This window comes from Oncorhynchus kisutch, linkage group LG16 (assembly GCF_002021735.2).
Source record: "Oncorhynchus kisutch isolate 150728-3 linkage group LG16, Okis_V2, whole genome shotgun sequence".
Taxonomy (NCBI): domain Eukaryota; kingdom Metazoa; phylum Chordata; class Actinopteri; order Salmoniformes; family Salmonidae; genus Oncorhynchus; species Oncorhynchus kisutch.
In genome coordinates this window covers 21,487,957-21,620,504 of record NC_034189.2, presented here as the reverse complement: position 1 = coordinate 21,620,504, position 132,548 = coordinate 21,487,957, and the positions used below count along the sequence as shown (strand labels likewise).

The 132,548-nt window shown below is 43.1% G+C and overlaps 6 protein-coding genes across 11 annotated transcripts; 4 read left to right on the top strand and 2 right to left on the bottom strand.

Annotated features, from left to right (window-relative positions):
• Positions 1-2,326: 2,326 nt before the first annotated feature.
• Positions 2,327-12,084, top strand: LOC109906854 (claudin-15-like). Of its 2 annotated transcripts, XM_031791996.1 has the most exons (6): positions 2,327-2,792; positions 9,544-9,714; positions 10,266-10,430; positions 10,534-10,615; positions 10,769-10,876; positions 10,984-12,084. In XM_031791996.1, the coding sequence occupies exons 2-6, from the start codon at positions 9,552-9,554 to the stop codon at positions 11,078-11,080; spliced, it is 615 nt and encodes a 204-aa protein (XP_031647856.1). In that variant the 5' UTR covers positions 2,327-2,792; positions 9,544-9,551; the 3' UTR covers positions 11,081-12,084. The 2 variants fall into 2 exon arrangements, with proteins under 2 accessions (XP_031647856.1, XP_020360289.1); XM_020504700.2 differs by lacking the exon at positions 2,327-2,792 and having other exon boundaries at positions 9,316-9,714.
• A 9,062-nt stretch (positions 12,085-21,146) lies between these two features.
• Positions 21,147-35,553, top strand: LOC109906486 (dnaJ homolog subfamily C member 3-like). The gene is made up of 12 exons (XM_020504197.2): positions 21,147-21,687; positions 22,048-22,158; positions 22,513-22,637; positions 22,895-22,969; positions 23,793-23,936; positions 24,157-24,338; positions 24,594-24,713; positions 28,422-28,527; positions 28,797-28,917; positions 30,943-31,075; positions 31,311-31,459; positions 31,693-35,553. Exons 1-12 carry the CDS (start codon positions 21,603-21,605, stop codon positions 31,839-31,841), a joined length of 1,500 nt encoding a protein of 499 aa, XP_020359786.1. The 5' UTR covers positions 21,147-21,602; the 3' UTR covers positions 31,842-35,553.
• A 5,133-nt stretch (positions 35,554-40,686) lies between these two features.
• LOC109906485 (N-alpha-acetyltransferase 38, NatC auxiliary subunit) lies at positions 40,687-43,680 on the bottom strand. Its single transcript, XM_020504196.2, has 3 exons — positions 43,557-43,680; positions 41,621-41,798; positions 40,687-41,320 (listed from the first exon to the last, which is right to left on the bottom strand). The coding sequence occupies exons 1-3, from the start codon at positions 43,593-43,595 to the stop codon at positions 41,190-41,192; spliced, it is 348 nt and encodes a 115-aa protein (XP_020359785.1). The 5' UTR covers positions 43,596-43,680; the 3' UTR covers positions 40,687-41,189.
• On the top strand, positions 43,657-46,344 carry cyb5d1 (cytochrome b5 domain containing 1). Its single transcript, XM_020503865.2, has 4 exons — positions 43,657-44,227; positions 44,293-44,369; positions 44,474-44,692; positions 46,034-46,344. The coding sequence occupies exons 1-4, from the start codon at positions 44,107-44,109 to the stop codon at positions 46,262-46,264; spliced, it is 648 nt and encodes a 215-aa protein (XP_020359454.2). The 5' UTR covers positions 43,657-44,106; the 3' UTR covers positions 46,265-46,344.
• Positions 46,345-47,759: 1,415 nt separating this feature from the next.
• Positions 47,760-102,031, top strand: LOC109906248 (chromodomain-helicase-DNA-binding protein 3). 5 transcript variants are annotated; one of them, XM_031791991.1, is made up of 39 exons: positions 47,760-48,154; positions 50,205-50,335; positions 50,540-50,719; positions 50,830-50,954; positions 51,210-51,499; positions 51,780-51,943; positions 53,938-54,070; positions 54,266-54,447; positions 58,334-58,606; positions 58,775-58,978; positions 59,214-59,431; positions 59,566-59,697; positions 59,908-60,004; positions 60,182-60,373; positions 60,520-60,720; positions 60,952-61,089; positions 66,758-66,879; positions 67,383-67,556; positions 67,787-67,928; positions 69,470-69,601; positions 69,728-69,845; positions 70,030-70,154; positions 72,936-73,167; positions 73,480-73,697; positions 73,934-74,111; positions 74,469-74,555; positions 74,971-75,059; positions 78,715-78,848; positions 79,048-79,192; positions 79,556-79,754; positions 82,282-82,445; positions 82,531-82,915; positions 83,074-83,211; positions 84,147-84,255; positions 84,654-84,786; positions 86,527-86,722; positions 87,321-87,484; positions 87,609-87,735; positions 98,866-102,031. In XM_031791991.1, exons 1-39 carry the CDS (start codon positions 47,989-47,991, stop codon positions 98,967-98,969), a joined length of 6,441 nt encoding a protein of 2,146 aa, XP_031647851.1. In that variant the 5' UTR covers positions 47,760-47,988; the 3' UTR covers positions 98,970-102,031. The 5 variants fall into 5 exon arrangements, with proteins under 5 accessions (XP_031647851.1, XP_031647850.1, XP_031647852.1 ...); XM_031791990.1 differs by having other exon boundaries at positions 47,762-48,154; positions 50,202-50,335; XM_031791992.1 differs by having other exon boundaries at positions 47,766-48,154; positions 50,202-50,335; positions 74,490-74,555.
• Positions 101,974-112,403, bottom strand: LOC109906839 (tumor necrosis factor ligand superfamily member 12-like). The gene is made up of 6 exons (XM_020504686.2): positions 111,552-112,403; positions 109,807-109,888; positions 106,298-106,354; positions 106,049-106,072; positions 105,015-105,145; positions 101,974-104,882 (listed from the first exon to the last, which is right to left on the bottom strand). Exons 1-6 carry the CDS (start codon positions 111,750-111,752, stop codon positions 104,616-104,618), a joined length of 762 nt encoding a protein of 253 aa, XP_020360275.2. The 5' UTR covers positions 111,753-112,403; the 3' UTR covers positions 101,974-104,615.
• Between the last annotated feature and the right edge of the window lie 20,145 nt (positions 112,404-132,548).

The window sequence follows — 132,548 nt, the reverse complement described above, 5'->3', positions numbered from 1 at the left end:
GGAAGACTGAAACAGGTTCCCCTCACGAATTTCCTTGTATTTAGCGCCATCCATCATTCCTTCAATACTGAACAGTTTTCCAGTCCCTGACGATTAAAAAAATGCTGATTTCGGATATTTTTTATAACCCAACCCTGATCTGTACTTCTCCACAACTTTGTCCCTGACCTGTTTGGAGAGCTCCTTGGTCTTCATGGTGTCCCTTGCTTAGTGGTGTTGCAGACTCTGGGGCCTTTCAGAACAGGTGTATCTATACTGAGATCATGTGATAGATCATATGACACTTAAATAAAGTCCACCTGTGTGCAATCTAACTAATTATATGACTTCTGAAGGTAATTGGTTGCACCAGATCTTATTTAGGGGCTTCAAAGCAAAGGGGGTGAATATATATGTACGCACCACTTTTCTGTATTTTTAAATACGTTTTTGAAACAAGTTTTTTTTTTTCCCTCACGAATTTGGACTATTTTGTGTATGTCCATTACATGAAATCCAAATAAAAATCCATTTAAATGTCAGGTTGTAACGCAACAAAATAGGAAAAACACCAAGGGGTATGAATACTTTTGCAAGGCACTGTATGACTGAGGCCTGTATGTATCCCACTAACAGTAACTGGGACTGGATGGCAGTCTGTGGAGTGTGGACCGACCATTGTAAATGGTTTAGATAGGGCTTTACACGAATGCTACCAATGTAAAAAGAGAAAGAAATGATTTATTTTCTACTTTATGTCGTGCTTCTACTAAAACTCCAGATCTAACTGGGTGATCAATAAATCAGCTTGCTACCTAGCCAGAGCAGAAAGGAAATTAAACTTACCCACCATGACTGCTGTGACAGATTCACTTGTTTGGTGGACATGCATACTCCGTGTCAATTAAAATTGCCCAAATATGTCCATTGCAAGGCTCGCCTATCACACAGTCCAACGTCTGGTTCTGAATCACCATTTAAGGGTATCAATGTTATTATAGGTGTAGATAAATGCTTATGTTCCAACAGTGCAGTAATATCTCACAATACAAACAGTACACACAAATCCCCCAAATAAAAAGACAGGAATTAAGAAACATTACAATGAGCAATGTCAGAGTCCAGAATATAAATATATACAGAGCATTTAGAAAGTATTCAGACCCCTTGACTTTTTCCACATTTTGCAATGTTACAGCCTTATTCTAAAATTGAATATATTGTTTTTTTCCCTCATCAATCTACACACAATACCCAATAATGGCAAAGCAAAAACAGGTTTTTAGAAATTTTGCAAATGTATTCATTTACATAAGTATTCAGACCCCTTTAATCAGTACTTTGTTGAAGCAACTTTGGCAGCGATTACAGCCTTGAATCTTCTTGGGTATGAAGCTACAAGCTTGGCACACCTGTATTTGGTGAGTTTCTCCCATTCTTCTCTGCAGATCATCTTGAGCTCTGTCAGGTTGGATGGGGAGCATTGCTACACAGCTATTTTCAGGTCTCTCCAGAGATGTTCGACCGGGTTCAAGTCCGGACTCTAGCTGGGCCACTCAAGGACATTCAAAGACTTGTCCTGAAGCCACTCTTCCATTGTCTTGGCTGTGTGCTTAGGGTTGTTGTCCTGTTAGAACAATGGTACTCATTGTGTGGCCCGCGGTGATTTTCCTATTTTCCATCCATAATACATAACAATGATACAATTTCAATTCAATGTGTTTATTGCAGGCCAGAATCACTTCATTGAATATATCTATTGTTCCCTGGACAGCCGATAGATGACAGTATAGCGCAGCTGTTGAACAGAAAGGCCGAAATAGAACATCTGCCGAAATAGAACATCTGCCGAAATAGAATGTAACTGCTCATACAGTGACCGACACATATCAGTTTACTACTAGCTAATTTTGCAGTCGGGTAGACATGGATTGATTTCTTTGTAAAAAAAAGAAACAGAAATCTATTGACAATGAAAATGAGGGGGAAGAGCTGGAGAACAACGTGACAGCTATGAACGAACAACCACCGGAGAACCAGGAAAATCAGGAAGACGGCGATGGGAAAATGCAGCTAGCTAACGTAGCTAACGTGGCTCCGGTGGCTAAGACAACGATACGGTCGATTCAAGAAGAACACAGAAAGTTCCAAAAGAAATGGACAGACAAGTATTTTTTTGTACCATTATTTAACTAGGAAATTCAGTTAAAGAACATATTCTTATTTACAATGACAGCCTACTGGTCGATAGTGGGATAACTGCCTTGTTCAGGGGCAGAACGACAGATTTTACCTTGTCAGCTCTGGGATTCAATCCAGCAACCTTTCGGTTACTGGCCCAACGCTCTAACCACTAGGCTACCTGCCGGGACTAGCTCACTTTGTCTTTTTTGCCAGAAGACAGTAAATTGTTTTCAACGAACAAATTTAGAGCAACATTTCCAGTCACACCATGCCACTTTCACAAAACATATCCGCCACAAAGCTACCTCAGAAACAACAAAATAGTGCAACTCAAAGGACAGCTCAAAGGACAACAACAAATGATGGACAGATCTAGCACTGTTGCAGAGAAAACGAGGGGCAACATATGAGATTGCTTGGATACTCACAAGAAACAAGAAGGCCTTCACAGACGCGGAGATTGTCAGATAATGTTTTTTGGACTCAGCTGAAATATTGTTTGCTGAGTTCACAAAACAAGGATGCTATTTTAAAGCAAATTAAGGGACTGCAACTCTCAGACTCGACCATAACAAGACACATAGAAGACATCTGGCGAGGACATCGGTAAGCATCTGGCGAGGACATCGGTAAGCAACTGGCGAGGACATCGGTAGGCAACTGATTACTGACATATCCGTGGTGCCGTGTTTTAGTATTGCACTTGACGAAAGCACTGATATAAGTGACATAGCCCAATTATGTGTGTGGGTCCGCTTCCCTCAAAACGAGTCGTTCATAGAGGAACTTTTATGTTCACTGCCCCTTCAGGGACAAACACGAGGAGAGGATATTCTGAAAGCACTTGTTACATTTTTTGCTGACAATAATATTGACTGGTCAAATTAAAGATCTGTGCGGCCCTCTGAGGGATTGTCTCAACCCAAAGTGGTCCCCTTACAAAAATAATGACTAAAACTGTGTTAGAAGGTAAACCTTCGCCCCAGTCTGAGGTTCTGAGCACTCTGCAGCAGGTTTTCATTAAGGAACTCTGTACTTTGCTCCGTTCATCTTTCCCTCGATCCTGACTAGTCTTCCAGTCCCTGCCTCTAAAAAAACATCCCCAAAGCATGATGCTTCCACCACCATGCTTCACTGTAGGGATAGTGCCAGGTTTCCTCCAGACGTGCCGCTTGGCATTCAGGCCAAAGAGTTCAATCTTGAATTCATCAGACCAGAGAATCTTGTTTCTCATGGTCTGAGAGTCCGTTAGGTGCCCTTTGGCATCTCCAAACGGGCTGTCATGTGCCTTTTACTGAGGATAGGCTTCTGTCTGGCCACTCTACCATAAAGGCCTGATTGGTGGAGTGCTGCAGAGATGTTTGTCCTTCTGGAAGGTTCTCCCATCGTCACAGAGGAGCTCTGTCACCATTCACCAGCTCTGGACCATTAGGGTCATGGTCACCTCCCTGACCACGGCTCCTCTCCCCCGATTGCTCAGTTTGGCTGGGCGGACAGTTCTAGGAAGAGTCTAGTTGGTTCCAAACTTCTTACATTTAAGAATGATGGAGGTTATTGTTATTGGGGACCTTCAATGGTACCCTTCCCCAGATCTGTTCCTCGACCCAATCCTGTCTCGGAGCTCTACGGACAATTCCTTCGACCTCATGGCTTGGCTTTTGCTCCGATATGCAATGTCAACTGTGGGACCTTATATAGACAGGTGTGTGCCTTTCCAAATCATGTCCAATCAATTAAATGTACCACAAGTGGACTCCAATCAAGTTGTAGAAACATCTCAAGGATGATCAATGGAAACAGGATGCACCTGAGCTCAATTTTGAGTCTCATAGCAAAGGGTCTGAAAACTTATGTAAATAAGGTATTTCTGTTTTTTGTTATTTCATAGCAATTATAACTCAGTGCCAATTATCACTCAGCACAGCTTGACAATACTCACGTTTGTTTCAGTCTCTTAAGCTGAGACTCCCAAACCAGCAGTTCCTGGAAAAGGTCATAGGTCTCTGAACAATAGTTCAATATTGTTTAGCACTCTTACTCATGTGTTTCCTTCAGCATTTGCCTGAACAATAAATGCACTGTTAGGACGTGGATACTAATAATTGATGGTTGTGCCTTTGGTTGGTTGTGCCTTTGGAAGGTGAAGAAAGGGAATAGGGCTAGGACAGACTGTAAACTAGGTTCACTACTGTTGCTGCCACCATGGATTTTAAGCCAGGTTCAGCACTGTTGCTGCCACCATGGACTGCAAACTAGGTTCAGGACTGTTACTACCACCATGGATTGTAAGATAGGTTCAGGACTGTTGCTGCCACCATGGACTGTAAACTAGGTTCAGGACTGTTGCTGCCACCATGGATTGTAAGCTAGGTTCAGGACTGTTGCTGCCACCATGGATTGTAAGCTAGGTTCAGGACTGTTGCTGCCACCATGGATTGTAAGCTAGGTTCATGACTGTTGCTGCCACCATGGATTGTAAGCTAGGTTCAGGACTGTTACTATCACCATGGATTGTAAGCTAGGTTCAGGACTGTTGCTGCCACCATGGACTGTAACGTAGGTTCAGAACTGTTGCTGCCACCATGGATTGTAAACTAGGTTCAAGACTGTTGCTGCCACCATGGATTGTAAGCTAGGTTAAGGACTGTTGCTGCCACCATGGATTTTAAACTAGGTTCAGGACTGTTGCTGCCACCATGGATTGTACGCTAGGTTCAGGACTGTTGCTGCCACCATGGATTGTAAGCTAGGTTCAGGACTGTTGCTGCCACCATGGATTGTAAGCTAGGTTCAGGACTGTTGCTGCCACCATGGACTGTAAACTAGGTTCAGCACTGTTACTATCACCATGGATTGTAAGCTAGGTTCAGGACTGTTGCTGCCACCATGGACTGTAACGTAGGTTCAGTACTGTTGCTGCCACCATGGATTGTAAACTAGGTTCAAGACTGTTGCTGCCACCATGGATTGTAAGCTAGGTTCAGGACTGTTGCTGCCACCATGGATTTTAAACTAGGTTCAGGACTGTTTCTGCCACCATGGACTGTAAGCTAGGTTCAGGACTGTTGCTGCCACCATGGATTGTAAGCTAGGTTCAGGACTGTTGCTGTTATATTTGATACAGGAGCTCTGAGGCCGGCTTCAAAAATCGCTAAGCAGCTCAATTTGAACCTGTATCACTTGATCAGAAGTATCAATGATCCAAAGCTTCGTTTGATTAAGTGATTTTTTCAAACCATGCGTTGCAAAATGTGAAATCCCACTGATTTCAACATGATTCCAGTGCCCTCTTCGATTCCAAGCTGCTTTCAAACACCGACCCCTACAGTAGTTACAAATATAGGTAGGATTTTGTCCAAAAACGTTTACCTTACAGGTAAACTTAGCGGGTAGAGTAGGGAACATTCAGCGATGTGAGGTTGTCGAATCCCATTGAAGGCACACTTAAAAATTGATTTGAAACCACAACTTTCTGCATTTTTTAAAATTGAGTATAGTATATGCATCTGTCTTATTTCATAAATGCATATTGAAAAATAGTACATTTGAAGGCAAAAAAGGCAAGTATAATGGAAACTTGGCATTACAACTGATTGTAAGGCTAGTAAAGCCAACAACTTACCCCTGCGCCACAGAGTTAAAAACAGTGGAGAAAGAGAACATCTCTGATAATCAGTGCTATTTATTGTTGACCAACAGATTGCATTGTGAACAGATAATGAAGCTCTGAGCAATGAACTGTTTTTTTGGCACAATATTGTGAAAGCGCTATCCCATCACTAATATATATATTATTTAGGACTTACATTTCCTCAAACAGTATAACAACAAAGGACACTTAGTTCATCATATCATGTACAGCGGCAGGATCGGGCCGCCATGGCGTCACCCAGCATGACCTGAACCGAACTGAAATGGTTGGTAGGAATGAACATGAAGCTTATATGGGGAAACAGAAGTGTGGGGAAAAAAGGTAGAGGAGAGGTGATTAGGGAGTGGAAATAGGTGTGGAAGGGGGCGTGACCTGGGGTAAAAAGTAGATGAGATGTGATTAGGGAGTGGAGGGAAGGGGCGTGACCTGGGGTAAAAAGTAGATGAGATGTGATTAGGGAGTGGAGGGAAGGGGCGTGACCTGGGGTAAAAAGTAGATGAGATGTGATTAGGGAGTGGAGGGAAGGGGCGTGACCTGGGGTAAAAAGTAGAGGAGAGGTGATTAGGGAGTGGAGGGAAGTGGCGTGACCTGGGGTAAAAAGTAGAGGAGAGGTGATTAGGGAGTGGAGGGAAGTGGCGTGACCTGGGGTAAAAAGTAGAGGAGAGGTGATTAGGGAGTGGAGGGAAGTGGCGTGACCTGGGGTAAAAAGTAGAGGAGAGGTGATTAGGGGGAAGTGGCATGGGGTTTTTATTTATTAACCAGGTAAACTGACTAAGAACACATTCTCATTTACAGAAACAACCTGGGGAATAGTTACAGGGAAGAATGAGGCAATTGTAAGCTGGGGATGATTAAGTGACCATGATGGTATGAAGGACAGCTTGGGAATTTAGCCAGGACACCCCTACTCTTACAATAAGTGACTTGGGATCTTTAATGACCTTAGAGAGTCAGGACACCTGTTTAACATCCCATCCGAAAGACAGCATCCCCAATTACTGCGCTGGGGTATTGGGATGTTTTTTAGACCAGAGGAAAGAGTGCCTCCTACTAGCCCTCCAACACCACTTCCAGCAGCATCTGGTCTCCCATCCAGGGAGTGACTAGGACCAACCCTGCTTTAGCTTCAGAAGCAAGCCAGCAGTGAGATAGATGCAGGTTGGTATGCTGCTGGCTCTTAAAAAGGTAGAGGAGAGGCGATTAGGGAGTGGGAATCGGTGTGGAGGGAAGGGGCATGGCCTAGGGTAATTGGAAACAATTGGAGTCCTGTAGGGGTGCCATGACCCTTCAAAATAAAAGGGTTATAAGATATACAAGGATGTCCATCTGTCCTCAGGAGGAATGAAGTGAGTGCAATATGAATGCATAAATTCCTCAATATTCTGATTGTTGAGTGCTTGAACACCATCCAATTATGTCTTTAAAAAAATGTATCAGTGAACATCTTCAGTATATGTCTAGTTGTCGAGCACCCCTCATATCCCTTTGTTTGCTAGAGCGTGAAAGCTTCCCTAAAGATGTATAGGATGTGTTGACACATTGGAATCCAACAAATTTAACTCCAGCAGACCAGCAGACCCAATTTAAGACCCAGCCACCTTGTTAAGCAAACTGCCAGTAAGGAACTGCACAATGGTAGTTGTGGTACCAGTCTTTAGGGAAGATTCACTTCTGAGGCAGATTGAGGATTACAGAATATAAATCCCATATATAACCATTCTCCACACCTCTAGGCCACTATCGCCTATGGGTTTAAAAACATGAGAATGTTGTAGAGGTCGACCGATTAATCGGAATGGCCGATTAATTAGGGACGATTTCAAGTTTTCATAACAATCGGAAATCGGTATTTTTGGGCACCGATTTGCCAATTTTTTTAATACCTTAACTCATCTAGGCAAGTCAGTTAAGAACACATTCTTCTTTTCAATGACGACCTAAGAACGGTGGGTTAACTGCCTTGTTCAGGGGCAGAACGACAAATTTTCACCTTGTCAGCTCGGGGGAACCAATCTTGCAACCTTACAGTTAACTAGCCCAACGCAATAACAACCTGCCTCTCTCTCGTTGCACTCCACAAGGAGACTGCCTGTTACGCGAATGGAGTAAGCCAAGGTAAATTGCTAGCTAGCATTAAACTTATCTTATAAAAAACAATCAATCATAATCACTAGTTAACTACACATGGTTGATGATATTACTAGATATTATCTAGCGAGTCCTGCGTTGCATATAATCAGACTGAGCATACAAGCATACAAGTATCTAAGTATCTGACTGAGCGGTGGTAGGCAGAAGCAGGCGTGTAAACATTCATTTAAACAGCACTTTTGTGCGTTTTGCCAGCAGCTCTTCGTTGTGCGTCAAGCATTGCGCTGTTTATGACTTCAAGCCTATCAACTCCCGAGATGAGGCTGGTGTAACTGAAGTGAAATGGCTAGCTAGTTACCGCACGCTAATAGCGTTTCAAACGTCACTCGCTCTGAGCCTTCTAGTAGTTGTTCCCCTTACTCTGCATGGGTAACGCTGCTTCGATGGTGGATGTTGTCGTTGTGTTGCTGGTTCGAGCCCAGGGAGGAGTGAGGAGAGGGACGAAAGCTATACTGTTACACTGGCAATACTAGTGCCTACAAGTGCCTATAAGAACATCCAATAGTCAAAGGTTAATGAAATACAAATGGTATAGAGGGAAATAGTCCTATAATAACTACAACCTAAAACTTCTTGCCTGGGTGTATTGAAGACTCATGTTAAAAGGAACCACCAGCTTTCATATGTTCTCATGTTCTGAGCAAGGAACTTAAACGTTAGCTTTCTTACATGGCACATATTGCACTTTTACTTTCTTCTCCAACACTTTGTTTTTACATTATTTAAACCAAATTGAACATGTTTCATTATTTGAGGCTAAATTGATTTTATTTATGTATTATGTTAAGTTAAAATAAGTGTTCATTCAGTATTGTTGTAATTGCCATTATTACACATTTTTAAATTTTAATCGTCCGACTAATCGGTATCGGCCTTTTTGGTCCTCCAATAAATCGGTAACCGCGTTGAAAAATCATAATCGGTCGATCTCTAGAATGTTGTAAACCATTAAACGCAATGCAAAGACACACCAGAAGCTTGGTCCCCTGCAGTACCACAGTGATGTCACACTTTGAAATGCAAATAGTAATGACATCACTGGTCCTCATTAGGGTGGATTATCTGACAAGTACTCAGCAGGATGTGAAATGTCAGGTGTGGTTAATATGATAATATCTTGATATTTCAAGCAATTTCTAAGATTGCAGAAGCACAAGAAACGTGTATCAGTTTAGATCATGTCCCTAGACCATTTGAGAAAGTGCTGTCCCTGTCAGGCACCTCCCAGACATGTTTCCCCATGATGTAGCAAATACAAGTGTGTGTGTGTGTGTCTGTGTGTGTGTGTGTTTATGAGGGGGTGGGAGAGAACACAGGTAGGCAACGATAAATCACTGAGCATGTCTGTTGCTCATTGACAACCTGACACAATCGTGACCAAGAAGGGGAGCAGACACTCAACAGAATTTCATCCTGTGGAGATATATGCTTATATTTGATATTTTACAAGCTAACGATAGGATATCCTATTTTTTTCTCTCTTTTCTTTCTCCTTCTGTTTTTATTTACACCAATTACTTGAAAAATCTAAATGGATCCTATACTGGAGGTTGTTTGCTTGCTGCTTGGGTTCATAGGATGGGTGATGGTGGGGATAGCTATACCGAACCGTTACTGGAAGGTTTCAACGGATGACGGGAACGTCATCATTACCTCGAACATCTATGAGAACCTATGGATGTCCTGTGCCACGGACTCAACTGGTGTCCACAACTGCCGCGAGTTCCCCTCTCTACTGGCCCTGAACGGCAAGTGCACCAGAAGATAATAGGAATCATTGTCAATAAAAAAAATAGAACAATTGCAATAGAGAAATTAAGCAACAATGTTTGAAGAGTAAATCGATTTATTGCTTGTGATGTTTGATATTGTTTTGTTGTAGTTAAACGAATATGTAAAGGCCCATAGGCAATACTTTGACCTTTTTCATTTGTGGTTAAACATATGATTATCCAAGAACGAAATAAATAATCAATCAATTTAGGTTGAACCAAGATGTAATTGGTTAAGATAAAAATCTGCCAAATAATTTATTCTATACTACACAATTCTGGTATTTGATTGGGACAATTGACCTTCCCTACTCAACAAATACAATACATCATATCCTTAAATATTTATCATAATTATTAGTTTCAAGTGTGGCAATTAAAATGTGCATTACTCAATATGATTCTGTACAAATCACATGTGAAACCAATTTGATAATCATTGTATTTATTATTACAGTATATTAAAAAAAAACATGTAATAGCCCTATTAAATCTTGATTGTACAAATTGTCTTTATTTTTAAGCAGGATACATCCAGGCGTCTCGAGCATTGATGATTGCAGCGGTCGTTTTTGGATCAATCGGGCTCGTCGTCACCCTGGTCGGGGTACAGTGTTCTAAAGCTGCCGGAGAGGACATGGTTCTAAAGGGTAGAATAGTTGGCGTTGGTGGTGTGCTTTTCTTTCTTCAAGGTAACTGGGCATGCTCAAGTTTACTATAATTACTGTTTCCATAACAGCCAAATCTCAATTTGTGCACAATTAACTTCTCGCTCTCTCGCAATTTCTCTCTCAGGCCTGTGCACAATGATCTCAGTGTCTTGGTATGCTTTCAACATCACCCAGGACTTTTTTAACCCATTCTATCCCGGGATAAAGTAAGTGAGAGGAGACTGTTGGCCTATTCCAACTGCAGTAATGAGGCTAGTAGCACACTGCTGCCCTCTGCTGTATTTTAGACAGAAGAGCAGTCTCACTTCCAAAGCCTGTTTATGAACTTGATTTACTGTAGGACATACTGTGTGTTGCAGGTATGAAATCGGAGAGGGCCTCTACATTGGCTGGTGCTCGGCTGTTCTTGCACTCACTGGAGGGTCATGTTTGACATGTGCCTGCAAACTGGGCACGTCTGAGAAACAGTGAGTTCAGTGGATACTGTGTGTATGTATGTGTGTGTCTGTATCCTTCCTGATCCACATCTATGTGTGTCCTCACCCATTCTTCCTCTCTTCTTTCCCTTCCTCAGACCTTACCCATACCAGCCCAGGGGCAGAGTGTACTCTGGAGTTGCACCATCACGGAGTCAGGCTGCCACTTCCTACGGCCAGGACGCCTATGTCTGAGAAAGAGAGGGCACACCACTGGACCCTGTGGATCACCTTCATTCACCATGTGTCAAACCTACCAGACACTGTTACACGTACAGCTACTGAGAAGGTGTAAGGGACTGTACGTTATTTATGAGGGATAAATGGAGAAAAATCAGACTTCTCTTAAATGAAAATGAAATTCCCTCCCCTCAGTAAAATATATTACTCGACCCTCCCTGAATGTAAAAAAAACAAGTGACCAACCCCTATACCCACAATAATAATTAAAACACCAAGTGGATAGCAGAGAACATGCCTACCATTTACCCTCAATCCTAGGACAGGCCAATCCAAGCCTTAGATATGCAGTTTTAGAAACTGTTCTTCGTTTTATAAGTATTAGGTTGTGGATTCGCAGACCACCGCACACAATGGTAGGGGTGAAAATATATACATTATAATAAAAACCCTGCATGAATCTCTTATTTTCGGGCTGAGAAAAACATGCCTTTTATAAATGCATTTCATGCAATTCTACACGACTGGAGACAAGCAGAATCTTTTTTTAACACCACAACAGAGCATGACAACAAATGAGCGCATGCTGCAGCACCGGAAACGTTTTAATTTCTATTCAGGGTTTTGTTAAAAAGGATGATAGGAACAGTGCTAAAGTTATCGATCAATTGTTGAAATGTAGTGCAACAGAACCAGTTACAACTGAAGCAACTGATCATTAATGAATTCAAGAAAAAGCGACATGCACTTGTAACTTTTTTCATTTGGGAAATAATGTTCTTATTTATTCTATTTTATTCCATGACATTGTTGTTACAAAATAGTTTTGTGTTGTCTGTGATTAGGGCATGGGAATACAAGAGCATCTGCTACAGTATTCTAAATGAACAAACTAGGCATGCATAGCTCACTGCATGATCCTCAAACCAAAGACTGGCCAAACTCATGTTTCTAAAAGTGAATTCAAAAGGTACTGTTAAAATGACTGCACTGTAGAATAAAGGCATTTTGTTTTATTATTCAATAGTAAGGAATCATTTTTTTGTATACAGCCTAAATGCTAAATGTATAGGCAGGCTATAGCATTGAAATCATAATATAGCCTAAATAATTAATTGTTGTTCCTTCTTAGGCTACCTGGCTTGCTTCTGACTGATTTAGAATTAGTATGTTGTTGAATAGCCTGTTGAAATGTCGAACGTCAATTGATAGCGAAGCAAAGTCTTTTTTTTGTCTCCTCAGGTGCATCGGAGTCACGTCTTCCCCCTGCATTTTACAGGTTGTTTCTAGCATAAAGCTTTGCGGACTAAAGCGTTGTTATATGTAGATCGCTTTATATAAATCAGGTCCTATGCTTTTAGCCATTTTCTTTAACAAAAGCCACAATACCCTCGCATACCCCCTCAATTCGAGCCCTGGTGTTAATTTAACACACCAAGCTCTTCAATGACACAGATATTTAAGGAGTGAGTACATGGTGACTGAAGGAATTGGTTGACAATGGATAGTAGACTATAATTTCGTCTGTCAAACAGGTAGGCCTACCTCTTGTTTCTTGAATAGGAAGAAATAGGCTCCAACACAAAGCCCTCTTGTTATTAGCCTAAAGTCAAATCAAAAACTGTATACATGAATTAGGCCTTCTCGAATGAACCTACCCAACACCCATGCGCTGCTGCCGCTTCATAATAATGTAAGTTATGTAAATTACTCGAATATGGGTTATTGTAAAAGGTCAGTAACTCTGACAAATAGTTTCATTAGGAAACAAAACATATTGATTTTATTAAAATCAATTATAGCAGTAGCAAGATTACCTCCAGTCCTAATCTAAGTGCTCTACCTCTCAAACTGAGCAGGACATCAGTAGGCCTAGTCGCTTGCACAGATATTGCATTATTTTTACAAATAAAAATGTATTATCTGAAGAAGCCTTGACTGGCCTCCTGAAATGCCACCATACACACCACAGTCATTGGTTAGGCAGCACGACAGGGTTTACATCAGCCAGAGCAGGGCAAGCCGGGGCTCATTTTTCAGAATGTCTATCCCATTGCAGTGTAGTTTAATATACATCATCCCAGCAGCACAAAAACTTGGGAAGTATATTTTCTTAGAAACATAACTTTGCCCTGTGCTTCTCCGGAGCCAGCTGGATCTCTGTTCTACCTGGTAATTACATTTCACACACCAGGTGTCCCATGTCTAAATCAGTCCCTGTTTAGGAGGAGAACAATGCAGTGGAACTGGCTTTGAGGTTCAGACTTGAGTTTGTGGGGTATAGGCTATGGATAATTTTATTGAGACTACACTAGGAGTACTTGATAATTGCACACCAAGCAGAGAATCAGGGATGTGGGGCATAATCGGGCACACATCGAGATACTATATTAAGCAACTAATTCTCAAAACACTGAGAAATATGACATTTCATCTATTACATATTGCATGACCCTCCCCCGGACTAAATTAAATTAAAAAAAGACAAAACCCTCCTCCCCATGACTGAAATTCAAAACGCATGACCCTCCCCCATTTTCCTCCTGGTAACAATTATATACGTTTCGACCGCTCCCTAAACAATATCTATTGAGAGTTTTATACTGTACTGTATAAAGGTGTCAAACATACAGCCAATCCCGCCTGCTGGTGGTTTGAGTATTTTAGACATACAGTACCAGTCAAAAGTTTGGGCACAACTACTCATTCAAGGGTTTCTTTATTTTTACTATTTTCTACATTGTAGAATAATAGTGAAGACATCACAACTATGAAAGAACACATATGGATTCATGTAGTAACAAAAAAAGTGTTAAGCAAATTCTTCAAAGTAGCCACCCTTTGCCTTGATGACAGCTTTGCACACTCTTGGCATTCTCTCAACCAGCTTCACCTGGAATGCTTTTCCAAAAGTCTTGAAGGAGTTCCCACATATGCGGAGCACTTCTTGGCCGCTATTGCTTATGTATATATATATTTTTTTTTTATAAAAAAAATAGGGGGGAGGGATTCAATATACTTTAAAATGACTAAATCCAAACTGTGTAGAAATTATAACACAGTTTATTGAATGTCCAGCTCACTAATAAGCATACCTGCAGGAAGGGGTTTTGAGTTGGAAGTACTGGATGGTACATTTACAAAATGGTGATGTATTGCATGCATCTATAATCAAATGTGTATAGTTCAGCAGAAGCGTTATTAGGATTTCCACGTGCTGATTTTTTGGGGGGTAGTATACTTTGTTTTATCATCATTATTATTATTATTATTATATATCATTATTATTGTTGGCCTATTTATGAACCTAAACCAGTTATTTAAATAGCATATGCAAAACCTGTTTTGTTTCATTCTGAATGAAACAATCCTGCTCGTATTTTCCCTATAAGCAATGGCTTGACTTACTTTTAATATTACCTTAATAAAGTTGAGAAAAGGTTGTGAATGTTTTGTGTGGTGGGGCAATTAAAGGCTCTGCATGGTCAATCAAACCTCTGAAGTGGCCTTACAGCATTTACTGCGATGTAGCCTCAGAAGTCAGGGCTTTCATACTTCTTGCGCTTAGCGGAGCAGGACTAATGTGAAGGAATTTGTCATTGAAGTGAGTTAGTGTATATACAGGACCTCCCGCCCCCACCTACCATCAACCAATCAAGTCAATGCGGAGCTATACAGAGCCCTTCGCATTGTTAAACATTTTGAGAGGCGCATCGGTAAGGAGCTTGATTTGGCCTCAACATGCCTAAGGGGGCTCCACAATTGCGTCACGTGCCTCCGACCACATTTCCAGATCAAGCATAAATTGGATTTCAGCCTAAAGGCCTTTGCATGCCATGCCCTTATCCATTTAGTGCTCAAAGCTCAGATAGCTGAACTGTGAGATGGACAATTATTGAAGCGCACTTCCCATTTGCCATGCAAATGCATAGGCAACGGAAGGCACGCTTCATCAGCGCGAAACACCACTTTGAGCTGGAGGCAGTATGCATTTTTATTCACTGCTTTAGCACACTCTGCCAACCCGGATGTCCTAGCCGTGTCTGAATCCTGGCTTAGAAAGACCACCAAAACCCCTGAAATTTCCATCCCTAACTGTAACATTTTCCAACAAAATAGAACTGCCAAAGGGGGGGAGTTGCAATCCACTGCAGATATAGCCTGCAGAGTTCTGTCTTACTATCCAGGTCTGTGCCCAAACAATTTGAGCTTTTACTTTTAAAAACCCACCTTTCCAGAAACAAGTCTCTCACTGTTGCTGCTTGCTATAGACCTCCTTCTGCCCCCAGCTGTGCCCTGGACACCATATGTGAATTGATTGCCCCATATCGATCTGAAGAGCTCATTCTGTTAGGTGACCAAAACTGGGACATGCTTAACACCCCGGCCATCCCACAATCTAAGCTTGATGCCCTCAATCTCACACAAATTATCAATGAACCTACCAGGTACAACCCCAAATCCGTAAACACGGGCACCCTCATAGATATCATCCTAACCAACCTGCCCTCCAAATAGATCTCTGCTGTCTTCAACCAGGATCTCAGCGATCACTGCCTCATTTCCTGCGTCCGTAATGGGTCTTCGGTCAAACGACCACCCCTCATCACTGTCAAACACTCCCTAAAACACTTCAGCGAGCAGGTCTTTCTAATCGACCTGGCCCTGGTATCCTGGAAGGATATTGACCTCATTCCGTCGGTAGAGGATGCCTGGTTGTTCTTCAAAAGTGCCTTCCTCACCATCTTAAATAAGCATGCCCCATTAATAAAAATAAAAAACAGGAACAGATATAGCCCTTGGTACACTCCAGACTTGACTGCCCTTGACCAGCACAAAAACATCCTGTGGCGTACTGCATTAGCATCGAATAGCCTCAGCGATATGCAACTTTTCAGGGAAGTCAGGAACCAATATACACATGCAGTTAGGAAAGCTAAGGCCAGCTTTTTCAAAGAGAAATTTGCATCCTGTAACACAAACTCCCAAAATTTCTGGACACTAAAGTCGATGGAAAATAAGAGCACCTCCTCCCAGCTGCCCACTGCACTGAGGCTAGGAAACACTGTCACCACCGATAAATCCACTATAATTGAGAATTTCAAAAAGCATTTCTCTACAGCTGGCCATGCTTTCCACCTGGCTACCCCTACCCCAGTCAACAGCCCTGCACCCCCCACAGCAACTTGCCCAAGCCCTCCCCCATTTCTCCTTCACCCAAATCCAGATAGCTGATGTTCTGAAAGAGCTGCAAAATCTGGACCCTCTCTTTCTAAAATGATCTGCCAAAATTGTTGCAACCCCTATTACTAGCCTGTTCAACCTCTCTTTCGCATCGTCTGAGATCCCCAAAGATTGGAAAGCTGCCACGATCATCCCCCTCTTCAAAAGGGGGAGACACTCTAGACCCAAACTGCTACAGACCTATGCCTATCCTACCTTTCTAAGGTCTTCGAAGGCCAAGTTAACAAACAGATCACAGACCATTTCGAATCCCACCGTACCTCCTCTGCTAGAGGTCGGCCGATTATGATTTTTTTCAACGCCGATACCGATTATTGGAGGACCAAAAAAGCAGATACCGATTAATCGGACGATTTTTTAAAATGTATTTGTAATAATGAGAATTACAACAATACTGAATGAACACTTATTTTAACTTAATATAATACATCAATAAAATCAATTTAGCCTCAAATAAATTATGAAACATGTTCAATTTGGTTTAAATAATGCAAAAACAAAGTGTTGGAGAAGAAAGTAAAAGTGCAATATGTGCCATGTAAGAAAGCTAACGTTTAAGTTCCTTGCTCAGAACATGAGAACATATGAAAGCTGGTGGTTCCTTTTAACATGAGTCTTCAATACACCCAGGCAATAAGTTTTAGGTTGTAGTTATTATAGGACTATTTCCCTCTATACCATTTGTATTTCATTAACCTTTGACTATTGGATGTTCTTATAGGCACTTTAGTAATGCCAGTGTAACAGTATAGCTTCCGTCCCTCTCCTCGCTCCTCCCTGGGCTCGAACCAGACACACAACGACAACAGCCACCCTCGAAGCAGCGTTACCCATGCAGAGCAAGGGTAACAACCACAGGCTCAGAGCGAGTGACGTTTGAAACGCTATTAGCGCGCGGTAACTAGCCAGCCATTTCACTTCGGTTACACCAGCCTCATCTCGGGAGTTGATAGGCTTGAAGTCATAAACAGCGCAATGCTTGACGCACAATGAAAAGCTGCTGGCAAAATGCACTAAAGTGCTGTTTGAATTCATGTTTACGCGACTGCTTCTGCCTAACACTACTAAGTCAGATACTTAGATACTTGAATGCCCAGTCAGATTATATGCAATGCAGGACACGCTAGATAATATCTAGTAATATCATCAACCATGTGTTGTTAACTAGTGATTATGACGGATTGTTTTTTGTAAGTTAAGTTTAATGCTAGCTAGCAACTTACCTTGGCTTACTGCATTCGCATAACAGGCAGTCTCCTTGTGGAGTACAACAAGAGGCAGGTCATTATTGCGTTGGACTAGTTAACTGTAAGGTTGCAAGATTGGATCCCCCGAGCTGATAAGGTGAAAATCTGTCATTCTGTCCCTGAAGGAGGCAGTTAACCCACCCTTCCCTGGCCGTCATTGAAAATAAGAATAAGAACTAGGCAAGTCATATTAAATAAAGGTGTAAAAAAAATATAACAAAATAAATACAAATCTGCAAAATTGGTGTCCAAAAATACAGATTTCCAATTGTTATAACTTGAAATCGGCCCTAATTAATCGGCCATTCTGATTAATCGTTCGACCTCTATTCTCTGCTATGCAATCTGGTTTCCAAGCTGGTCATGGGTGCACCTCAGCCACGCTCAAGGTCCTAAACGATATCATAACCGCCATCGATAAGAGACATTACTGTGCAGCCGTATTCATCGAACCTGGCCAAGGCTTTCAACTCTGTCAATCACCACATTCTTATTGGCAGACTCAACAGCCTTGGTTTCTCAAATGACTGCCTCGCCTGGTTCACCAACTACTTCTCAGATAGAGTTCAGTGTGTCAAATCAGAGGGCCTGTTGTCCGGACCTCTGGCAGTCTCTATGGGGTGCCACAGGGTTCAATTCCCAGGCCGACTCTCTTCTCTGTATACATCAATAATGTCGCTCTTGCTGCTGGTGATTCTCTGAGCCACCTCTACGCAGACGACACCATTCTGTATATTTCTGGCCCTTCTTTGGACACTGTTTACTAACCTCCAGACGAGCTTCAATGCCATACAACTCTCCAACTGCTCTTAAACATACCCTCATAAAATTGGACTATCTATCGATGTCATTTTCAAAATAGCCTCCAACACTACTCAGCAAAAATGAAATTGAAGATTTCTAAAAACTTACCTTTGTTGATTCCCTCTTCAGTTTCTCTATGACCTCTGAGTGGAATATCCTACTTTGCACATATTAGAACAATATCTATGACCACTTTAACATGTGCACAGTTTCTTTCTATAAAATCCATGTTCAATGGATTGGTTCAACACAGTCACACGACTTCTAGACCCATGGGTCGCCTTGTAGGATTCAAATTTTGCAAGTGCACTAGCATGTAAATTACTATTCTCGTGTTTGCAGCAAGCATTTCTTGTGAGTTTCCAGTTTGTAAATCCATCTTGTATAAATCTGAATTCGACATATGCCCCAGGAAAGTGCCTACAAAAGGTACAATAAATTGCATCTTTTGCTTTACTATACTCAATCCACAGGAACTGGTCATACCACCTTGAAGAGAAGCATCGTGATTAGCCATTTATCATACTTGAAGGGAACTTTGCTAGTTCATCAACGGCAGACAAACCTGTCGGTGGTCCTACTGCAGGTTCACCCCTGCCCGCAGCATCAAGAACGAGAGGAGACGGTGGGGTAGGCAAGCATGCCTAGCTCAACGTGGCATTGGCGGTTGTGATGGCGATTGCGGTTGTTTCTATCCTGTCTCCACCTGTTAATGTCTCATTCTGGAAGCTATCAGTAGATTGATCCAAATTATTTTCTGGCACACACTCCTTTTCCTCCAGACATCTTTTTTTTAAAACCTAGCGATCGACATTGGTTTGTCATTGATAGAACTACTAAATTACCTTAGCTGGTAAGTCAATTCAAGTAAGCCAGCATGGTAGAGCTTGCTAGCTTATGTGCTACAAAGTTTAGCCACGTGAGGTTGCCAGGTTGTTGAGGTAAACGACGGTATGGTTTTAAAAAATGTAACTAATAGTCAGAAGCCAATTACATTATAATAAAATTACCAATAGAAAATAAATCTCACATGCGTTCATTTTAAAAATGTGATTAGATAAAACACAATTTATATTAAATAATTTCTGGGAAATGTTTTGGGTAGACCTGAGATCAAACTGAGTAGGCAAGCGCCTACACGTGGCTACACTGCTGGTGTGGTGGTCATATGCCATTCTGAATGTTTGTTTTAGTTTTTAATAATTCCAACCAATACAATTCCTCTTTAAATACTTTTTTTATTTTTATATATCTAATAAGGAATGAACATCGTCAAACATATGTTTATTATCACCACAGAACATTAGACATAGGGTAGGCCTATCAATGAATTTCCTTGTGTGATTATTTCAGGTATTTCCACTGTATGGCTTGCCTGCCTGTGCAGTGACGGCATTCTTGTACCATACAATGACATGGGAGTTTCGTGTACGAGTTAAAATAGTTCAACCAATGAGACCGCCCCACGTTTGTAGGCAACAAGGATGTGTGCTGCTAGGACTGGCCAGTGGCCACACTCACCACACATAAATGAGTCATGGAATTCGGCTCTTATTACTGACTCGGATATTTTCGACTCGTTCAAAGAACGAATCTTTCGACTAATTTCTTTCATTTATGACCAGAGCACACAGGACCCCCTACTGCCCAACTGGCGAATAATGAACTGAAAACTCGAAAGAGTCACGATTCTACAAGCCTCTCGTTCACCATGGGGGGGCGTCTTTAAACTTACTCTTGAAAGTCGTAATAGTAGAACGTAATTTTGCTCTCTCGTTCACATCTCAAGGTGCAATTTCATAACTGGGTAGTGCAGTTAGCTCCTCTTGTCATGTTAGGCAATGCATATCTTAGAGAGCTATTCTAAACTTGTCAGAAATGTCCTGATGAACTTGCCCATTTTTATTTAGGTGTTTTAGCTACTCATATATTACATGAATACACATTAGACATGGCACAATGTATAGAATTGCAAGAAAATTAGCTTTAAACCTGCAACATTTTATTTGCGTCCCATGACAAAATGTGAAAAATTGCAGGAAATAAGCTTTAAACCACCAATGTTCTCTCCACCAACAAGAGGAGTGTGAACAGTTTGTGTTATGAACAGTGATTGTGCCCATAGAAATAGACGTGGCGCGCGCAGAGGGGTACGTGATGTTCCCGAATGCTGGAAGGGGGGCCCGAGTGAAAAAGTTTTGGAGCCCCTGCCATAAGGGGGCTTATGGAGCTGTAATTTGTGACTGAGACTTTTAAACGTGTGCTTTAAACAATGTACATTTGTTGATTTCTAGGCATACAATAAAGATTATTTATTGAATGATACATTTGGAACGAGGTCTAGTTATGGGCGTCCCCGGACTAGATTGTGAACGACTCTTGGCGGAATGTATTGCGTGATTGCGGTGAGGGTGATAAGCACAATATCGTTCGCGAACTGCAGCCCCACCAAAATATTCGTTCTCGAGTTCGGGTTTGTTGAGCAGGTGGCTCTGAGGCTGTGTATGTTTTGGTTCTACAACGCTGTGTCCATCATAACGTTCAATAATACATTATTTATATTATTTCTTGCACCATGAGATCAATGATCAGTTCTAAACATGTATTTGTCTTCGCTATGCTCATGATCTATTTCTTTGCGCGTATATGAAAGACAGTTGGCGGTTTGATCATGTCTCTGGAGCTTCTGTGCGGGAAGAGCGTGTAGCCAGCCTATGCTGTAGGACTCATTGACGTCAGCACTAGCAAGTTAAACTAACGACAAAAATGAACAAATCACTCAGAAAATGAATCATGACTCGCGAGTCGGTAAAAAGAACCGTTCAAAAAGAATGAACAATTCGCGAACTGCACTTCACTAAAGAAATGTAGGGCAGTTTGAATCAGTGAAGGAGGACAGTAAACGGGACCGGTTGAAGTTTCACTTAAGAAACCACCTATTGTTGACATTTGCCGAAGTTATTCAATGTCATGCCACGTAGAGAAAATTGGAACAATATATTAGATTCATGCTATATTTTTGGTCACTCTTGGTTGTCCTTCGCAAGGAAATTGCAGGAACCTTCCAGTGGCGTTCCACTGTGTCACTCGGAACTATTTCCTAACCGGACAATGGGAACACTTGTTATCCTCAAAGATTCAGGAAGAAAAACGACGAAGGAAATTACAGTTTAAATGATAGCATACAATATAATTAGAGACGTGAAATATACAGCTCCGGGAGAAGTTTGAAGTATTCAAGTATGGAGTCGGGTCGACGGAAAGGTCTCAACGGAGTCCTGTCTTCCTTGTCTCTGCTCTGTGTCATTCTGGACATCCAGTTGGACGGTAAGACAAGACAGGTAGTGTTTGTGCAGTAAAAGTTCTGCCTGCATTGTGCATAGAAAATACCGGTAACTAAACGATTCAGTCATTTCCTTAGCTACGACCGGTTGTATAGGGTTCAGCATGATCAGGTGTCCCCCCCCCCCCCCCATTGCTTGCTACTAGCTGTAGGCTAACTAGGCTACCCAAATCCTTTGGCTCTAACTTAGCTGATTTTCCACTTGTCTTTTGAATATCCCCCTTCCCAACAAAACATACTCTGTTTCCTGCATTAAAGTCAGTTCCTATGCGGTTAGCTGAACTAGCTATATGCATTGCTTTGGGGCCTTCTTAGAGGCTCACGCACACAAAGTGTTGTTTCAGGTGTCTTGGGGGCAACTCATGTGGAGATTGAGCAGCACTTGGAGATGGGCCGTAAGCTGTTGGCCGCTGGTCAACTGGCGGAGGCTTTGTCCCACTACCACTATGCAGTGGGTAAGGTTACCAACCAGACACTCGTTATCATAACTCAAACATCCTTAGATCTCAGCCTGTAGCCTTTGTGTCTGTCTGTCTCTCCCTCCGTTAGTACCCTCTCTTAAAAATAAGTCAGGCTGCTGCAATGCATAACACAGTCCTTCCAAAGGATGAATTGTTGTATTCCAACTTTGTCATGCATCCTTTCAGATCTCACTCTCTTTCACTTAGATAAACACATTGACCATTTATACCTACACACTTTCAGTCAATGTATGGCCATGTAATCAATGTAGCCACATGAAAATAGCTAGATCTAAAGTATGTGATCACCTACTGATGTAATGTATTCAACCCTATGCCTCCCCTCAGAGGGAGACTCTAAGAACTACCTCACCTACTACAAGCGGGCAGCTGTGTTTCTGGCCATGGGGAAGTCCAAATCAGCCCTTCCAGATCTGACCAGAGCCATCCAGCTCAAACCAGACTTCCTGGCTGTAAGTGGACACAGAAAGTCATCAACAATAAAATAATCTCTGTTGTCATGATAAATCACAGTTATGGACACAATGTTGTGATATTGTTATTAATTCTTTCTTTATCTATCTCTGCCTGTTTACCTGTATCTTTCTCTGTCTTTGTGTCCCATGTCACCCTCTCTGGCTCCCTCCCTCATTGTTTCTCTCTCCTCCTACTTTCAACATTCATCCCTCTCTCTCTCTCTCTCTCCCTCCAACTGCCTCCATGTTTCCAGGCCAGACTGCAGAGAGGGAATATCCTCCTGAAGCAGGGCAACACCCAGGATGCTCGGGAGGACTTTGAGACTGTGGTAAGTCTAGATGCTTAGAAATAGAACAACAAAAAAAGTCCCTTTTTCAGGATGCTGTCTTTCAAAGATAATTCGTAAATATCCAAAACTTTACAGATCTTAATTCTAAAGGGTTTAAACACTGTTTCCCATGCTTGTTCAATGAACCATAACAGTTAATGAACATGCACCTGTGGAACAGTCTTTAAGACACTAACAGCTTACAGACAATAGGCAATTAAGGTCACAGTTATGAAAACTGGACACTAAAAGAAGCCTTTCTACTGACTCTGAAAAACACCAAAAGAAAGATGCCCAGGGTCCCTGCTCATCTCTGTGAATGTGCCTTAGGCATGCTGCAAGGAGGCATGAGGACTGCAGATGTGGCCAGGTCAATAAATTGCAATGTCCATGCTGTGAGATGCCTAAGATGCCGCAGTTGACAGTGAGAGGACGTTTCTTATTTTGCTGAGTTTATAATGCTGCTACTACTACCATACTATTAATTATGTTTCTATATATCTCTATATATTTCTACCTTATCCTTCTTTCAATCAAAATCTCACTGCTGTATTTTCCAAATGCTCATACCATTGTTTCACTGTCTCATGTTTCGCTTAAAAATAATCTTATTCATTGTCATTTTGTTACTGCAATTATGTGATGTGGGTGAAGTAAAGGGAATCTGAAGGATTAGATAAGACTTGATGTGTTGTGTGGGGATATGTATTTTTAGACCTGATATGATTGATCTTTTATAGCAATTATAAGCTTCTAATAAATATCTCACAGTTTCTTCAGAAACTTGATCTTTCTATTTGATTTACTTCCTTCTCCTCCTCAGCTGCATCGCTCCCCTGACCAGGAGGAGGCACGGGACCAGTTGATGAGGGCCAACAAGCTGGAGGAGCTGCGGGAGGAGGCCCACGCGGCCCACCACAGAGGAGACTACAGCACCACCATCACTGTGCTGGACCGCGTCGTAGAGGTAGGGGCTAGCTCCACCACAGGGCCTAGAAATTGGGCCTTGTCAAGGAGGTAGGGGCTCCCTCTGTCACAGGGCCTAGTCTGAGGATGGAAATAATTGCCTTTTCACCTAAACAATACCTTCATCATCAAACAGTGCTGTACTATACTTCTACAGTCTTTGTATCAAATCATAAAAAAGGAAAATTCACACCACTGACCTTACCTCTCTTTCTCCTCAGCTCTCCCCCTGGGACCCTGAATCACGGGAGCTCCGAGCGGATTGCTACATCCGCCTGGGAGATCCCAGGAAGGCCATCCACGACCTGACTCCCACCACCCAGCTGAGGAATGACAACCGAGCTGCCTTCCTCAAGCTCAGCATCCTGCATTATAGCCTGGGAGAGCACCAGGAGTCACTAGGGTACGCTCACCATGAATTTATTAGTAATAGGGAGGTGTGATTTAAGCAAACAATCAACCACGTTTATCAAGCAAATACATTTAAATGAAGAGGTTTTGGGCTTCAGAGCAACATTGGTTTGAGTTTTTGTGGTTGATTGTGGCACTTGAGGTTTGTCAGTTGGTAAAGAATACTCACTCTTTCAAAATTCTTGGGGAAAAAATGAAAAATAATCTCAATCCGCTTTACATAATATGTAAATCTCTCCCTGTGCAGTCACGTCCGAGAGTGTCTGAAGCTGGACCAGGATGACAAGGACTGTTTATCCCACTACAAACAGGTGAAGAAGCTCAGCAAGCAGCTGGACTCTGCCGAGGAGCACATCGAGGAGGCGAGGTCAGTACCACTGTATGCAAGTTGAGCCTGCTCTGAAGGGGGGATATTTATAAAAAAAATAAGAAATCTAGTCAAGATGTTGACAAGGTTTTAAATATGGATTTTTCTTTGAAATAATAATTGTCCTTCAAACTTTGATTTCGTCAAAGATTCTTCAATTTGCAGCAATTACAGCCTTGCAGACCTTTGGCATTCTAGTTGTCAATTTGTTGAGGTAATCTGAAGAGATTTCACCCCATGCTTCCTGAAGCACCTCTCACAAGTTGGATTGGCTTGATGGGCACTTCTTACGTACCATACTGTCAAGCTGCTCCCACAACAGCTCAATAGGGTTGAGATCCGGTGACTGTGCTGGCCACTCCATTATAGACAGAATACTAGCTGACTGCTTCTTCCCTAAATAGTTCTTGCATAGTTTGGAGCTGTGCTTTGGGTCATTGTCCTGTTGTAGAAGGAAATTGGTACCAATTAAGCGCTGTCCACAGGGTATGGCATGGTGTTGCAAAATTGAGTGATAGCCTTCCTTCTTCAAGATCCCTTTTACCCTTTACAAATCTCCCACTTTACCATCACCAAAGCATCCCCAGACCATCACGTTGTCTCCACCATGCTTTGTGATCCAAACACCTCAAACTTAGATTCGTCTGTCCATAACACTTTTTTCCAACCTTCCTCTGTCCAGTGTCTGTGTTCTTTTGCCCATCTTAATCTTTTATTTTTATTGTCCAGTCTGAGATATGGCTTTTTCTTTGCAACTCTGCCTAGAAGGCCAGCATCCCGGAGTCACCTCTTCACTGGTGTTTTTTGGGTACTATTTAATGAAGCTGCCAGTTGTGAGGCGTCTTTCTCAAACTAGACACTCAAATATACTTGTCCTCTTGCTCAGTTGTGCACAGGGGCCTCCCACTCCTCTTTCTATTCTGGTTAGAGACAGTTTGAGCTGTTCTGTGAAGGGAGTAGTACACAGCGTTGTATGAGATCTTCAGTTTCTTGGCAATTTCTTGCATGGAATAGCCTTCATTTCTCAGAACAAGAATAGACTGACAAGTTTTAGAAGAAAGGTCTGTTTCTGGCCATTTTGAGCCTGTAATCAAACCAACAAATGCTGACGCTCCAGATACTCAACTAGTCTAAAGAAGTTAATCAGAACAACAGTTTTCAGGTGTGCTAACATAATTGCAAAAGGGTTTTCTAATGATCAATTAGCCTTTTTAAAATGATAAACTTGGATTAGCTAACACAACGTGCCATTGGAACACAGGAGTGATGGTTGCTGATAATGTGCCTCTACGCTTATGTAGATATTCCATTAAAAAAAATTGCGTTTCCAGCAACAATGTTCATGTTGTAAATGACTAATGTCAACACTGTATATCTGATCAATTGTATGTTATTTTAATGGACAAAATGTTTTTCTTTCAAAAACAAGGATATTTAAGTGACCCCAAACTTTTCATCGGTAGTGTATATGTTTTTACTGAGGTACAGTTCATATAAGGAAATCAGTACATTTAAAATGAATGTATTAGTCCCTAATCTGTGGATTTCACATGACTGGGCAGGGGTACAGCCACCAACTGGGGAGCCAGGCCCAGCCAATCAGAATGAGATTTTTCCTCCTCAAAGGGGCTTTATTACAGACAGAAATACTCCTAAATTCTCTGCCAACTGCTCTGGTGGACATTCCTGCAGTCAGCATGCCAATTGTACACTTCCTCAACTTGAGACATCTGTGGCATTGTGTTGTGTGACAACTGCATATTTTAAAATCACCTTTTATTGTCCCCAGCACAAAGTGCACCTGTGTAATTATCATGCTGTTTAATCAGCTTCTTGCCTGAAAATGTAAATAAGCTATTTGCATGCAGAAGTGGCATATATTGTCTGCCTTTTGCCTACACATAGTGGAGGAATATTTTTATTTATTTTTTTATTTCACCTTTATTTAACCAGGTAGGCAAGTTGAGAACAAGTTCTCATTTACAATTGCGACCTGGCCAAGATAAAGCAAAGCAGTTCGACAGATACAACGACACAGAGTTACACATGGGAGTAAAACAAACATACAGTCAATAATACAGTATAAACAAGTCTATATATGATGTGAGCAAATGAGGTGAGGTAAAGGCAAAAAAAAAAAAGTTAATGGTGGAAAAGTAAATACAATATAGCAAGTAAAACACTGGAATGGTAGATTTGCAATGGAAGAATGTGCAAAGTAAAAATAAAAATAATGGGGTGCAAAGGAGCTAAATAAATAAAATAAATACAGTAGGGAAAGAGGTAGTTGTTTGGGCTAAATTATAGGTGGGCTATGTACAGGTGCAGTAATCTGTGAGCTGCTCTGACAGTTGGTGCTTAAAGCTAGTGAGGGAGATAAGTGTTTCCAGTTTCAGAGATTTTTGTAGTTCGTTCCAGTCATTGGCAGCAGAGAACTGGAAGGAGAGGCAGCCAAAGAAATAATTGGTTTTGGGGGTGACCAGAGAGATATACCTGCTGGAGGGCGTGCTACAGGTGGGTGATGCTATGGTGACCAGCGAGCTGAGATAAGGGGGGACTTTACCTAGCAGGGTCTTGTAGATGACATGGAGCCAGTGGGTTTGGCGACGAGTATGAAGCGAGGGCCAGCTAACGAGAGCGTACAGGTCGCAATGGTGGGTAGTATATGGGGCTTTGGTGACAAAACGGATTGCACTGTGATAGACTGCATCCAATTCATTGAGTAGGGTATTGGAGGCTGTTTTGTAAATGACATCGCCGAAGTCGAGGATTGGTAGGATGGTCAGTTTTACAAGGGTATGTTTGGCAGCATGAGTGAAGGATGCTTTGTTACGAAATAGGAAGCCAATTCTAGATTTAACTTTGGATTGGAGATGTTTGATGTGGGTCTGGAAGGAGAGTTTACAGTCTAACCAGACACTTAGGAATTTGTAGTATTCTAAGTCAGAGCAGTCCAGAGTAGTGATGTTGAACAGGCGGGCAGGTGCAGGCAGCGATCGGTTGAAGAGCATGTATTTAGTTTTACTTGTATTTAAGAGCCATTTTGAGGCCACGGAAGGAGAGTTGTATGGCATTGAAGCTTGCCTGGAGGGTTGTTAACAGTGTCCAAAGAAAGGCCAGAAGTATACAGAATGGTGTCGTCTGCGTAGAGGTGGATCAGAGACTCACCAGCAGCAAGAGTGACATTATTGATGTATACAGAGAAGAGTCGGTCCAAGAATTGAACCAGAATCAGAAAGAATTCCAGTATTGATCTTTGTATTTTGTTCAGTAAAAAGAATCTGAGCAGGCTCTACTTGCCGACTTCCATAAATGTTTGGCCTTTCACTTAAACAATGGAGAGGAACCAGAAAAACGTGTTTTAGGCTGCTGGAATTCTTCGCAGTTTGGTTGTTTAAATGGGGCAACCTCAGAACAGGCTCAACTTGTACGATTGCTCAGCCCCAGGCAATAGGTCAACCCTTAATGTCAATTCCTGCCTTCCTATGTGGTCTTAAATGGTAGTCCCTCCATGTGGTCTTATGTTTCAGTTCCCATGCTTTGTGTTTTATCATTTCACTCCTTGTGTTCCTTTGACAGTTTTATATTTTAGGTTTTAGCACCAAACCTATTTGTATCCACTTTGGTTGATTTTAGTTCTGACTTGTATGTTGGTTGTATTTATGTCTTGTTGCTCTAAAATGTATATTATTAAATGTTTGTTCTCAGGTATCAGGAGGCCATAGTCAAGTATGAGTCAGTGATGAGAAGAGAGCCTAATGTCCCATACTACACCAACAAGGCCAATGAGAGGATCTGCTTCTGCCTGGTCAAGGTGGGTCCCATCACATACTGCAGAAAGATTTAACCTATGGAGTGGACCGTTACCATGGCCTCAGCCATAGTCATTTGATAGTAATAGCTTGGCCTTCTTCTACTAAAGTCAGAAATTCATTGGTAGTGTGTTCAAATTCTCATAATTTTACTACTTCTGACTTCACATAACTTTTTAAAAAGTATATTACTTAATGATTGAGTAATTTACTAATGGACTGGGACCCAATAATAATGCTTAACATACGTTGTTCCATTTTTCTCCACCAGAACAAGATGACTGCTAAGGCAATAGACATCTGTTCTGAAGCCCACCAGAGAGACCCACGCAACATCAACATCCTCCGAGACAGAGCTGAGGCTTTCATCCTCAACCAGGACTACGAGAAAGGTACTTTCACCCAGTGGTGTAAAAAGTGCCCACATTTTCATACTTGAGTAGAAGTAAAGATACCTTAAAAGAAAATGACTCAAGTACAAGTGAGTCACCCAGTAAAATACTACTTGAGTAAAAGTCTAAAAGTATTTGGTTTGAAATATACTTAAGTATCAAAAGTAAAAGTATAAATCATTAAACATTTCTTATATTAAGCAAACCAGACGACACAATTGTATTATTTATTTGCAGATAGCCAGGGGCACAGTTCAACACTCAGACATAATTTACAAACAAAGTATTTGTTTAGTGAGCCTGCAGTAGGGATGACCAGGGATGTTCTCTTGATGAGTGCATGAATTTAGAAAATGTTCCTGTCCTGCTAAGCATTCAAAATGTACCAAGTACCTTTGGTTGTCAGGGAAAATGTAAGGAGTAAAAAGTACATTTATTTTCTTTAGGAATGTAGTGGAGTAAAAGTTGTCAAAAATATAAATAGTAAACTACAGACACCCTAAACTACTTAAGTAGTACTTTAAAGTATTTTTTACTTGAGTACTTTAAACCACAGATTTCTCCATGCTATTACTGTAATTTCCGGACTATAAACCGCTACTTTATTCCCACGCTTTGAACCTTGCGGTTTATACAATGACACGGCTAATTTATGGATTTTTCCCGCTTTCACAAGATTCATGCCGCCAAAAAACTGAGCACGTCACATAATGTGACGTAAATCGAGCGCGCTCTTCATCATCCTGATTTCGGTAGTAATTTTGCCACCCTCATCATGGCAAAGACATGGAGAAATGCATATGATGCAGCTTTCACGTTGAAGGCGATCGATCTGGCTGTTGGAAAAGGAAATAGAGCTGCTGCACGGGAGCTTGGCCTTAATGAGTCGATGATAAGACGTTGGAAACAGCAGTGTGAGGAACTGACTCAGTGCAAAAAGACAACAAAAGCTTTCAGAGGGAAGAAAAGCAGATGGCCCAAAGTATTTGCAGCCACTCGACATCAGTGTAAATCGTGCATTTAAGGTGGCGCTCCTTGTTCAGTGGGAGGCTTGGATGACAAGTGGGGAGAAATCCTTCACTAAAACGGGCCGCAGGCGAAGAGCATCTTATGGTCAAGTCTGCCAGTGGGTCCTGACAGCGTGGAGCATTGTCAAAAAATCCACTATCATCAACGGGTTTCGAAAGGCTGGACTGCTGCGTGTTGAAGAGGGCAGCATGAGCTCAGCGGGGAATTTGTCTACGGATGAAAGTGACGAGAGCGACAATGAAAACGATCCAACATCGGATGACGCAATTCTGAGGCTATTCAACCCCGACACCGTAGGAGATGCCTTCAGTGATTTCAGTGCACAGAAGGAGGAAGATAGTGACTTTCTTGGTAGGCTACTGTTTACTGCTATTTTTTGTTACAAGCCATGTTTAGTTTAAAGGCTGTGTAAAGTTAATTTGTTTCAATGTACCGGTAGGCACCTGCGTCTTATAGACATGTGCGGCTTATTTAATAATTCAGTGGGCTTATATTCAGGTGCGCTTAATAGTCCAGAAATTACGGTACTGTAGCAAAGAGAATGATGGCATGGAATGATAACACTTTATTTTGCTTTGTTTTTCACTCCCTCAAGTACTCACACTGCCTTTGTTTACTTGTGGGCTTTTTGTAGCTCAGGGGAACACAAACCTGCCATGTAGCCCAGTGTTTGTAGCCAGGAGCCAGTCTAAAGCCTGAACTAACACTTTTTCCCCTCTTACTAGCTTTGACTTTGCTGATATCTACTTTATTGAGAAAGAATGTACTTACTATGACTGATTTATGGTTCTCAGCTAGCTATCTTAAGATGAATGCACTAACTGTAAGTTGCTCTGGATAAGAGTGTCTGCTAAATGACTTAACATGTAAAATATGTAAATGTCCTGATTACTGCAGTCAAATCCCAGTGGGATCGTAGTGCCAGCTCTGTCAAGTATCCATTTTGATCTTTTTCTGTCTCTGCCTTTCTTTACCTCTCTCTCCCTACATCTCTAGCGGTGGAAGACTACCAGGAAGCAAGGGAGTTTGACATGGAGAACAATGAGATCAGGGAAGGTCTGGAGCGAGCCCAAAAACTGCTCAAGCTCTCCCGGAAGAGAGACTATTACAAGATCTTGGGTGTCAATAGGTATGACTGACCTAGAGAAGGGAGCTCTGTTTAAATATTTCTTAAAAACATAATTCCTTCCTTCCTTGACATAATCTACTGTCTATATGTGATCTTTAAGCAATTGGACAATTGAGAAGTTCATGATGATGAAATCATTTTCACCAACCTCCGTGATAACCTCAGGGAAATTGGCATGCATTTGCTCCTTGTATTCAAACAGTCATTTACCTTAGCTTATGTTATTTTTCTCCAGGAGTGCCAACAAACAGGAAATCATCAAGGCGTACAGGAAGCTGGCCCAACAGTGGCATCCTGACAACTTTAGAGAGGAGGCAAAGAAGAAGGAGGCGGAGAAAAGGTTCATCGACATCGCCTCTGCTAAAGAGGTGCTCACCGACCCAGGTACTGTACTTTACTGTATATGCACCTGATAGTGTTCGTCAAGCTTGTAGATAAGAGGACTATTAACCCCTCCCATATTGGAAAATGTATACCTGGTATGATTGTATTTAGGAAGCTGTAACCTATTTGCAGTATGATGACATCCTGTTTTCAGGAATCAACATTTCTGTTGAAACCTAGCTGGAAGCAAGATTAACTTGTTGCTTATTCCCACATCTCTCCATCCCCTGTAGAAAAGCGTCAGAAATTTGACTCGGGCGAGGACCCCCTGGACCCAGAGAGCCAGCAGGGTGGAGGAGGGGGTCAGGGTGGCCAAGGACGGCCCTTCCACTTCAACCCCTTCGAGTCCGGCGGCAACTACCACTTCAAGTTCAACCACTAGTGAGGACGAGAAACATGCGGGGGCTGACGGAACCGGAAAGGACCTACGATTGGGGGATTTAAGGCCTATGAAAACCCGTGGAGTAATGTATGGATGTACCCAGGTGTCTGGTTTGGGGGATTGTGGGTAATGTAATGAGACTACGGGGACGTGAATGACTGTCAAATGCGGTGGACTACTACTGTCCCTCGAGGGTTAAACTTTCTACCACAGATTCTACATGGATGAAACTGGGTGACAATGTGTCGGCAAGTTGACTCTGAAAAGTATTTTATTAGGATCCCCAATTAGGCGCTTCCAAGGCAATGTCTACTCTTCCTGGGGTCGAAACAGGAAACAAAAAAACAAATAATATACAATACATAAAAATGTCTGTCTCCACAGTCGGCGTCGTGAGGTGTTTTTTTAATCTGGTTTTAAGGCTGGCTGATAATCTTACCTGGGGTGGGAGAGTTCCATGTAGTCATGGCTCTAATTTAATACTGTGCATTTCCCAGCCTCATTTCTTGACCTGGGGACTATGAAGAGTCCTCTGGCTGCATGTCTTGAGTGGTACTGAGCTGTGTACCAACTGCTTGAATGGACAGTTCAGTACCTTTTTTTTTAACCCATCATCACCTCACACAAAGACCAATAGTGACGCAGTCAATCAATCCTCAACTTTGACCCAAAAGAGATTGACATGCATACCACTGATATTCACCCTCCGCGTACATCTAAGTGCAATACATGCTGCTCTGTTCTGGAGCAATTGCAATTTTCCACTCGAGTGGTCTACGATGCGAGAATGAAGACTGGTATAGGTGTGCTGTTCAGTCCTCCCAACTAGGCCCAGGTTGTAGATGACATCAGTGCATCCATGTCCTTTTTCTTTGGGATGTCTGTCTGCTGCTTTTGCTTTGTTTGCAGTTTTTTTTCTTCGCCTCATTCTTCCTCTAAGGGCTCGTTTTGGTAACAACGTAGCTCTTTTGGTTTTTGCTCTGCTACAATAACCTGGGTGTCGGACTCCTTATCCATTTATTTATAATGCTAAGATGAGCTCAAGTCGGATAAAATCAGATTGACTGACATCCAAGCTACTCAGACAGATTATATTCAGAAAAGTACAACATTCAGAGTTTTCAGAATGTTTTATAAGAGATTGATGTCGTTCTCTTCACCACACAAACTATGTGTCTGTTCTGTTTTTTAAAAATATTTCTTATATTTCTATCTGCAAAGCTCTGAACGTTGTTCTCCACTAAATTGGCTTTCACCCCTTCCTGGTTGCGTACCCAATCACCATAGAAAATGATAGAGGCCTCTAGTGGCCAAAAGGCAGTTTTGGCATGGGCAGTGCCATTGAGGGCTTCCACCATTTTAATGTAGTCAACTGGGAGGGACTTCCAACTTCATTGGCTGATGACCAACCAGGATCAGCCAATCGTGAAGAAAATTGACTATATAAAAATTGAGCTTGCTATAATGGCACAGATATAAAGATGAGTCCTTTCTCAATGCCAATCACACGACTCCTTCCTAGTTGTGTACCCAATCAAAAGGGTGAGCATGAAGCTTCTCTGTCTACTTCCTGAAAGAATTGTTGTTGCATTCTCTCTCCTTTTTTCATTGATTTCAAAGCATGTCTGAATGAAAACTTGCACTTTTTGTATTTTGTCTATTTTCTTTTTAATAACCACTCCTGATGTTACTGAAAATGTGTTCCACGGTTCAAAGCAACTGAAGGGACTGACTGCAACAACGAACAAACTATTGAGTCATTTTAATGTGTCAAACAAATGATAGACTACAACATGTATGGACTGTCAATATCGTCCCATCAACTATTAACATGCATTGAATTCTAAGGATACAGTATAGCTGTAACTGAAAGCTTTGAATGTCACTGACTGCTAAACTACAGTGCCTTCAGAAAGTATTCATACCCCTTGACTTTCACCACGTTGTGTCACAGCCTGAATTTAAAATGGATTTACACAGATGGTTTTTATGACGACTTCACATAATAACCCATAATGTCAAAGTGGAATTAGGGTTTCATAAATTAACAAATTAAAAGCTGAAATGTCTTCAGTCAATAATTATTCAACCATTTTTTGTTATGGCAAGCCTAAATACGTTCAGGAGTAAAAATGTGCTTCACAAGTTGCATGAAATGTTATGTGTTTAATATACTTTTTGAATGAGTACCTCATCTCTGTACCCCCACACAGGTAATGATCTGTAAGGTCCCTCAGTCGAGCAGTGAATTTCAAACATCGATTCAACCACAAAGACCGGGGAGGTTTTCCAATTCCTCGTAGGGAAGGGCACCTATTGATTGATGGGTTGAATACACATGTGTGTATATATATATATATATATATATATATTTTTTAGAGCAGACATTAAATATCCCTTTTGAGCATGGTGAAGTTACTTTAGATGGTGTATCAACTCACCCAGTCACTACAAAGATACAGGCATGCTTTCTAACTGTGTTGCAGGAGAGGAAGGAAACCGCTCAGGGATTTCACCATGGGGTCAATGGTGACTTTGAAGCAGTTAGAGTTTAATGGCTGTGATAGAAAACGGAGGATGGATCAACAACACTGTAGTTACTCCACAATAGTAACCTAATTGACAGTGAAAAGAAGTCATGTACAGAATAAATAATATTCTAAAACACGCATCCTGTTTGTATCAAGGCACTTAAGTAATACTGCAAGAAATGTGGCAAAGAAATTCCCTCTTTGTCCTGAATATAAAAGTCTTATGTTTGGGGAAAAATGCAATACAACACATTACTGAGTACCACTTGCCATATTTTCAAGCATAGTGGTGGCTGCATCATGTTATGGGTATGCTTGTAATCGTTAAGGACTGGTGAGTTTATCAGGTTGAAAAATAAACAATGGAGCTAAGCACAGGCAAAATCCTAGTAGAAAACCTGGTTCAGTCTGCTTTCCACTGGGAGATTAATTCACCTTTCAGCAGGACGATAATCTAGAATACAAAGCCAAATCTACACTGAAGTTGCTTACCAAGAAGTTTTGACTTAAATATACTTAAATCTATGGCAAGACCTGAAACTGGTTGTCTAGCAATGACCAACAATCAATTTAACCAAGCTAGTGGTTAGAGCGTTGGACTAGTAGCCGGAAGGTTGCATGTTCAAATCCCCGAGCTGACAAGGTACAAATCTGTCGTTCTGCCCCTGAACAGGCAGTTAACCCACTGTTCCTAGGCCGTCATTGAAAATAAGAATTTGTTCTTAACTGACTTGCCTAGTTAAATAAAGGTAAATAAAAAAATATATGCAATCCAGGTGTGGCAAGCTCTTCGAGACTTACCCTGAAAGACTCACAGCTGTAATCGCTGCCAATGGTGTTTCAACAAAGTATTGACTCGGACGTGTGAATATGTATGTAAATTGGATATTTCTGTGTTTCATTTTCAAAAAATGTGCTTCCACTTGGTGGAAGAGGTGGTGAGACTTTAATCCATTTTGAATTCCGGCTGTAACAACAAAATATGGAATAAGTCAAGGGGTCTGAATACTTTCTGATGGCACTGTACGTCATCATTTTAATGTGATACCCTTGTGTTAAATTAAATGCCTGGGATGGGTTATTTTCTGGGGTTTGTTTTTTTACGGATAGTTTTTACATTGCCAAACAGAATCAACTGAAATGTTCAAAAACTGTATTAAAATATGTGAACAAACCCTGTTTTTATGTGGATGGTGTGATCTTATTTTGAAGAAAGTTTTAAAATGATTTGTACATTACTGATAGCGAACCATCTCTAGCTCTTGTTTGAGTTGTCTTTTTATTGTTGTGCAAATATGAGAATCCTCTTCCAGCAATCTGTGGCAGGTGGTGGGTCTGTCTAGTTCCATGAAAAGGAATGTTTATGTGGACATTAATTATTTGTTTGACACACCTACAATTTAGTTTCCTACTACCCTGTAATCACAACCAATAACTAGATGTTAACTTTACAAGTAAAGTTGTGGGGCTTGGTAAAGCTCTTTTTAAAAGTAGTTTGTGGTCGTGGAAGAGGTTTAAAAAGTGTTACTTTAATGATATTATTTGAAAGTGATCATTTCAAATGCCAAACCCTAGCCAGTAGTAGTGGTCAGTAGTTGTGTGGTTGTGGTGAGTAGTTTTGGTAACTAGGTGTGTGGTTCAGAAGTTGTGGTCAGTAGGTAAGTAGGTGTGTGGGTCTGTAGTTGTGGTTTAGCAGTTGTGGTTGTGGTCAGTAGTTGATTGGTTGTGGTCAATAGTTTTAAGTAGGTGTGTGGTTCAGAAGTTTTGGTCAGTCGTTCTGTGGTTGTGGTCAGGAGTTGTGGTCATTAGTTGAGTGGGTTAGTAGTTGTGTAGTTGTGGTCAGTAGTTTTGGTAAGTAGGTGTGTGCTTTTGGTCAGTAGATGTGTGCTTGTTTTCAGTGGTTATGGTCTGTAGTTATGTTGTGGTCAGTAGTTGTGTGGTCAGTAGCAGCTGTGTGGTTGTGGTCAGTAGTCATGTGGTTGTGGTCAGGGTCAGTAGTTTTGTTAAGCAGGTGTGTGGTTCAGTAGTAGTGGACAGTAGTTGTGGTTCAGTAGTTCTGTGTTTATGTGTTCAGTCGTTTTGGTGAGTAGGTGTGTGGTTGTGGTCAGTACTTTTGTAGTAAGTTGTGGTTCAGTAGTTGTGTGATTGTGGTCAGTAGTTGTTTTCAGTAGCTATGGTCTGTATTTGTGTTGTGGTCAGTAGTTGCATGCTTGTGGTCAGTAGTTGTGGTCAGTAGTTGTGTGGTGTGTCAGTAGTGCTATGGTTAGTAATTGTGGTAGTTGTGTGGTCAGTATTTGTGGTGCTATGGTTAGTAGTCTTGGTCAGAAGTTGTCAGTAGTTATGGTCTGGATGTGGTCAGTAGTTGTGTGGTTGTGGTCATATGGCTGTGGTCTGGAGTTGTGGTCTCTGTGGTTGTGATCAGTAGTTGTGTAGTAAGTAGATGGTTGGTTGTGGTCAGTTTTGTTGTTGTGGTCAGTAGCTTTGTTAAGCAGGTGTGTGGTTCAATAGTTGTGGTTGTGGACAGATGTTAGTTGGATGTGGTCAGTAGTTGTGTGGTTGTGGTCTGGAGTTTTGATCTCATTGTGTGGTTGTGGTCAGTAGTTGTGTTCAGTAGTGGTGTGGTTGGCCTGTAGTTGTGTTGTTGTGGCCAGTAGTTGTATGGTCAGTAGTTGTTTTCAGTAGTTGTGGTCAGTAGTTGAGTGGTGTGTCAGTAGTGTTGTGCTTAGTAATTGTGATCAGTAGTTGTGTGGTTGTGGTAGTAGTGTGGTTCAGTAGTTGTGTTGTCAGTAGTTGTGGTGTTATGGTCAGTAGTCTTGGCCAGAAGTTGTCAGTAGTTGTGTTGTTGCGGCCAGTAGTTGTGTGGTCAGTAGTTTTATGGTTCAGTAGTTGTGATCAGTAGTTGTGTGGGTGTGGTTTAGTAGTTCTGTGGTCAGTAGTTGTGGTGTTATGGTCAGTAGTCTTGGTCAGTAGTTGTGTGGTTGTGGTCAGGAGTTGTGGTCAGTAGTTTTGTGGTAAGTTGTGGTTCAGTAGTTATGGTCTGTAGTTGTTATTGTGGCCAGTAGTTGTATGGTCAGTAGCTGTGTGGTTGTGGTCAGTAGTTGTTTTCAGTAATTGTGGTCAGTAGTAGTGTGGGTCAGTAGTTGTGTTGTCAGTAGTTGTGGTGTTATGGTCAGTAGTCTTGGTCAGAAGTTGTCAGAAGTTGTGTTGTTGCGGCCAGTAGTTGTGTGGTCAATAGTTTTGTTGTTCAGTAGTTGCATGGTTGTGATCAGTAGTTGTGTTTATTAATTGTGGTCAGTAGTGTTGTGGTTGTGGTAGTAGTGTGGTTCAGTAGTTGTGGTGATATGGTCAGTAGTCTTGGTCCGAAGTTGTTAGTGTGGTTGTGGTCAGGAGTTGTGGTCAGTAGTTATGGTCTCTAGTTGTGTTGTTCAGGTTAGTAGTTGGTTGTGGTCAGTAGTTATGGTCTTTAGTTGTGTTTTGGTCAGTAGTTTTGTGTCTGTGGTCAGTAGTTATGGTCAGTTGTTGTTTATAGTTCTGCTGTTGTGGTCTGTAGTTGTGTTGTGGTCAGAGGTTGTGGTCAGTAGTTGTGTGGTTAGTAATTGTGGTCAGTAGTTGTGTGGTTCGGTAGTTGTGGTCAGTAGCGTGGTTGTGGTCATTAGTTGTGTGGTTGTGGTCAGTAGTTTTGGTAAGTAGGTAGGTGGTTCAGTAGTAGTGGTCAGTAGTTCTGTGGTTATGGTCAGGAGTTGTTACTAGTTGTGTTCAGTAGTTGGTTGGATGTGGTTCAGTAGTTGTGTGGTTGTGGTCAGTAGTTCTAGTCATTAGTTGTGTGGTTAAGTAGTTGTGTGTTCAGTAGTTGTGGTCAGTAGTGTTCAGTAGTTTTGGTGGGTAGGTGTGTGGTTCTGTTCGGGAGTTTTGGTCAGTCTGTGTGCTTGTGGTCAGTAGTTATGGTCTGTAGTTATGTTGTGGTCAGTAGTTGTGTTTTTGTGGTCAGTAGTTTTGTGGTTCAGTAGTTGTGGTCAGTTGTGATCAGTAGTTGTGTGGTGTTTCAGTAGTGTTGTGGTTGTGGTCATGAGTTGTAGTTATGGTCTCTGTGTTGTGGTCAGTAATTTTGTGGTTGTGGTCAGTAATTTTGTGGTTGTGGTCAGTAATTGTGGTCAGGAGTGGTGTTCAGTAGTTGTGGTCAGTAGCTATAGTCTGTAGTTGTGGTCAATAGTTGTGTTGTTGTGGTCAGTAGTTGTGCGGTGCAATAGGTGTGTTGTAAATAGGTGTGTGGTTGTGGTAGGTAGTTGTGTGCACTTTTAGGAAAAAAAAGGTTCTGGAAAGAATCAAAAAGGGTCATCTGCTTGCTTCATATATGGCACCCCTTAATTCTATATAGACCCGAAATTGGTTCCATATAGAACACTATATAGCACCAATTTTGGTTCAGTGAAGAAGAACCAAATGGGTTCTGATCAAAGAACCCTACAACCATTTTTGGTTCTATCCAGAACCTTTTTTTCTAAGATTATGGTGGTGGTCAGTCTAAACTACAGTTATTGCATGTGAAAACTGAACGAAGTGCGATGAGAAGTTATCGGGTGAAAAAAAAGTGAGTGAACAGAGACAGCTTCGCTCTATCCAATCAGCGCAACAGGATCAACGTACCAGTTGAGTTATTTAGAGCACGGAGCACAATTCTGAGAATGAAGCTAGTGAGCATTACACATCTTCTCTATCATTCCAGGTTAGTTCAGACCGGAGAATTATTCAAAATATTAGTGCTAAGCTGTTTGGTCCGAAACAGATTCTGAATCATGGGAATTTATTATGAAGACATAGGCACGTGTTGCTAAAGCCAGTGATAAACATGCTAACAAACGTTTGTGCTTTGAAACTAAATAAATGCTGCACTCTGACCCACAATTTATTTAATAGATTCATGATAATGTTGTTAGACAAAGCAAGGAGAGTGAATGTGATTTAGTTGTATTGGAATTTACTGCTGTTAGTAAGTAATGAATCTGCTAGCTTCTGACATGAATAATTGCAAGCAGTTGATGTGTTACTAAAACAGATCACTCTATTAATTTGAAGAAGCTATTCCTAATCCGTTTTCAGATTTTAAAAACAGTGACGTAGAGGAAGATTTCCCACTAACTTTTTGTCTAAATTGTTGGCAAATATTCAAAGTAGCAGATTTGTGTCAAAAGTTGTTGCATTTAAAGTGAATGGAATGTTGGAAGTGATGATGTCACAATGGTGAGATTGTTGAAAAAAGTCCCACTCTCGTGAATGAAGATAGATACAAAATTGAATATTTTAAAAGATATCAAAAGTTGATTAGGAGCAACTCAACTCAAACCAGTCTACACATTTGAAGTTTGAATGGCATTTGTGTAAGAGGAGTTGCGCGCTAAAGAATAATAAAAATGAAGATGTATTTGCTTAGCAAACCCCACAAGGCCAAAAATTGATACGACAAATACACATTACCAGGAAATAATGGCAAACTTTTGCAATCATGCAACTCTCGTACTGGGGCCTCCCGAGTCGCCTAAGTGGTCTCAGGCCCTGCATCACAGTGCTAGCTATGCCACTAGAGATCCTGGTTTGTCCAGGCTCTGTCTCAGCTGTGACTGGGAGACCCATGGGGCGGCACACAATTGGCCCAGCGTCATCAGGGTTTGGGGAGGGATTGGCTGGCAGAGATGTTTTTGTCCCATCGCACTCTAGCGACACCTGTGGCGGGCTGGGCACAATGCACGCTGACATGGTCGCCAGGTGTACCATCCGAAACACATTGGTGTGGCTGGCTTCCGGGTTAAGCGGGCATTGTGTCAAGAAGCAGTGTAGCTTGGCTGGGTTGTGTTTCGGAGGACGCACGGCTCTCGGCCTTCGCCTCTCCTGAGTCCTTACGGGAGTTGCAGCGATGAGACAAGACTGTAACTACCAATTGGATACCACGAAAAAGGGGTAATTAAAAATCCCTCATACTGAATATCTTTTCCTAGTAACACGTGCACTTTAACACTTTAACTGATGGCCTCAACTGGTGTGACCTGGAAAGACGTGTCCCGAAACGAGTGAGATGGAGGACGTTTGTCAACGGCCTATGCTGCTAATAGGAGACAAGGGTTTAATCAAATCAAACTTTATTTGTCACATGCACCAAATACAAGTGTAGACTTTACTGTGAAATGCTTACAAGCCCTTAACCAACAGTGCAGTTCAAGAAGAAGAAAATATTTAAGTAGGCTAAAATAAAAAGTAACACAAGAATAACGATGCTATATACAGGGGTCACCGGTACTGAGTCAGTGTGCAGGGGTACAGGCTAGTTGAGGTGTTTAAGTCAAGTAAGTCATGAACTTTAGCTAGTCATGCTCTGGACCATCTGTAACTGCTGCACTACCAGTATATAAGGACAGTCTGCATCATTCTTCATTAACAGATCAGACAGGTTTAGATACTGAAATGTATTGGAAAACATGTATCCATATTCCACACAATTAAACAGCGGTTCCATACAAACACATATACTGTACAGCCTGGCTCAGTCCATGCCCCTCCTTGAATAAACATCTGTTGTACTCAGTATATTAACTTAACACACACTGTAATGTCACTGAGAATGCCTGGTTATACCTCACACACACCATGGCTGCCTGCTAAACCAAATACACTGGTACCAGAGATCAGCTGCATCTGGAATTCTCCTTTGATTGAATTCTCAATTTCAAGTCTGTACTGTAACGTCTTCTAGGCTGCTGAGACATAGACCTGGCTAGCCAGGATGTTAGCTAGTCTCCTCCAGCTTTGGGCGAGCTGATCTTGTTCCTCAGTGGCTGGACCCCTGGCTGAACCCCTGTGTGCCGACCAGGCTGTCTGATTCCACCTCGATAGAGACCACGTGGTGGCCGGGAATCATGGCTAACCCCAGCACTCTGGGCTCACCCTGGGAGAAGGAGTCTGATGCAGATGCAAGTAAGACACACACAAAATAAATTTTTAAAATGAACATGCACACAGTGTATTAACGGCAATGTTACTCTGTTACAAAGCAGAATATGGATATGGTGTTCACTCCGGTCCCAGAGAGCTATAAGGTTTTTACAGCAAATAAACTAAGCAATACATTTGCTAGCTGAATCGGGTTTGTTAGTGCTGGGTTTGGACAAAACCCTGCACCCACTGCTCTGCAGGAACAGGGGTGAGTAGCAGTGAGCTTACTAGAGTGTGTGGGCTTAGCCTAATAAGTACTGTCGTTACCTGAGGATTTGAGGAACTCCTGAGCGGACCCCAGGATGACGTTGCAGTCTCTGTCTGTGCACAGGAACAGTCCCACCAGTGTTCGTCCGTCTGTCATTCTGATTCTCATGTTTTTGTTCAGCAGGCTCTCCAGCTTCTGACGTGCTGTGGAGGAGTAAGATGACAGTTCGCCCCGCCCCTAGAAATAGGGAGAAATTAGATGATAGGACTATACTTGTAACGGAAGCATAATGGTGATACTGGGTGCATCTCAACCGTCTAAAGTGGCTTGCTTTGTAGCCTATACTTGTTAAACTTCCCCTTGGCAAGGTTGACAAGGAGACACGACTTTCAAACACTTTATTTACCTAGCTCTGGTCCATGTGCATACAGCGGATGTGCATGCAGATCGTAGTGATTTTGTCTCGTGACTGACTTCAATATACTTTCGTTACCAAAGTAAAGATGTTGCTATAGCGCCGATAAACTTCTCTGTATGTACAAGCTGTCATCTCTTCAAAATACAAATAAACACATGTTGAGCATTTTGCTTACCTTCAAACTAGCTCTGGTCCACGCGCTTACCTTCAAACTAGCTCTGGTCCAAGCGCTGACTTCAATATACTTTCGTTACCAAAGTAAAGATGTTGCTATAGCGCCGATAAACTTCTCTGGTCCAAGCGCTGACTTCAATATACTTTCGTTACCAAAGTAAAGATGTTGCTATAGCGCCGATAAACTTCTCTGTATGTACAAGCTGTCATCTCTTCAAAATACAAATAAACACATGTTGAGCATTTGGACCAGAGCTAGTTTGAAGGTAAGCGCTTGGACCAGAGCTAGTTTGAAGGTAAGCAAAATGCTCAACGCTTGGACCAGAGCTAGTTTGAAGGTAAGCAAAATGCTAAACATGTGTTTATTTGTATTTTGAAGAGATGACAGCTTGTACATACAGAGAAGTTTATCGGCGCTATAGCAACATCTTTACTTTGGTAACGAAAGTATATTGAAGTCAGTCACGAGACAAAATCTGAGAAATCCTCTATGAAGGAAATGGAACGACGTTAACGTTAGCCCTTGATCATGACTCTCAGTTCCATTACATATAAGGCATCTTCCGTATGGGGAAGCTTTGTTACGAGCCCCAACACTCAGTCTGAACATTAACACGCATAGCTTGCGGTACGGTTTTGGAAGCATAAGGACTTTATCTTTCATATCAGCAACAAAAAATACATTGATACACACCTTTTATAGGGTTCCTACACGGCCATACATCCATGTTACAGAAGACAGAAGGACCATCAGTGTTAATTAGCTATATAGCATGTTCTGAACACCTGTGTTTAATGGAAGAAGGCTGCCAGAAACGTATTGTCACTGAAAAATACTGTTGCCTGCAACTTTGATAAAGCCGGTTAAAACAGTGTACAGCACAGGATGTTGGCGGCACTTTAATTGGGGAGGACAGGCTCGTGGTAATGGCTGGAGCGTTGTTTGTGGAATAGCATCAACTACATCAAACACAGTTTTCATGTGTTTGCTGCCATTCCATCTGCTCCGTTACGGACAATATTATGAGCCGCCCCCCCCCCAGCAACCTCCTGTGTTGTACAGTAATAGTACATTTTGCCTTTGTGAAATTATTTTTGATGTGATATGAAAGTAAAGGGCTTTATGTTTCTAGAACCGTATCGCAAAAGAGAATCGATTTACGTTTAGCTGAAGTATTTGGCTGTCAGAGCAAGTCTATCTTTGGAAGAAAAAAAACACAAGGTTAACGGTCGGCTCCTTAAGAGTACATCTTGGGCTACTTTAGCTTAGCTAGCTAGTGGATCCAACTTGCCCACGAAGTGTATGGATCAGCTATGCACGCTCTCCTTTCAGTTTGACAAAGTGAATATTATGTATTAGAAGTGTGTCAAATACGACATTATTAAATATATATCACCCCTACATGAGTTGATGGACCATTTTCTTCAATCATTGTTGCCATTCCACCCTTTCTTGATCGTATTTTTCTTGAGGAATTATTTCACTGTTGTACAGCCGGAAATTCGTTAGGGAATACGATGCATTGTGGGTATTGTAGTATGCAATGTAGGTAGGTAAAGCCAGAGGTTTGGTAAAACGTTGCACCTATTTGGTTTTGGAGCATTTAATGGATCATTCAGTTAGATCCTATTAAATTGCAAAGTATTGTCATGCTTAATTCTATAATAAAATTGGTCAAATGTGTGACATGATTTATTGACTGTGCAACCACTTGTGTGAGATTCCGCAAAGCTGATTTCAGTGTCGTGCTGTCTTTGCCAGACGCTTCCGTGGTTACCACAGTAACGGAGCTCCAGCTGTTCGTGTGTACACTTGTTGATACAATAGCGAGTGAGCTTGCACATAAACAATATACGTTACTTGTTATATCTCTGACATATGCTCAGTTGTTACATTTTACATGACCTTTTATAGCTCTACATAAATTGGGTAAATTTGCGGAAGTAATACAAATGCGGCCAACGAAGTATTTCACCGCAACAGAGGTGTCCCTTCATAACACCCTTGGCGACCTGTGGGTGTCATACCTGGGCAAGGTGTACGACTTGACACCATTGGTGAATGAATTTAAAGGTAAGTTGTCGAATACAAATAGGCTATTAGGTTACAGCAGTTTAATAAATAACACTTTTTTTCAGGGGATGTACTCCTGAAGCCTATCATTGAGTGTGCAGGAAAGGACATCAGTCACTGGTTTGACCCAAAGACAAAAGATGTGAGTGAGAAAATAATCAGACTTCTATCAAGAATGTTACATATTTGTCTTTCTTTTTCATTATATTGATGATGAGTAGGCAAATTCCCAATTTGTATTTTCAGATTCTGACCCACATTGACCCACTATCTGGGTGTGTGAAATACTACACCCCTAGGGGGCGCTTTGTGCACGTGCCCCCTCCCTGCCCTCGTACTGACTGGACCAATGACTTTGGGCGACCCTGGTGGAGAGATACGCAATATGAGGTGGGACTACTTTCTGTCAAGACCAGGTGGATCCGCATCATCAACACCCTCACATCCCAGGAGCAGGGTCTGGAGGTAAGTCATCCTTATTCTGATCAGGGAGAATGTCATGCAATGATTATAAGAGGCTGCATGTGTACATGACACATGTATACATTTGTTATCATACTAATCTCACATAGCAAAACACAATCCCCTGGCAAGTGGGGCTAGTGCCATACATAGATATCATAAATGCTGCATGCATGTATTATACATATGCTATAGATATGCACACATCATACTGACATCATTCTGCACACATACATGTCACCTTCACGCATACATGCACCATTTATACGTAACCATCATGCATACTATTGTAGCTGTTCAAGCCTTATCCTCCCACCTCCCCCTCAACCGCCAAAGCATTGTCAGCATATCGCAGTAGCAGTCTATTAGGAGTGTATCCACTCATCTGGCACTGTTTCACACATACTGCGTAATATCACTGACAGGAATACAGGTGCTGTGTCTCCCTTACTCTGTGTGTCACTGGCTGAATAAAATATGGGTTACCACACTGCACTCTAGGGAGCCCTGGCCTGTATGTGACTAGCTTCCAAAGGGACCAAAGGGACACTGGGAGGGGGAGTGAGTAGCACAGTAGTGCAGTGTGTCACTGTCAAGCGCTGGGGGGTTTCTGAGCAAGTCCTGGCTTGGTTCGCTCATTCCCCCCGCAGCCTACACAAACAAACACACAACACAACACACTCGCACCCACAGCAGAGTACGCCACTCCTCTCCAGCGCGGTGGGAGAGCAGGCTTTCCCACCAACCTGCCCCAGCTGGCACTAGTAGTCTTCTACTGGGCCAGAAGCTTAGTGTGGGTGCTCCACGCTCCACACAGTCAGACACATGCTCTCTCTCTCTCTCTGATACAGTTACAAATACTCACGCACACACCACACACAAATTCTCTCTTTCTTTCTCTCATACACTCTCTCCCTCGCACACAATCTCTCCTCCTTTCTCTTCCCCCTCCGTTCTCCTCCTTTCTCTCCCCCCCCCCCCCCCCTCTAGTGGTTCTTAGCAAGTGTGCCCATTGCATCCTGCATAACACATTATTTATTTTTTGGGCTCCTGGAAGCCAAGCTAGAGTGGTTTAACCGCCAGTTGCAAGACATGCCCATAGACCACAGAATGGGTTTCAGGGGGAAATACAATGGAAAATACATATATATTTTTACTATTGAAATACAATGGCTGATGACAATGACTAATCATACCTATAGGTTCTAGATCTGAAACAGCTGCAACAGATTTCAGCTGCAGTCAATATATCCCCTGGGAAGTCAGGAACTACTGTACATGGGTTGGAAAAGTAAAATCATTTTAAAAAACTGCAACTTCTCCCTCCTCTCTCTCTTTCCCCAGGTGTGTTCCGAGGAGACCTTGAATGAGATTCTCCAGCGGTACCTCCGCTACAACTCTCACGCCGCCAGCTACACTTGGAAGCACGACTGTGTCAACCTGGACATGAGTAAAACGCTGGAGGAGAACGGCATCCCCGACGAGGACGAGGACTTCTACAACACACGCATGGACCGCGACCTCTTCTCCCAGTCCATCTGCCTGTACTTCAACGACGACCTCACTGAACTTTGACCCCATATGTAAGGATGTTAGAAAATGGTGGTGAGCAATATGAGCAGACAATCTATTAAAATGTTGACTCACAAAATACATTTTCTGTATGTGTTATTTGTTAGCGTTATATTATTGTTGTAGCAATTTTATTATAGCCAATTTAACACAAAAAGGACTTGAACTGGTAACCTCACAATTAACCTGTTCCTTTCCTTGTCATTCTATCCCAGTGTCATCCTTTTGTCATTCCTTCAAAGCTTCTTGCATCTTTACAGTAGGCCTACATAAATTCATGCCAACATTTTACATAAAATAGCATGGTAACCATGGTAATTGTTTATTTGATATTCAACAGCACCTTTGTGGCTTTACAGTAGGCCTACATAAATTCATGCCAACATTTTACATAAAATAGCATGGTAACCATGGTAATTGTTTATTTGATATTCAACAGCACCTTTGTGGCTCTGCTGGGTTTTTATTTATTTATTTATTTATTTAACCTTTATTTAACCAGGTAGGCAAGTTGAGAACAAGTTCTCATTTACAATTGCGACCTGGCCAAGATAAGGTTAAGATTTCCAGTTGTACAGAATGTGCAGGAAACCAAATCTACTATAACAGTAGCAATATCAGGTTTAGTTTAGTCAGTCTGATATATAATATCAAATCAAATTTTATTGGTCACATACACATGGTTAACAGATGTTATTGCGAGTGTAGCGAAATGTTATCCATAGTTCTATTAATCAGTGACCTGCCATTGTTATCAATATCTAGGCTATTTATCATTATTAATTAATTATACACACAGTTTTTACTCTAAAATGTGCATACTGTATGTATGTATGTCTGACCATAGACCCCTTTATCAAAGCTGGGCTGCCTGAATGGAGACCAACCATTGTCTGACTCCTAGAGGTTCCCATGGCCTTACTGCCACCCATATCAAAGGGACTCTAGTGAAAGTGTGCAATATGATTTTCAAATGTATCCACTTTCATTTGAATGCTTTCAGAATGTTAAAAAAATATATATTCCATTTCTATTATTATTATAATAAAATAATCTCCAGGTGAAAAAAATGCCCGTTTGCACATTGCATAGATTTTTCTCCCTACCACAAGTGGTTAATTTTTAAGCAATCCAATCTGATGTAAATCTGGGCATGGCTGCGGCAGATTTTCCCAACCCCCCCACTCTCAAGCTCCCTCCCCGACTCTCTCTCTCTCACACGTATCATTTTATACCACGGTGGGGGCCTTTAAGATGATTAAAGTGGCCATATTTGATAGATTTGTATCGCGTTTTTCAGTGCAGAAAGGGAGTTTTGTTGCGTGTGATCTTGAGACAGTTAGTTGGGATGGCTGATCATGGGGGGGGGGCAGTAACATTACAAGCAGTCAAACACCCCCTTTCTTGTTTCTTGTAACAATGTACATGTTTTTTGAGGAGGGAGGGGTAAACGGAGAGAGGCATAGAGAGAGAGAGAGAAAAGAAGATGGGGGGGGGGGCGTTCAGTAATAATATAGTCCGCCATTTTTTATGTAAGGGGATTTTTCTTATTGGGGGGGTTGTTAAAAAATAAATATAAGAGCGGCCATCTTTGTTTCCCTGCCTTGTAGTGTAAAATATTCCAAAACGGCCCCCACTTTTTTTCTGGTGTCGATTTGAATATTAAATAAATATCATAATTCCGGAAGGTTTCTGATTTCGAGGAAGGAGCCGATGACAGGAATATAATGTCCTCTCCTCTCCGGTCCTGTGAGGAAGACCAGGGCATGTTGATTAATTCCGAGGGAGTAGATTTTGATGAAGAAGACGAGGACGACGGAGATCTAGACGAGAACGCAAGCGACATAAACTCGCCGGCGGCGCCTCGAGAAACTGCAACACTAGCCGCGCCAGGTAGGCTATATTAGCTACAGTCGAAAGAGACACTGGCGAAAGACTCGGGAGCGCGCACACAAAATAGAAACACATACGCCACAATTTTTTTAAAGTACGCCAGGACACCCTGTGCCGCTCATCTCAATAGTTATCCGTTGCTGCAATATAATTAGTTGCGCGCCCGTTGCTCGAAATGATAGCGCAGTTTTGAAACAGAAAGAGTTGAAGAATTCCAACGTATAAACAATTCCACAAAGTTGATCCTCCTCAACGTTGCTTTTCATCCTGACAATGCTGCCATATTCATAGATGTAAATAATATCTCAATGTTAATAGGTCGATGTGAAGTGTACAGCTCACGACATCACTGGCAGAAAACATGGACTCTCCGGCAATAAGCTTTCTGATTGTGATCTTTAGAATAGTGCTGGGATGTCTGTTCCCGAGGCGTGAGCGTTAAAACCGGATGATAGAGTAAGTGCTGGTATGACAGTGTAAATAAACTTGCCTCCTACCCCATGACGGTCTCCACTGTCATACTGACAGGGACGGTTCATGATAGGACACCGACACTACTCCCAAGTTCTGAATATAACTGTTATGTGTAGCCTACAGGGCTATTGTTCCCACTCTCTTTTCGATGTCATAGCAGACAAACACATGTAACACGTAGGCCTATAATACACAAAGCCTAAAGCCTAGAAACTATACTGTGAAGCCTAATTAAAGAAAGGACTTGCCTACAACAATTTCATGTGAAAAATACGATCAACAGAAATCTTATTTTACTCCAAAGAAGTTTCTTTTTGAGGGATTACAGATTTGGCCTAGCTGGTTCCACACCAAAGAACATGTTTACATTATTTTGCAGTTCATGTTAATTCATACAATTACATTAATTTGCATGTATTCAACAGTGACATCAGATATTGCAGATCATGATTTTGGGGTATTCAACAAGGGACATTTTAGCGTCACTCTGAACAACTAGCCTAAACTATGTCGCTTGTCTCGAGACAAGAGTCGCGTATCAATTAGTGCGCTTCCCGCAGCGTCTCTAAACCCCCCGCGACATGCGCTGGCGGCTGTTGTGGTCGGGAACCAGGTGTTGAAAATAATTGCGGGGAAGTAGGGTAGGGAGTCGTTTCAGTTCATCCTATAGAGACAGACTGGCTTGCGGCCTTAGAATCACCGAGCCCCGCGTGATGCTAATGCCGCCCCTGGCTGCACTCTGCAGCAGAAATATGCGGAGACCTCGTCTGGGCGCGCGCTGCGTGTTGTCGCCCACCAACAAAGACAAACCATTAAATCGAACTAATTTCTACCAAGTGCAATGGCGGCCGCAAGCGACAGTTTTTTTGGTGATGTTTTCCCCCATCTCTTCATCCCCCTGACAAAGCACATGCTTCACTCTCTCTCACACTCCAATAGGGTACAGTCTCACTTTTTGCCAGGGGAAAAACTTGAATACAGGGATGAACGGCTCATTATCACTTACTGACCCTCAACGTGGGATGTCGTGTCTTCGAAATAAATATATTACATGTTTGATTTTATTTTATTTTCCCAATTCATTATTGCGGAAATATATATATTGCTATGGACATAACGTTTTAGAAGCCCTAAAGCACTGTGTAACATGTAGCCAACATAAGGCCTTACTTTCATATGTCTCAGCCTCACATTTTCAATGCCACCATGAACAACATTCTTGTGTTTTTGTGAGGCGTTCATTAACAGATAAGCCAGATATGGATTTGGTTTTCACTGAACTGATACAAAGCAGCTGTCAATCCCACTTACCAGTCAAACTGGAACTAATTCAGCATGTCACAATTCAGTCAATCTCATAGGTTGTGTTAAGACACTATACTCTCCCATATGACACATTTGTGTCAACGCACACATGACAGTGTGTTGGTGAGAGGATTTTGTTGTGCTTAATTGTGTTCAGAAGAGATTAGATCGACAATTCAAAGCCTTCAATGATGATTATAGTCAATATGATTTAGTCACATCTCTCCCTTTCTCTCTTCCATCCCCCTCTCCTCGCTTCAATCCCCAGTAGAGGAAGAAAGGGAAGCATCAGACAGGGCCAGTCTAGGGAGGAAGAAACGAGAGCCCAAGAAGAAGGAGACAAAGAAGAAGGAGAAAGAGAAAGAGGGAAAACCGGTTAAAGCCAAAAAACGGAAAAAGATTGTAAGCCTCTCGATCATTACGGTCCATCAACCGCCATACATTCTGATGACACGTCATTCTATTTCATTTGCTTAATTGAAGTCATAGAAAAAAAAACTATCTGTGACATTACATATTGATTTAGCATCCTCATCCTCTCTTCTGTTCTTTCTCTTTTCCTCACTTTCCCCTCTCTCCCCTTCTTTTCTCCTCTCCTCCTCTCAGGAAAGTGATGTAGAGAGAGACTCGGAGCGAGAGAGAGATTATGGTGAGAACTCCGACAGCGCTGCGAGTGACTTCTCTGGCGAGAAAAAGAAGAAGAAGAAACACAAGGAAAAGAAGGAGAAGAAAACCAAGAAGAAGAAAAAAGATGATGGGGACAGCATGCATGAGGAGACAACAAAGGTAGGAAGAACACAACAAGAAAGTGCTATAGTTGTTGTTTTGCTTCATTTTTTACACATTCTGATGGCTCAAGTCTTCAAGCTCTCTGACTGGTTGTTTCTCTCCTGCAGCCAATAGAACAGAAGACGTCGGCCCAGCTGGCTATGGACTGGGGTCTGGAGGATGTGGATCATACATTCACTGAAGACGATTACCGCACACTCACCAACTACAAAGCCTTCAGCCAGTCCATGAGGTACAGTTGGCCTGCTGTAGTGATTGACTGTCAGTGAGATGACTCAATGAGTTATTGTTTATTTCAGTTGTCTACTTCACTACCAACCGTGGAACAATTCCCTCCATTCACAATCCCTCAGAAACAACCATTTCTAGTTCAAGTTTATTTTCAAGTTCAAGATTATTTGCCACACTGTTCAAAATCAATTGTCATTACTGTTCTGTACATCAAACAATCAGCTCTTCTTCCTCACCTGCCTCTTCATCTTCCCAGGCCCATGATCGCCAAGAAGAACCCTAAGATCCCCATGTCTAAGATGATGACCATCCTGGGGGTCAAGTGGAGGGAGTTCAGCTCTAACAACCCCTTCAAGGGCTCCGGTGCTGCAGCCGTGGCAGCTGCAGCCGCCGCCGCCGCCATTGCCGTTGCCGAGCAGGTCTCCGCGGCAACCCCATCCCCGGAGCCACCTCCACCCCGGAAGCAGCCCCATCCCCCACGGCCTCCCCCCCCGCCGCCCCCCCCTCCCCCCCCGCTCCGCAAGGCCAAGACCAAAGAGGGCAAAGGTCAGAGGATGAGAGAGAAGGGTGGAGTGGTGGAGTGTGTCATGTATAGCAAGGACTGATTGAATTGAAATGGAATTGGTCCCAAATTGTAGTCTGGACCCACAGACATGTTGTAGCCCTGATCAAGGGTTTGGGTGATAGTCGACTAATTTAATCTGGTGTGCCAGTTTAGGGCAAGAACAAATATGTGAAACGTCTGAGGACCCCAAGGAGAGGTTTGGGAAATCCCGCACTAGAGCACTAGTAGAAATCTTGACTTCATTCTGTCCCTGTTTCTCAGGCCCTGGGTATAAGAAGAGTCGCAGTAAGAGTCCTCGTGTTCTGGCTGAGAGGAAGAAGGCGGTGGCAGCAGCAGTAGCAGCTTCAGTAGCTAAAGCCAAGAAGATGTCCCCCATACGCATAAAACTGGGGGCCTTAGGCAACAAGAGAAAGAAGAGCAGCTCTGTAAGTATTATAATGCTGTGAATTTGGATCTAAAGATGTGCGGTGTAGGCCAATGTATGTGGGAGCATGCTGGTGTATGAGAGTTGACAGATCAGTGTTTCTCTCCCCCCTCTCTCTCTCTCTCTTTCTCTCTCTCTCTCTCTCTCTCTCTCTCTCTCTCTCTCTCTCTCTCTCTCTCTCAATTCAGTTCAGTTCAATTTAAGGGCTTTATTGGCATGGGAAACATATGTTTACATTGCCAAGGCAAGTGATATAGATAAACAAAAGTGAAACAAACAATAAAACATTTACAGTAAATGTTACACTCACAAAAGTTCCAAAAGAATAAAGATATTTCATATTATGTGCAAATAGTTAAAGTACAAAAGGGAAAATAAATAAACATAAATATGGGTTGTATTTACAATGGTGTTTGTTCTTCACTGGTTGCTCTTTTCTTGTGGCAACAGGTCACAGATCTTGCTGCTGTGGTGGCACACTGTGGTATTTCACCAAATAGATATGGGAGTTTATCAAAATTGGGTTTGTTTTCAAATTCTTTGTTGGTCTGTGTAATCTGAAGGAAATATGTGTATCTGATATGGTCACACATTTGGCAGGAGGTTAGGAAGTGCAGCTCAGTTTCCACCTCATTTAATGGGCAGTGTGCACATAGCCTGTATTCTCTTGAGAGCCAGGAGCAAGGCTTTGCTCACTGAGTGTGTACATAGTCAAAAGTTTCCTTTTATTTTGGGTCAGTCACAGTGGTCAGGTATTCTGTGACTGTGCACTCTCTGTTTAGGGCCAAATAGCATTCTAGGTTGCTCTGTTCTTTCCAATGTGTCAAGTAATTATCTTTTTGTTTTCTCATGATTTGGTTGTGTCTAATTTTGTTGCTGTCCTGGGGCTCTGCAGGGTCTGTTTTTGTTTGTGAACAGAGCCCCAGGACCAGCTTGCGAGTCAATTGGAGGTGTACCTGTGGATGTATTTCAAGGCTTACCTTCAAACTCAGTGCCTCTTTTCTTGACATCGTGGGAAAATCAAAAGAAATCAGCCAAGACTTCAGAAAAACAATTGTAGACCTCCACAAGCCTGGTTCATCCTTGGGAGCAATTTCCAAACGCCTGAAGGTACCACCTTCATCTGTACAAACAATAGTACGCAAGTACAAACACCATGGGACAACACAGCCGTCATAGCGCTCAGGAAGGAGACGCGTTCTGTCTCCTAGAGATGAACATACTTTGGTGCGAATAGTGCAAATCAATCCCAGAACAACAGCAAAGGACCTTGTGAAGATGCTGGAGGAAACAGGTATTTCCCCAGTAAAACGAGTCCTATAGCGACATAACCTGAAAGGCCGCTCAGCAAGGAAGAAGCCACTGCTCCAAAACCGCCATAAAAAAGCCAGACTACGGATTGCAACTGCACATGGGGACAAAGATCGTACTTGTTGGAGAAATGTCCTCTGGTCTGATGAAACAAAAATAGAACTGTTTGGCCATAATGACCATCATTATGTTTGGAGGAAAAAGGGGTAGGCTTGCAAGCCGAAGAACACCATCCCAACCGTGATGCACAGGGGTGGCAGCATCATGTAGTGGGGGTGCTTTGCTGCAGGAGGGACTGGTGCACTTCACAAAATAGATGGCATCATGAGGCTGGAAAATGATGTGGATATATTGAAGCAACGTCTCAAGACATCAGTTAAAGCCAGTAGAAAGGCCTCTTTAGTGTCCTAAGTTTTCCTGTCCTAAGTTTTCATAACTGTGACCTTAATTGCCTACCGTCTGTAAGCTGTTAGTGTCTTAACCACTGTTCCACAGGTGCATGTTCATTAACTGTTATGGTTAATTCAACAAGCATGGGAAACAGTGTTTAAACCCTTTACAATGAAGATCTGTGAAGTTATTTGGATTTTTACAAATTATCTTTGAAAGACAGCGTCCTGAAAAAGGGACGTTACTTTTTTTGCTGAGTTTATGTATATATCTAACTCCATCCCTTCCTCTCAGAGTGGTGATGATGTTGATGAGGAGGACTCGCTGCAAGAGGACTCCAGTGTCCACAGCTCCTCGGTCCGCTCCGACAGCTCCTCCCGGGTCAAGAAGAACAAGAGAGGACGTCCGGCCAAGAAGAATAAGAAAAGTAAACAAAATGTTCCATAAAAAAGGTTATAAACTCTGAATCTGTCTGACTTATGCTCAGCATGTGATGTGTCTCTGTCTTTTCTCCTTCTCCCTCTCTCCCACCCCTCTCTCTTATCCCCCTTCCTTTTTCCCTCCCCATTTTCTCTCTCTCTCTCTCTCTCTCGCTCTCTCTCTCTCTCTCTCTCTCTCGCAGTGCTGGATGAGGGTGAGGTGGAGGGGGATGGTTATGAGACAGACCACCAGGACTACTGTGAGGTGTGCCAGCAGGGAGGGGAGATCATTCTGTGTGACACCTGTCCTAGGGCCTACCACCTGGTCTGTCTGGAGCCTGAGCTGGAGAAGGCCCCCGAGGGCAAGTGGAGTTGCCCACACTGTGTGAGTACCGTACCGTAATCCTCAAAGTTGGTGTTAACAATCCTCAAGTCTGCCTATTTGACTGATTGTTTATGTCAGCATTACAGACCGAGCTGCGTGTAATGCTACTGTTAGTGTGTACTCTATTCACAGTGAGCTTTCGGAAAGTATTCAGACCCCTTGACTTTTTACACATTTTGTTACGTTCCAGCCTTATTCTAAAATTGATTAAATTGTTTTTTCCCCCCCTCCTCAGTCTACACACAATACCCCATAATGACAAAGAAAAATTGTTTTTAGGTATTTTTGCTAAATAAAAAAATGTCAAAACCCGTAAATATCACATTTACAGTTGAAGTCGGAAGTTTACATACACCTTAGCCAAAGACATTTAAACTCAGTTTTTCACAATTCCTGACATTTAATCCAAGTAAAAATTCCTTGTTTTAGGTCAGTTAGGATCACCACTTTAATTTATGAACGTGAAATGTAAGAATAATAGTAGAGAGAGTGATTTATTTAAGCTTTTATTTCTTTCATCACATTCACAGTGGGTCAGAAGTTTACATACACTCAATTAGTATTTGGTAGCATTACCTTTAAATTGTTCAACTTGGGTCAAAACATTTGAGGTAGCCTTCCACAAGCTTCCCACAATAAATTGGGTGAAATTTTGCCCAATTCTTCTTGACAGAGCTGATTGTTACTGAGTCAGGTTTGTAGGCTTCCTAGCTCGCACACACTTTTTCAGTTCTGCCAACAAATTTTCTATGGAATTTAGGTCAGGGCTTTGTGATGGCCACTCCAATACCTTGACTTTGTTGTACTTAAGCCATTTTGCCACAACTTTGGAAGTATGCTTGGGGTCATTGTCCATTTGGAAGACCCATTTGCGACCAAGCTTTAACTTCCTGACTGATGTCTTGAGACGTTGCTTCAATATATCCACATATTTGTTTTGCCTCATGATGTCATCTATTTTGTGAAGTGCACCAGTCCCTCCTGCAGGAAAGCACCCCCACAACATGATGCTGCCACCCCCGTGCTTCAAGGTTGGGATGGTGTTCTTTGGCTTGCAAGCCTCCCCCTTTTTCCTCCAAACATAATGATGGTCATTATGGCCAAACAGTTCTATTTTTGTTTCATCAGACCAGAGGACATTTCTCCAAAAAGTACAATCTTTGTCCCCATGTGCAGTTGCAAACCGTAGTCTGGCTTTTTTATGGCGGTTTTGGAGCAGTGGCTTCTTCCTTGCTGAGCGGCCTTTCAGGTTATGTCGATATAGGACTTGTTTTTCTGTGGATATAGATACTTTTGTACCTGTTTCCTCCAGCATCTTCACAAGGTCCTTCACTGTTTTTCTGGGATTGATTTGCACTTTTCGCACCAAAGTATGTTCATCTCTAGGAGACAGAACGCGTCTCCTTCCTGAGCGCTATGACGGCTGTGTTGTCCCATGGTGTTTAAACTTGCGTACTATTGTTTGTACAGATGAAGGTGGTACCTTCAGGCGTTTGGAAATTGCTCCCAAGGATGAACCAGGCTTGTGGAGGTCTACAATTGTTTTTCTGAAGTCTTGGCTGATTTCTTTTGATTTTCCCATTATGTCAAGCAAAGAGGCACTGAGTTTGAGGGTATGCCTTGAAATACATCCACAGGTACACCTTCAATTGACTCAAATGATGTCAATTAGCCTATCAGAAGCTTCTAAAGCTATGATATAATTTTCTGGAATTTTCCAACCTGTTTAAAGGCACAGTCAACTTAGTGTATGTAAACTTCTGACCCACTGGAATTGTGATACAGTGAATTATAAGTGAAATAATCTGTCTGGAAACAATTGTTGGAAAAATTACTTGTCATGCACAAAGTAGATGTACTAACTGACTTGACATGTTAACATTACATTTTTGGAATGGTTGAAAAATGAGTTTTAATGACTCCAACCTAAGTGTATGTAAACTTCCGACTTCAACTGTACGTAAGTATTCAGACCCTTTACTCAGTACTTTGTTGAAGCACTTTCGGCAGTGATTACAGCCTTGAGTCTTCTTAGGTATGACGCTGAAAGCTTTGCACACCTGTATTTGGCGAGTTTCTCCCATTCTTCTCTACTGATCCTCTCAAGCTCTTTCAGGTTGGATGTGGAGCGTCGCTGCACAGCTATTTTCAGGTCTCTCCAGAGATGTTTGATCAGGTTCAAGTCCGGGCTCTGGGTGGGCCACTCAAGGACATTCAGAGACTTTTCCCGAAGACACTCCTACGTTGTCTTGGCTGTGTGCTTAGGGTCGTTGTCCTGTTGGAAGGTGAACCTTCGCCCCATTCTGAGGTTCTGAGCGCTTTGGAGCAGGTTTTCATCAAGGATCTCTCTGTACTTTGCTCTGTTCATCTTTCCCATGATCCTGACTCGTCTCCCTGCTGTTGAAAAACGGAGTGGCTTTCAGCTTGCCACTCTACCATAAAGGCCTGATTGGTGGAGTGCTGCTGAGATGGTTGTCCTTCTGGAAGGTTATTCCATCTCCACAGAGGAACTCTGGAGCTCTGTCAGAGTAAACATCGAGTTCTTGGTCACCTCCCTGACCAAGGCCCTTCTCCCCCGATTGCTCAGTTTGGCCCGGGGGAGTCTTTGGTTCCAAACTTCTTCCTTTTAAGAATTCTGGAGGCCACTGTGTTCTTGGAGACCTTCAATGCTGCAGAAATATCTTGGTACCCTTCCCCAGATCTGTGCCTCAACACAATCCTGTCTCTGAGCTCTATGGACAATTTCTTCGACCTTATGGCTTGTTTTTTGCTCTGACATGCTCTGTCAACTGTGGGACCTTATACAGACAGGTGTGTGCCTTTCCAAATCATGTCCAATCAATTGAATTTACCACAGGTAGACTCCAATCAAGTTGTAGAAAAATCTCAAGGATGATTCATGGAAACAGGATGCACCTGAGCTCAATTTCGAGTCTCATACCAAAGGGTCTGAATACTTATGTAAGTAAGGTATTTCAGATTTTTTATTTTATACATTTGCAAACATTAAAAAAAAAACAGTTTTTGCCTTGTCATTTTAGGGTATTGTGTGTTTATTGATGAGATATTTGTTTTATTTAATACATTTTAGAATAAGGCTGTAATGTATCAAAATGGGTATGGATAAAGTCAAGGGGTCTGAGTACTTTCTGAATGCACTGTAAGGTATCATCAAACCCTACCAATGATGATGATAATGGATCAAATTATTTTATTTACTTATTAATTCCCCATGCACTCTTCTCCTGTCCTCCTCCTGGCCTCCTCCTGTCCTCTTGTCCTGTCCTCCTCCTTTTCTCCTGTCCTCCTCCTCTTCTCCTCTCCTGTCCTCCTCTTCTCCTCTCCTCTCCTGTCCTGTCCTCTTCCTCTTCTCCTCTCCTATCCTCCTCCCCTCCTTTTCTCCTGTCCTTCTCCTCTCCTCTCCTGTCCTCTTCCTCTTCTCCTCTCCTGTCCTCCTCCCCTCCTCTTCTCCTGTCCTCTTCCACTCCTCTTCTCCACTCCTGTCCTCCTCCTGTCCTCTTGTCCTGTCCTCCTCCTTTTCTCCTGTCCTCCTCCTCTTCTCCTCTCCTGTCCTCCTCTTCTCCTCTCCTCTCCTGTCCTGTCCTCTTCCTCTTCTCTCCTGTCCTCCTCCCCTCCTTTTCTCCTGTCCTCCTCCTCTTCTCCTCTCCTGTCCTCCTCCTCTTCTCCTCTCCTCTCCTGTCCTGTCCTCTTCCTCTTCTGTCCTGTCCTCTTCCTCTTCTCCTCTCCTGTCCTCTCCTGTCCTGTCCTCTTCCTCTTCTGTCCTGTCCTCTTCCTCTTCTCCACTCCTGTCCTCTTTCTCTCCTCTTCTCCTCTCCTGTCCTCCTCTTCTCCTCTCCTGTCCTATTCCTCTCCTCTTCTCCTGCAGGAGAAAGAGGGGATCCAGTGGGAAGCGAAGGATGAGGACTTTGAGGAGTTTGAGGAGGAGAGTGAGGACATGGTGGTACCAGAGGTACCTGGGGTTGGACTGCTGGTAGGACTGGAGGAAGAGGAGGATGACCACATTGAGTTCTGCAGGGTCTGTAAAGATGGGGGGGAACTATTGTGCTGTGACACCTGCACTTCCTCCTACCACATCCACTGTCTCAACCCGCCCCTGCCTGAGATCCCCAACGGAGAGTGGCTGTGTCCACGCTGCACTGTAAGTCTTGTTTGTTTATCATTATGTGCACAATGCCACTATGAGGCCAAATGCAAAATGTCCACATTGTGTGGAGAATAAAGCTTTCCTATTGTATTCTATTCAATCTACTCTACTTTACCTTACTCTAATTTATTCTGATTCTGCATTTTCGTCTTCTACCCCCAGTGTCCTGCTATCAAGGGCAGGGTGCAGAGGATCCTCCACTGGCGATGGGGCGAGCCCCCCGATCCTGTACCCGTGCCTCCCGCCCCCGATACCCCTCCTGATGCTCCTCCGCCACCCCCCATGAAGGGCAGGGCTGAGAGGGAGTTCTTTGTCAAGCTGACTGGACAGTCCTACTGGCACTGTACCTGGATCACTGAACTGCAGGTGAGAGGGAAATAGAGGGAGATGAGAGGAAAGGGAGAGAGAAGTAGGCAGGGAGGGAGGGAGAGAGAGAGAGTGAAACAGTTGGAAGAGAGGCTGATGTAATGATATGAAAAACGATAAGACGCTTAGCATGCAAGTATCCTACACACTTCCCTTCCTTGTTTTCATTCAACACATTCTCTCTTTCCTCCATCTATTCCTCTCTTCTTTTTTCTCTTCTTTACCATCCGTCTAGCTGGAGATCTTCCACTCGGTGATGTTCCGTAACTACCAGAGGAAGACAGATATGGAGGAGCCTCCCAGTCTGGACTATGGGTCGGGGGGAGAGGAGGAGAGTGTTAAGAGTGAGAAGAGGAGGCTGAAAGACCCCGACTATGCTGCCCTGGATGACAAGTTCTATAAATATGGCATCAAGCCTGAATGGATGATGGTCCACCGCATCATCAACCACAGGTACGTGTGCATGTGGGGTGTGCTGGGGGGGGGGGGGTGTGTGTGTATGTGTGTGTGTGCTAGTTTATTATTGTGTGCAGTTCTGTCCATAATGTGTGTGTGCGTGTGTGTGTGTGTGTGTGTGTGTTTCCCAGTATGGACAAGAAAGGGATATACCACTACCTGGTCAAGTGGAGAGACCTGACCTACGACCAGTGCACATGGGAGAGAGACGATCTGGAGATGCCAGAGTTTGTCATTCACAAGGCCAACTACTGGGCACACAGGTACTGGACTAGTGGACTGGCCAAATGGCATCCATGTTGGCACTTAACACTACTACAGTGAATCTGTCTTAATAATGTCAGTGTCAACATGGTGAACGTCACAGTTCTACATCACAAACCAAGTTTGGCAAACCTTGTATGCTGTTGTAAATAGCTCAGGGACACTGGATTGATAGATTGATTGATGGATCGATTGATTGATTGGTTCAGGGATGAGGTGATGAAGGAGGCCCCAGACATGCCGAGGAGGATGAGGAGGATGAGGATGGAAGAGAGTGAAGACCCCCACAGATCACCTGTCAACGACGTGAGTTCTGATTGGCTCACTCTGTAACGGCCACATCTATTGGTCGTCATTCCGGTAGCCGATCAACTCTCACTACCAAGTCAAAACTCTAGTGTCATTCTGTACAATGATGTCAATGATGTTTATCTCCATTTCCCCCCCCTTACATCACCATCCCTCTTTCTCTTTATCTTCCAGCCTACGATAAAGTACGAGGAGCAGCCAGACTTTGTGACGGCGACGGGGGGCACTCTGCACCTCTACCAGCTGGAGGGACTCAACTGGCTGCGTTTCTCCTGGGCACAGGGCACTGACACCATCCTGGCAGACGAGATGGGGCTGGGCAAGACTATCCAGACCATCGTCTTCCTCTACTCACTCTTCAAAGAGGTAGGACGGCACCGTTAGGAGCCCTGTGTTCTCTGTGCTATGCAAATTCCCTCTTGAGTATCATGTTGTCATTTTAATAGAATAATAAAGTATTCTATTCATCTTTGTATAAAAAAAATCTCTCCTACACTCTTCTCCCCACCAAGGGCCACACTAGGGGCCCGTTCCTGGTGAGTGCCCCCCTCTCCACCATCATTAACTGGGAGAGAGAGTTTGAGATGTGGGCCCCTGACTTCTACGTGGTGACCTACACAGGGGACAAGGACAGCAGAGCCATCATCAGAGAGAACGAGCTGACCTTCGACGACACGGCCGTACGGGGAGGGAGGAAAACCTTCAAACTGAGGGTGAGGATGGACGGGAGGGAGGGAGGGAAGGAGGGGAGGAGGGGGCAGAGGAACGACATGAGAGAAAGCTCAGATCTGTTCATCCCATCTTCTAAAAAAGAAAAAAAAATCAAATATCTGCTTCTGTTTCTCTCTGTCCCTCTCCCTCTCTCCCCTCTCTATCCCCCCTCTATCCCCCCTCCTCCTCTCTCTCTCCCCTCTATCCCCCCTCCTCCTCTCTCTCCTTTCCAGAGAGAAGCCCCTATAAAGTTCCATGTGCTGTTGACGTCCTATGAGCTGGTGACGATAGACCAGACCTCCCTGAAGTCTATAGACTGGGCCTGTCTAGTGGTGGACGAAGCCCACCGCCTCAAGAACAACCAGAGCAAGGTAGGCTGCACCTGTTTGGTTTTGTGTGTGCGTTTGTACTGTATTTAACTTTGGCCAATCAGATCACGTCTCTCTGTTCCTACTCCCCCGTCCTACACGCAGCAACTCAAGAAGGAGACACCAACACAGAGAATAGTGTGGCGTTGGACAGAGGAGGCAGACTCAATGCTGCAGGACTGTTTTGAGAATACTGATTGGAATACGGTCAAAGATTCATCCACCCAGGACTCATCCATCAACATTGAGGAATATACACCGTCAGTCACAGGCTTCAATAGGAAATGTGTTGATGATGTTGTACCCACAATAAGAATCCAGACATACCCCAACCCGGTGGTGTAGTGGAGGGTATACGCAGGTATATGCCATATACCCACTTATTCTTCAGTGGGCATTGCTGTTTACTCACTTCTTAATCCCCCCTGATAGGTATCAAAGTAGTGCATTGGAGGTTTACGCCATATCAACTAATAGGGCTGATGGAACAGATTGGAATGGTTAGTTTAAAATGTTGATAAAATGTTATTTCATCCCATTTTAGGCGCAGCTATGTACACAGGGAAGTAGGCCTACGTGTGAACGTTACAAAATGCAAAGTTCTAAAAATGAGCACTGCACATACAAGCGGTTTCATGGACAGAGATGGAATTGTCCAAAGAGGGGGGATTTAAAGATGCAACAAATCAAATCACATTTTATTTGTCACATGCGCCAAATTCAACAGGTGTACCTCTTACAGTGAAATGCTTACTTACAAGCCCTTAACCAACAATGCAGTTTTAAGAAAATTCCTAAGAAAAGTCAGATATAAAAGTAACATCATTAAAGAGCAGCAGTAAGGTAATAATAGCGGGGCTATATACAGGGGGTACTGGTACAGAGTCAATGTGCGGGGGCACCGGTGTCGAGGTAATATGTACATGTAGGTAGAGTTATTAAAGTGAGTGTACATAGATAATAACAGAGAGTAGCTGCAGCGTAGAAGGGGTGGGGGGGGGTGCAAATAGTCTGGATAGCCATTTGATGACCTGTTCAGGGGTCTTTTGGCTTGGGGGTAGAAGCTTTTTAGAAGCCTCTTGGACCTAGACTTGGCAATCCGGTACCGCTTGCCGTGTGGTAGCAGAGAGAACAGTCTATGACTAGGGTGACTGGAGTCTTTGAAGATTTGTAGGGCCTTCCTCTGACACCGCCTGGTATAGATGTCTTGGATGGCAGGAAGCTTGGCCCCGGTGATGTACTGGGCCGTACGCACTACCCTCTGTAGTGCCTTGCGGTCGGAGGCCGAGCAGTTGCCATACCAGGCAGTGATGCAATCCGTCAGGATGCTCTCGATGGTGCAGCTGTAAAACCTTTTGAGGATCTGAGGACCCATGTCAAATCTTTTCAGTCTCCCGAGGGGTAATAGGTTTTGTCGTGCCATCTTCATGACTGTCTTGGTGTGCTTGGACCATGTTAGTTTGTTGGTGATGTGGACACCAAGGAAGGAAGCTCTCAACCTGCTCCACTACAGCCCCGTCGATGAGAATGGGGGCGTTTTCCTGTAGTCCACAATCATCTCCTTTGTCTTGATCACATTGAGGGAGAGATTGTTGACCTTGCGCCACACGGTCAGGTCTCTGACCCCCTATAGGCTGTCTCATCGTTGTCAGTGATCAGGCCTACCACTGTTGTGTCATCGATAAACTTAATGATGGTGTTGGAGTCGTGCCTGGCCATGCAGTTGTGATTGAACAGGGAGTACAAGAGGGTACTGAGCACGCACCCCTGAGGGGCCATAGTGTTGAGGATCAGTGTGGCAGATGTGTTGTTACCTACCTTTACTACCTGGGGGTGGCCCGTTGGAAGTCCAGGATCCAGTTGCAGAGGGAGGTGTTTAGTCCCAGGGTCCGTAGCTTAGTGATCAGCTTTGAGTGCACTATGGTGTTGAACGCTGAGCTGTAGTCAATGAATTGCATTCTCACAAAAGGTGTTCCTTTTGTCCAGGTGTGAAAGGGCAGTGTGGAGTGCAATAGAGATGGCATCATCTGTGGATCTTTTGGGGCGGAATGAAAATTGGAGTGGGTCTAGGGTTTCAGAGATAATGGTGTTGATGTGAGCCATGACCAGCCTTTCAAAGCACTTCATTTCTACAGATGTGAGTGCTATGGGTTGGTAGTCATTTAAGCAGGTAACCTTAGTGTTCTTGGGCACAGGGACTATGGTGGTCTGCTTAAAACATGTTATTACAGACTCAGACAGGGAGAGGTTGAAAATGTCAGTGAAGACATTTGCCAGTTGGTCAGCACATGCTTGGAGTACACATCCTGGTAATCCGTGTGGCCCTCCGGCCTTGTGAATGTTGACCTGTTTAAAGGTCTTACTCACATCGGCTGCGGAGAGTGTGATCTCACAGTCGTCTGGAACATCTGATGCTCTCATGCATGTTTCAGTGTTATTTGCCTCGAAGTGAGCATAGAAGTTATTTAGCTCGTCTGGTAGGCTCTTGTCACTGGGCAGCTCTCGGCTGTGCTTCCCTTTGTAGTCTGTAACAGTTTGCAAGCCCTGCCACATCCGAAGAGCGTCGGAGCCGGTGTAGTACGATTCGATCTTGGCCCTGTATTGACGCTTTGCCTGTTTGATGGTTCATCGGAGGGCATAGCAACATGGGTGGCAAACATGATTAGGATGATGCCTTTGGCTGCTAGACAATGAAACAAAGTTGAAAGAAAACCAATAGAACACATATGAGGAAGTCTCTATAAAAAATATTTCCTTCACGTTTCTATGGTGGATTTTGGCTACATGCTACTTTGAAGCAAGGTGAGACATGCCTCATAATATGAAGTAAAACCAATTAAGGAACAGGTCAAATATAGCGATGCTAATGAAAGGCAAACCCATCTTCTGGTAGATTGAAAGGCTTTCCCAAAAACCTTCTCTATTAAAATGTTAGCTAGATACAAAGTATCCTACCTGTCAGAAACAGATCATGATTATTTGCATAATTCCAGTGGCCATTTCCTTTGCAAACTCCATCTCATGTGCTAGAAACATGCTAATCAAACAATAGTGCTAGGTGCCTGCACACGGGAAGTAAAGGGTAACTTAAAAAAAAAAAAAAGAGAAATATTGGCAAAATTTGAGTATACCTACTTTTCCAGGCACTACTACACCACTGCCCCAACCAAAAACCCTGGATGAACGGAGATATCCGTACAATGCTGATAGCCCGTACTGCAGCATTCAATGTCAGCAGAACAAACCCGGATGACTTGGTGGCACGCAACGCGTACAAGGCGAGCAGCTCCGCAAATCCATTAGGGACGCCAAAGGCAATACAGACTCAAACCTTGAATAGACGTTCGACAACTCAGACTCACTCCGTATGTGGCAAGGACTACACACTACCAAAGACTACAAAGGCAAATCCAGCTGTGAGGTGCCCACCGAAGCCTGCCTCCCAGACGAGCTCAACACAGTCTATGCTCGCTTCGAGGCAGACAGTGCTGAGCCATCCAGGAAAACTCTCAATGCTCCAGACGACCAGGTGCTTTCGGTCTCCGAGGGTGACGTGAGGAAAACTCTCAAACGAGTGAGTACTCCCAAAGCCCCTGGCCCAGATGGCATCCCTGGCTGTGTCCTCAGTGTGTGCTGACCAGCTGGCAGGTGTCTTCTTGGACATCTTCAACCTGTCCCTCTCCTTGGCTGTAGTCCTCACCTGCTTTAAGGAAACCACCATCATCCCAGTGCCCATGAAAAACAAGGTGACATGCCCAAATGACTTTCGCCGTCGTGCTCGCCCCTGTCCTCACGAAGTGCTTCGAGAGGCTGGTCATGCCCCACATCAAGGTCAGCATGCCAGGCACACTGGACCCACTCCAATTTGCCTACCGCTCCAACAGATCCACGAAAGAGGCTGTGAGGATTGGCAACAACACCTCCCACACACTGACTCTTAACACAGGTGTTCCCCCGGGGTGTGTACTCAGTCCTCTGCTGTACTCCCTGTTCACCCACGACTGCGTGGCTTTGCATGACACCAACTCCATCATCAAGTTTGCTGACGGCAAAGGAAGTGATTGTTGACTTCAGGAAGCAGAGGAGGAAACATTGCCTGATCCACATCACCACGACTACAGTACAGAGAGTCAAGAGTTTTAAGTTCCTCGGCGTCCACGTCACCGAGGACTTGTCATGGACAACACCACCACCACCACCATTGTCAAGAGGGCGCAACAGAGTTTCTACTTCTTAAGGAGGCTGAAGAAATCCTCTCCAAATACTACCGCTGCACCATCGAGAGCGTCCTGACCTGTTGCTTCACGGCCTGGTATGGGAATAGTTCCGTCCACGACCACAAGGCCCTCCAGCAGATGGTGAAGCTGACCCAGTACATCACTGGGACCGTGCGTCCACCCATCCAGGATATCTACTTGAAACAGTCGCCTGAGGAAGGCCCACAGCATAATCAAGGACCCCACACACCCCAGCCACAAGCTGTTCCCTCCCTTACCAACGTGAAGATAGTATCGGAGCATGAGGTCTGATACCAACAGACTCAGAGACCGTTTGTATCTACAAGCCATCAGATTGCCGAACAGTTGAACTGGACTGACCACCTGCTCTGATTCTCCACACCTTAGCACTCATGCACTCACTCATGCACAAGCACACACACACATACACACATTCATGCTTGTCACGTTCGTCATAATAACTGGACCAAAGTGCAGCGTGATCTGGGTTCCACATCTTTCTTTTTCTAAGTGAAACTCACAGCAAAACAAAACAATAAGTCTCAAACTAAACATGACGCTAACAATAGTGCTAACACGCAACTATCCATAGTCAAGATCCCACAAAGCACAAAAGGGAAATGGCTGCCTAAATATGATCCCCAATCAGAGACAACAACAAACAGCTGCCTCTGATTGGGAACCATACCTGGCCAACATAGAAACATAATCCCCTAGATGACCCACCTCTAGTCACACCCCGACCTAACCAACATAGAGAATAAAAAGCTCTCTATGGTCAGGGCGTGACAATGCTACACACACTTCACAGTTGGTGCTACCAGACTCTTATTATACTGCTCAATTTATACAATTGCCCCCCCCATCCCCCTTTCCCCAATACACGTGTATATATTGGACTATAAATTGTGCCTTCCTGTATTATACTTATGCCTGTATTATACTTATGCTAAAATGTTTATTCTATTCTACTGAGTTATTTACTTTATGCTCGCATTCTTATCTTTCATTATTTCTTATTGTTGTTGCATTGTCGAGAAGGAACCTGCAAGTAAGAATTTAATTTCATTGGCCGTGCGCGCGATGTATACGAGTAGTATACAGTACAGACTCAAACTTGAATTGATGTCCAACAACTCAGACTCACTTCGCATGTGGCAAGGACTACAGACTATCAAAGTCTACAAAGGCGCATCCAGCTGTGCGGTGACCACTGAAGCCTCCCTCCCAGACGAGCTCAACACATTCTATGCTCACTTCGAGGAAGACAATACCGAGCCATCCAGGAAGACTCTCGCTAATCATAAAACCTGAAAACTTCACAAATAAAATTTTAAACCTTACAGAATTTCCTCTTGAAAGACAATGAACGTCAACAATCAAGCAATCGTTGAATCAATCAATTAATTATTGCCTGTGTTTTCTCTCCTCAGTTCTTCAGACGTCTGAATGACTATACGATTGACCACAAGCTGCTGCTGACTGGTACTCCTCTACAGAACAACCTGGAGGAGCTGTTTCACCTGCTCAATTTCCTCACTCCCAACCGTTTCAAGTAGGGGAACACACGCACACACATATTCACATAATGGCTGCGTTTACACAGACAGACTAATTCTGATCTTTTGCCACTAATTGGTATTTTGACCTATCAGATCAATAATTAGGCCAAATATCAGAATTGGGCTCTCTGTGTAAACACATACGCATAACATGTACATATAGACTGACACCGACTTGGACGTATGTGAATGTATAGATGCAGACACTCCTAGGCTGCGTTTAGACAGGCAGCCCAATTATGATCTTTTTCCCCCACTAATTGGTCTTTTGACCAATCAAATCAGCTCTGAAAAAGAGCTGACGTGAAAAGATCTGATGTGATTGGCCAAAACACATATTAGTGAATATGAGCTGCTTGTCTAAACGCAGCCATATATGCAAGCAAACCACTCACACACAACACAGCCATGCATCTCTACTTCTATTTGCATATTTTCAACCTAAATAGCCTCCATTCACCAGACATCCTTTCATTCTCTCTCCCTCCCTCTGTAGTAATCTGGAGGGGTTCCTGGAGGAGTTTGCAGACATCTCCAAGGAGGACCAGATCCAGAAGCTCCATGACCTGTTGGGTCCCCACATGTTGAGGAGGCTGAAGGCTGACGTCTTCAAGAACATGCCGTCCAAGACTGAGCTCATCGTACGAGTGGAACTAAGCCCCATGCAGAAGTAAGGAGGAGCGGGGTGGAGAGAGAGTGGGAGAGGGGTGGGGGAGGATGCATGGAGGGAGAAAGGAGAGGAGAGGGACGAAAGGACAGGAATAGTGACAGAGAGGGAAGAGAGGAGGGAAAGGCGTATGGTTGATAAAGAGACTGAGTGAGAGTGAGGGAGTAGTTAACAAAATAATCATAAAAATAATCACACACTAACTGTCTTTCTTCATTGATGTATTAAAAAAGGAAATACTACAAGTTGATTCTGACGAGGAACTTTGAGGCTCTGAACTCTAAAGGAGGAGGTAACCAGGTGTCTCTACTCAACATCATGATGGACCTGAAGAAGTGTGCCAACCACCCCTATCTCTTCCCCGTCGCCTCCATGGTAACTATGATCATAATGATACACTGAGTGTACAAAACATTAGGAACACCTGCTCTTTCAATGATTGACTGACCAGGTGAATCAAATCATATCAAATCAAATTTTTTGGGGCGGTATGCGAATTGGAGTGGGTCTACGGTTTCCGGGATGATGGTGTTGATGTGAGCCATGTTCAGCCTTTCAAAGCACTTCATGGCTACTAACATGAGTGCTACGGGTCGGTAGTCTTTTCGACAGGTTACCTTCACTTTCTTGGGCACAGGGACTATGGTGGTCTGCTTGAAAGATGCAGGTATTACAGACTCGGTGAGGGAGAGGTTTAAAATGTCTACAGCTTATTGTGTTGTACTCTACCTCAGACAAGCAATTCCTCGAGCCTACCTTAATATTAGACATCGCGCACCAGCTGTTATTTACAAATAGACACAAACCCCCAACCCTACCAGATGTAGCTGTTCTGTCCTGTCGATGTACGGAAAACACAGCCAACTGTATATTATCTGTGTCGTTATTCAGGCACGACTTGATGAAACATAAGATATTACAGTTTTTAATGTCCCATTGGTAGGATAGTCTCGAACAGAGCCCATCCAGTGTTTTCTCCAGTGTTTGCACGCTAATAGAACAGATGGTAGAGGTGAGTTACCCTCTTGCCGACGAATTCTCACAAGGCACCCTGATCTGCGCCCCCTGTATTTCCTTATATTCTTCATGTGATTGACAGTGTTTTGGGCCTTGTCTGGGAGCAACATTATACCCTTCGTGTCAGACTCATTAATTAAGGTGAAAGCTATGGTCCCTTGTTGATGTCACCTGTTAAATCCACTTTAATCAGTGTAGATGAAGAGGAAGAGACCGGTTAAAGAAGGATTTTTAAGCCTTGAGACAATTGAGACATGGATTGTGTATGTGTACCATTCAGACGGTGACTGTGCAAGACAAAATATTTAAGTGGCCTTTGAACAGGTTATGGTAGGAGGTGCCAGGCGCATTGGTGTCAGTGTGTCAAGAACTGCAATGCTGCTGGGCTTTTCACTCCTAACAGTTTCACGTGTGTACCAGTAATGGTCCACCACCCAAAGGACATCCAGCCAACTTGACACAACTGTGGGAAGCATTGGAGTCAACATGGGCCAGCATCCCTGTGGAACGCTTTCAACACCTAGTACTCCATGCCCCGACGAATTGAGGCTGTTCTGAAGGCAAAAAATGGTGCAACTCAATATTAGTGTATATTATCTTAAGTCACATTTTCAACAGTAAGGACACTGTAATTCACCTCTGAATTGCAAAACGGTGACACATTCAGGTAGGTTTGAGAAGTATAGCGACAATTGTATTCAGCCTATTATTTCAGTCTAAGGGGGCAAAAAAACCTAGGAATATGCATTAATGTAAACATGACCACAAATGTTCATGGAAATGAAAGAGTTTCTGTTCTTTCAGTTATTCGAGTTCAATAAAGAAGTTATATCTATATATAATGTATGAGTTATATGTCATCACATGGCCATGGTGTGTTGTCTTTACCGTGGTATTAGGAAGCCCGCAAGACGGCGAGCGGAGCGTACGAGGGCATGGACCTCACAAAGGCTTCTGGGAAACTGACTCTGTTGCAGAAGATGATGAGGAAACTGAAGGACCAGGGACACCGGGTGCTAGTCTTCTCACAGGTTGGTACACACACGCACACACACATGCAAATACAAACATGCGCGCTGTTAGCACTTCTGTAACCATTTCTCTTCTCTCTCCTGCTCTCCTCCCGCTCTCCTCCCTCTCTCCTCCCTCCCTGGTAGATGACTAAGATGTTGGACCTGTTGGAGGACTTCCTGGACTTTGAGGGTTATAAGTACGAGAGGATCGACGGAGGAGTCACAGGAGCTTTGAGACAGGAGGCCATAGACAGGTTCAATGGTGAGGCAGACGCTCAGTCTACTGCAGGTTCTAGAAACAAATACAAATATTTCCATTTAGATGAAAGGGAACATTGTGATTTTTTTCCTTCTCATTATCAGAGTCTAATCCAATTTATTTCTCTCCCCCATCTCACTTTCTGTATCTCCTTCTCTCTCTCTTTCCCTCTGTCTCACTCTCTCAGCTCCTGGTGCTCCTCAATTCTGTTTCCTGCTGTCCACCAGGGCAGGGGGTCTGGGTATTAACCTGGCCACAGCAGACACTGTTGTCATCTTCGACTCAGACTGGAACCCCCACAATGACATCCAGGTAGACTGTCACTTGAATGTTGAAATAATATCCATTATCGAGAAAAAGAAGAAGTTTTAAGGACATTCATGTAGAATTTACATACATTTCCATGCACTTAATTTTTGCTCATTAAAATCATACAAACAGTAAATAAATGGCTAATCTGCCTTTGCCTTCCATCCTGCTAGCTAACGTTTAATCGCTGGAAAATAAATGGGACGAACAGAAAGCACGTATATACCTACCAACGGGACATTAAAAACTGTAATATCTTATGTTTCACTGAGTCGTGGCTGAACGACGATATTAAGAACATACAGCTGGCGGGTTATAAACTATCGGCAGGATAGGACAGGAGCCTCTGGTAAGACATGGGGCGGGGGCCTATGCATATATGTAAACAACAGCTGGTGCATGATATCTAAGGAAGTTTCTAGGTTTTGCTCGCCTAGGTAGAGTATCTCATGATAAGCTGTAGACCACACTATCTACCTAGAGAGTTTTCATCTGTATTTTTTGTAATTTTCTACATACCACTACAGACCAATGCTGGCACTAAAACCGCACTCAATGAGCTGTATACCACCATAATCAAACAGGAAAACACTCATCAAGAGGCGGCGCTCCTAGTGGCCGGTGAATTTAATGCAGGGAAACTTAAATCAGTTTTACCTCATTTTTATCAGTATGTTAAATGTGCAACCAGAGGGAAAACAATTCAAGGCCACCTTTACTCCACACACAAAGACGTGTACAAAGCTCTCCCTCCATTTGGAAAATCTGACCATAATTATATCCTCCTGATTCCTGCTTATAAGCAAAAATTAAAGCAGGAAGCACCAGTGACTTGGTCTATAAAAAAAAGTGGTTAGATGAAGCAGATGCTAAACTACAGGACTGTTTTTCTGGCACAAACTGGAATATGTTCCGGGATTCTTCCGATGGCATTGAGGAGTAACCCGGAAGCTTATAAGAAATCCCGCTATGCCCTCCGACGAACCATTAAGCAGGCAAAGCGTCAATACAGGACCAAGATCGAATCGTACTACACCGGCTCCGATGCTCGTCGGATGTGGCAGGGCTTGCAAAATATTACAGACTACAAAGGGAAGCACAGCCGAGAGCTGCCCAGTGACACAAGCCGACCAGACGAGCTAAATAACTTTGATGCTCGTTTCGAGGCAAGTAACACTGAAACATGCATAAGAGCATCAGCTGTTCCGGACGAGTGTGTGATCACGCTCTACGCAGACAATGTGATTAAGACCTTTAAACAGGTCAACATTCACAAGGCTGCAGGGCCAGACGGATGTCCAGGACGTGTACTGCGAGCATGCGCTGACCAACTAGCAAGTGTCTTCACTGACATGTTCAACCTCTCCCTGTCTGAGTCTGTAATACCAACATGTTTCAAGCAGACCACCATAGTGCCTGTGCCCAAGAACACTAAGGTAACCTGCCTAAATGATTACCGATCCGTAGCACTCACGTCTGTAGCCATGAAGTGCTTTGAAAGGCTGGTCATGGCTCACATCAACACCATTATCCCAGAAACCCTAGACCCACTCCAATTTGCATACTGCACCAACAGATCCACAGATGATGCCATCTCTATTGCACTCCCCACTGCCCTTTCATACTTGGACAAAACTTGGAACACCTATGTGAGAATGCTATTCATTGACTATAGCTCAGAGTTCAACACCATAGTGCCCTCAAAGCTCATCACTAAGCTAAGGACCCTGGGACTAAACACCTCCCTCTGCAACTGGATCCTGGACTTCCTAACGGCCGTCCTCAAAGGGTAAAGGTAGGTAACAACACATCCACCACGCTGATCCTCAACACTATGGCCCCTCAGGGGTACATGCTCAGTCCCCTCCTGTACTCCCTGTTCAATCATGACTGCACGGCCAGGTATGACTCCAACACCATCATTAAGTTTGCTGATGACACAACAGTGATCACAGACAACGATGAGACAGCCTATAGGGAGGAGGTCAGAGACCTGACAGTGTGGGGCAAGGACAGCAATCTCTCCCCCAATGTGATCAAGACAAAGGAGCTGATTGTGGACTACAGGAAAAGGAGGACTGAGCACGCCCCCATTCTCATCGACGGGGCTGTAGTGGAGCAGGTTGAGAGCTTCAAGTTCCTTGGCGTCCACATCACTAACACACTAACATGTTCCAAGCACACCAAGACAGTCATGAAGAGGGCACGACAAAACCTATTCCTCCTCAGGAGACTGAAAGATTTGGCATGGGTCCTCAGATCCTCAAAAGGTTTTACAGCTGCACCATCGAGAGCTTCCTGAGTGGTTGCATCACTGCCTGTTATGGCAACTTCTCTGCCTCCGATGGCAAGGCACTATTCCCCCCTATTCTACACTGCTGCTACTCTCTGTTATTATCTATGCATAGTCACTTTAATAACTCTACCTACATATTACCTCAATTACCTCGACACCGGTGCCCCCACTCATTGACTCTGTACCGGTACCCCCTTTATATAGCCCTGCTGTTGTTATTTACTGCTGCTCTTTAATGATTTGTTATTCTTATCTCTTACTTTTTTTAGGTGTTTTCTTAAAACTGCATTGTTGGTTAAGGGCTTGTAAGTAAGCATTTCACTGTAAGGTCTACTACACCTGTTGTATTCGGAGCATGTGACATATACAATTTGATTTGATTTAATGGTTAATTCCTTAATCCCTTTTCTCTCTCCCTCATTCTGTGTCCATTCCCTACCTATCTCACTCTTTCCTCCCTCCTCTTTTCCCTCCTTCTCCCTCACAAGGCATTCAGTCGCGCCCACCGCATCGGGCAGGCCAACAAGGTGATGATCTACCGTTTTGTGACCCGTGCCAGTGTGGAGGAGCGCATCACCCAGGTGGCAAAGAGGAAGATGATGCTGACCCACCTGGTGGTGAGGCCCGGCCTGGGCTCCAAGGCTGGATCCATGTCCAAACAGGAACTGGACGACATCCTCAAGTTCGGCACCGAGGAACTCTTCAAGGACGAGATCGAATGTAAGTGACATTTGTTGATTGGTTTGATTTGATTGATGATCGATTGTGGGGGATGGGAGGAGGATAGGAGAAAGGGAGAGGGGGGAGTTGGAAGGATAGAGGAGGAGGATGGAGGCATTTCAGAGGAAGAAATGCAAGGATAGGACATTTATTTCGGGTATATGTTTAGATGTCAGAGATTTAGGAGAATTCTGTAATATATAATATATTCTGTAATATACATTGCATTTTGGGGGTTGTTACGTACATCTTTAAATCGATTTTAGTCACATCCTAATCTGTGTTTCACCACCGTTTCCTATTCCCCCAAAGTCCTCTCACCACCACGTATGTCCCCTCTCTCTCCTATACGCTGTCCAGCGGGGGACAACAGGGATGATGAGGGCAGTGTGATCCACTATGACAGCTCAGCCATCGAGAGACTGCTGGACCGGAGCCAGGACGCTACAGACGACACAGACATGCAGAACATGAACGAATACCTCAGCTCCTTCAAAGTGGCCCGCTACATGGTTCGAGAGGAGGATAAGGTGAGAAAGGGAAGGAGGGAGAGAGGGAAGGAGAGAGAGAGAGGGAAGGGAGAGATAACATTACTGTTTTTGTACGCTTTAATGTATACAAAAATGTGTATGGCACTTTAGGGTACTTTTAAAAATAGTTATCTATGTGTTAACTGTTAACACTAACACTAGCTGTTTATAAGTAGATTGTATCACACTGGTTGTATGTAAACTTTACTTCCATGTTCTTGCATGTGTGTATCCAGATTGAGGAGGTGGAGCGTGAGATCATTAAGCAGGAAGAGTGTGTGGACCCAGAATACTGGGAGAAGCTGCTGAGACATCACTATGAGCAACAACAGGAGGACCTGGCTAGTAAACTGGGCAAGGGCAAGAGGAACCGCAAGCCTGTCAACTACAACGACGCAGCACAGGAGGACCAAGGTAGGTAGTTGGGAACCGTCAGTCCTGGTTGTCATGGAGATGGATGGAGGTGTCGTTTATGTTATTAGCATGCATCACTATGATAACATGGGCCATTTTGTACTGTCACACCTTAGGCATTCTGAATAACTTCTTCTTTTTTATAATTAAAGAAGGGTTGGACTCCTCCTACTTTATATTGGCCCATATATTGGTTCATCCATGATTGTTTTAAATAAAAGCTGTGCTCTTTGCTAGAATTAGATCATGTAATATGGTCTCTGTGCTATACGTTAGGTAATGCTAAAGTATTTCTAATGGTAGCCGCATGGGGCCAGTGGGCCTAGCCTATTGACGGTACACCATGTGCTGTTTCAGAGTGGCATGCTGGTATTTCAGATAACCAGTCCGAGTACTCTGTGGGCTCTGAGGAGGAGGATGAAGACTTCGATGAGAGGCCAGAAGGTATGCCTAAGTACACAAGGCACAAACACATTTGGAATGAAGCCTCTTCTGTTGAATGTGTTGGGATGAATCACGTGTTAAACTCCTGTCCTCGACGGCCCGAAGGTCTGCTGGTTTTAGCTCCTCCCTTGTACTTGATTGATTAGTAAGGAACTCCCCTCACCAGGTTGTCTAGGGCTAATTGGACAGAAGTTGAAAGGAAATAACAAAAACCAGCAGACACACAGCCCTCCAGGAATTGACTTTGACACCCCTGTAACAGTTGGATGATTAGATTTCAGATGTTATGGCTGCTTCACTCAAGTACCATAATGACTATGCTGCTTACTCTCCTGATTTCCCCCCTCTCTCTCTATCTCTCTCTCTCTCTCTCTCTCTCTCACCCCCCCTTCATATTCTCTCTATCTTCGTCCAGGTTCTCGCCGACAGTCCCGTCGCCAGATGAGGAACGAGAGAGACAAGCCACTTCCCCCCCTGTTGGCCAGAGTAGGGGGAAACTTGGAGGTTAGAGACAACAACTTACCTGCTATTCTTGTTGACATAAGAATTTATACATTCTGTATAGGGGTTATGGATATTATACAGTTGATGTCGGAAGTTTACGTACACCTTTGCCAAATACATTTTTCACAATTCCTGACATTTAATCCTCGTAAACATTCCCTGCCTTAGGTCAGTTAGGATCACCACTTTATTTTAAGAATGTGAAATGTCAGAATAATAGTAGAGAGAATGATTTATTTCAGCTTTTATTTCTTTCATCACATTCCCAGTGGGTCAGAAGTTTACATACACTCAATTAGTATTTGGTAGCATTGCCTTGAAATTGTTTAACTTGGGTCAAACGTTTCAGGTAGCCTTCCACAAGCTTCCCACAATAAGTTGGGTGAATTTTGGCCCATTCCTCCTGACAGAGCTGAGTAAGGTTTATAGGCCTCCTTGCTCGCACACGCTTTTTCAGTTTTGCCCACAAATATTCTATAGGATTGAGGTCAGGTCTTTGTGATGGCCACTCCAATACCTTGACTTTGTTTTCCTTAAGTCATTTTGCCACAACTTTGGAAGTATACTTGGGGTCATTGTCCATTTGGAAGACCCATTTGCGACCAAGATGTTGCTTCAATAGAACCACATAATTTTCCATCCTCATGATGCCATCTATTTTGTGAAGTGCACCAGTCCCTCCTGCAGCAAAGCACCCCCAAAACATGATGCTGCCACCCCCGTGTTTCACAGTTGGGATGGTGTTCTTCGGCTTGCAAGCCTCTCCCTTTTCCTCCAGACATAACGATTATAATTATGGCCAAGCAGTTATATTTTTGTTTCATCAGACCAGAGGACATTTCTCCAAAAATTATGATCTTTGTCCCCATGTGCAGTTGCAAACCGTAGTCTGGCTTTTTTGTGGCGGTTTTGGAGCAGTGGCTTCTTCCTTGCTGAGCGGCCTTTCAGGTTATGTCGATATAGGACTTGTTTTACTGTGGATATAGATACTTTTGTAAATGTTTCCTCCAGGATCTTCACAAGGTCCTTTGCTGTTGTTCTGGGATTGATTGCACTTTTCGCACCAAAGTACGTTCATCTCTAGGAGACAGAATGCGTCTCCTTCCTCAGCGGTATGACGGCTGCGTGGTCCCATGGTGTTTACACTTGCGTACTATTGTTTGTACAGATGAACGTGGTACCTTCAGGCATTTGGAAATTGCTCCCAAGGATGAACCAGGCTTGTGGAGGTCTACAATTTGTTCCTGAGGTCTTGGCTGATTTCTTTTGATTTTCCCATGATGTCAAGTCAAGAGGCACTGAGTTTGAAGGAAGGCCTTGAAATCCATTCCCAGGTACACCTCAAATTGATTCGAAGGATGTCAATTAGCCTATCAGAAGCTTCTAAAGCCATGACATCATTTTCTGTAATTTTCCAAGCTGTTTAAAGGCACAGTCAACTTAGTGTATGTAAACTTCTGACCCACTGGAATTGTGATACAGTGAATTATAAGTGAAATAATCTGTCTATAAACAATTGTTGCAAAAATGACTTGTCAAGCACCCAATCGACTTGCCAAAACTATAGTTTGTTAAGAAGAATTTTGTGGGGTGGTTGAAAAATTAGTTTTAATGACTCCAACCTAAGTGCATGTAAACTTCCGACTTCAACTGTATTTTATGATGTCCTTATGTACGTTCCCTTCATCTCCTTATGTAGGTTTCCTTCATCTCCTTATGTAGGTTCCCTTCATCTCCTTATGTAGGTTTCCTTCATCTCCTTATGTAGGTTTCCTTCATCTCCTTATGTAGGTTCCCTTCATCTCCTTATGTACGTTCCCTTCATCTCCTTATGTAGGTTCCCTTCATCTCCTTATGTAGGTTCCCTTCATCTCCTTATGTACGTTCCCTTCATCTCCTTATGTAGGTTCCCTTCATCTCCTTATGTAGGTTCACTTCATCTCTTTATGTAGGTTCCCTTCATCTCTTTATGTAGGTTCCCTTCATCTCCTTATGTAGGTTTCCTTCATCTCCTTATGTAGGTTCCCTTCATCTCCTTATGTAGGTTTCCTTCATCTCCTTATGTAGGTTTCCTTCATCTCCTTATGTAGGTTCCCTTCATCTCCTTATGTAGGTTTCCTTCATCTCCTTATGTAGGTTCCCTTCATCTCCTTACGTAGGTTTCCTTCATCTCCTTATGTAGGTTTCCTTCATCTCCTTATGTACGTTCCCTTCATCTCTTTATGTAGGTTCCCTTCATCTCCTTATGTAGGTTTCCTTCATCTCCTTATGTAGGTTCCCTTCATCTACTTATGTAGGTTTCCTTCATCTCCTTATGTAGGTTCCCTTCATCTCCTTATGTAGGTTCACTTCATCTCCTTATGTAGGTTTGCTTCATCTCCTTAAGTTCCCTTCATCTCCTTATGTAGGTTCCCTTCATCTCCTTATGTAGGTTCCCTTCATCTCCTTAAGTAAGTTCCCCTCATCTCCTTATGTAGGTTCGCTTCATCTCCTTAAGTAAGTTCCCTCCATCTCCTTATGTAGGTTCCCCTCATCTCCTTATGTAGGTTCGCTTCATCTCCTTAAGTAAGTTCCCTCCATCTCCTTATGTAGGTTCCCCTCATCTCCTTATGTAGGTTCGCTTCATCTCCTTAAGTAAGTTCCCTCCATCTCCTTATGTAGGCACCTATCTTCTTATGTAAGTTCCCTTCATCTTCATCTCAACGTCAACGGTGAAGAGGCGACTCCGGGATGCTGGCCTTCTAGTCAGAGTTCATCTGTCCAGTGTCTGTGTTCTTTTGCACATCTTAATATTTGATTTGTATTGGCCCGTCTGAGATATGGCTTTTTCTTTGCAACTCTGCCTAGAAGGCCAGCATCCCAGAGTCACCTCTTCACTGTTGACGTTGAGTTTGGTGTTTTGCGGGTACTATTTAATTAAGCTGCCAGTTGAGGACTTGTGAGGCGCCTGTTTATCAAACTAGACACCCTAATGTACTTGTCCTCTTGCTTAGTTGTGCACCTGGGCCTCCCACTCCTCTTTCTATTCTGGTTAGAGTCAGTTTGCGCTATTCTGTGAAGGGAGTAGTACACCGCATTGTACGAGATCTTCAGTTTCTTGGCAATTTCTCGCATGGAATAGCCTTCATTTCTCAGAACAAGGATAGACTGACGAGTTTCAGAAGAAAGTTGTTTGTTTCAGGATCCTGTAATCCAACCCACAAATGCTGATGCTCCAGATACTCAACTAGTCTAAAGAAGGCCAGTTTTATTGCTTCTTTAATCAGAACAAGAGTTTTCAGCTGTGCTAACATAATTGCAAAGGGGTTTTCTAATGATCAATTAGCCTTTTAAAATGATGGATTAGCTAACACAACTTGGATTAGGTAACACAAAGTGCCATTGGAACACAGGAGTGATGGTTGCTGATAATGGGCCTCTGTACGCCTATGTAGATATTCCATTTTAAAAAATCTGTCGTTTCCAGCTACAATAGTCATTTACAACATTAACCATGTCTACACTGTATTTCTGATCAATTTGATGTTGTTTTAATGGACAAGAAATGTGCTTTTCTTTCAAAAACAAGAACATTTCTAAGTGACCACACACTTCTGAACGGTAGTGTATGGTTATGAATGTGTTATGAAGTCCTTATGCCCTCTCTGCCCTCTAGGTATTGGGCTTCAACACGCGCCAGAGGAAAGCCTTCCTAAACGCGGTGATGCGATGGGGCATGCCCGCACAGGATGCCTTCTCCTGCCAGTGGCTGGTCAGAGACCTGAGGGGCAAGAGTGAGAAGGAGTTCAAGTGAGTGGAGTGGGACTGATATGGCATGGCGTACTTATTGTTTGAGTCATAGGCAGGCTAAAGTATGAGCTTACACTGAGCTCTTCATGCTACAACGTTGCTGCTGGTCTGTTCCCTCTCTGTCGTCTGTTCTCTCTCCCTCACTTCTCTCATCTTATGTATCAATCTCTTCCCTTTCTCCTCCCTTTCTCTTTTCCAGGGCGTATGTCTCCCTGTTCATGCGTCACCTGTGTGAGCCCGTGGCCGACGGTGCCGAGACGTTTGCCGATGGCGTGCCGAGGGAGGGCCTGTGTCGGCAGCCTGTGCTCACCCGCATCGGGGTCATGTCCCTGGTCAAGAAGAAGGTCAGGGGTCAAAGTGTATCTTAGAAACCACAATGCTAAGCTAACAGGCTAGCTACATTTCAACCAATAGCAATTGTCTGTTTTTGGCGAAGCTTTAATTGATTCAGACCTGTCAGACCAGAATCAGTCCAGAATCAGACCAGAATCGTGTGAGGAAATACAGATATTTCACAGTTATTCAACTTCTTTCGTTTCCACTAAGACATTTTCCCAGGCTGTGACTTCCTTGTAACATAACGATAATAGACAGAAAATTTGGGTCAATTTCTTTCCAAGGGAAAGGGACTGTTGGCTAGAATAGAATTAGAACAAAACAAAATAAAATACTTTATTGCTTGATTTTGTCACAACCCCCTTCCTCAGATCCAGGAGTTTGAGCACATCAATGGGCGGTGGAGTCTTCCAGAACTGAAGCCAGAGATGAAGCCAGAGGTCCTGAGACCAGAGGTCAGTGTGTCTTCTTCCTCCAGAGCCTCCTCCCCTGGAGGGACCATGAAGACTGCTACGCCCACCCCTGACCCCAGCTGTACCTCAGACAACACCCCCTGCACCTCAAAACCAGGTGGGTGAACAAAGACACTCGCGCAGACGCAGGCACGCAGCTCACAGGATGCCCAGCAGAGGGCACTCAAGTCTGACTGTGATAACTGTGTGGAAACTACAGTAGGCTACATTCATCAATCTGACTCCATTATTATGCAGATAAATGCTACATGAAATGCGTGATACGTTACAGAATAACACAGAGTAAATGACTATCACCAATAGGCTAAGACTTAATGTGGTTACATGTGTCTTCAGTTTTGAATCATTTCTGAGTGAATGCGCCTGTACTCACATGGGGCTCGATGAAATATCGATGAAATAAACCAAGTCTAAATATATAGCATACTGCGTATACCAGGAGATTGTAATACTGGCACATTTTACCAGAGAAAACGCTGACATTGTATCCAGGGAAAAAACTTAAGTCACCCCCACCCTAAATAAACATGACTCAGCATTCTGCTGTTGAAAAACATAAGACATGACATCACACCCAGATATGAGTCAAATCAACTCAATTAAATTTGAATGTCATGACCAGAGAACAGGAAAATGCCTGAAACCGGTCAAACCGGTCGCTCTGAAAATCCATCAATGCAGAATACATACAGTTGAAGTCGGAAGTTTACATACACTTAGGTTGGAGTCATTAAAACTAGTTTTTCAACCACTCCACACATTTCTTCTTAAAAAACTATAGTTTTGGCAAGTCGTTGGGACATCTACTTTGTGCATGACACAAGTAATTTTTCCAACAATTGTTAACATACAGATTATTTCACTTATAATTTACTGTATCAATTCCAGTGGGTTTACCCACAATTCCAGTGGGTCAGAAGTTTACATACACTAAGTTGACTGTGCCTTTAAACAGCTTGGAAAATTCCAGAAAATAATGTCATGGCTTTACAAGCTTCTGATAGGCTAATTGACATAATTTGAGTCAATTGGAGGTGTACCTGTGGATGTATTTCAAGGCCTACCTTCAAACTCAGTGCCTCTTGGCTTGACATCATGGGAAAATCAAAAGAAATCAGTCAAGACCTGGTTCATCCTTGGAAGCAATTTCCAAACGCCTGAAGGTACCACGTTCATCTGTACAAACAATAGTACGCAAGTGTAAACACCATGGGACCACGCAGCCGTCATACCGCTCTGTCTCCTAGAGATGAACGTACTTTAATGCGAAAAGTGCAAATGAAACAAAAATAGAACTGTTTGGCCATAATGACCATTGTTATGTTTGGAGGAAAAAGGGGGCGGCTTGCAAGCCAAAGAACACCATCCCAACTGTGAAGCACGGGGGTGGAAGCATCATATTGTGTGGGTGCTTTGCTGCAGGAGGGACTGGTAAACTTCACAAAATATATGGCATCATGATGAAGGAAAATTATCTGAAGACATCAGTCAGGAAGTTAAAGCTTGGTTGCAAATGGGTCTTCCAAATGGACAATGACCCCAAGCATATTTCCAAAGTTGTGGCAAAATGGCTTAAGGACAACAAAGTCAAGGTATTGGAGTGGCCATCACAAAGCCCTGACCTCAATCCTATAGAACATTTGTGGGCAGACATGAAAAAGCATGTGCGAGCAAGGAGGCCTACAAACCTGACTCAGTTACACCAGCTCTGTCAGGAGGAATGGGCCAAAATTCACCCAACTTATTGTGAGAAGCTTGTGGAAGGCTACCCGAAATGCTTGACCCAAGTTAAACAATTTAAAGGCAATGCTACCAAATACTAATTGAGTGTATGTAAACTTCTGACCCACTGGGAATGATGAAAGAAATAAAAGCTGAAATAAATCATTCACTCTACTATTATTCTGACATTTCACATTCTTAAAATAAAGTGGTGATCCTAACTGACCAAAGACAGGGAATTTTTACTTGGATTAAATGTCAGGGATTGTGAAAAACTGAGTTTAAATATTTTTGTCTGAGGTGTATCTAAACTTCCAACTTCAACTGTACATTGCAATAAGTCATATCGAAATGAATGGATATAATGCATTTCTAATCTCTTGAAACAAACCCGAACACGACAATTGAAGTTGCACAAACACTCACAACATAAGGTCCAGTTGTAATCACTTTCCAGGAGACAAGTGGAATCTCCTGTAAGCCGCTGTCCTGTTGAGGGCTGGAGGTACGACTTCAGGATGTACCGTGCTCTTTGAAGTTCAAAGATGTGGCCATCTATCCAGACAATGTCATAAATATCATAAATTGTGATTGAATCATCACGCTGTGCTCCTGTGCCAGCCAGCCAACAGTCCAAGAAGGTCATCATCTCTCCCACTGTGTGTGTGTGTGTGTGTGTGTGTGTGTGTGTGTGTGTGTGTGTGTGTGTGTGTGTGTGTGTGTGTGTGTGTGTGTGTGTGTGTGTGTGTGTGTGTGTGTGTGTGTGTGTGTGTGTGTGTGTCTGTGTGTGTGTGTGTGTGTCTGTGTGTGTCTGTGTGTGTGTGTGTGTGTCTGTGTGCGAGTGTGTGTGTCTGTGTGCGAGTGAGTAAGAAATGACCCCCTTGCATGTGTGTTGTGTTCAGCTACCCCTGCTCCGTCGGACAAACTAGAGAAGAACGGGAAAGATGGAGAGAAGGAAGAGGAAGATGAGGAGGGTAAGGCCTCATCTGAGCCAGAGCAAGATGGCGAGAAGGAGAAGAACAAGGGGAAGGAGGAAGAGAGCAACAAGAGTGCAGACTCTGAAGAGGTGAGAGATTGAACGTTATTAATTACACAGTCTTAATAAATCTTTCTACCAATAACTGTCACTGAACATTATGTTTTGTCCCCAGACTCCAATCTCTACCAAAGAAGCACTACAAGAATTATCCTCTTGCACAACAACAGACAAGGAGGAGAAGGGTACAAAAGAGGAGAAGGAGGGGAAAGAAACCAAAACGACTGACACCCTTCCGGCCCTAGTGGAGGAGAAGAAAGTTGAGGAGGAGAGTAAGGAGGAGGGGTCCTTCGGAGAAACAACTAAGCAAGGGTCGGAGGTCAAACATGAGAAACCAGGTACTGTAACACTCTCACCTGGAGAGAAGGTGGAGGAGGAGAAAGAGAAGGACAACAACAAGGAAAAGGACATGGAGAAGAGTGAGGAGGCCCCTGTCCCCACAGAAGAGCCAGACAACATGGAAAGGATGGAGCGACAGCAACCCTCTGACGTGATGAAAGGTGTGTGACCTCACCTGTCCGTCCGTCCGTCTGTACATGTCAGTCAGTTAGTTAGTGACTCACTGACTAGTCACTGGTAGATAGGTATAGACTATTAGGTATAGTTCAATGGCATCCACTTATCTGAATGAACTGGCTTGTGCTTTTACTGCTCACAGAGGAAGTTAAAGGTGAAAAGGATGCTGGGAAAGAAGTGGCGAAGGAGGAGGTTGCCAAAGATGCCTTGCCAAAACCCCCCATCACCCCCCCCGAGCGACGGCGCTTCATGTTCAACATCGCTGATGGGGGCTTCACGGGTAAATGAGCCCTATCATATGTCATGTCTGGTACTGTGTATTAGAGGGGACACAGCCCTAAGCCGTGATATATTGGCCATATATCACAAACCGCCGAGGTGCCTTGTTGTTATTATAAACTGGTTACCAACGTAATTAGAGCACATCATTACCCCAACAAAATCCAACCATGACACAGACAAGACTGTCGGTATTCAGGACATGCTTTTGTACTATTCAGTTAAGCAATAAGGCCCGAGGAGGTGTGGTATATGGCCAATATACCACGGCTAAGGACTGTTCTTATACCCGACCCAACGCGGAGTTCCTGGATACATCCCTTAGCCTTGCGATATTGGCCGTATATCACAACCCCCTGAGGTGCCTTATTGCTATTATAAACTGGTTACCAATGTAATTAGAGCAGTAAAAATACATGTTTTGTCATACCCGTGGTATATGGTCTGATATACCATGGCTGTCAGTCAATCAGCATTCAGGGCTCGAACCACCCAGTTTAGAGGCAGAACTCACTGTGTCATGATGTCTGATGATCTCCCACAAAGAGCTCCACACACAGTGACTTAGTATCAAATCAAATTTGATTGGTCACTTAAACGTATTTAGCAGATGTTATTGCGGGTGTAGAGAAATGCTTGTATCATGGGTTGTTTTGACGTCAATGTTTTCAGTATCACAGGTTGCTCTTATAACATTGACACACAAAGTTATGTTGACGATCCCCCACAAAGAGCTCCACACACAGTGGTGGATCACACTCAGCATCAGATGTTGTTTTAACATTGACACAGCGTTATTCTGCTGTCCCTGTGCTGAGCAACATACACAGTAGCATAATACACTGAGTCCGTATCACTGTTTGTTATGACATTGACACAACGTTACGTGGATGCTATAACACTGACCCAACATTATGCTGACGTTTCACCCTGCAGAGCTGCATACGCTGTGGCAGAACGAGGAGCGGGCCGCCATCTCCTCCGGGAAGATGAATGAGATCTGGCACCGGCGACACGACTTCTGGCTGCTGGCGGGAATTGTACTGTATCCTTGACGGTGGTTGCCGCGGAGACCTTCTTGTCGTGTTTATTTATCTGTCATGCTGCGGCAGTGGCTTCGTGTGAAGTCCACCCGCCGGTTCATTTGTGTAGCAGAGAGGTATTAGATTGTATCTGCAGAAATCTACACATGAAATAGGGATTGGAACAGTCCATTCTGTTCTATTTGTATGACTTTGACTAGAATGCCAAATATCGAATCCAACCCTAGCCCTCCTACCACAAGAAACAATAAAGATCTGAAATGATTCAGTAGGAATACACTTGATGAGATTAGCCCTATTCATAGAAGTTGTGCTAAAATACTTATTACTACTGACGGACTAGGTATTGCTTTGGCGACTGGTGTATTGAGCTGTATGACCCTTGACCCCTGCGCATCAGTCATGGGTACGCGAGGTGGCAGGACATCCAGAACGATCCCCAGTTTGCTATCGTCAACGAGCCCTTCAAGTCGCAGGCCAACAAGGGCAACTTCCTGGAGATGAAGAACAAGTTCCTGGCCCGCCGCTTCAAGGTGCGACACCACAGCATGTGACACAGCATGACATAACATAACATGACATGACATGACATAGGGTGAAAAAAACGTGACATGGCATAACAGTGTAGCATGGTATAACCTTCATTGCATAGCATAACTCGAAGGCCTGGAAACACTCTGGACCCGACACATCACATGACATACTATAACATTACCATAACATAACTATGACACAACAAAATCCAACCATGACACAGACAAGACTGTCAGGATTCAGGACATGCTTTTGTACTATTCAATTAAGCAATAAAGAGGTGTGGTATATGGCCAATATACCACGGCTAAGGGCTGTTCTTATACCCGAGTACCCGAGTTCCTGGATACATCCCTTAGCCTTGCGATATTGGCCGTATATCACAACCCCCTGAGGTGCCTTATTGCTATTATAAACTGGCTACCAATGTAATTAGAGCAGTAAAAATAAATGTTTTGTCATACCCGTGGTATGCGGTCTGATATACCATGGCTGTCAGCCAATCAGCATTCTGGGCTTGAACCACCCAGTTTATATTATCTAATAGAAAACATCTGTTTGAAGGATGTAAGAACAAGACAGACCCTATGAGAGACAGATATTGGGTTGACAGACCGGGTTGGTATTGCTGACCGGTGCATTTGTGAAATGACACTCATCCTGTTTTTGACGGCCTCACATGTTTCATACCCTGACCTCAACATCCGCATTCTCTCTCTCTCGCGCGCTCTCTCATGCTCTCTCTTTCTCTCTGCCCCCGAATTGAGTAAAATCACAAATTATGGTGTTGACTAAATCACAGCTGGCTAAAATAAAACTGTAAATATGAATATAATCTCTAGAATTTCTCCAAACATGTCATCTATCATTTTCCTCCTCCTCACCCCACACCCACCTATACGGTATCTCTCTCCTCTCTCTTCCCTTCTATCTCTAACATCTTCCTCATTACAGTTCAGATCAATGAAATCCAATAGAACTGTATTGCAGTAGATACTGTAGATATACTGTATGTCAGAAAGCAGAAGAGTTTTATGATGGTCCGGCAGGGTAGCCTAGTGGTTAGAGCGTTGGACCAGTAACCGCTTGGTTGCTAGATCGAATCCCAGAGCTGACAAGGAAAAAATCTGTCCTTCTGCCCCTGAACAAGGCAGTTAACCCACTGTTCCTAGGCTGTCGTTGTAAATAAGAATTTGTTCTTAACTGACTTGCCTAGTTTTTAAAGGAAAGAACTGACTGTAAGGATATGCGCTGAGAGTCGGGAAGCAAGTTCAGGGAGTTAGTGTTTTAATAAAATGAACGTAACATAATACAAAACAAGAACCTTGAAAAACGTACAGACATGAAACAGAAACAATGATGCCTGGGGAAGGAACCAAAGGGAGTGACATATATAGGGAAGGAACCAAAGGGAGTGACATATATAGGGAAGGAACCAAAGGGAGTGACATATATAGGGAAGGAACCAAAGGGAGTGACATATATAGGGAAGGAACCAAAGGGAGTGACATATATTGGAAAGGAACCAAAGGGAGTGACATATATAGGGCAGGTAACCAGAGAAGCGATGGAGTCCAGGTGAGTCTGACGACGCGCAGTTGCGCATAACGATGGTGACAAGTGTGCGCCATAACGAGCAGCCTGGTGACCTAGAGCCGGAGAGGGAGCAGACGTGACAATGACTCTCCTTGTCTCCCCCTTCCCTCTCTCTCCCTTCTCCCCTCCCTCTCTCCCCCCAGTTATTAGAGCAGGCCCTGGTGATAGAGGAACAACTGAGACGGGCAGCCTACCTGAATATGACCCAGGACCCGGTCCACCCCGCCATGGCGTTGAACGCCCGTTATGCCGAGGTGGAGTGTCTGGCCGAGTCCCACCAACACCTCAGCAAGGAGTCCCTGGCCGGGAACAAACCAGCCAATGCCGTGCTGCACAAAGGTGAGGGAGTGTGGAAGGGGGTGGAGGGAGGATTGTGTGTGTGTGTGTGTGTGTGTGTGTCTGTGTCTGTGTCTGTGTCTGTGTCTGTGTCTGTCTGTCTGTCTGTCTGTCTGTCTGTCTGTCTGTCTGTATTTATATCAGTGATAAAGAAACACAGGCCCCCCCCGGGCTATATTTTTTCAAGGTTCTTTGACCTAAATCTGTCCAGTAAGCCTCACAGAACTGTTGCTGCCAGAGGCGAACATTTCACAATGTCATCATCAGGATAGAGTTACAGTCTCAGAAGAGTTGGTATGTTTGTACTGTTAATTTGAAAGGACAACATACTTGGTACATTTTCAACTGTTAAATGATGTTGAAAAGGAATGTTCAATACTGGCGGACTGCAGAGTTTGAAGGCTTTGGTTCTAGTCCAGCACCAACCCACCGGATTCTCTGTGCACCGTGACTCACGTTCGCTATGTGTCCCACTTCTAGCTGATAATGTCCCCCAAACCCAGTGGAACTGAATAGTAGATGGTTGATGGTCGACTTAATAATAGTAAATGAAGAGGTGCCTGTTAACTGGAAACTGACCGTTGAGTTGGTGTAATGTCAGTGCTGAACCAGTTGGAGGAGCTGCTGAGCGACATGAAGGCTGACGTGACACGGCTCCCCGCCACGCTGTCCCGGGTCCCGCCCATCGCCGCACGTCTGCAGATGTCAGAGAGGAGCATCCTCAGCAGGCTGGCCAGCAAGGGCACTGACACACACCCGCCCCCGGTGAGCACACACGCATGCAAGCGTACACACACACACAATCCCACACTGGTTAAGATATTCTGGCTTCTGATGACTTGATTTAAGATTGATCATCAAATGAACCATCTGTCCCCTCTCCCTCCAGACCATCCCTCCAGGACCCTACGCCACTCCTCAGAACTTTGGGCCCCACTTCACCCCCACCCCCCTGGGAGTCTTACCCATGGGAGGAGCCAACTACAGCCAGATGCCTCCTGGATCCTTTGTATCAGGTCAGTGGCCCATACTGTACATATACCCATTCACTGAGAAGGGCTTTCCAAAACTACTGATGAAGGATTCACTTTTTATATCGGTTACGATTGACTTTAAGGGTGTCTACTCGGTAGCAGCTGCAATGTGCTCTGAAATCGTTCATGAACTGTCTGATATAGTCAACAATTCACTAGAAAACCTTCATCAGTGGTGCTTTGGAAGAAGAAGAAATGTGTATGTGTGTGTGTGTGTGTGTGTGTGTGTGTGTGTGTGTGTGTGTGTGTGTGTGTGTGTCTGTGTGTGTGTGTGTGTACTCGATCCAAGTAGGTGGTCTGTACAGTCCAAACGGAGTAAACAGATCAATTTAGCTCAGTACACTTACATACACACACACACACACACACACACACACACACACACACACACACACACACACACACACACACACACACACACACACACACACACACACACACATTTCTTTTTCTTCCAAAGCACCACTGATGAAGGTTTTCTAGTGAATTGTTGACTATATCAGACAGTCCATGAACGATTTCAGAGGACATTGCAGCTGCTGCAGAGTAGACACCCTTAAAGTCAATCGTAACCGATATAAACCTGCCCCGCAATGGACGGCCCAAGAAGCCCTGAGGATGGAGGGATGGAGAAGTATGTCACGATATTTGTGTTGATGTAGACCTAATAAGGTACAGTTCAGAATGCATTGGCTTCTTGCTTTGGCAACTTGGACAGATGGGTCAAATCTGTTCCAGATATGCATGGGGAATGTAGCATCTTTATATGGTCATACATTTTGTAGTGAGACATAATGTAGTGAAATATTTGCAGCTGCTGCTATATATAAATCATTATGGTGAGGCTAGTGCTTCTGTGTAGTAATCATCATTTTTTCTCTCAAATGGCACTGTGAGATTACTCCATGGTTTATATCACCCTCCTAAGCACTGTTTATTGAAGAAAACAGAGTTGAGTACGTCTTACCCTCGTCTGTTGTGATACAACCTGCCAATGCGGGAGACACTTCGATCAGGGAGATCCACGTGATCCACTTCGTCTTCCTCTCTGTCGTCGTTGTTGTTGACAGATTGTTGCCACCTGAAGTAGTCAGGTTCACAGCCAATCACAATCTCTGATGTCACTTTGGGGCAGACCCCCTCCCCCCCAGAACTGGTATGATATCATTCTATTTCTATGGTGAATCCTAACTTCCGCCTAAATTGAACTTTCACTTTGTCATGTGTTGATGGCAATGGGAGATTTAAGAATGCAATGTAGGTGCAAGTTAGGATTCTCTCCTTGATCTTTTCAACACGATCGTTAAAAAACCCTACAAATGGTTTTCTATCAGATGTTACGAACAAAGCTAGTAAAAATATGAAGGATTCTAGTACATTGGAACCCACCGACAATTTTGGAAGAATATTTGCAGATGTTTCTTTTTTCCTCCTAAAGGTTTATTGTACTCATTACAGTGCTTTTTTAATTAAAATCTCCTAAACTCTCCACCTCAAAGGTTTGTTGGCTTATTATCCAGCTCCTTCACTCTTTCTTAGTCCTCTTCAACTGCCAATGATGGAATGTATTTTCCCTCCTTCAGTTTGGCTACAGCAGATGTTGACCAGATACGTCTGCACTGGGGTGGGTTTGTGTTCCAAGACGTTTTGTAATGTAATAGAGATATGTGGTGAAACCTGATACTCTCGACTGGTATTACCTTGTAATTGGCCTGACCCAGTGTGCTGTCCAGTCCAGTCCGCCTGTAGCGTGGGCACTGTCTGTATTCCAACGTCTTGATTTATGTCATTGCAGAGGGGCCCGTCTGTCAGAGACATAGTATTTTTGGGAGCTTTTTCTGAAAATCTCATTGCAGTGCAGTTTCGTACCGAGTTGCGGTGCCAAGATACAATTCAGTCTCCAGGGACTTTTGTACAAAGGTATTTTAAGAGGACACCAAACCACACAGAACTTACTTGTGTAAACTCCTTGTTGGGACTTGTAAACTAGACCTCTCTTAGACCGAACTGAATGTTGGGCTGAACGCTGGTGTTCAGAAATAGTCGCCAGATCGCGCGCCGTCTGTTCTCCGTGGGTGTTGAGTCTGAGTGGACCGTGCTGAGCTGAATGTTGCCTGAACGCACAGACGAACCCGGCTGAACCCTCGCTCTCTCTCTCTCTCTCTCTCTCTCTCGCGCGCTCTCTCTCTCTCTCTCGCTCTCTCGCTCTCTCGCTCTCGCTCTCTCTCTCTCTCTCTCTCTCTCTCTGGAGAGAGCAATACATATTTGGTACATGGGGTCGCCTTGGGGTTGTTGTCTTGGTTGTTGTTACTGACCCCTTTTTAGAGAGAAGGAAAAAAGGTAGAGGCAGATGAGGAGAGGAGAGATATGAGAGGGGGATAGAGAGAGGGCAAGGGAGGACAACTGTGACCTCATAATAACCTCCTAGTAACCTCAACAGTCTGTTAACCTCATCCTAGTCCTGAGTACGCAAAGCTGCTGCTGTCTCAAAGTAAACAATGTCTGTCTGCCCTGCTTCTTCTCTCATCACGTACCTTTAAGCTACATTTGGTGAACTCCAAGCAGTTACGCATGACATATTGGACTCTCATACCAGTCACTCTCTGTGCTTTTCAACAGTCCTGAATTGTGGGAACACAAACTTTCAACAACATTGAAAGTCCCCCAAAATGCATTGCCCTCTGGGAAGTATAACGGTGGTTGTCGTTGTTTCCATGACACCTTGAGGAAACTGACCCTCTCAGTACTGGAGTGTTGAGGGCCAGACAGAGTGTCTCTGCTACGGTACTGCCTGAACTGCCTGACTGTCACTCCTGTTGCCGTGCCGTTGCCGTGGCCACCCCTACCTCTCCCTCCCAGTCCCACCCAGTCTCTACAGCTCTGCCGCTTGTCTGCCCCCACAGAAGCCCCAGAAGCCCCGGGTGGCGGCGGCGCCGGCTTCCTGAAGACCAAGGAGCACAACATCATTCAGCGGCAGCGCGTGGTCGACCTGTGGAAGGACGGCAAGTCGGAGGGGTCCATAGGGCAGGAGCTGAGGATGCCTAAGTCCACAGTGCACAGCATCATCGTCAAGTATCGTCTCAGTAACACTGTGGAGAACCTGTCCCGCAATGGACGGCCCAAGAAACCCTGAGGATGGAGGGATAGAGAAGTACAGAGAAACCCTGAGGATGGAGGGATGGAGAAGTACAGAGAAACCCTGAGGATGGAGGGATGGAGAAGTACAGAGAAACCTTGAGGATGGAGGGATGGAGAAGTACAGAGAAACTCTGAGGATGGAGGGATGGAGAAGTACATAGAAACTCTGAAAATGGAGGGATGGAGAAGTACAGAGAAACCCTGAGGATGGAGGGATGGAGAGGCCCAAGAAACCCTGAGGATGGAGGGATGGAGAAGTACATAGAAACCTTTAGGATGGAGGGATGGAGAAGTACAGAGAAACCCTGAGGATGGAGGGATGGAGAAGTACAGAGAAACTCTGAGGATGGAGGGATGGAGAAGTACATAGAAACATTTAGGATGGAGGGATGGAGAAGTACAGAGAAACCCTGAGGATGGAGGGATGGAGAAGTACAGAGAAACTCTGAGGATGGAGGGATGGAGAAGTACAGAGAAACTCTGAGGATGGAGAAGTACAGAGAAACTCTGAGGATGGAGGGATGGAGAAGTACAGAGAAACTCTGAGGATGGAGAAGTACAGAGAAACTCTGAGGATGGAGGGATGGAGAAGTACAGAGAAACCCTGAGGATGGAGGGATGGAGAAGTACAGAGAAACCCTGAGGATGGAGGGATGGAGAAGTACAGAGAAACTGAGGATGGAGGGATGGAGAAGTACAGAGAAACTCTGAGGATGGAGGGATGGAGAAGTACAGAGAAACCCTGAGGATGGAGGGATGGAGAAGTACATAGAAACTCTGAGGATGGAGGGATGGAGAAGTACAGAGAAACCCTGAGGATGGAGGGATGGAGAAGTACAGAGAAACCCTGAGGATGGAGGGATGGAGAAGTACAGAGAAACTGAGGATGGAGGGATGGAGAAGTACAGAGAAACTCTGAGGATGGAGGGATGGAGAAGTACAGAGAAACCCTGAGGATGGAGGGATGGAGAAGTACAGAGAAACTCTAAGGGGGTGGGAGAGAGAGAGAGAGGTAGAGGTGAATTGTCTGGCCCAAAAATAGAGGGAGAAAAAGGGGAGGAAAGAGGCCTGAAAGCTGAACCTGGAGGTGAAATGTCGGCAGAGAGGGAAAAAAACGAGAGTATGTTAATGTATTCAATAGAGAATGTAGGTCTGAGTAGCTGAAAGAACATCCCTCCTTCCCTGTGTCAGACAAATCTACTGGCCCGTTCTGCTCCCGACGCCGGCCGCAACGCTTCCCTTCCGGAATCCTTCTTTATCCAATGGCAGAGTGAACGAGTCTGATCCCGCCCTCCTTTATTCTTCCTCAATCCCTCTCTCAGTCCTGCACACCTCCTCATCCCCCACTCCCTCTCTCTTTCTCTCTCACACACACTCCCAAACATCGCAGACCTCACACACAACATGACCTAAACCTATTAAGACGACTTTCTCTTTCCGTAGCCACCCTCCTCTGTTCAATACAAGACACTGGGATGCAAATGCATGCCAAAGAGGACCATCCTGGAGTTTCTCATTTCAACCAACAGAGTCGGAGAAATGAATGACTTCTAAGTATAACACACTCCTTTCCCTGAACTCTGACACCCCTCGGCATTCCACCCCCGACCAACCATAAATGAGCATAGATGTAGAGACAAAAACAACTTCCTGTTTTTATATTGTTGTCGTTGTAATGAACCAATCAACATGAGGTGTTGAGAGGACAGTGCCCAATGGGAAGAGAGCTTGGTGTAAAGACATGTAATCTTTGTACTGTATTGACCAATCATACTTGCTGTAGCACCTTTATATGAGGTCACTTTATCATGATGGATGCAAGAAGGAAACAGGGACAATAGGGGATCTGGTATTGGGATGAGGATGTAGTGTACACTCTTAGAAAAAAGGGATCCACAAGGGTTCTTTGGCTGTCCCCAAAACAGAACCCCTTTTTGGTTTCAGGTAGAACCCTTTTGGGTTCCATGTAGAACCCTCTGCAGGAATCAAATCAAACCAAATCAAATTGTATTTGTCACATGCGCCCAATTCAACAGGTGTAGACCTTCCAGGGACATGCTTACTTACAAGCCCTTAACCAACAATGCAATTTTAAGAAAAACAAGTGTTAAGTAAAAAATAGATAAGTAAAAAAATAGATAATTAAAAAAATAGATAATTAAAAATAAATAAATAAAAATAATTATAGAGCAGCAGTAAAATAACAGGCTATTGGGTTCTACATGGAACCCAAAATATATTTTACCTGGAACCAACAAGGATTCGTCAAAGGGTTCTCCTATGGGGACAGCCGAAGAACCCTTTTAGGTTCTAGATAGCACCTTTTGTTCAAACAGTGTCGTGTCATGAAGTGTGTCTGTGTGAAAAAGTTCTCATCTGGCGTTTCCTGTACCTCAAAGCACAAAGCGTGGCTCGACTTGTCCACCCAAATTCCTTCATGGAGCGACATTACAAAGAGATTAGGTTGGATCTGAAGAACGGAAAGTGATATATTGTAAAGGACATGCCTGTGCACAAACACAAATACACATACAGGGCCTTCTGACAGGATCCAGACCACTTGACTTTTTCTCAATTTTGTTATGTCACAGACTTATTCTAAAATTGATTCAATTGTTTTTTCCCCCCCGCATCAATCTACACCCAATAACCCATAATGACAAAGCAAAAACAGGTTATTTGAATGTTTTGAAAATGTATTTAAAAAAATTAAAAACGGAAATATCACATTTACATAAGTATTCAATCCCTTTACTCAGTACTTTGTTGAAGCCCCATTGTCAGCGATTACAGCATCAAGTCTTCTTGGGTATGACGTTACAAGCTTCGCACACCTGTATTTGGGGAGTTTCTCCCATTCTTCTCTGCAGATCCTCTCCAGCTCTGTCAGGTTGGATGGGGAGCGTTCAAAGTGTTCAATCTTGGTTTCATCAGACCAGAGAATCTTGTTTCTCATGGTCTGAGAGTCCTTTAGGTGCCTTTTGGCAAACTAAAAGCGTGCTGTAATGTGTCTTTTACTGTCTGGCCACTCTACCATAAAGGTCTGATTGGTGGAGTGCTCCAGAGATGGCTGTCCTTCCGGGAAGGTTCTCCCATCTCCACAGAGGAACTCCTCTAGAGCTCTGTCAGTGACCATCAGATTCTTGGTCACCTCCCTGACCAAGGCCCTTCTCCCCCGATTGCTCAGTTTGGCTGGTCGGTCAGCTCTAGGAAGAGTCTTGGCGGTTCCAAACTTCTTCCATTTAAGAATAATGCATAATTGTTTTGGTGCCCTTCCCCAGATCTGTGCCTCGACACAATCCTGTCTCAGAGCTCTACAGACAATTCCTTCGACCTCATGGCTTGGTTTTTGCTCTGATATGCACTGTCAACTGTGGGACCTTATATAGACAGGTGTGTGCTTTTCCAAATCATGTCCAATCAATTAAATTTACCACAGGTGGACTCCAAGTTGTATAAAATTCTCAAGGATGATCAATGGAAACAGGATGCACCTGATCTCAATTTCAAGTCTCATAGCAAAGGTTCTGAATACTTACATAAATAAGGCATTTCTGCTTTTAGTTATAAATTTGCAAACATTTCTAAAAACCTGTTTTTGCCTTGTCATTATGGGGTATTGTGTGTAGATTGCTGAAAAAAACCCATATTTAATCCATTTTAGAATAAGGCTGTAACGTAACAAAATGTGGAAAAAGTGAAGGGGTCTGAATAGTTTGAGAATGCACTGTATATGTGAATACACACACACACACACACACACACAAATCAATACATCACATATTTCTGACAGTGTAATTGTGGATATTCTTGTATGTTATCCTAAATGGAGCTGCAAGTCTCTCTCCTAGACTGCTCTAAACTATAAATCCCTGTGAACTCCAAAACCTCTGCTGCCTGCGCTCGTTTGTGTTGCCAGGTCCTCTCCCCCTCCTCTGTTCATGGTTTTCATTTCTCTCTGAGGTGAATAATAGATGCACCAGCGCAGTGTCTGTTTAGACAAGCAGGACAGAACACTCTCTCGCCTTCTCTCCTTTCTCTTCTTCTCCCCCCCCACCCCTCTCTCTCGCTCTCTCTCTCATTTTCTCTGATAGGCCAGAAACAGCCGCTTGAACAAAGGAAACACAGGTAGAACAGAATGAACAAGGGATTAGACTACACTCCCGAGGAGGAAGAGAGAGGAAAACGAGAGAGAAGGCGGGGGAGCGATAGGGGAGTGAAGTTGTGAAAGTGCTGGATTAGTGAAAAGGCTTTGGAGTCAGAGACAGAGACAGAAGGAGGAGAGAGAGAAAAAGAGAAAGGGGGAGGAGAGAGGGAGCGATATGTGTGGATGGGTTTCGAGGGAACTATATGATATGAAAGCCTTTATCTTGCACACCACAAGTGATCCATTACATTCCCCTCACTCACATACTCATTCTCTCTCTCTCCTTCTCTACCTCCCTCTCTTTCTTCATCTCTTTTTCTTTTTATTCTGTAAATCGTTACTTCTTTCTCTCCCTCTGTTTCCTTCTCTCTTCGACCCCCCCCCCCTCCCCCTCTTTCTCCAACTTTCCAGCTTTATTTGTATTACTCGTTATCAGATTTGAACTCACACACACAGTCACACAGCTCTAAGTTAAGTAGTCCGTCTACCTTCCTCCCCTTGCATTGGCCTCCACTGGGCCACATGCCATACGGTGTCCCTGCATCCCCCCCCCCCCCCCCCCCTCAGTCTCTCTCCGGCTGGACGTACAGCAGCTACAGCCACAGCAGCGGTAGTTATCATTATCATCACACCCATTGCTCTCCTACAGTACGCTATCAGTGCTTTGATCTAGACAGCGGGTGTTATGACAATGTATGCCTCTCCGGGGCCAGAGACCATTCCAGCCAAAGCGGACAGGCCTGGGTCTGTTTGTGATGGACCACCACCTCCAGGAGAGTTTAGCCTCCAGGAGTGAGTTTGAGGTCATCACTACCATCCGTTTAGAGCTGTGACAGTGAATCTAAAGGGAAATGGATGTATATCTTGTTGTAGGTTCCCTGCACAAACTAATGACAACCTGTGTTTGTGTGTGTGTGTGTGTGTGTGCGAGTACATGTGTGTTTGTTGTGGTGTCCCTGCAGTTAGCATGTTGGATGGAGGTGAAGGGACAGTAGCAGCAGACTTTATCTACCTCAGTGTAACAGATGCTAGTCTGCTCCAAGACACACGTGTTGGCTTGAGGCTACGGATCTACTTGGCAAGGTGGAAGCTTAAACGCGGTCCTTCCTCAGGATTTGTGGTGTTCCACTACCTATTGGTGTAGTGTGTGTGTGTATGCGTGTGTTTAGCAACTGTATTTGTAAGTGTATGCCAGCCCCATATTCCTCAAGCAGACCCCCATTAAATCATGACGATATAAGCTGTTTTTATGTTTGGTTTTGTTTTATTATTCTTAACATTACATATACAGTTGAAGTCGTAAGTTTACATACACTTAGGTTGGAGTCATTAAAACTCATTTTTCAACCACTCCACAAATTTCTTGTCAACAATCTATAGTTTTGGCAAGTCGGTTAGGACATCTACTGTGTGCATGACACAAGTAATTTTTTCAACAATTGTTTACAGACAGATTATTTCACTTATAATTCACTGTATCACAGTTCCAGTGGGTCAGACGTTTACATACACTAAGTTGACTGTGCCTTTAAACAGCTTGGAAAATTCCAGAAAATGACGTCATGGCTTTAGAAGGTTCTGTTAGGCTAATTGACATTGTTTGAGGTGTACCTGTGGATGTATTTCAAGGCCTACCTCTTTGCTTGACATCATGGGAAAATCTAAAGAAATCAGCCAAGACCTCAGAAAAAATATTGGAATCCTCCACAAGTCTGGTTCATCCTTGGAAGCAATTTCCAAATGCCTGAAGGTACCATGTTCATCTGTACAAGCAATAGTACACAAGTATAAACACCATGGGACCACGCAGTTGTCAAACCGCTCAGGAAGGAGACGCGTTCTGTCTCCTAGAGATGAACGTACTTTGGTGCCAAAAGTGTAAATCAATCCCAGAACAACAGCAAAGGACCTTGTGAAGATGCTGGAGGAAACAGGTACAAAAGTATCTATATCCACAGTAAAACGAGTCCTATATCGACATAACCTGAAAGGCCATTCAGCAAGGAGGAAGCCACTGCTCCAAAACCGCCATAAAAAAGCCAGACTACGGTTTACAACTGCACATGGGGACAAAGATCATACTTTTTGGAGAAATGTCCTCTGGTCTGATGAAACAAAAATAGAATTGTTTGGGCCATAATGATCATCGTTATGTTTGGATGAAAAAGGGGAGGCTTGCATGCCAAAGAACACCATCCCAACCGTGAAGCACGGGGGTGGCAGCATCATGTTTCCCCGTGGTGCTTTGCTGCAGGAGGAACTGGTGCACTTCACAAAATAGATGACATCATGAGGACTGGAAATTATGTGGATATATTGAAGCAACATCTCAAGACATCAGTCAGGAAGTTAAAGCTTGGTCGCAAATGGGTCTTCCAAATGGACAATGACCGCAAGCATACGTCCAAAGTTGTGGCAAAATGGCTTAAGGACAACAAAGTCAAGGTATTGGAGTGGCCATCACAAAGCCCTGACCTCAATCCTATCGAAAATGTGTGGGCAGAACTGAAAAAGCGTGTACGGGCAAGGAGGCCTACAAACCTGACTCAGTTGCTCAGCTCTGTCAGGAGGAATGGGCCAAAATTCACCCAACTTATTGTGGGAAGCTGGTGGAAGGCTACCCAAAACGTTTGACCCAAGTTAAACAATTTAAAGGCAATGCTACCAAATACTAATTGAGTGTATGTAAACTTCAGACCCACTGGGAATGTGATGAAAGAAATAAAAGCTGAAATAAATCATTCTCTCCACTATTATTCTGACATTTCACGTTCTTAAAATAAAGTGGTGATCCTATCTGACCTAAAACAGGGAATTTCTACTAGGATTAAATGTCAGGAATTGTGCAAAACGGAGTTGAAATGTATTTGGCTGAGGTGTATGTAAACTTCCGACTTCAGCTGTATGGCCTTGACCTCTGTTCATCATGGAATGGAGAAACATTTTAAGTCGGACATCAAACAAAGTGCAGGGTTTGATGTGTTCTCTGTGTGTGTGTGTGTGTGTGTGTGTGTGTTTGTGTGTGTGTGTGTGTGTGTGTGTGTGTGTGTGTGTGTGTGTGTGTGCGCGTGCGTGCGTGCGCGCTCTCACGTGCGTGCGTGTTTGTCCAAATATTTCTGAATATACCGTATGCATGTACACTGAGTTTACAAATCATTAGGAACACCTTCCTAATATTGAGTTACACCCCTTTTGCCTCCAGAACACCCTTAATTGATCGGGGCATGGACTCTACAAGGTGTCGAAAGTGTTCCACAGGGATGCTGGTCCATGTTGACTCCAATGCTTCCCACAGTTGTGTCAAGTTGGCTGGTGGACCATTCTTGATACACACGGGAAACTGTTGAGTGTGAAAAACCCAGCAGCGTTGCAGTTTGATTCAGCACAACCTTAACCTCTGTTAATCATGGAATGGAGAAACATTTTAAGTCGGACATCAAACACTCAAACCGGTGCGCACACCTCCTACCATACCCCGTTCAAAGATACTTCACTCTTTTGTAAACACTCAAACCGGTGCGCCTGGCACCTCCTACCATACCCCGTTCAAAGATACTTCACTCTTTTGTCTTCTCCATTCACCCTCCGAATGGCACATATACACAATCCATGTCTCAATCCTTCTTTAATATGTCTCCTCCCCTTCATCTACACTGATTGAAGTGGATGTTAAGTCCCCCAAAAAATAAAGTGACATCAATGCGGGATCATAGCTTTCACCTGGTCAGTCTGTCATGGAAAGAGCAGGTGTTCCTAATGTTTTGTACACTCAGTTTATATGCTGTGTGTGACTGTGTGCTCATGTGTGTGTTCTCTTCCCCCTACAGTGTTGAACGGGCCTCCTGTGTCAGTGAAGAAGGAGAGGGAAGCAGAGCAGCTCCTGAGCAGGAGAGACCAGCGCCGTGGAGAGGTCATCTGTATCGACGACTGAACAATATCGCTCACTGACCGCACACACACACACGTCAACATATATACACACACATATATACTTAAACATATACACACACACACACAAACATATACACACACACCAACACATAACACATGCAGTACAGTATCCACACTCCGCAGACTGACCCTCCCTATGAATATATACACACACACATGAACATACACACACCAACACATAATACACACAGTACAGCATCCACACTCCACAGACTGACACTCCCTATGAATACACACACACACTTGTGGTCCATGCTGTCACGTACATACTCACCTGCTCAATCGCTTGTTGTCTGCCTCAAACCAACCAATCCTCACAAGCAGCCTACTCATAGAATATCTCCCCTCCAGAACAGTATGGTTCTGTAATCTAGAACCTCCCTCTCTAGCATCGCTCACATACTACCAAACCTGACCCTTGACCTTTGATCCCCTCAGGGGTCGCTCCAGTGACATGAAACTGCATGATATAACATTGTGAAGATTTTGCTCTTGACACCATTCCTGCCATTCGTCCTGAGAAGCATGCTGTGCTAAAACTCTCAAAACAATGGCGTTATCATGCAAGCTGTGCCTACAGTATTTCTTCTAGTGCTGATTTTATCTCCGAAACTTCCCGAAAACCATTCATCAATCGCCCCATTGGAGAATTGATTGAGTGAAGTATTACAGGACTCGGGGCTGTAAACTTGTCAGGAAACTCTCAGCCCATTTCCCTTTCATGTTGACCTGATTGTACATGTAGAAATACTGAAATGTCAGTCAGTCCAACCCAACTTAGTATTATGTTGACTGTATGAGTTGGTATGCCAGAGGATTTTCTTACAGACCAGGGTACACAGTTTATATCTTTGGTTTTGATTGGGATGGGAAGTCCCAGTGCTTGTTCGGGATAGGCCTCACTCATAGAACTGGTCATAACCTTTCATAGGCAAGTCATACAGTGTTGACCACCCTCAACTACAGTCCTCTCCCCTTGCTCTTTGACCCCCTACGTAAAGCTTACACAGTGCCTTCTGAAAGTATTCAGACCCCCTGACTTTTTCCATATTTGTTAGGTTACAGCCTTATTCTAAAATGATTAAATAGTATTTCCCCTCATCAATCTACACACAATACCCCATGATGACAGAGCAAATTCTTTTATTTTTTATTTTTTATTTTGCTAATTTATAAAAAATAAAAAAAAAGTGAAATATTACATTTACATAAGTTTTCAGACCCTTTACTCAGTACTTTGTTGAAGCACCTTAGGCAACGATTACACCCTCGAGTCTTCTTGGGTATGACGCTACAAGCTTGGTACGCCTGTATTTGGGGAGTTTCTCCCATTCTTCTGTGCAGATCCTTTCAAGCTCTGTCAGGTTGGATGGTGAGCGTTGCTGCACAGGTTTTTTCAGGTCTCTCCAGAGATGTTAGATCGGGTTCAAGTCCGGGCTCTGGCTGGGCCACTCAAGGACATTCAGAGACTTGTCATGAAGCCACTCCTGCGTTGTCTTGGTTGTGTGCTTAGGGTCGTTGTCCTGTTGGAAGGTGAACCTTCACCCCAGTTTGTGCCTCGACACAATCCTGTCTCGGAGCTCTACAGACAATTCCTGCGACCTCATGGCTTGGTTTTTGCTGTGACATGCACTGTCAACTGTGGGACCTTATATAGACAGGTGTGAGCCTTTCCAAATCATGTCCAATCGAATGAATTTACCACAGGTGGACTCCAATCAAGTTGTAGAAACATCTCAAGGATGATCAATGGAAACACCTGAGCTCAATTTCGAGTCTCATAGCAAAGGGTCTGAATAATTATGTAAATAAAGTATTTCTGTTTTTTTATTTTAAATAATTTGCGGAAAATTATTGTTTTCTCATTCATGTCATTATGGGGAATTGTGTGTAGATTGCTGAGGAAATTGTTTTATTTAATTCATCTTAGAATAAGGCTGTAACATAACAAAATGTGGAAAAAGTCAAGGGGTCTGAATACTTTCCGAATGCACTATATCTCCCTTTCCCTTCCTCCTCCTCCTCTCAATCAATCCTTTCTTTCTTTTCATTTTTAGTTTCTCCTTCTTTCTACGAATTCTGTGATATTCTTTGCATATTTAAACTTGGCTCATTTGTGTTCTCTTGTGTTTTTACTCTTGTTGACTTACTGCGACTATGATTATTATTGTTGTTGTTGACGTTGCTGTTGTCTTTGCTGTTGCTATTGGAAAAAAAGAGCTTCTACCAAATGAGATTGAGAAAACAATAAAATCGTACGTTTTGGTGCACAAATGCACCTCTTATATCAGACGTCTTATAGTCGGAGCATAAAGCAAAGCGAATAGGTTGAGAGAACACAAGAACGACAACACATTTCTTGCTTACATTCTAGATTCGGGGCTTGCAAATAACCTATATAATATACTACATATGTAACCCTAAATGCGTTAAGACAAAATGAAACCGTGTACTATCTTAACATCAGTTAAAGTACATCAATTCATTATTCTCTGGAAACTCAGAGGCTGTTAGTAGAATCAAGTCAACTTTATATACTGTATCCACAAACAGCCTTAAACATAAGATAGCTGAAATAAGTGTAAAGAAGTTCATTCGGAATTAAGTCTGTTAAGTCTGAATTCATCGGGAGATGTACACTTTTTACATGCTAGTTGAAATAGACCACTTTTAGTTAGTTCCCTGGACATATTTCAAATAATTAAAGTGAAAATGTTCATGTATTTCCTTAAAACCCTGAATACTCCACACATGTGTTCCAAGTGAAGAGTCTAAACTACATTTCACTGATTATGTTTCCTAGGAAGTGTTTTGCAACCCCTTAACTAAAATGGACACGGTCCAATCAGGCACTTCCTCTCTCTTCTCTTGTTCTCTTTTCAGATTTTGTGTTTTGTTTTTAATTCCTCGATATTTCGTGTCACTGTGTACGTTGTGGTGGTGCCGACCGATAAACAATGAGTGGCAGTTAAACATGTCAATAATAAAATGCATCTCTTTTTATTTCGAGTTTTGTTTGTAATAAAATCCAATTAAATTGAACAAAATGATGTGATTCGTGGATGGATGCTTGAATAGCAACACAGGAAAACACACGGGCACATCGGGCTGCTGAATCGCCTCCTCTAGCCCTCACATGAAGTCATCCCAGTCTGTCTGCACTGTGTTGTACTGACTCCAGACCTTGAGCTACAGAAGTATGAATCACAGGTGGTGACGACTCAATACACAGTAGTATGTGAGTCATGACTAAAGAACCAGAATAGTGCAGCGTTCCACACATTCTATTTAGCAATACAGTGATGTCATTGGGGGACGCTGGAGAATAACGGAGGAGTAAGAAGATAAGAAGATTGTCTATGTTTTGTTTGTCATATTGTATCATAGAGCAGTAGTAGTCCCTGGCCAGAGTTGAAAGCGAACACAAGGAGATATTAAAAGGGTTTAAAAAGGTTTACCATTTTATGGGAAGTGAGTTTAGAACAACAACCAGCATTGCACACATCATTTCGCAGACACGTACACACACTATATCCCCTTGCTGGTTCTTCAACCTTGACCTACTTTTTTTTACTTCTCACAGACCGGCCTCTTTGTGCCAAATAATGCTTTTTAAGTTGGCAATAAACTTTGACATTTAAAAATATAGGAATTAGGGGAGTGAAGTGTTAGGAATTTGATTCCTCAAAAGCGTTCAGCTATTTGGTTCTGGTTGGATTCAGGAAGTGCGTGTGTGTGTGTGTGTGTATATGTGTGTGTGTGTGTGTGTGTGTTGGGTTCTGAAAGGGAAATGTTAGATGCAATACGGGCAAAATGTGAGGTGCAAAAGGGAAGCGGAGAAGGATTAGGAAATCAAACAGGAAATATGTTTACAACACAATAACACACTTTCCACTTGTGATCTAATGATGACAAACTACAGCTCTTTTGAGCTGGAAACCAGAATTATTTGACTTTTGGGAAGTCAGTTTAGAACAACAACCAGCATTGCACACATAATTTCGCAAACACATGCACACACAATATCCCCTCACTGGTTCTTCAACCTTGACCTACGGGTTTGACTCACAAATAGACCTCTTTTTTACAAATGAGTTACTTTCCATCTAATGATGAGAAATTAGGACTGTTTTGAACTGAAAACTAGAATTATGTGACTTTTGCATTGTGGTGTATTTGTCTGTGTGTGTGTGTGTGTATGTGTGTAAATTGCTGAGGAGAAGCCAATGTGGTCACCCACACACTACTTATAAACCAGAGTAGGAGTGTTAAAACATTAAACCAAACCACCTGCTAGAAATACTCTGTTTTTACTGTCTGTGTTCAATACATATTGCAGCAAATGGCACCTAAGAGAGCTTGGAATGAGTACAAGTATTGTGATTACGATATACAAAATCATTTATATTTCCACCATGATATACTGCATCTCGACAGGCTGAGCCTTATATACACAACTACGCCGGGATTCAATCCAACGCGTCTCATAGCACAGCTCACTGTAATGGACTTTTGAAGGTCATTTTCTCTTGAGCCAACATGCGCAGCGATTACTGGGGATGCGATCTTTGTGAATTTTGGGGAAAATGCCTTTAAAAGACTCATTGTCGGCTGTTTAGAGTGTTGCTCTGTAACGCGTCTTGGAATGAATCCCGGCCCTAGTTCTTCGATGTGCAGTCTGAAACTGACAATCATGTAACATATTGAAATGTGATTCGACAGAACATACTGAATATTTGTATCTAAAATTATATATGATAGGCCTATAATGTTAAGAGACTCAGTTTAAAAGATTGAGATGGATAGTCATAAAGAGTCTCTAGACTGAGAGACGTTGGTAAGATCATAGGCTAGTTTTTGTTGTTGTTGTATACGTTCCTGTGTGTGAAAGACATGTACAACCCAACTGCTGAGATAACAAGGATTACAATGGATGAGAGACTCATAGTTCAACGTATCCATCCAGCTCATTACTCAGAATCCTTCTCATTCAGTAGTCCACCAGCTTAGCGCCTCAGAGAGGTGCATCATGGGTCAGTTCCCTGCTATGCGCAGGCAAAGTCACGGTGAACTAAGACTCAGGAGGATGAGCTTCACTCCAGAAGAGCAGCATCAACTGATCCAGACAACGTTCCATGGGTTTTCCTTAAAAAAGCAGGGGTAGAATCGCTAGGAGGGTCTAGAAGTGCATAAGTATCCCTTTATAATCTTCCTTACAGCTTCTGTCTTTGAAGAAGTATCATACAGAGCAGAGGAGGCTGGTGGGGGGGGGGGGCTATAGGAGGACAGGCTCATTGTAATGGCTGCAAGGAAATAAATGGAGCGGTATCAAACATATGGAAACCACGTTCGACTCGGTTCCATTTATTCCATTCCAGCCATTACAATGAGCCAGTCCTCATATAGCTCCTCCCACCAGCCTACTCTGATACAAAGTGTCTGTAGCGAACATGATCCATAGTTATTCCAATGCCCCTGATCATTGGTCCAGATTTCACAATAAAACAAATGAGGAATGTCACGTTGGTGTGTCTCATTAATACAGGTCGGAGTAGGACAAACCGCTTCCTTCAACCATTTTTTCCACCCCCTCCATCCTTCCAATATTTCCATCCTCTCCGGCAGCTCAGTTGACCTTGAAGAGGCTTAAGTAGTGCTTCCCCGTGGTGTGGAGGCTGAAGCCGGCGCCTGTGATGGCATGTAGCTCTGCCCCCTTCTCTAGCCGCAGCAGGCCAGACACCTGGCAGGGTTTGAGAAAGTGGAACTGGTGGGATCCGGATGCAGGTGTAGTGCCATAGCCCTCCATGCACTGCAGCTTCTGCAGCGGCTGGCCGCTCTTCACCACCGCCACTTCCAACTTCACCAGCTGAGACTGATTCTCATTGAACAACACCTGTGGGAGGGATGGAGGGAGAGAGATGGAGAATAAGAAGAAGAAGTAGAAGAAAAGAGCAGACCAATCAGGGTTTGATTGAGCCTGTGTTGTTTGACAGGTGGCACAGGACTACAACTCTCAGAGGCTCACCTGACAGTAGAGGAAGTAGACTCCAGCTCTCTCCACTGTGAAGGTGCCTCTGTCTGTGTTGTACTTCACAGCTTTGCTCATATTCAACTGCTCCGAATCCGTCCATCCTTTTATCAAGCCATCAGCTCCCACTGAAACACACATGTTGTGGGGGAGGAACCATTGCACCCATTGACATAAATATAGCAGTATATTATTTTCTCTTTATTTATACTGTAGGTGTGTGTGTGTAGGGTCAATTTTGTACAGTTTGTATCATTGTCATGGGGGCTGATCTTACGAATCCAATTCCAGAAACCCAGAAGACCCTTTTCTATAATAATTGTCATCCTCAAAAGGTTTTGCAGCTGCACCATCGAGAGCATCCTGATGGGTTGCATCACTGCCTGGTATGGCAACTGCTCGGCCTCTGACCGCAAGGCACTACAGAGGGTAGTGTGTACGGCCCAGTACATCACCGGGGCCAAGCCTCCTGCCATCCAGCACCTCTATACCAGGCGGTGTCAGAGGAAGGGCCTACAAATTGTTAAAGACTCCAGCCACCCTAGTCAGACTGTTCTCTCTGCTAACGCAAGGCAAGCGGTTCCGGAGCGCCAAGTCTAGGTCCAAGAGGCTTCTAAACAGCTTCTAACCCCAAGTCATAAGACTCCTGAAGATCTAATCAAATGGCTACCCAGACTATTTGCATTGCCCCCCCCCCTTCTATGCTGCTGCTACTCTCTGTTATTATCTATGCATAGTCAATTTAATAACTCTACCTACATGTACATATTACCTCAAATACCTCGACACCGGTGCCCCCGCACATTGACTCTGTACCGGTACCCCCTATTGTTATATATATATATAGCCCAGCTATTGTTATTTACTGCTGATCTTTAATTATTTGTTATTCTTGTCTGTTACAAAAAAAGCTATTTTCTTAAAACTGCATTGCTAGTTAAGGGCTTGTAAGTAAGCATTTCACTGTAAGGTATTTGGTGCATGTGACAAATAAAATGTGATTTGATTTGATCCACGTTCATAAAGCTTACCTTTCTGAACAGACTCTTTGGTTACTAGTGGAAAGAAAGAGAGGGAAAGAAGTCATTAAGATTTTATAACTGTAATTGTATTTGGTGTCCAATCAAAACCACTTCAACAGATGCTACATTATAACACTGTGGGTGCGTTTGAAATGGCACCCTAAACCTTATATAGTGCACTAAGTTTGACCAGGGCCCATAGGGAATAGGGTGCTATTTCGGATGCAACCTTTGATGAGGATCTGCCAAGTCACTTACTCTCAAACTGAGAAGCCACTTTCTTTCCATTTCCACTCTTCCCTTTCCCAGTTCCCCCTTGCAGAGGGAAGGAAGAAAGAATATGAGTTAATACGACAGAAGAAAACAATTCAGAGGGATGTTGTTGTTTTTTTTGTTCCAAGTAGAGGAGATTATATCATTGTTCACATCTGTGGAGTGTGTGTCGTGGCGACCATAATGTATTAATTTGCAGTTGTTTATCCACCACCTGAATACTCAACCGGCTCTTACAGATGGAGAAGGATTTAATTTCTCCTCTCCTGCTCTGTTCTGATATCTGTCATTTTTACTTGTTCTCAGTTAAGTGTAGTCTACTTTCCTCTCTGTCTGTTCTCACTACTTTCTGTGCCAGCTGGAGTAGAGCAAGACAGAAGCATAGAATACAGTACGAGAGAACAGGGTAAGAGGGAGGAGAGGGCAAGAGATAGATGGAGAGAGAAAGAGCTCAATGGAGGGAAAGAAAGAGGCACACAGAAGGGGACGATAGAAAGAGAAGCACACAGAAGGAGAGAGAACGCAAGAGAGAGAGACAGAAGACAGCTGAGGGAGAGGGAGAGAGAGAGGTCTTTGGCTGTTCTATGACCCAAATTAACTGTAACGGCCCTGTCAGGAAAAACAGGCAAGAGCAACAGCCATGGCCACCGTTCAAATAAATACAATATATACAAATCTATCTTGAAAACTGGGGGATAGGTGGATAAGAGGGGGGAGAGAGGGGAAAAGAGGAAGAGCGTGGGGTAAGACAGGCCTTTTTGTACTCCAGAGGTTTGTTTTAGCTCCAGTATCAGGCCTGCAGGGAGTGATTCCAGGCCTTAAGCCCATTTCAACTACATTAGACGATACACAACGTGACGGTCTTATAGAGTTTTAGATCTAATTTGGTTTGATCCTAACTGTCTAGTTTTAGGATGTCTCATGTCATCGGCTGGAGTTTCCAAGATTCAACATGTCAAACCTTTAGCTAAAGTCTTGAGAATGGAAGGATCCATTTAGCCAATCAGAGAGCAGTGCGCTAATTTCCTGTGTTCAGCAAAGCAGCTAGCTAGCTAACCAAGCAGAGAGCTAGCGAGCTCCTTTACTGCACATAGCTAGCCTAGCTTGCTGATATTTATCTGACAAGCAACAAAGTGTACCATGTTTATGGTGCATGTATCTCATGACACTTGTTTGATACAATACCTTAGTATAAAAAGTATCCAATTTGTTTCATAGTTTTATCAAGTCATTGTAAAAAGGCAGTTACTGTGGAAATGGCCTCAACTGCATGTATTGTCTTCTTGATCTGAATTAACTGTATTTTAATCAGCTGTGGTACAACACAAAATTCTAAAACTTGCTATATTTATCTTGTCTAGACTCATGTCGGCTGTTGTATCTGAACTGGACTTTACACACACCCACACACACTCACTCGTTCACTCAACACAAATACACAGAAAGTATTCACTATAGGATCAGTTATGTTAGGGGAAAAAACAGCAAACATTGAACACTGGGGGGCTTGGGAATTTAAGCCATTTATCATTTGGCCCATTTAGGGATGATATTTGATATATCATGCTTCTGAACTAAACATACAGTACCAGTCAAAGGTTTGGACACATCTACTCATTCAAGTTTTTTTTTTACAATGTAGGATATAGTACAAATAAAAAATAACATTTAAAAAAAAAGTATTATCCCTTTTTCATTGTATCCAATTAGTAGTTCCAGTCTTGTCTCGTTGCTGCAACTCCCATACGGACTCGGGAGAGGCGAAGGTCGAGAGCTGTAACGTCTTCCAAAACACAACCCAACCAAGCCACACTGCCCGCTTAACCCAGAAGCACCAATGTGTCAGAGGACACACCATGGCAAACGTGTCAGCGTGCACTGCACCCGGCCCGTCACTGGAGTACGATGGGACAAGAACATCCCTGCCAGCCAAACCCTCCCTTAACCCAGACGACGCTGGGCCAGTTGTGCGCCGGGTCTCCCGGTCACGGCCAGCTGCGACAGAGCCTGCGATGCAGTGCCTTAGACCACTGCGCCACTCAGAAGGCCACAAAAATAGTAAGAATAAAGAAAAACCCTTGAATGAGTAGGTGTGTCCAGACTTTTGACTGGTACTGTACATCAACTCTTAAAGTGTCACTCCAGTCTCCTTTTCACCAAATTCAACACCTGATTTACTTAAGAAAAGGCACATCTCAATAGGTGGTCCAGGTAAGTCATGACATCACAAGTGGGGGGGAGGGATTTCCTCTTTTGTTGTCTATTGCTCCTCTATTGTTCCTCAAGCAAGGGGGAGGCCGATGACATCACAACTTCCCATCAGACCAACTCCTTGAATTTTCAGTTGTCTAAAAAACAGTATTTTGCTCAAAACATCTTTTTTTTGACCCTTTAGTGTGTGTACTTTACTACATTTACTATATTATTCTGTATTTATATTCAACAGGAAAAGTTCCTAAATCACTGGAGGATGTCTTTAAGTCTTGAGTAGCACTCCTAACAAATTGTTTACTATTGGCCATCTTCAGCATTATTTCATGACACACACTATTTAGACATGACATGTGCACTACCTAGCCTATATATGACTGCTTAATCATAAACAATTTTGGCAAATAATAGCTGTTGTCAGTCTCGTCAAGAGCAAAATCATTTTAAGTCCCTGAAGCGTGCAACATTGTCTCCCTCCTCTTGCCAGATGGTTTCTCCAGGTTCTCGTCAGTCCAGAGCAGACCTGTAATTTCTGCATCAGTCATCCAGCTGCCTACTGTTTCCTGTGTCGACTTTTAGCAGCGGGCAGCAAGTGACCACAGGGCCTAACCAAGGTGCCATGCAGAGCCAAGATTCCCCTGGTCTGGTCGCTGTAGTTAAATGCTGCTCCAGCTCCGCAAAAACACAGAGCAGAGCACCATCGATGAGATCTATCTCATCTGTTTGGTTATTGTTGATTATGTATTGCATGTATGATGATGGGGATGCAGAGAAAGAGGCATTGTCTGTAGTAGAGTGTACTTGAGGTGTAGTGCTATTTTGATCATTTTGTTGCTTCCATGCACAAATAGTCTCACACACACACACACACACACACACACACACACACACACACACACACACACACACACACACACACACACACACACACACACACACACACACACACACACACACGCCAGCACACACACATATATCAGCATGCAGGCACGCCAGCACACACACACATATCAGCATGCAGGCACGCCAGCACACACACACACACACACACACACACACACACACACACACACACACACACACACACACACACACACACACACACACACACACACACACACACACACACGCCAGCACACACACATATATCAGCATGCAGGCACGCCAGCACACACACACATATCAGCATGCAGGCACGCCAGCACACACACACACACACACACACACACACACACACACACACACACACACACACACACACACACACACACACAGGCATGTACCATCTCTTTTCACCCTTTGCCCCACCAGCAACTCTCTCTTCTCCATGATGAGTTGGACAATGGCCTTACGCTGAGTGTTCACCTGTTGCACAGAGAGAGCGAGAGAGAGAGAGAGAGAGAGAGAGAGAGAGAGAGAGAGAGAGAGAGAGAGAGAGAGAGAGAGAGAGAGAGAGAGAAATCAAGAGAAAGACAGGCAGAGAGAAAGAAATCAAGAAAGTGAAAGAGAGAGAGAGAGAATGGAACCGTCAGAGAGACCATTGAGTCTTCAAATTGGCTCCCGCTGCAAATTTACACAGACAAAAGATTTCAGCAAAACCACATAAACAAATCGTCTTCCAGTATCTGGCAGTATCACGCTGTAACTCCAAGGCTTAGAATAGGTCAACCACTTCCGCCTAAACCGGTTGTGACAACTAATGGTGTTTTTAGTGCCCGCATTCCTCACATTTCTTAACTCCCTTTCTTAACTTCCCTGCTGAGACTGAGAAGCAGGAAGGGGGAAAAAAACCGCTGTGCTAAAATTTGTCAAGCTAGCAAAGTGAACTCGTACTTTATGAAGTACTGGGGCCTGCCGTATATATGCCAAAGAGGAGGAAGTAGGTTTCAATATACCGCTGGTGTGTCGGTGCGTGCAGCCTATGGGGTGGTTTAGATGTACTCAGGTCTGCCTGGACTAGAGGTTAAATCCCAGGCCAGCTCATTGAGTGCTTTCAAAAAGTATCAACAGATGGCAGAGTCAGGTCACTGGTAGCCTACTGTCAGACACACCATGAGTGAAATTGAGTGCATGTGTATTAAGTGCACAAGTAGACTATTTGAGGATGCACATGCATAATGTATTATTAATAAAGATGAGTTTCGAATGAATGAAAAGATCAGTCACTTGTGTTAAAAGTCCAGTGTTGGGTAAATTGTTACAATGTAATACAGTGTGCATTACAATGATGTATAGAAATAATTGTACTATGCATTTGAAAGCAATACTTTCACCTGCAGAATTCTACCACCTGTGGTAGCCTGCAATTAGTAGGCTTTACATGTTGCAAATCGCTTAACCACAGTAAGGTCTACTCTGTTTTACGCAATTCAATGCCTCAGTTCAGTGCAAAGTCAGTTGGCTATAATGCGCGCTCGAGCCAAGAAGTCAAGGGATTCCAGTAAATTGGGCTAAAATTGGAACACAACTGGCAGTAGAACGATTAAACTTGGCAGAGAAACTATAAGCAATAACTCCACGGCTTGAGCACACTTATTTGTAAGCAATAAAACTGCCTCTAGAGCAGTCCCCAGAATGCGCAGGTCACCAGCAGAGAAGTGGCCCGCTATTTGTGTACAACTTAACGCCACAAAGCTTGGGCGTAGAGGAGGGGGCAATTAAAATATGGCTTTGCATTTTCCATAGCAGAGACAAAGAAGTTGTTCAACAGTCACTTCAACTGCTTCAAATTGTTAGTATAGAAATAATAACTTGGAGTAGGCCTACAGAGTGAGAGCGTGCGTAATTTACAATGGCAAGACCAAGACGAATTGATGCACACATGCTACGTTAGCGTTGCTACAAAATCCGAATGTGTAATATACATGTATTATACATACCCGTGACAATATATCCTCCAAACACCGGCTTCTTGGGCATTATCACTTAAATAACCGATGATAGTGTGGAAAGCATGGAATGCAAATTTACTTTGTAAAATTGCAATATATATATATATATATAATAATGACATAGCATGGCTACTTACTTGCTCCAATCGGTCTTGCAGAGTTTTAACGGACTGGGACAGGTCCAGCGTCTGTCTCCAGGTCCACGCCGTAAATAGTGCGCTACAGGCGGCGAGCGAAAGAGCCACCATGGCCATGAATACCCAGACGAAGCGAAGTTTGCGCACTGTTCTCCTCTGTAGAATTCGATGCATGGTCGTTCCACATTCCCCGGCTATCATTGCAGACTATTCGAAGTGTTCATGTTAACTTCATTCCAGCGACACATGTTTCCCTTCTTGGTGAAATCAAATCCAAATGCTCACATTTTCGACAAGGCGCGCAAGTGTTATTGCCCGCAGTAACAAATGATATCTCAACAGGCCTATTGATAAAAGTTGAAGTCATGTGAAAGATTAAACAATTACATGGGTTTCAAATCAATAGCCATTCATGTTGCTTTAATCAATGCATTTAATCAGACGAAATATCGTGGACTGTCTGGCTTGCAGGTCGTATTCAAATGCGCAATGTTGAGCAATATGCAGCCAGGGTGCAACGAAATATGTATTTTACATCCACTACGATTGCATCCTTCTACCACTTGATTCGTTGAGTCAACTTCCTTGTCTTCCCTTTGCCTTTGCAGCCTTCCTGGGGGTCATTTCTGACCTAGACCACGTATGATCTAGCACACTTTCGCATGAGCTTTTCTTCTCCGGGAAAGAGTTTTCAGTGCAGTGCACCCGTCGTGTGCCAGACGCTCGCACGAATGCAAAGCCCACAACTTGGATGCACTCTCAAAAGCCACTAAGTAACTATTAACGCTTCATTGCACAAATCAAAATAACGAGCTGAATCAACTTGTTGCAGGGAGGGGAGAACTGTAGGCTATTAGAATATACCGATCGACTGAACTAATCCAAGTGTCCACAAGGTGGCTCTGTTGAATAGGGCAAGGTGCTACCCGCAGGCTCTGCGTGACCTGGGGTGTAGTCATTAGTCCAAACCGTTGCAAACAGTTGCGTGTTTGTAACGAAAACAAGAGTTTCTATTGGACTAATTTAGGTAGGTCCCTCCCAGTTTCGTTCCGTTTGATTATGTTTCGTTTCTAATGGTTATAAATCAAATCAAATCAAATCAAATTTTATTTGTCACATACACATGGTTAGCAGATGTTAATGCGAGTGTAGCGAAATGCTTGTGCTTCTAGTTCCGACAATGCAGTAATAACGAACAAGTAATCTAACTAACAATTCCAAAAAAACTACTGTCTTATACACAGTGTAAGGGGATAAGGAATATGTACATAAGGATATATGAATGAGTTATGGTACAAAGCAGCATAGGCAAGATACAGTAGATGATATCGAGTACAGTATAACATATGAGATGAGTATGTAAACAAAGTGGCATAGTTAAAGTGGCTAGTGATACATGTATTACATAAGGATGCAGTCGATGATATAGAGTACAGTATATACATATGCATATGAGATGAATAATGTAGGGTAAGTAACATTATATAAGGTAGCATTGTTTAAAGTGGCTAGTGATATATTTACATAATTTCCCATCAATTCCCATTATTAAAGTGGCTAGAGTTGAGTCAGTGTCATTGACAGTGTGTTGGCAGCAGCCACTCAATGTTAGTGGTGGCTGTTTAACAGTCTGATGGCCTTGAGATAGAAGCTGTTTTTCAGTCTCTCGGTCCCAGCTTTGATGCACCTGTACTGACCTCGCCTTCTGGATGACAGCGGGGTGAACAGGCAGTGGCTCGGGTGGTTGATGTCCTTGATGATCTTTATGGCCTTCCTGTAGCATCGGGTGGTGTAGGTGTCCTGGAGGGCAGGTAGTTTGCCCCCGGTGATGCGTTGTGCAGACCTCACTACCCTCTGGATAGCCTTACGGTTGAGGGCGGTGCAGTTGCCATACCAGGCGGTGATACACCCCGCCAGGATGCTCTCGATTGTGCATCTGTAGAAGTTTGTGAGTGCTTTTGGTGACAAGCCGAATTTCTTCAGCCTCCTGAGGTTGAAGAGGCGTATACCCCTGGATCGCGTATACCCCTGGATCGCACTCTTACAGTCTTCAATGAGTGTTTGTGTGTATCATGGCCCAAAATAGATTGTCTATCAATGGGACTATATATTTAGGTGTAGAGTGGAAGTACCATATACCACAGGGTTTAATTTGAGCAGCCCATTATACCAGTAGATAGGTGTACATGTGGCTATTCTGTCAAAATAGCCTATTCTATAGAATAACTCTATGTCATTATGTATTTGATGACAAGGAATATACACTACATGACCAAAAGTAGTTGGACACCTGCTCGTTGAACAGGCTTTCCACTAGATGTTGGAACATTGCTGCGGGGACTTGCTTCCATTCAGCCACAAGAACATTAATGAGGTCGGGCACGGATGTTGCGCGATTAGGCCTGGCTCACAGTCTGCGTTCCAATTTATCCCAAAGGTGTTTGATGGGGTTGAGGTCCAGGTTCTGTGCAGGACAGTCAAGTTCTTCCACACCGATCTTGACAAACCATTTCTGAATTAACCTTGCTTTGTGCATGGGGGCATTGTCATGCTGAAACACAATAGGGTCCTCCCCAAACTGTCGCTAGAAAGTTGTAAGCACAGAATGGTCTAGAATGTAATTGTATGCTGTAGCGTTAAGATTTCCAATCACTGGAACTAATGGACCTAGCCTGAACCATGAAAAACAGCCCCAGACCATTATTCCTCCTCCTCCAAACTTTAGAGTTGACACTATGCATTAGGGCAGGTATCATTCTCCTGGCATCCGCTAAACTGAGATTCATCCATCGGACTGCCAGATGGTGAAGCGTGATTCATAATTCCAGAGAATGCGTTTCCACTGCTCCAGAGTCCAATGGTGGCGAGCTTTACACCACTCCACCCGACGCTTGGAATTGCTCATGGTGATTTTAGGCTTGTGTGCAGCTGCTTGGCCATGGAAACTGATTAAGTGAAGCTCCCGACGAACAGTTCTGGTGCATTCGTTGCGTCCAGAGACAGTTTGGAACATGGTAGTCAGTGTTGCATCCGAAGACAGACGATTTGTACGTGCTACGTGCTTCAGCACTCAATGGTCCCATTCTGTGAGCTTGTGTGGCCTACCACTTTTCTGCTGAGCCGTTGTTGCTCCTAGACGTTTCCCCTTCACCCTAACAGCCTGTACATTTGTCCGGGGCAGCTCTAGCAGAGCAGAACTGACTTGTTGGAATAGTGGGATCGGATCCTATGATGATGCCACGTTGAAAGTCAGTAAGGCCATTCTAATGCCAGTGTTTGTCTATGGAGATTGCATGGCGGTGTGCTCGATTTTATACACCTGTCAGCAACGGATGTGGATGAAATAACATAATCCACTCATTTGAAGGGGTGTCCACATACCTTCGGATATATATATAGGGTATTTATCAATAGCTGGATTTGGGCCATGGGAATATATAGAATGATAAAACCATTTTACAATAAAGTTATTTATGTCCCCCAGGAGGGTCAATAATAAAAGGAAACAAATAAGAAATGATACCATATTATGAGCACACAACTGTATTGGCACAACACTTTCTTCAATAGTGTGTAACATACACAACAAATAGCTTATTTAATGTAGTATGCAATGCAACACTAAGGATCTTGCTGTGATTTCAAAGTGTAACAGGTTGACAGTTTTACTTAGCGACGAAAGAAGTGGGGATGGACGAGTGGATTTTTGTTTAAAACGCCAATGTTTTATAGATCTCTTGAATGAAAATATGTTCCATCTTTATTTTTTAAATCTAGAGATTAATGGATGATATGGAATAACACTAAGGTCAACTAAAAATAGCATTCGCTTACAGTTCTGTTAATGGCATTTTCCATCAACAATAACTTACGTTATTCACCATCAACCTAGAAACCAAGCAAAAACAATCAAGCAAAGCAATTACATTCAATTCAGTGATAAAGCTACAAGTACATTAAAGATCAATCTTACCTATTATATGAATGTACCAAGATGATCATCTGGATATGTAATAACTTAGAGAGCTGTCCAGTGTAGAGTAATGATGATGATGTTGTGGACTGGGCTCCAAGCCAGATCCCCAGAAGGCATAATAGCTCAGTGTACTATAAAACACTTTGTTCATAAATCACCATTGCAAATTTCAAGCCTTGGTTTGTCGTATTTGCTTAAAGTAGCAGCCTAAGATTGCAGAAATGGTAAACTAACCTGAACAGGCATTCAATACTGTTGAAGGTGAAACAAGTAGCAGTTTTTTTTAAAGATCACATTGTGCTTCATCACAAAGACAATTGTACAGTACTTAATCATCATTTGGCTGGTGTTTTAGACAGGTGATTGTATAGTGTCTTTGGTTCCTGTTTACCAGATTTCTCACATAATATCAACAGTTTAGGCAGGGACAAGTGCTATGGGGTTACAGGTAACATTACTGTACACACAAGTAATGTCAAAACACTGGTCGGGACCTTGTTGGTTCATCAACAACCATTTTACATTGCATTGGGCTCATTCCAATACTTAGGAAATGTATCCCGTCTTCCTCTTTTCCTTGAAGGTAATCACTGATCTGGCGAGGACTATGCAAAGAAATGTATTCAATCCTATTAGATCAGTTCAGGGAGGATGGAGGAAAGGAAATGTACATTTTCAACTATTGGAGCAGGGCCTTTGAGTTGGTTCTTTATTCCTGCACGTGTTCCAGGTTGACCTCAGTATTGCAGAGGGTAGGTGTCCCCCTGGCCTAGCTGTTCCAGTTGTTCCCCTCAGAGCTCATGCAGTGGTACCCCATGTTTGCCAACATGTCAAAACACCCCTGGTTAAAGTAGAAATCCAGAGATGGTTTATTCCAGTCCAGCACAGTAAAGTTGAGCTGGGTGCAGCTGGCGGCCAGGCCCATCTACAGTACAAGGGTAGGGGTGTGTGCGTCTGCGTGTGTGTGCGTGCGCGAGAAGGAAAAGAGGAGAGAGAGAAAAAGGTCAAAGGAAGTTCCTTGAAGAGGAAACGCTAATAAAAAAATAAACAGACAGGTTTGCACATTAATAATCACAGGTATGTACACACTCAACTAGACATAGCAGAGTATACAGTGCCTTGCAAAAGTATTCATCCCCCTTGGCATTTTTCCTCTTTTGTTGCATTACAACCTGTAATTTAAACAGATTTTTATTTGGATTTAATGTAATGGACATACACAAAATAGTTTAAATTGGTGAAGTGAAATGGAAAAAATAACTTGTTTCAAAAAAGTATTTAAAAAATGAAAAATGGTGCATGCATATATGTATTCCACTCTTTGCTATGAAGCCTCTAAATAAGATCTGGTGCAACCAATTACCTTCAAAAGTCAGATAATTGGTTAAATAAAGTCGACCTGTTAGCAATCTAAGTGTCACATGATCTCAGTATATATACACACCTCTTCTGAAAGTCCCCAGAGTCTGCAACACCACTAAGCAAGGGGCACCACCAAGCAAGCTGCACCATGAAGACCAAGGAGCTCTCCAAACAGGTCAGGGACAAAGTTGTGGAGAAGTACAGATCAGGGTTGGGTTATAAAAAAATATCCAAAACTTTGAACGTTCCATGGAGCACAATTTAAATCCATTATTAAAATGGAAAGAATATGGCATCACAACAAACCTGCCAAGAGAGGGCCGCCCACCAAAACTCATGGACCAGGCAAGGAGGGCATTAATCAGAGAGGCAACACAGAGACGAAAGATAACCGTGAAGGAGCTGCAAAGCTCCACAGCAGAGATTGGAGTATCTGTCCATAGGACCACTTTAAGCCGTACACTCCACAGAGCTGGGCTTTACAGAAGAGTGGCCAGAAAAAAATAAGCAAACAGGTTTGGTGTTCGCCAAAAGGCGTGTGGGAGACTCCCCAAACATATGGAAGAAGGTACTCTGGTCAGATGAGACTAAAATTGAGCTTTTTGACCATCAGGGAAAAAGCTATTTCTGGTGCAAACCCAACACATTTCATCACCTTGAGAAAAAAAAAATTCATCGGCAGGGACTGGGAAACGGGTCAGAATTGAAGGAATGATGGATGGCGCTAAATACAGGGAAATTCTTGAGGGAAACCTGTTTCAGTCTTCCAGAGATTTGAGACTGGGACGGTGGTTCACCTTCCAGCAGGACAATGACCCTAAGCATACTGCTAAAGCAACTCTCGAATGGTTTAAGGGGAAACATTTAAATATCTAGGAATGGCCTAGTTGAAGCCCAGACCTCAATCCAATTGAGAATCTGTGGTATGACTTAAAGATTGCTGTACACCAACGGAACCCATCCAACTTGAGGCATCTGTTGCAGTTTTGCCTTGAAGAATGTACAACATCCCCAGTGGCTAGATGTGACAAGCTTATAGAGACATACCCCAAGAGACTTGCAGCTGTAATTGCTGCAAAAGGTGGCTCTACAAAGTATTGACTTTGGGGGTGAATAGTTATGCACGCTCAAGTTCTGTTTTTTTGTCTTATTTCTTGTTTGTTGCACCAAAAATATTTCGCATCTTCAAAATGGTAGGCATGTTGTGTAAATCAAATGATACAACCCCCCTAAAAAATCATTTTAATTCCAGGTTGTAAGGCAACAAAATAGGAAAATGCCACTGTACATGGATGACAACAATAATTCACGTGTACCACGAGAGAAAAAAATGGCTTTAGCGGTGTCAATACATCAACAGAACAGAAACATAGCCAGAGGGTTCACTTTCATGACAAATGCAACACCAGGACAGCATCACTTACCTGAGCTACTTTGCTCATAAGGGCCTTCCCGATGCCTTTACCTGTGATACTCCTCTTTCTATTCTGGTTAGAGTCAGTTTGTGCTGTTCTGTGAAGGGAGTAGGACACAGTGTTGTACAAGATCTTCAGTTTCTTGGCAATTTCTCGCATGAAATAGCCTTCATTTCTCAGAACAAGAATAGACTGACGAGTTTCAGAAGAAAGGTCTTTGTTTCTGGCCATTCTGAGCCTGTAATCGAACCCACAAACGCTGATGCTCAAGATACTCAACTAGTCTAAAGAAGGCCAGTTTTATTGCTTCTTTTAATCAGAACAACAGCTTTCAATAGTCATTTACAACATTAACAATATCTACACTGTATTTCTGATAAATGTTATGTTTTTGTAATGGAGAAAAAAAAGTGCTTTTCTTTCAAAAACAAGAGACCCCAAACTTTTGAACGGTAGTTCATTCTTTATGAAAATAACCACAAATAAAAAGGTGACATTCTGTACTGTCAGTTCATATAAAACATTTCACATCAAATACAAAATGCTGGACTATAGAACCAAACTAAAAGTTTTACCTTCACTGTTCAAATAAATACGTAGGGGAGTGTATGGGCACAGGCACAGGCACAGGCACAGTCACACACACACACACACACACACACACACACACACACACACACACACACACACACACACACACACACACACAGAGAGAGAGAGAATCCATAAAGACAGAGTAATAGATGTGAAGAGGTTGCTGTTAGGAATATTAACCAGGTGGCCAACGGCAACCAGGCGGCTTCTGCTCTGAATGTGGAAAAAGAGACGTGTCATGGAAGGAAAAGAGAGACTGGCTGTCGTTGAAATGCATAATGTTCTCATTCTGGTGGTCTCATAAAAATATGTTAGGCCTCTTACATAATGAGTGGCCAGAAAGAGAGCAGAGTCAGCACTGACGGATGACGGTTAAGTAACAGAAAGAGAGCGAATTAACATATGGAGCCAGCCTGGTAACTATGATGGGGAGGATAGATTGAGAAGACAGTTCGTTGTTCTCTCACCCTCTGATGTTTGGGTACTTCTGCAACGATACTGGGAAATAATGTTTTTTTTTTGTGAATGCATCCTGCTCTAAATCTGGAGGGGAAAGTTGACAAAGACACAGGGCAGGAAGGGTTAACGTTGTAAACTATTTACAGAGCTCAAACTCAACTCATCACTAGGGGGCTTGAGTGAAGGAGAAAGTACTGATTTAATAGCACATCGATTCAGGAAAAAAAAAGATTTGATGAATATTTTTTTAATTAGGTTGAATTATTCGACCTTTCTGTGTAAGTTTTATTTGGTCGAATACTTTCTCGTTTTCAGTCAGTTCCCGAGGACACATGAGGACATACAATTCACATTAGGCCTAACAAAATGTAATTAGTGTTATTGATTCCAAACATAATTAACATTGATTTAACAAATTAAATCAAATATATTTATAAAGACATGTTAACATCAGCAGATGTCACAAAGTGCTTATACAGAAACCCAGCCTAAAACCCCAAACAGAGAGCAATGCAGATGCAGAAGCAGGGTGCCTAGGAAAAACTCCCTAGAAAGGCAGGAATCAAGGAAGAAACCTAGAGAGGAACCAGGCTCTTCTTTGTGTGGCAGGTGGAGATTATAAGAGTACATGGCCAATAAGGCCAGATTGTTCTTCAAGATGTTCAAACATTGATAGATGACCAGCAGGGTCACTGAGACAATCATAAGAGAGATTGAATACAAGAATCTCATACCAGGGGGCACGTTCAGCAGGACACAAGGTTTTGGAACGTTCCACTAGAAATCTGTAATATAGAAATAATATGCCTCTCTGACAAGGAATCTAATCATGGTATTTCGACAACATTTGGCAACTGAACATGGCCCAGGTTTGATTAAACATTTGTATCACTCCAACTGTACAACCATGGCTTCTGTAGCCTGTCGATTAACAGGATACGCCTAGCTTTTGCGAGACAAAATAATTTATACAACGTAACTGCAGCTGCAAACAAAATATTTAATTTCACATGACGAAGAATAGAGATCTATGTAGATACTGACATAATATTTATATGCAAATGTCATTCATTGTTCACCAAATTCCAAGCATGCCCTTGCCTTTACACACTGAGTGTACAAAACATTAAGAAATCCCTTCCCGAATATTAAGTTGTAGCCAGATATTTCACCTGATGTATAAATGTGAAGGATCCGGTTGACGTTTCCACTCACTACCAAATATGGAAGTAGGAGAAGATGGATTGAGATGGATTTTGGCTGACATTCTGCTAATTTTGTCATCGATGAAACATTTCATCTCAATAAAAAAATTGGTTTCAAAAACTAAAATCTGTTATGAACAGAGTGGACTCAGTTTTGTAGATGTAAAAAATATTTTGTTCTTTAGGAGTGGAGGGGGAATTGAGTTATTGCACACGTGCACTTCACAGAGTAGGAATTGCCTAATGGAAATATGCAAATACATGCTACAACGTGCCAATAGGATTTCACTAGCTCGTGCTTGTCTCTGCCCAACTCCTTGCTTGTTCTGCCCACTAAGATTAATTTGCTCCCATTGGAAACGACAGCATGTGGTCTATCTTGGGTCAGTTATGCAAATCTTTGCATTTTGCCCTCAGAACACCCTTAATTGATCGGGGCATGGACTCTACAAGTTGTCGAAAACATTCCACAGGGATGCTGGTCCATGTTGACTCCAATGCTTTGCACTTTTGTGTCAAATTGGCTAGATGTCCTTTGGGTGGTGGATTATTCTTGATACACACAGGTAACTGTTGAGTGTGAAAAACCCAACAGCGTTGCAGTTCTTGACATAAACCGGTGTACCTGGCACCTACTACCATACCTCTTTCAAAGGCACTTAAATATTTTGTCCTGCCCATTCACTCTCTGAATGGCACATATACACAATCAATTGTCTCAAGGCTTAAAAATCCTTCTTTATCCTATCTCTCCCCTTCATCTACACTGATTAAAGTGGATTCAACAAGTGACATCAATAAGGAATCATAGCTTTCACCTGGTCAGTCTGTCATGGAAAGAGTGGGTGTTCATAATGTTTTGTACACTCACTGTATATTATGAGGTCCATGGCTAAACTCACCATGATCATCCTCTCGATGTCTTTGCAGTCTTACAGGGTGGAAGCACGAACAGATAGAAACTGTTTTGAGCCCTACCTGTTTAGCAAAAAATATAGATACACACTACCCAAACGTTTGGGGTTACTTAAAAATGTCCTTGTTTTTAAAAGAAAAGCACATTTTTTGTCCATTAAAATAACATCAAATTGATCCGAAATACAGTGTAGACATTGTTCATGTTGTAAATGACTATTGTAGCTGGAAACTGATGATTTTTTATGAAATATCTACATAGGCGTACAGAGGCCCATTATCAGCAACCATCACTCCTGTGTTCCAATGGCACGTTGTGTTAACTAATCCAAGTTGATCATTTTAAAAAGCTAATTGATCATTAGAAAACTCTTTTGCAATTATGTTAGCACAGCTGAAAGCTGTTGTTCTGATTAAAGAAGCAATAAAACTGGCCTTTAGACTAGTTGAGTATCTGGAGCATCAGCTTTTGTGGGTTCGATTACAGGCTCAAAATGGCCAGAAACAAATACCTTTATTCTGAAACTCGTCAGTCTATTCTTGTTCTGAGAAATGAAGGCTATTCCATGTGAGAAATTGCCAAGATACTGAAGTTCTCGTACCACGCTGTGTACTACCCCCTTCACAGAACAGCGCAAACTGGATCCAACCAGAATAGAAAGAGGAGTGAGAGGCCCCGGTGCACAACTGAGCAAGAGGACAAGAATATTAGAGTGTCTATTTTGAGAAACAGACGCCTCACAAATCCTCAACTGGCAGCTTCATTAAATAGTACCTGCAGAACACCAGTCTCAACGTCAACAGTGAAGAGGCGACTCTGGGATGCTGGCCTTCTAGGCAGAGTTCCTCTGTCCAGTGTCTATCTTCTTTTGCACATCTTAATATTTTCTTTTTATTGGCCAGTCTGAGATATGGCTTTTTCTTTGCAACTCTGCCTAGAAGGCCAGCAGCCTCTTCACTGTTGACGTTGAGACTGGTGTTTTGCGGGTACTATTTCATGAAAATAGTCATTTACAACACCAACAACGTCTACACTGTATTTCTGATCAATTTGATGCTATTTTAAAGAACAAAAACTTGCTTTCTTTCAAAAACAAGGACATTTCTAAGCGACTCCAAACTTTAGTGTAGTGTATATATATATATTTTTGTGCCTGTTTTGCATGTTTTTGTCATTAATACGTGCCACATATCAGTTTGAAAACAATGTACAAAAAAAGAATAATTGAATTAATAAAGTCGCATACAAACATAGTCTCTTTTTTGCTTTCTTGAGTAAGGCACTTCCAAAATTAAGGTGTTTCAGTCTAGCTCGGTGCATTCTGTTTTGCGGTGGGGCAGCCAGCGGAAAATACAGAGCGTAGGGGTTGGTAATGTTCTATTGTTGCGCCGTGATTGGCTCAATGTTCTTTCCGTCATGGGGACATCTATGGGGAGAGCTCGAAAACTCAAGCCCCTGTCACGTTGGTATAAATGGTTCGGGAGACAGGCGCAGGAATGCATAACATGGGTTTTCATTTCCCAAATTACAGCGTGCCATGTAAAGGCACGGGGACGAAGACCTAACAAACACGTATACAAAACACAGGGTAGAAACCCAAACACAAGAGCGAGGAGTAACTTGAATAAATACACAATCGCACAATGATTATCACACGGGATGAGACTTGTAATCATCTGCACAATATACGTGGCATGAAAGCCAAAACAACGTAGCACAGGTACTCACACGAACCAACGGACAGTGTAACAACAATCGACAAGGCAATGGTAAACCAAGGGCACACTTATACAATTCCTAATCAGGGAATAGGGACCAGGATTGCTTAATGACAGTTCCAGAGGGATCCGTGACAGCCCCTTGGGTGCTGCCATAGAGCTACATTAGAAGTGCCCATCCAAGAAAGCTCAAGGTCGTTAGCTGCAGATACATTTACGTCAAATCACGTTATATCTACGGTAGCTTTGATTGGACTGATCGTGTTAATAATATCATACTTTCTAAATCTTAGCTAGCAAGCCAGACAAGCAGTCATCATCATGAATCAAGTCGACCATCTACTGGCAAATCCTTTTCAATCCTTGTCATATGAAGAGAAATTATAGGTAAAACGTATCTGTCCTCATCGGCCATTGGACATAAACATTGCAAAGAAATCACTAGACTGCTATTCAGTGGAGTAGGTGTCTGGTCCAAGTCTGGGTTTTGGAGTCTTTTTTCCAAGCTTAAAAGGAAAAAACATTCACATGCAACACCACAGGCCAGAAAAGGTTGACTACATTGGACATGCTGTCAATCCAGCATGACTTCTACTGCGTTCAAAACAACTGGGAACAGACTTCAGTGAGTTCAAGACATCTGGGTGTCTTGAAAGCACCATACATCCAGAGAATGCCAGCCTTTGATGGCAAAATTTGCACACAAGGACTGCAGCGCCACCTTCCTGTTCAAGTGAGCACGGCACAACAAGGTGAGTCCAAAATTATGTAATATGCCAGAGAGATATGTATACTGTAGCTAAGAAAGTAATACTAAGTGTATGTTGTGTAGTAAGCTGTTAGTAGTCCATGTGCCTCACCCTAACAATTTGGTCCCTTTCCCCCTCATAACTTAGCCTACTGTTCTGACTTGGTGGTGCACATGTACCCTATAGGCTGTTTTTAGAGAAATGTAATCATCTAATATTGTAAGAGCTTTCATTGTCTGTTTATATGCCACTTTATTTATCCTACGGTTCTGACTTGGTGTACAGGGAGAATACTGTAAGAACGGCCCATGTTCTGAATTCTGTTGTATTCTGCTGAATTCTGCTGTACATTTAAAAAGTGCTGAACAAATAGTTATATTGACTATGTCTGTCCTAGCTCGCTCATTAATGTCTTCATCGACTACAGATTGCCTCTCATCCACTCGTCGTCCCCTTATGCCATAGTTTGTACATCTCAATAGTCCGTAGAAACAACATTTGTGCAAGTCAACCAAATCAGCTTTTTTTTTTAAAGGTAGCAAGTAAATGAGGCTGAATGAACCGTTTCGCTGCCAGACAAGGCTGCTGATAGCCAGGTGTAGCAGTGGTAAGGAGGCACTCCATTCTGCTATAAAGGAAGCTCTGCTGTTCGGACACCTTTATGTAGGCCGTAACAGTTGTGGGCACCATTTGTCATGTTATCTTGCAATTAATGTATTGTTTAGTTTTGTGTTGTGTTGTGTATTGGCTTTGCTGGCATGCATCTAAAAAACATTTTTTTAGTTTGCCCCACCAAGATTTACATGCTGACATCGCCACTGGGTACAGTAAACCAGAAAGGAGATAACGGTTGTGATTTAAAACCGAGTTTAAGTCTAGGCTGTTAATATCTTAATAGTGCCTTCCAAGCGGTGGTGGTGACCATTGGAACGCGCATGGAAGCACAGTCCCCCAGTAACACCAAAGGACCCCCAAATTAGGTGCAAATAAAGAATGAAAATCTATCCTAAAGTTAATTCATTTCAAAATGTGTGAATTGGATGAATGGACAGACTCACTGCCTACTGTGAGAAACAGCATTCCAGCTTTCATTTCAGGCCCAACTACAGTTCAGGGGTGTGTGTGTGTGTGTGTGCTCCTTGACATGCTATTATGTCTATGATATTATGGCAATTAATTAGCCTTACATTTTACAGAACCGTTTCTCTTTTAGATTTTCTTCAAACAGTTTGTGATGACGCACAAAACAGCCATGTGACTTCCTTCAGTGCCAGAAATAGGCTAACCCATAAAATGATCTCATCAATCTCTAACGGACTCCAACTAGCATGGGAAATTTCTCTCCATGTCTGGTGAGACATCCATTAACTTTTGCAACACAAGTGCAATGCCATTAGTTTTTGTTCTCACAAGAAGTGTATCAAATATGAAGTATATAAAAATATCAACAATGTTTAGTGGTGACTTGGAGTGCCATTACCTGTTCAGTAGGTTATACAGTAATTTAATAGCCCTTCCACTTGGCATATCTTCACCTGGTTAAATATTAGGACCATAACAGTGACAAAGTACAGTCACTTAAGCCCTAAAAATAGAAAAGGGTTGGTGATTGGAGCTATAAATAGATTTGGAGTGTTTTCACAGTCCAGGACATTTTAGGGGCTCCTGAGTGGCACAGCAGTCTAAGGCACTGCATCTCAGTGCTAGAGGCGTCACTATAGACCCTGGTTCGATTCCAGGCTGCATCACAACTGGCCGTGACTGGGAATCCTATAGGGCGGTGCACAATTGGCCCAGCGTCGTCCGGGTTAGGGTTTGGTCTGGTAGGCCATCATTGTAAAAAAAAAGTTTGTTCTTAAACTGACTTGCCTAGTTAAATAACGGTTAAATAAAAAATAAGGAGTACGGGGAGGAAACGGGTAAGAGGGGGTGGCAGGCTTCGAAGTCGTCATTACAAGATTCTACCCTGACTTGTGTCTAAAAATGATACATACATTCAAGCCAGAGAGGCGGTTTGGCCCACAATACGTACTAGACGGCTCTTGCTTTACTCGACGTAAGCAAAAGCAGCGCTTGCCACTTTTCATCAGTATCTCTGGTCCCTGCTCTGATGACGCGCGCTCGACACCCTTGGTGGTTTTTATAGACGTACTTTAGAGAAGTCAGGCAGTTAGAAATGGAAACATTGTAAAGAAAACGGTTGTGAACAGTGAGTAAGAAGACAGAGAGAAAGAAAAAAGGGGAGTTTTCCGTGGGATACAGAGTAAGTCATAATGAATAATAGGTCAGAATCGGATTGCAGAAAAATGGAAAGTAGCCTACCAGAAAAAGTCTGGAGAATATTGTTCAGTATAAAACAATACGCTAAATTACAAGCTATAGATCAATCAATAATGGCTGTTTAATGGCTTTTTCTATTTTAAACTTTGGAAGCCTTCAACTTTCCAGCTGCAAAAAAAAAAATCATACAAATTTTATATAATTATCCTAAAGCAAAAATAGACTTTCGTTATTCTCGTTCATATCAATTACCCCACCGAAGACATTCTTTAAAAAAAGTATAAAATACATTATATGTGCAAATAATACTCAGAATTGAAAGTAAATCTTTACATCTCCCTAAGTGTGAGGGTAGTTTTGACCTTTTAATTGTATCAACTTGCCACCCAGGGCTTTTACTTCAGACATATTGTTAAATGCACTATCGAGGAACAATGGGTTGGCTCAAGATGTTGGGAGTCTTGGAACATAACTAACGACATTACAGTTAACGAATATGTACGCTTAATCTAGTATAAACTAATGTATAGAATTTATTATAAAAGAGAGAAGAAAAAATATTCTACAGCTCAAGGCAGAGTCATATCTTAAGTGGAAACTAACAATGACTCAATAATTCCTTCTGGGAGTTCTTCATGCCTTCTGGGAGTTCTTGTAACGGATGTCGTCTGGAGATAGAGAGGAGGACCAAGGTGCAGCGTGGTAAGTGTTCATGTATTTTTTAATAAACAAACTGACCACTGGAACAAAACCATTAACGATGTGAACAAAACGAAACAGTACCGTGTGGCCCAAACACCCACAAACCAAAAGTGAAACCCAGGCTACCTAAGTACAACAATTGACAGCTGCCTCTGATTGAGAACCATACATAGAAAAACATAGAAAAACAAACATAGACTGCCCACCCCAACTCACGCCCTGACCATACTGAAACACAGACAAAAACAAAGGAACTAAGGCCAGAACGTGACAGTTCTATAAAGTCCAAAAGTTATAAAAAACTTTTTTTTTACTGAGTTACAGTTACAGTGGGGCACTGAGTTACAGTGGGGCAAAAAAGTATTTAGTCAGCCACCAATTGTGCAAGTTCTCCCACTTAAAAAGATGAGAGAGGCCTGTAATTTTCATCATAGGTACACTTCAACTATGACAGACAAAATGAGAAAAAAAATCCAGAAATCACATTGTAGGATTTTTAATGAATTTATTTGCAAATTATAGTGGAAAATAAGTATTGGTGGCTGACTAAATACTTTTTTGCCCCACTCTATAAGGAATAAAATATAAATTAATTAGGCCCTAATCTATGGATTTCACATGATTTGTAATACAGATATGCATCTGTTAGTCATAGAAACCTTAAAAAGGTAGGGTCGTGGATCAGAAAACCAGTCAGCCACCATTTGCCTCATGCAGCGCGACACATATCCTTCCCATAGAGTTGATCAGGCTGTTGATTGTGGCCTATGGAATGTTGTCCCACTCCTCTTCAATGACTGTGCAAAGTTGCTGGATATTGGCGGGAACTGGAACATGCCTGTCTATACCATAACCCCACCGCCACCTACTGTATGAGGCACAGTTCACAATGTTGACATTAGCAAACCACTCACCCACAGGACGCCATATACGTAGCCTGCGTTTATGAGACCAGTTGGGAGGCCAGTTGGAACATACTGACACATTCTCTACAATTAAGTTGGAGGTGGCTTACGTTGAGAAATTAACATTCAATTAACCTTCAACAGCTCTGGCGGACATTCCTGCAGTCAGCATGGCAATTGCAGGCTCCCTCAAAATTTGAGACATCTGTTGTGTGACAAAACCGCACATTTTAGAGTGGCCTTTTATTGTCCCCAGCACAAAGTGCTCCTGTGTAATGATCATGCCGTGTAGTCAGCTTCTTGATATGCCACACTTGTCAGGTGGATGGATTATCTTGTCAAAGGACAAATGCTCACTAACAGGGATGTAAACCAATTTCTGCACAAAATCTGAGTGAAATAAGCTTTTTTTTGTTTGACTGGAACTTTTCTGGGATCTTTTACTACAGCTCATGATACATGGGACCAACACTTTACATGTTGCGTTTATATTTTTGTTCAGTGTAGAAAGTTGGCTGTCAGAAATTGTACAATTTTAGATTACTTTTAATCTGTCTATCAGCATATTTCAAAACATGGCATACATTATGAGGGTGCGGTGAAATATAAAATCAAATCCAATTTTATTCCACATACAAATGGTTAGCAGATGTTAATGCGAGTGTAGCGAAATGCTTGTGCTTCTCGTTCCGACAGTGCAGTAATATATAACAAGTCATCTAACAATTTCACAACAACTACCGTATACACACAAGTGTAAAAGAATGAATAAAAATATATGGATGAGCGATGGCCGAATGGCATAGGCAAGATGCAGTAGATGGTATAGAGTACAGTATATACATATGAGATGAGTAATGTAGGGTATGTAAACATTATATAAAGTGACATTGTTTAAAGTGGCTAGTGCTACATTTATTACATCCAATTTGTTATTATTAAAGTGGCTAGAGATTAGTCAGTATGTTGGCAGCAGCCACTCAATGTTAGTGATGGCTGTTTGGCCTTGAGATAGAAGCTGTTTTTCAGTCTCTCGGTCAATGCTTTGATGCACCTGTACTGACCTTGCCTTCTGGATGATAACGGGGTGAACAGGCAGTGGCTCGGGTGGTTGTTGTCCTTGATGATCTTTTTGGCCTTCCTGTGACATCGGGTGGTGTAGGTGTCCTGAAGGGCATGTAGTTTGCCCCCGGTGATGCGTTGTGCAGACCTCACTACCCTCTGGAGAGCCTTACGGTTGTGTGCGGAGCAGTTGCCGTACCAGGCTGTGATACAGCCCAACAGGAGGCTCTCGATTGTGCATCTGTAAAAGTTTGTGAGTGTTTATGGTGACAAGCCAAATTTCTTCAGCCTCCTGAGTTTGAAGAGGCGCTGCTGCAGCTTCTTCACCACACTGTCTGTGTGGGTGGACCATTTCAGTTTGTCCGTGATGTGTACTTAAAACTTTTCACCTTCTCCACTACTGTCCTGTCAATGTGGATAGGGGGCTGCTCCCTCTGTTGTTTCCTGAAGTCCACTATCATCTCCTTTGTTTTGTTGACATTGAGTGTGAGGTTATTTTCCTGACACCACACTCCGAGGGCCCTCACCTCCTCCCTGTAGGCCGTCTCGTCGTTGTTGGTAATCAAGCCTACCACTGTAGTGTCGTCTGCAAACTTGATGATTGAGTTGGAGGCGTGCATGGCCACGCAGTCATGGGTGAACATGGAGTGGAGGGTGGAGGTGATATGGTCCTTGACTAGTCTCTCAAAGCACTTCATGATGACGGAAGTGAGTGCTACGGGGCGATAGTAATTTAGCTCAGTTACCTTAGCTTTCTTGGTAACAGGAACAACGGTGGCCCTCTTGAAGCATGTGGGCACAGCAGACTGGGATAAGGATTGATTGAATATGTCCGTAAACACACCAGCCAGCTCGTCTGCGCATGCTCTGAGGACGCGGTTAGGGATGCCGTCTGGGCTGGCAGCCTTGCGAGGGTTAACACGTTTAAATGTTTTACTCACATTGGCTGCAGTGAAGGAGAGCCCACAGGTTTTGGTAGTGGGCCGTGTCGGTGGCACTGTATTGTCCTCAAAGCGAGCAAAGAAGTTGTTTAGTTTGTCTGGGAGCAAGACATCGTGGTCCGCAACAGGTCTGGTTTTCTTTTTGTAGTCCGTGATTGACTGTAGACCCTGCCACATACCTCTCGTGTCTCAGCTGTTGAATTGCAACTCTACTTTGTCTCTATACGCTTAGCTTGTTTGATTACCTTGCGGAGGGAATAGCTACACTGTTTGTATTCGGTCATGTTTCCGGTCGCCTTGCCCTGATTAAAAACAGTGGTTCGCACTTTCAGTTTTGCGCGAATGCTGCCATCAATCCATGGTTTCTGATGGGGAAGGTTTTAATAAACGCTGTTGATACAACATCACCGATGCACTTGCTAATAAACTCGACACTGAATCAGCGTTATTCATCAATGTTATGCGGAACATATCCCAGTCCATGTGATTGAAGCTATATTGAAGCGTGGAATCCGATTGGTCGGACCAGCATTGAACAGACCTGAGCATGGGCATTTCCTGTTTTAGTTTCTGTCTATGGGCTGGGAGAAACAAAATGGAGTCGTGGTCAGATTTTCCGAAAGGAAGGCGGGGGAGGGCTTTGTATGCGTCGCGGAAGTTAGAATAGAAATGATCCAGGGTTTTGCCAGCCCGTGTCGCGCATTCGATATGCTGATAAAATTTAGGGAGCCTTGTTTTCAGATTAGCCTTGTTAAAATCCCCAGCTACAATAAATGCAGCCTCAGGATGTGGTTTCCAGTTTACATAGAGTCCAATGAAGTTCTTTCAGGGCCGTCAATGTGTCTGCTTGGGGGGGATATACATGACTGTGATTATGATCGAAGAGAATTCTCTTGGTAGATAATGCGGTCTGCATTTGATTGTAAGGAATTCTAGGTCAGGTGAACAAAAAGACTTGAGTTCCTGTATGATGTTATGATCACACCACGTCTCGTTAATCATACCCCCGCCCTTCTTCTTACCAGAGAGAAGTTTGTTTCTGTCTGCGCGATGCGTGAAGAAACCAGGTGGCTCTGATAACATATCCCGAGTGAGCCATGTTTCCATGAAACAAAGAACGTTACAATCTCTGATGTCTCTCTGGAAGGCAACCCTTGCTCGGATTGGGTCTACCTTGTTGTCAAGAGACTGAACATTTGCGAGTAGTATGCTCGGGAGCGGTGCGCGATGTGCCCGTCTACGGAGCCTGACCAGAAGACCACTCCGTCTGCCCCTTCTGCGGCGCCGTTGTTTTAGGTCGCCAGCTGGGATCCAATCCATTGTCCCTGGTGGTGGACAAAACAGAGGATCCGCTTCGGGAAAGCTGAATTCCTGGTCGTAATGTTGGTGAGTTGACTTCGCTCTTATATCCAATAGTTTCTCCCGGCTGTATGTAATAAACTTAAGATTTCCTGCGGTAACAATGTAAGAAATAACACATGAAAAAAAAAAAATACTGCATAGTTTCCTAGGAACGCGAAGCGAGGCGGACATCTCTGTCGGCGCCAATAGGTTGGACCATAGGCCTACTTTTCTCGTCACTCATTTTGGGGAAAAAATGTAGTTAAAAACAGGAAATAAAATGATCCTCCATCATTAAGACGGTGGATGTATCAAATGCATTTAAATATTGAAATAAATGTGTGCTACAGAGAAATAGAATAGTGCGATTTCAGCCATATGGCATAGAGACAGATAAATAGAATAGTGCGATTTCAGCCATATTGCACAGAGACAGATAAATAGAATAGTGCGATTTCAGCCATATTGCATAGAGACAGATAAATAGAATAGTGTGATTTCAGCCATATTGCATAGAGACAGATAAATAGAATAGTGTGATTTCAGCCATATGCCATTGAATGTTACAAACACTGGAAACGCCCAAGGTATGAAGAATGAGAGAAAATGTTGGAGTGAGACAAACGGAATGCGGTGGGAATATGTGGGTTTGAGCACGTGATGTCACTGATGTTTGTTGGAATTGGTGTGCGTCTGTTTATTATATTCTGTCTATGTACAGAACCAGTCAAAAGTTTGGACCTACTCATTCAAGGGTTTTTCTTTATTTTTACTATTATCTACATTGTAGAATAATAGTGAAGACATCAAAACTATGAAATAACACATATAAGCTATCATCAAGGCAACGGTTTGCTACTTTGAAGAATCTAAAATATATTTTGATTTGTTTAACACTTTTTTGGTTACTACATGATTCCGTATGTGTTAGTTCATAGTTTTGATGTCTTCACTATTATTCTCCAATGTAGAAAATAGTACAAATAAAGAAAAACCATTGAATGAGTAGGTGTGTCCAAACTTTTGACTGGTGCTGTTTTTCGCTGTAGGCCTACCATTAATTCAAATGTAATGAAGATATAGTAAATATATAATACATATTGTCTACATATTGTCTGGCCGTGCTGCTGCTCCAGTTTCAACTGTTCTGCCTGCGGCTCTGGAATCCTGACCTGTTCACTGGACGTGCTACCTGTCCCAGACCTGCTGTTTTCAACTCTCTAGAGACAGCAGGAGTGGTAGAGATACTCTTAATGATCGGCTATGAAAAGCCAACTAACATTTACTCCTGAGGTGCTGACTTGCTGCACCCTCGACAACTACTGGGATTATTATTATTTGACCATGCTGGTCATTTATGAACATTTGAACA

What these genes read in the sequence shown, in the direction of transcription:
- LOC109906854 (XM_020504700.2), top strand. Translation starts at nt 9,498, where the DNA reads ATGGATCCTATACTGGAGGTTGTTTGCTTGCTGCTTGGGTTCATAGGA. An exon ending in CTCTCTACTGGCCCTGAACG is followed by an intron (nt 9,715 to 10,265) that starts GCAAGTGCACCA and finishes ATTTTTAAGCAG; the next exon opens with GATACATCCAGGCGTCTCGA. An exon ending in CTGGGCACGTCTGAGAAACA is followed by an intron (nt 10,877 to 10,983) that starts GTGAGTTCAGTG and finishes TCCCTTCCTCAG; the next exon opens with ACCTTACCCATACCAGCCCA.
- LOC109906486 (XM_020504197.2), top strand. Translation starts at nt 21,603, where the DNA reads ATGGAGTCGGGTCGACGGAAAGGTCTCAACGGAGTCCTGTCTTCCTTG. An exon ending in TCAAACCAGACTTCCTGGCT is followed by an intron (nt 22,638 to 22,894) that starts GTAAGTGGACAC and finishes CCATGTTTCCAG; the next exon opens with GCCAGACTGCAGAGAGGGAA. An exon ending in CAACCAGGACTACGAGAAAG is followed by an intron (nt 28,918 to 30,942) that starts GTACTTTCACCC and finishes CTACATCTCTAG; the next exon opens with CGGTGGAAGACTACCAGGAA.
- LOC109906485 (XM_020504196.2), bottom strand. Translation starts at nt 43,595, where the DNA reads ATGGCAACAATGATTGAAGAAAATGGTCCATCAACTCAT. An exon ending in AAAATGGTCCATCAACTCAT is followed by an intron (nt 41,799 to 43,556) that starts GTAGGGGTGATA and finishes CCCTATTTCTAG; the next exon opens with GGGCGGGGCGAACTGTCATC. An exon ending in GGAGTTCCTCAAATCCTCAG is followed by an intron (nt 41,321 to 41,620) that starts GTAACGACAGTA and finishes CATCTGCATCAG; the next exon opens with ACTCCTTCTCCCAGGGTGAG.
- cyb5d1 (XM_020503865.2), top strand. Translation starts at nt 44,107, where the DNA reads ATGCGGCCAACGAAGTATTTCACCGCAACAGAGGTGTCCCTTCATAAC. An exon ending in TTGACCCAAAGACAAAAGAT is followed by an intron (nt 44,370 to 44,473) that starts GTGAGTGAGAAA and finishes TTGTATTTTCAG; the next exon opens with ATTCTGACCCACATTGACCC. An exon ending in CCCAGGAGCAGGGTCTGGAG is followed by an intron (nt 44,693 to 46,033) that starts GTAAGTCATCCT and finishes CTCTTTCCCCAG; the next exon opens with GTGTGTTCCGAGGAGACCTT.
- LOC109906248 (XM_031791990.1), top strand. Translation starts at nt 47,989, where the DNA reads ATGTCCTCTCCTCTCCGGTCCTGTGAGGAAGACCAGGGCATGTTGATT. An exon ending in GGGTGCTAGTCTTCTCACAG is followed by an intron (nt 69,602 to 69,727) that starts GTTGGTACACAC and finishes CCTCCCTGGTAG; the next exon opens with ATGACTAAGATGTTGGACCT. An exon ending in GGCCATAGACAGGTTCAATG is followed by an intron (nt 69,846 to 70,029) that starts GTGAGGCAGACG and finishes TCACTCTCTCAG; the next exon opens with CTCCTGGTGCTCCTCAATTC.
- LOC109906839 (XM_020504686.2), bottom strand. Translation starts at nt 111,752, where the DNA reads ATGATAGCCGGGGAATGTGGAACGACCATGCATCGAATTCTACAGAGG. An exon ending in GCAAAGGGTGAAAAGAGATG is followed by an intron (nt 106,355 to 109,806) that starts GTACATGCCTGT and finishes TCCCTCTGCAAG; the next exon opens with GGGGAACTGGGAAAGGGAAG. An exon ending in CAAAGAGTCTGTTCAGAAAG is followed by an intron (nt 105,146 to 106,048) that starts GTAAGCTTTATG and finishes TGTGTGTTTCAG; the next exon opens with TGGGAGCTGATGGCTTGATA.